This window comes from Pituophis catenifer, unplaced genomic scaffold (genome assembly GCF_029215685.1).
Source record: "Pituophis catenifer annectens isolate HBS135680 unplaced genomic scaffold, rPitCat1.0.hap2 SCAF_4, whole genome shotgun sequence".
In the NCBI taxonomy this organism is placed as follows: Eukaryota; Metazoa; Chordata; class Lepidosauria; order Squamata; family Colubridae; genus Pituophis; species Pituophis catenifer.
The window spans coordinates 35552770-35692138 of NW_027256884.1; the positions used below are offsets into that span (position 1 = coordinate 35552770).

General features: G+C 37.0%; 3 protein-coding genes across 3 annotated transcripts; all 3 read right to left on the reverse strand.

The window, feature by feature from the left end:
- Window positions 1-5296: 5296 nt before the first annotated feature.
- LOC139316612 (interleukin-1 receptor-like 2) lies at window positions 5297-31059 on the reverse strand. Its single transcript, XM_070943430.1, has 10 exons — window positions 30996-31059; window positions 28586-28823; window positions 25278-25470; window positions 23200-23362; window positions 12490-12555; window positions 12152-12275; window positions 10948-11084; window positions 9821-9949; window positions 7527-7676; window positions 5297-5679 (listed from the first exon to the last, which is right to left on the reverse strand). The coding sequence occupies exons 1-10, from the start codon at window positions 31057-31059 to the stop codon at window positions 5297-5299; spliced, it is 1647 nt and encodes a 548-aa protein (XP_070799531.1).
- Window positions 31060-36535: 5476 nt separating this feature from the next.
- Window positions 36536-64285, reverse strand: LOC139316366 (interleukin-1 receptor type 1-like). Its single transcript, XM_070943052.1, has 11 exons — window positions 64250-64285; window positions 56541-56604; window positions 49986-50199; window positions 48699-48879; window positions 45486-45654; window positions 44918-44983; window positions 44706-44814; window positions 43868-44004; window positions 42492-42632; window positions 42021-42185; window positions 36536-38774 (listed from the first exon to the last, which is right to left on the reverse strand). Exons 2-11 carry the CDS (start codon window positions 56599-56601, stop codon window positions 38383-38385), a joined length of 1635 nt encoding a protein of 544 aa, XP_070799153.1. The 5' UTR covers window positions 56602-56604; window positions 64250-64285; the 3' UTR covers window positions 36536-38382.
- A 34160-nt stretch (window positions 64286-98445) lies between these two features.
- On the reverse strand, window positions 98446-125121 carry LOC139316732 (interleukin-1 receptor type 2-like). Its single transcript, XM_070943587.1, has 9 exons — window positions 125108-125121; window positions 113417-113547; window positions 113044-113296; window positions 110946-111120; window positions 109373-109547; window positions 106537-106602; window positions 102047-102182; window positions 100194-100345; window positions 98446-98573 (listed from the first exon to the last, which is right to left on the reverse strand). Exons 1-9 carry the CDS (start codon window positions 125119-125121, stop codon window positions 98446-98448), a joined length of 1230 nt encoding a protein of 409 aa, XP_070799688.1.
- Between the last annotated feature and the right edge of the window lie 14248 nt (window positions 125122-139369).

The window sequence follows — 139369 nt, forward strand, 5'->3', positions numbered from 1 at the left end:
ACCAATACAGTAAAAATATACTCTAGGTGACTTGAAACAGTAAAAACAGAGAAATGAAAAGAAATGTAAATATAACAGTAACAAAATAATGAAATAATAAAATAAGCAATGAAAATATAGTAATATGAGATTAAAAGATGGGTGGGGAGGGAAGCAGGAAATGCAGGGGAGAGGTGGGGTCTGCACTTTGGTACTCCCCTATTGGGTCTCCAGTCCAATTGGCAATGCCAGGTCTTTAGACTCTTGTGGAAGGATGGAGGGTGGGCAGATCTTACCCCAGTGGCATAAGATTGTTCATCGGGTAGCCTGGACCCGTGCCATTAAGGCCTCAAAACCACCTCAAACTGCATTTGTAAGCAGGCCGGCATCCTGTGCAATTTGTGGACCAGAAGTATAATATGGAGCATTCTAGGAGCCCCAAAGATTGCTCACGCTGCAATTTGTACCAGCCGAAGCTTCTGAATGAATTTCAGGGGTTGCCCCATTGTTGTAGTTCAAGTGAGGGATGACTTGGTCTTGAGTGACTGAGTGCAGGGGATCCAGAGCCAGGAAAGGTCATAGCTGGTGCACAAAGGGAAGCTGTGCAAAGGCTCTCCTAGCCACATCTGCCACCTGCTCTTTGAGCTGGAGACATGGGTCCAGGAGAACCCCTAAGTTCTGAACTGGATCTGAAAAGGGTAATGCAACCCCATTCAGAACTAAAGATAACGAAAACCTGGATCTCGAGGCTCCGTGCACTCAGTTTTGCCAGGGTTCAGAAAAAGCCTATTGTTCCCCATCCAGGCCCTTACAGCTTTGAAGCACTGTGAGAGGGTAGTAACAACATCACTCAGATCACCAAGCATGGAGGCATGGAGATGTAGCATCAGCATACTGATATTTCAACCCATGGTCACAGATGATCTCATTTAGAGGCTTCATGTAGACATTTAAATAGGACTGAAGATATTTATATGTTCTTTTCTTGTTCTCCAATGATATAGTTTATGCAGTCCTACTGAGAAAGGTAACCTCCATGCTGAGAAAATTTTAACTTACGACCAACAATTCAAGACAAATTAATCAAGTCTTTGTTTCTTCCAAAAGAGTGAACTAAAAACCAGATTAAATATGAAATAGAAAGGCCTTCTATGGACATATGTAAATTCTGCACCACTTTCCACATACCTGTGAAAAGCACCGTCTACAAGTTATCAGTCAGAATGCCTGAAAAAAAGTTTTGTTATCTTGAGTTAGAAGATACTTTTTTTCATGTAAATAATGATACTTTTAATATTGAAAGCTGGACCAATACATCCATTCCTACCAGGGGTGGGCTTCAAAAATTTTAGCAAGGGATTCTCTGCCCGGTTGCTGGGTGGGCGTGGCCTAGTCGGCCTCCTGCACCGTGGCAGGGAGGGTCTTTTTGCCCTCCCTGGGCTCTGGAAGCTTTCCTCGAGCCTCTGGGAGGCCGAAAATGGTTTCCCCAGGCTCTGGAGGCCAGAAACAGGCCCATTTGTGCCCTTCCCAAACTTCCGGTAGGCCCGTTTTTGCCCTCCCTGAACCTCTGAGCATGCCCTGCACTTACCTCCATCCAAAACAGACTGTGTGGGGCTCCTGGGAGGGCTGGAGTAGGCGGGGCCATCCAGGAGTGGGATTTGGGGGTTTTCCAAACTTCACAGAATCTTAGCTAGAGGTTCTCCCAAACCCCTGCGAACCCCCCAGTAGCCCACCCCTGATCCCTACCTAAAGTAGACCATGGTGTAGACCTTTTAGCCTAGCTATTGGGACCAAAGTTCTCATTAAAAGTCCTAATTCGCTTAAGATATGCAAATCTAAAGAAGACACCTGTATATAGGTTGCTTTTATTCTTATCTATTGGCCTTACTCTCTCATATATTTATAGACTATGCATTAAGTTTGTCAAGAAGACAGTGCTATAGTAAAAGGGTGCCAGTAACACTGTCTTTTAGCACTGGCAAAACATGGCTAATTTTTGGTTTCAAGTAAGACAAAAGTGAATCTTTGCAGTTACACCTTAAAGGTTAACAGCATTTAGCAAGTCACTAAATGCCAAAGGAATAGGAGCCAACTCAGATACCTCATCATCCTTATAGTGCCATTTCCCAGGAAAAATTGCTTAACCATCATGTTACTATTTACCATTTTGTCTCAATCTCCAGCGTATGAGAGCAATATTTCTTTCTTTTTTTTCGATTTAAAAACAAACTTTATTCAATATAAAAAGATAAAAATTATACAAAAAGTTCTTAACTCTAAAAATACATTCAAAACTACTTATAAACAAACTAACAAACAGGATTACCTGTCTATAATATATAAATATGCAAATATATACATTAACCTTTGCTTCTTTTATCTTAATGACGGTGTGTATTTGTTACCTTTGGTTTCCTACTATATTTGACATTACTTTTTTTTCCATTTATTAATCCAATCATACTATCTGTCCCATACTTTGAAATACTGTGAGTCTTCCTTATCATTTAATTTTAAAGTTAATCTATCCATTTCTGCGCATATAAATATCTTTTGGATTATTGCTGATCTGTTGGCAACTGTTCTGATTCCAGGATTGAGCTAGGGTTACGAGAGCAATATTTCAATGTCTCTAGCAAAAACCTTCAATGAAGTTTGTAAAAAATGCACAGCCCTTCTTTAAAAATTGTATTTGGTTAAATAAGTGGCAGGGAGACAAGGATTCATGTTGCATTTGCATTGAACAAAGAACAGAAATCCAATGTTGAGCAATAAAAAATACAGTTCTATAATACTTGTGCAATACACTCTATGGATCAGAGCTGCCTTTCTGACACCCCACCCATAATTATAAATAGTTTGCATCATTAGATGTTTCTTATATACTCAATCAGCAATGTATTACGTACATTGTTGAATATAATAAACAGACTTGTGAAATCTTTTCATGAATATTGTAGAGTCAATTAAGCACTTCTTTGTTATATTTTGTTTGTCATGGTATCAAGTCTTTTTAATTTTTTGCAACTACCTTTAGCTTAAACAATAAAAATTATTATATCTTCATTACTTTATCATACATGTAACTATTTCATTCTTGCTAATAATTTCTTACATTCCAATATATTGGCAAATGTAAAAGATATTACAATCTAATGTTTTAATTTACAACCAATATGTAGATCTGTAATCTGAGCTATCACTAAAATAAAATATTTTTAAAAAATTCACTACTGTTATTTTTATTTGGAAAAAAATATTTTTGAGGACATATTAATACCAAATTAATTAGGTTGCAATATAGCTTATCCCTAATATGAGCACATTTGTCAATCTATAGTAAGCACATACACATATTTGTGACTAGAAGGAGAAACAGTATTTATTTATTTAATTTTACTTAGGCATCCACATGGTTTTAATCAATTCTGGACAGTTCACATCATAAAAATAATATACAAACATTAGAATATATTTACAAGCAAAAAAAAAGAGCATGTTGCAAATATACTGCTAAACATAGACCCTCAGCTGTGTTAAAAATTTAAATGTTTATAGAATAAGTACACTAACTGCTTATAGAGCAGTGTTGATACTGATATGGTCAACTGTTTATGTTATATAAGAAGAACTCATAAAAATGGCCTGTTCCAAACAAAATGGCATTTTGCAGCTGTTGAGGATAAATCCAAAATAACCCAGTCATCTTGCACATCAGACAGTGACCTCAGCTGTGTAAGGCAGCCCAAAGGGGTGCTTTATGCAACACAGGGGTGTAAGAAAAGCAACTCTCTTCAAATGACGAATGCCTCTGTTTCCAGCTTGTATAAGTGTTCTCAGAAGTTGCCCCTGGCTGTTATCTATCTTTATCTCTTCATGAAGCAAAGTGTGCATGCCCATAGGAGAGGAAGCTGGAAAAATCTTCCAAAGCAACAGGATGAACCTTGCAAAAAGACTTGTCTGTAGGTTTGAAGAGAAATAATTTGCATTGTCACACAATGGTGTAGGGCCTCTTTCTAATGCTTTAGACACCTAACAAAAGGGAATATTAATGACAGGGCATTCAAAAGATTTCAGGCCTCCTAGCCTATTATGTTAGTATACCTGCAAAAAGAGTCTGAAAAAATAAGACTGTATCAAGGGCTTATCTAACCCACCACTTAGTTCTCACTAAGGGGAGCAGAGGTTCTAAAATAGGATGCCAGTGGAAATGCAACCTCCCACAAGTGTATTTTCTCTCTTGAAAATGAGAAACCTCCAAAAATTGTATTAAAAAACGGAGCAAGTCAAACTGAAGACGCTGACCAATATAAGGAGGGCAGAATCCGTCATTTAAGAAGCTTAAAGGATACATCAAAAATAAAAACCTAAACATGCTTATAAAAAAAATATAGAAAATGTAAACAATATACTACAAAGTGAAAACAATAAAAAGCATATTTAAAAATGAGCGTCTAAAAGAAGGGGCAGGAGAGCACAAAAGGTTAATATTTGGAAAATTAGATCTACCAAGTAACAAAGCACTTTAATAACATGGTAAACTAGGTGCTCAGGAAATCTAGTTTATAGCACAGGTTATCGTCAGATGAATTTTGTATGCTACTGCACAGAACTTGGAAACATACATTGAGGCAGGATTGGTATCTGAAACTAAAAGGATGGTATAAAATTAGCCAGTAAGTCATGGGTATTTATACCATATTTGTAAGCAAGAATTCTTTATCAAAAAATCCTTCTTCACCTTATATTTTTTAAAAAAATGCAAATGAAAATACTGTACAATTTGGTTTATGGGAGTACCTTAATCTGGTGAATAAAAAAGAAACTACTGTAAGTTCTCAAAAGAACTTAAAGAAAAGGAGGACACAGAATATTATATGATTTGGCATAAATGGTATAAGTGGTTGGAGGAAAGGAAAAATGAGGAAGAAAAATAGGGGGAAATGATAGAAACGTTAAAAAGTAAAGAAAGAATTTGTTTAAGCATATAAATTAAGAAATTGTTAAGAATGACGAGAAATATATTGTAAATAAAATGAAGGGGCCAAGTAGTAGATTGGAATAATACAAAGAGAAATAAGGAGAAATTGTGAATAACAAAGAAAGACCATCAAGAGTTAACTATAAAAAGAGTATTTATATAAATGTTGTATGTCTTGTATATTATGTTATAAAAATAATTTTTAAAAAATTTAAAAAAAGAAACTAAGTTCCAATATGACATATAAATTTAGGAATCCATATCGACCATATTGGACATGTTGCATCAGCTTCAATGCAAACATCCTTCCAGAGGGATTCTGAAATGGTCTCAAGACTATGCTTCTATCATCTGGGAGGCGCTGCAAGGAGCTGGCATCAAAGCTAGTTCTTGGGAACCTTGATGTTCCGGTGGCATTCGGTATCTGACCTTTTTCCAAAAGGAACTATTGGCCGAAGAAGAGTCTTTCTTCATGAAGTCCCCTTTCCATCTGATAGCTCCCTGTTTTTGCTTGATGTATCTAATGGATTCTGGCATGTTGCTGTAATCCTTTATCTTACTCATTTCGATCAGGATAGTTTTGATTCCATCAGGTATCAGAGCATGATACACTGCTATATTCTGCTCAGGAGCTTCTTCTGAGCTGGACGACCCAGATACTAGAATCATAATCAGCCTCCTACTTTGCGTAATGGTTTCATCAACAACGTTGACTAAGGCTATAAATCACCACAGATTAAGATTACATCAGATGTTAATATCCACAAACATACATTGTTTTAGAGGCACATGGATTTTAAATGACACAATAATGGGCCAAAAACAAAACCTAGAATCAAGACCATTTCTATATCCAAGATAATAATACTTTAAGAAAGCTTGAAATATAGCTTTCTTGAAAAAATAAAGCAGGAAATTAATCACTGAATGCTTTCAAAGTGTTATTACATAAAGGCCAAACTAGGTGCTCTAAAAATGAATGCATCTCACACTCCTTGTCATATACTTCAACAGTAGGCACTATAAGATAGGTATTTGTGTGTGTGTATGTCCTTGACTTACAACAGTTCATTTAGTGACCGTTCGAAGTTACAATGGCACTGAAAAAAGTGACCAATGACCGTTTTTCACACATGACCATTGGAGCATTTTCATGGTCACATGATCAAAATTCAGACACTTGGCAACTGACTCATATTTATGACAATTGCAATGTCCTGGGGTCATGTGATCACCTTTTCCGACCTTCTAATAAGCAAAGTCAATGGGGAATCCAGATTCATTTAACAACCATGTTACCAACTTAACACTTGCAGTTATTCACTTAACAACTGTAGTAAGAAAGGTTGTAAATGGAGCAAAATTCACTTAACAACTTTCTCGCTTAGCAACATAAATACACACACACACACACACACACACATATATATACACATACATACAGTTAAGATCCAATTTTATTCAACTAATATTTAAAAGCAGTATGAAATTTACAATTGAGAAATGATTTGTAATATAATCTTTAAGCCATTTTTAAAGTGGAGTCTTATGCAACATAATAAAATTATCCAATCTTTTTACTATAAAACTATGCAATCCTGCATTGTTTGGATACATGCATATTTGACCCATTTATATCCTTGATCTTAGCTGCAGATTTCCTTGGGCGCAATCATAATGAGTGGCTTTTTAAATTCCTCATACTGCCTTCAACAGAGCACTGATTTGAGAAATTAAAATTTAATTTTAATTTAAAATTAAATTAAATTTAAATTAAATTAAATTAAATTAAATTTAAATTTATCATTTAAATGATAAAGCTGCAGATATAAAAGGAGATCAAGACAGGAATATTATTGTTATTGTTATTTTCTTTACTCAGATATGCATGTATAAATTTATTGTAAAGGAAAAATAGTTGTATTAGCACTTCACCCACAATTTAGTTTAGCACCTAGTTTTATAGTAAAAAGAATGGATAGTTTTATTACGTTGCATAATACTCCACTGTAAAAATGGCTTAAAGATTATATTAAAAATCATTTCTCAATTGTAAACTTAACATTTTCATGCTGCTTTCAAATATTAATTGAATAAATTTGGATCTTAACTGTAGAGAACTTTCTAATGTTACTTAAATAAGAAAAAAGAAGTTAAGAATCTCAAGAGCTACTTTTTCTGTTTATTATTATGTGCATATGTTTTATTGCTTTATATATGCTTACTTTATATGTCACTATGATTATTTAATAATTATATAAACAAATAAAATAAAATGTACCAATTTTTTTAATAGCAGAAATGTTCCTTCTTTAATCATTCTCCCCACCATCCCCATTTTTTTAAAAAAAAATCTGCCTTTGTTTTCATATGATATAAAATGCTGCATGAATTGAAGAGGATTTTAAGATTCTGGACTGCATAAATAATCCATTGCACCAGATTGTGTGCATAGGCCACTTGCCAATTTGTATACATGCTCTGAGTGAGACGGGAAATCTCAAAATTCAATATATAAATAAAATAAATAGTAAATAAACAACATCAGACTGAAAGTTACATTTACCTTTTCCTGGCAAATCATCCCTGCCAGGTATAAAAAGACTGTATCCACACTGTTTTTCCAGAACTTCAGGCAGTAATTTCAGTACAAAGTCAACTTGACTGCTGATTTTTGGATATAACACATATGCATCATAGATTTTCCCATCTGAAACTGACAATATAAGACAAAATTGCTTCAGAAAGTATTAACAACCTCCATCCCCAAAACATGAAACAGTTGCAACTAGGATTGATTCCAGAACAAACTATGTCTGTTTTATATCGGATGATGATGAATGTAACGAATGGGGATCTATATCAATGTTTTCAACTATGGCAATTTTAAGGCGTGTGGACTTCAATTTCCAGGACTCTCAAGTGTAAGATGAGAAATCCTGGGAGTTGAAGTCTAATATCTTAAAGTTGTCAAGGTTGAGAGACACTGGTTTATATAATGCTAAGAGAGTGAGTGGTGCGGAGGCCTAGAGGCAAAGACACTTGCATCCCACTCGGTTCAGAGTTCAATCCTAGGCAGCAACAGATGTTTCTCTATCAGGGCTCAATGACAAAATATCTGCTGCAAATTCTGCATAGGCATCAAGAAGGGCACCCGGCTAATAAACGCCATTCCAAAGCAAGGGATTACAGGGTCGTATAAATGAATGAATAAATAAATAAATAAATATTTGTATGCATATTTATACATACAGTATATATCTATAAAATGTTCAGAGCTTGTGTTTTCTTTAAAACATAGAAATGAATTAAAAAGAATAGCAACTCCTATAACATTTTAAATAACTGTTATATACAAAATGTTAAATCGCAATTACCAGTTCTTCAGCTGGTTTTGGTCTTCATATGTATTGAGTTCTTCCTAGCCTAGGATGTCATAATGTATCACCTAATATATGTGTGCATCAGAGGTGGTATTTAGCCGGTTCTGACCAGTTCTCATGAACCAGTAGTGGAAATTTTGAGTAGTTCGGAGAACCGGTAAATACAATCTCTGCCTGGCCCACCCCCAATCTATTCACTGCCTCTCAGCTGATCGGCTATAAGGAAAAAATCAGGGCTCACTTTTCAGCCGGAAGATCGCTTGGCAAAGAAGAAGAAAAAAATAAGACACTCCTCGCTTTAAATTGACAAGCCAAGAAACAGCTGCTGGAAGGAGGTTTTTACTTGCAGAAGCGAAGTGACGTTCAGCAATTCATTTCTGGATCAGCTGAATAACAAACTAGATAAAAGGAGGGATCCTAATATGGTTCTATGTTTTTGAAGTTTTGGGGTTTGTGCAACATGGGCTTTGTGTTTCTAAAAAGGTTTGGGCAATTCCCATTGTGAATGGCTGCTTGTAAATGGAGCCGAACTTCCGGCTTCCACTTTCTATTATCTCTAAGCACTGGTACCTGTTTTCTTATTACGAAGTTTCCTTTACGCAGCTGGCAGGAATGTGGGGTGAGCCTCATGCAGGTTCCTTTGTTATCAGCTTTATTTCTCCTTGCTTTTCTAGGACACTTTTCCTATGAGTAATATTTTATTTGGGGAAATGAAGAGGGGAGGGTTGATTCCTTCCCAGAGCAGGTTAGTGGGGTGGGAAGGGAATGGGGATTTTGAAGCAACCTTCCCCAGGAGTGGGGAGGGAATGGGGATTTTGCAGTATCCTTCCCATGCCATGCCCACCAAGCCACGCCCACAGAACCGGTAGTATAAAATTTTCTATCCCGCCACTGTTGTGCATCCCAGCATTGTGGCCTTTTGTAAATGACAGGTGGAAATACTGTCAATACAGAGGATTTTTTAAGTGCTGTCCAAGATTTTTTGGTATGATACCCAGTAGCCCAATAATCACTGATTATCATCATCATCATAATCATTAAAAAGATTTCCAAAGTTAGAACTTGGTCTGTCATCTATCCTCTCTTCAGAAGCTAAGGCTATTGACCTTGTTTAACCACAATTATAACCAATTTATTTGTCAGCATGTTATTTTCAGTCCAAGGAATTTTCATTTGAGGTACAAATGAACAGCTTCAAATTACCCTATTTTAGTAATTTTACACAAAGGCCTAGTTCTCTGGAAATGGCGTCAAGTCTGGAAAAAGAGGATGAAAAGAAGAAGAGAACAACCAGCAACAAGGTATATGGACTCAGGTATAGCAATTATGAGTCACTATTGGAAGACCTAAATGACCAGGATGGGCTCATGGAGAAAAGCTATCTATATGATCTCTAAGAATCAATACTGACATGATGACATGTAATAAATCAATATGACTACTATTATTCTTCTCTTTTAATACAAACAGATGTTACCTTTTTTATGAAAAAAAGGACGACATGATTTCCGATACCAAAGGACAATTTCAATCTTGAACAAGATGCAGATTAATACAGGTATAATCAGTAGTAGTATCAATATCACAAAAGCTGCATGGTTTTTGGCTAAATCAGAAAAAATAATAATCATATTAAATACAGTATTCTGTGAAATGGTTAGAATAATTATTAGCACTTAGAAATCACTGAGCCAAATTCGTCTTTCCTCAGGAAATATTATTGTCTTGATTTCTAGTTCAAAGATTAGATAAAAATCATATGTGTGGTATGTTAAGAAAAGTAATTGTGATGTTGGCCAACCAAGAAATATATTTGTATCGAAGGGCTAATCCAGATTCAATTTTCACAAATTTAAAGTTATTACATATTTATATGGCTTTAAGTTACATTGGACACAAAATCAACAAAGTTTTGCAGAGTAAATGTCACCCCGTTCTACCCTGCTAATGCTTTTAATGGTACAAGATATTAGGATATAAAAAAAATCCAAAGATCTCATCTATGAAAAGAACAAGGGAACTTTCTTATCATATTCCACCACTCTTTGGGTGGCAGTAACTAGCATTAGTTCAGGACAGCTCGTTTAAGATCTTATTACAGCTATTCCTTGCCTTACAACAGTTCATTTAGGGATTGTTTAAAGTTACAACAGCACTTATGAGCATTTTTTACACGTATGATTGTTGCAACTCTATAACTTAGACAACTTTCCATTTTTATCCCTGCATCTGTTTGGTTGTTTGTTATATTCTATGTGGTAAAATTGCAACAGGCTAAATGAAAAATAGGAAAAATATTTTAAAACTTTCAGAGCAATACAAGTACAACTTGAATTCTGATAGACATAGAATTTCCTATGGCTGAAATTCTGTGCATACCAGAACACATTTCACAGCAAACTATGTGGCTTGCTTTCCAATACATACCCATAATGTCTCCATTTCATTCTATTTCTCACTTCTATATTCAGTATTTCAAAGGCTGAAATGCTGCAGCAATATTTCATTGTTTCTACAACTATATTTTTCCCTTTTTTTTTCCTGTTCTAGATTTGCATTCTTCCCAGTAAGACACATTTAGAAATCAAATATAAAGTGGCATACTTGGGCGCTGTATTTTGATGTATGCTGCAACTTCACCTGCATGGCAAGTAAAGTACTGATCATAATCTTCATTTTTCAACTTTGTAATGTTCAGAGACACCGTAAAAATCTCTGCTCCTTCCTTTGGAATACTTGTTCTATATTAAAATCGAAATATATTAGAAGTTCACATTTAAATTAAACCATAAAGAACTGTCATGTTCACCCAAAGGTTCAGGTTCAAAATCTCAACTTAAGTTAACACTTGATGCCAGAAAGATTAGTTATATCATCCACTCTTTCACGTATGTCAAGAACATGTAGCATTATGCTGTACAGTGCCTATTCAACTTGCTTATGCCTTATGTGGTTAGTTGCAAAGAAACTGTCTCTGAATTTCATTACTGATAAGTAAACAGGGATTATATATGTCTATGGAGAGTCTCAGTCATCCAGGCCACGGTTGTCCCAAAAGTGCTTTTTCAAGAGACAACTCAACTTTCTTGTTTTTTTCTTAGCTTCTCATTGAAGAAGCTTCTTCAGCTATGATTGGATGGTGGGAAATGGAAGGATTTATATTCCTTGCAGACAGCTGGTCATTTGCATTCTTTTAGAGAGTGGTTGAGGCCATTTGGAGATTTGTCTGTATCTTCAGGGTCACCTACCAGTAAGTAGTGCAAATGGGCATGAAGCCTTTTTGGAACTGCTGAAAGAGATCCTATAGTCTGCAATTTTTCTACAAAGTTCATACTCCCACAGCATTCAAGAGTGTTTATCCCAAGGTGCATACTAAATGTCTATGGAGATTCTCATCCAGGTCACGGTTGTCCCAAAGGTACTTTTTGTCAGGTGGCCTCAACGACTCTCTAAAAGAATGCAAATGACCAGCTGTCTGCAAGGAATATAAATCCTTCCATTCCCCACCATCCAGTCACAGCTGAAGAAGCTTCTTGGATGAGAAGTGAAACATCTTCCTAGAAAAACAGTCGTCTCTTGAAAAAGCACCTTTGGGACAGGGATTATATAAATATATCAGAATATTCAATGGTCTATATAATATAAAATATTCTAAAATAATTAATCATTTGTTTGGTTTGTCAAAAGAGCACCAAGTTGTTCATTTGTCTTCGCAACAATTAATTAGTGTATGAGAATTAAATCTATTACAAAAGGAAAACAATTTGTGATTGATTAATTTATGTATTAAAATATATATCATACTTACTGAAATCCTTCTATAATTCTACCTTCAAATAGATTGTCAACTAGAGTATTATTGACTCTCCAGGATATAGAAATCGGTGTGTCTCTGAAACTTGATACATTACACTCTGTAAAGACACTGGATCCTAAAAATTGATAATAGAAAAGTAGTTATTTTTTAAAATAATTACTTTTATAAATACATTTATATCTCTGTAACTTAATGAAAGCATGTCATTTTTTCTTCTCACCCATCCTGTATGTCATTGCATCATTGAGATTAAAATGTATGCAAAATGAAAAAAGTTTATAAGTTTTTTATTGTCTTTTTTTTAATTAAGATAATAGCAAAGAACTTACCAACATCAGCTTCAATAGTATGGTTTACGGGGTACAAAATTTCAGTTCTCTTCCTGGCTAAATCTTCTGACAGAACACAAAAACACATATATAAGCCTTTATGTCATACATATGCAAAGGTCACATAATAAGCATTTATCTAAGCCAAAGTTTTGTTAAGTTAATTTTAGCATATAAAAATACATTACAAAGATTATCTTAGATGTACATAAAGTCACTGATAGCTTGGTATGTATGAATTCAATATCTGTAGCATTTTTATTTCAAGAAAAATCCCAGGGTCTTTCATACAGTTACTTAAATAAATAAAGTTTTTTTTAAAAAAATATATCAGAAAGCAAAAAGAATAGAGAAGGAAGTAAAGGCAAAAGACATTCAGGCCCCAGAACTAAATTTTAAATACTATCCAGATGAATACTAGGACTACAATGGTTTGAATATGATTCATAAGACAACTTGGAATTTGAACAAGTACTGTACCTCACTGTCATTTACTGAAGCAGTCCATCTTTTTCCAGATTTCCAAAATATAGCTGTTTTGAGAAAAAAAAATCAATCCTCCTACAACTTTCCTGCAATTCTTTAGTCTTTCTGCTATTATTGAAGCAAATATCTTATAGTCCACATTCAATAACTATATTGATCTATAGTTTTTTATCTGTTGCAGATCTGTATCTTCTTTGCTTCTGTCCACGAGTTCGGTACTTTCGCCTCTAACAGTAGTTCATTGAATACTTCCAACATTGAATTACTTAAAGTATCTTGTAGTGTTTTGTAAAGTTCTGCTGGTAGCCTATCCGGGCCTGATATTTTGTCATTTTTTTGTCTTTGAATTGCTTCTGTTAGCTCCATGATCATTATTCTTTCTTCTAAAGCAGTGGTTCCCAAAGTGGGCGATACCTCCCCCTGGGGGGCAGTGGGATGCCTTAGGGGGACGGCAAGGGGGTGCTAGAGGTAAAAGAGGGAGGGAGGGGGGGCACAAAGTGGCAAGGAGAGTGGCCTCCACCCTTTGGCCTGTACCTCGCAGCAGTTACCTCCTTGCAAGCAAACAGCAAGAAAAAACAACTCCTTTCAGCTTTAGCATAGGCTAATTAGCCCGTTGATTAGATTGGCCTCCCGATTCTCAGCTGATTTGCTCTCAGCTGTTTTGCGCAGGGTCTGCTTCTTGCTGCAAAGAGCTAAATTGTTGGAGCAGATTTTTTTTTCTCCTTCTGCTAATCAAGCTAAAAACAAAACTGAAAGTAAAGCAGGCTGTTGGCTGTTTGCTGTAATGTTGGAAAATTAGGCAGAGGCAGATTTCTTTTTCTTCTTTTTCTTCACCAAAAAAAGTAGGTGCAAACAATGGGAAATTTAGGGCAAAAGAGGAGAGTTCAAGATTTTAAAACACAAAAGAAAAAAAGGAGAAAGAAAAAGACAAAAATGGGAAGGGAGAAAAAGAAAAAGAAATGAAAGAGAAAGATGTTATACATATTTAGAATTGAAATATGAATACTAGTAAGAAATAAATAGGAAATCATGATTGTAAAAATGAAATGAATAATAATTGGAATATTTGTCTTTGTATTTTTGAAATCTAGACAATGATAAGTTTTTATTTTATTTTTTTAGAAATATGGATAAATATAAACTGTAACAATTGAAATACCTTTTGTTGAGTTGGGCGATTGAGGAGGCAGAAGCAAGGTAGTGACAAAGCTCTTTAATATAGGGTGACACTTCAGCAAACGTTACAGGCAAACAGCCCTCCTTATATACCCGGCCAGCCGGGCAGCTGACCAATCACAAGTGACCCATTGTTGTTTAAATCTCCCGCCAAAACTACATACATAACACCTTTAATGGTATATTTTTATTTATTTAATTTAATATGGTGGTGAAAGTAAAAAGGATTAAGTTGTAGCTTAGATAACAGCTAGAACATTTTTAAATTTAATTAGGGAAATTGTAACTATTGAAATATTTTTAATTATATATTGTGATGAAAGTAGAAATGATTAAATTGTGATTTGGAGGATTATATGGGCAAAACTATTTGGGTTATTGGGAGAGTTTAAGATGTGAAAATGAGTAACATAAGGGGAAAGCTCTATTTAACTAGGGAATTGTAATAATTGAGATACTATTAATTGTATATTGTGTTGAAAGCAGAAATGGTTAAGTTGTGGTTTGGAGGAATATATGGAGGAAATTATTTGGTTTATTATTACTGGTAAATATAAATATAATTAATTGATTTGTAAGAAATTGGATTGCATGGAAATAATTGGAATATTCATGTTCATATTGATTAATATATAAAAAAGATAGTTATATAACTAATTGATTTATATTAAAATGTTGAATTTGTATTAAACAACTGTATTACATAATTACATAATTAACCAATGTAAGGATGGATATAAAAATAGATGACAATGGGAAGGGGTATAATATAGAATAGAAGGGAAAAATTGAATTTGATTAAGATTAGAGATGAGGATGAAGGGTAATATTGGTTTTTTTAAAAAATAGATGAGGAATAAATATGGCAAAAAGAAAATATAGAAATTGTAAATTTAATTGAAATGACTAAACACATATTTTCAATTTTAAAAGGCTAGGATTTTTAAGCTTATTCTTTTCATTTACATATGTAGGGGGGATGCTTTTCAAGGAGCCACAAGGGGGGTTGAGAGCAGAGTCATTCTGACAGCGTCTCTTAAAATTGCTTGGAAGACCCATTTTTTCCCTAACAATAATGGTTTGTATACTTTGGAATAAAACATATACCTGGAAAAAGTACTTGCAAAACTTGGACAGAAGGAAAAGAAAGGCAGGACTCATTATCAGTAGCTAGTAGTTCATTGTTATCAGTGACTTCCACTGATTCTAAACTCATTTTAAGACTGGGATTGGTGACTACTGAAATTTAAGTATTCAACATTGGTCTCAGAAATCTTTGATTTGAACTATCAAATCTGATTTGAACTATCAAATCTTTGATTTGAACTTTGATTTGAACTATGGCAAGAAAAATCGTAAAATGGGGCAAAACTCACTTAACCATAATAATTTCTAGATATTTTAAGTGTAGAGAATTCAAGTGTTGAGAATGACCCATTATTTCTCCTCTCCTCAAGAAGCCATCCCTGGATCCGGCAATACTGGCCAACTACCGTCCTGTCTCCAACCTTTGCTTTATGGCGAAGGTTGTTGAGAGTGTGGTCACGTGACAGTTTCCACAATTCCTGGAGGAAACATCTTATCTCGATCCGTTCCAGTCGGGTTTCAGGTCTGGGCACAGCACGGAAACGGCATTGGTCGCGTTGGTTGATGATTTCTGGAAGGCCCGGGACAGGGGTTGCTCCTCTGTTCTGGTCCTGTTAGATCTCTCAGCGGCTTTTGATACCATCGACCATGGTATCATGCTGCACCGGCTGGAAGAGTTGGGGGTGGGAGGCACCGTGTTGCAGTGGTTCTCCTCCTTTCTCTCCGATCGGTCGCAGTTTGTGTTGGCAGGGGGGCAGAGGTCGACCTCGAGGCCTCTCATCTGTGGAGTGCCGCAGGGATCGGTCCTCTCACCCCTTTTGTTCAACATTTATGTGAAGCCGCTGGGCGAGATCATCCATGGCTTCGGGGTGAGATACCACCAGTACCCTGATGACACCCAGCTGTACATCTCCACCCCAGGCCACCCCAACGATGCCCTTGAAGTGATGTCCCAGTGCCTGGAGGCTGTGCAGATCTGGATGGGGAGGAACAGGCTCAAGCTCAACCCTTCCAAGACTGAGTGGCTGTGGCTCCCGGCATCCCGATATAGCCAGTTGACTCCATCACTGACTATTGGGGGCGAGTCTTTGGCCCCCACAGAAAGGGCTCGCAATCTGGGAGTCCTCCTGGATATGCAGCTGTCCTTGGAGGAACATCTGACGGCTGTAACCAGGGGGACCTTTTGTCAGGTTCGCCTGATTCGCCAGTTGCGGCCCTTTCTTGATCGGGATTCCCTGTGCACAGTCACTCACGCCCTCATCACCTCTCGCCTTGACTACTGCAACGCTCTCTACATGGGGCTCCCCTTGAAGAGCGCCCGGAGGCTCCAACTGGTCCAGAATGCAGCAGCGCGGGTAGTGACGGGAGCAACATGGTGCTCCCATGTAACACCGCTCCTGCGCGAGCTGCACTGGCTCCCGGTGGTCTTCCGGGTGTGCTTCAAGGTGTTGGTCATCACCTTTAAAGCGCTCCATTGCATAGGGCCTAGCTATCTTCGAGACCGCCTGCTGCTACTGACGACCTCCCATCGACCCGTGCGCTCCCACAGAGAGGGCCTCCTCAGGGTGCCATCAGCCAAACAATGTAGGCTGGTGACCCCCAGGGGGAGGGCCTTCTCTGTGGGGGCACCTACCCTCTGGAATCAGTTGCCCCCAGAGATAAGGAGAATCCAAGACCTCAGCGCCTTCCACCGTGCCCTTAAAACCCATTTTTTCCAGCAAGCCGGGCTGGCTTAAGGAGAAATTTTAAATGTTTTAATTGGTTTGTGATTTTTAATTTTTGGGCCAAATTTATATATATATTAATTGTTTTTTTTTAATATTTGTATTTTATGTTAATTCTGGCTGTACACCGCCCTGAGTCCTCAGGGAGAAGGGCGGTATATAAATTGGAAATAAAATAAAAATAAATAAAAATAAATTTCATCTCTTTTTCCGCACTAGGTACCACTATTTGATTTCTTTTCATTTTATTCAAATAACAACAGAAAACCCAATACAGTTCAGTATGAATTGGCTTTCCAGTCCTTCCTTGATGAACTTTTTCACATTGGTTATCTAGTTTAAATGCCAAAGAAAAATCAATGATATATTTTTCAGACCTTTGGAGGATCACACTGTCAATTGTTCACACTGCTCAAGCAAAACTAACAGGTGTGAATTAAGTTTTAGCTTAAAAATGAAGCTTTAATTCCAGAAGTCCATTCTTTAAACTTGGACTTCTGGAATTAAAAGGCTCTGGATTAAATGGTACTCCAGACAAAAGATGGAGAAGAGTATCTTGCTTTTAGACATGATAATAGCTGTCTAGAAAGGTGAGTTATGAGCTATTTTTACATCAGAAATTTAATTTATTACCTGTTAAAAATGCAAAGACAAGGAGTACAAGGAGCAAATAAGACCTTCATGTTGGGGTTGGTTCTGGACCAAATCTTACTTGTGGGACAGAAACCAGCTCTCAGCCCTCCTTGTGACTTCTTGAAAAGCATCCCCCCAAACATGCTCCACTGCCTGAGGAGGCAAGGGAGGGCTGCAGGTTGATCCCAAGGGGGTCTGGGAATGGGTGTAAATTCATCCCACAGCCCTCTCCATCCCCTCTGTGAAATTGCTTTCTCCCACTTGCTGGTGGTCAGCAAATTCAAAAGGAATGCCCAACTGAGAAATACTGCTCTAGATTGGTTGATTCAGGGGATTTCTTTAGTATTAACTAATAGTGTTACTATTTTTGTTACAGGGATAGATTTGTATTGGAGCAGCCTGCAGGCCTCCCAAAGGCTCTATGCACCCTGTTTTTGCGAAAAACGGGTCCGTTTTTCACAAAAACGGGACATGCGGGGCAAGGCTTCAGGAGACCAAAAATGGCTGTATTCCGTGTATTTTACTGTTACTATCTTCCTTAGTGGATCGTGCAAACTGCTATTCCAAACAATGCTATTTATAGGGGGTGGGGGTGGTGGCAGTGGGTTGCCCCGGTTCTCACTGGTTCTATAGAACCGGTAGTAAAATCGGCAGGAGGCCCCGCCCACTGACCCCATCACCAAAATGCTTCTGTGCATGTGTAGAAGAGCGCGTACATGCGCAAGTGAAGTGAGCGTGTGCGCGCAGCCCCGCTGCAAACCGGTAGTAAAGTAAGTAGAACCCACCCCTGGGTGGGGGGCACTGAAGATGAGTTTGTAATACCAAGGGGGCAGTGGACTGAAAAAGTTTGGGAACCACTGTTCTAAAGCTATTTTAACTGTTTCTGGTACTGTGGGTACTTCGCTTTTTCTAAGTATTGTTTTATTTTTTCTTCTGAAATTATCTCTTCCTTATATAACTTCTCATAGTAATCATGAATAATTTTCTTTTTATCATTGTTCTGATAGTAAAATGTCTCTTCCTTATCTGTTAACTGATAAATCAGTTTCTTTTCTTTCTCCTTTTTCAGTCTATATGCCAGCCATCTTCCTGGTTTATTTGCATTTTCAAAACAGTTTTGTTTCAAACTTCTAACTTTTTGTGCTAGCTCTTCTTTATCTATTAAATTCAACTCATATTTTTTTTAAAATCTATTTGATTTTTTATATTCTTTTTTTTGTGACTCTTTGTAATTCCATCTCTAACCTCCTATGCTCCTCTTCTAATTTCTTTCACACTTGGCTCCTTTTTTTGTTTCTCTTTCCCACATATTTTATTGTTAATCCTCTAGAATAGAATAAAATTCTTTATTGGCCAAGTGTGATTGGATACACAAGGAATTTGTCTTGGTGCATATTCTTTCGGAGTACATAAAAGAAAAGATACATTCATCAAGAATCATAATTGAAAGAATCTAATATATGCCTTTGCTGTATCCCATACATTCTGTAATGATGTTTCTTCTTTTCTATTCTCTTTGAAGAAGTCCATTTCTCTTTCCATAAATTGAATATATTCTTTTTCTTTCAATATTGTTTGATTCATTGTCCATCTTGACTTCTTTTTCTGTCCCTTCCATATAACTTTTATTGAGTTGTGATCCGCCCAGATATTTGTCTGAATATTTCTTTCTTGCATATTAGCTATTAGCTCAGTTGACAGCCACACCATGTCTATTCTGGATCAGGATAAATGTCTGTTTGAATAAAATGTACAGTATATTAAGTTTTCTTGGGGTATGCTCCTCGCCAAGCATCTTGAATACCTAATTCTTCCACCATTTTAAAAAAGGTTCTTGGGTCTTTTCCTTGCTTTTTTGTTTATTTTACTAGATTTATAGTTCGAGTCCACATCTACAATTGCATTAAAGTCTCATACAATGCATATGTTTTTGTATTCCAATAATAGTAGAAAGACTAAAGAGATTCTTGAATCAATTTATATATACAGACCAAAATTGTTCTTTTACCAGAGACAAATTAAAAATAATATAAGAGTAATTTTAAATACACTGGAATACTATGAAGCACATCCAGAGAAGCAAATGGTATTGATTTTTCGATGCACAGAAGGCGGTTGATAATGTGAATTGGCAGTTTATGCTGACGCAATTAAAAGTTATGGATTTTGGGGAGAGATTTATTTAGATGATTAAGACAATATACTATAAACAAACTGCAAAAGTAATAATAAATGGTGACATGACGGAAAAGGTTAGAATAATGAAGGCACAAGACAGGGATGTCCTCTGTCCCCATTATTATTTGTGTTGACATTAGAAGTATTAAACAGAAACATTAAACAGGGCAAGGAGATAAGAGGTATGGAAATAAAAAAGGAAGAATATAAATTACAAGTGTTTGCAAACAACTTGGTTTTTATTTTAGAAGATCCGCAAGAAACAAGGCTAAAACTGTTAAAGAGAATAGAAGTGTATGGTGAAATGGCAGGACTGAAAATAAATAAAGAAAAGACTAAGATTTTAGTGAAGAATATTACAGAAAAACAAAAAAAAAGAGCTAATAAAGAGAATAGATATTCACAAAAAAAGTGAAATATTTAGGGATTCAATTAACAATGAGATGTGTAACGATTAAGGAAGATAATTACTATAAATTGATACAACAAATTAAGACAGATATGGAAAATTGGAAAGGCTTGGAATTGTCATTAATAGAAAGAATAGCTACAATTAAGATGAATGTATTACCAAGGTTATTATACTTATTTCAAACAATTCCAATAAGATTGGAGAAAAAATATTTTGAAGACCTAAATAAAATAATAACAAAATATATTTGGCAAGGGGAAAAAGCAAGAATTAATTTTAAAATGCTATAGGATGCAAGAAGTTGAGGAGGTTTTAGATTACCAAAATGGGAATTATATTACTAGGCAGTGGTGTTAACATGGATGAAAGAATGGATTGTACTGAGAAATACAAGATTATTGACACTGGAGGGACACTGGAGGGACATGATTTGCAATTAGGATGGCATGCCTTTTTATGGTATGGGAAGAATAAGATACATGGTTACTTTCACAGATATTATATAAGAAATGCCTTATTGTTAGTATGGGAGAAGGTTAGAGAACAACAATATTTAAAGATACCAGTCTGGTTTTCGACGATGGAAGCACTAATACACCCAAATATTGTTAACATGGGAAATAGATATAAAGATACTTTGACTGAAATGTGGGAGCTCAAAAGCAAGCAAGAATTAGAAAAACAGGGGATCGACATGGCTTGGTATACACGACTGCAAATACAATCTAGGCATGAAAAAGATGCCAAATTATATGGTTTTTATATGTAGTTGACAGAATTAGATAAGATACTAACAGGAACAGAAGAGAGGATGATAAAAAAACTACATTGCTATTTTCTGAGTGTTTAATTAGAAGAAGAACAAGTGAAGGAAACAATTGACTATACGATAGAACTAGCAAAATTATGGGATAGAAATTACAAACTAACAATGTCAACTGCGTATAAAGATAATTTGTATAAGATGTTTTACAGATGGCATTTGCCACCAGCAAGATTGGCGAAGATGTTTAAAGATAAATCAGCTAAATGTTGGAAATGTCATCAGACACCTGGCTCATATTATCATATGTGGTGGACATGTGTAGAAGCTAAGAAATATTGAATAAAAATATGTACGTGGTTGGAAAAGATGATACAACAACATATTGATTTGAAACCTGAAATATTTCTGTTGGGAATACTCCCATAGTAAAGAAAATGTATATTCGATTATTCATGTAATTACTGCAGCTAGAATTGTATTTGCACAAAATTGGAAAAGTGAAGAGATTTCTACAGAGGAGAATATGATAAGGAAAATATTAGAATGTGCAGAAATGAATAGATTAACACTGGCAATTAAAGAGAAAGAACAAACTGGTTATTATGCGATATGGGGAACATTTTATCGATGGTTAGAGGACAAATATAAAAATTAGAAATAAAAGTAGATGAGTAAATATAGAAAATAGTTAATAGAGTTAAGCAAATTAAGAAGAGGATGTAAAGTATTAGATATTTAATGTATTGGTATTAAGTTAAGATTGTATTAAATAATGAATATGATTGTAAATTTTAACTGTTATTGAACAAATATTGGTACCAGATGACACACTATTTAATGGAAGATGGATTATTTGTATTAAAATAAAAATTTTAAAAAAATTATTAAAAAAAACTTCCCTGCAATTCTTGTGAAGAAATTTTTTAAAAGAGGAACTACTTTATTGACTAGCAAAAAGATGTTGTGCTTGTGTGAGCTCCAAACTAATGGCAACACGATGGAGCAGGTGACAAAAGAAACATAGCAATGCAAACTCTGCCTCTTCCCTATTGAACTTGCACAACGAAAGTAGGAAATTGTGAAAAGGGCATTGTGCCACCCTAATGTCACATTGGTGTCACTATGGTTAGGAAGAGATGCCTATAACCTAAAGCAATTTTTGTGAATCATTTTGATATGTGAACAGCTTGGATGCAATTCAGGGAGAGGAATATCATGGTGGATTTTGTCTTTTAACAAGGAGGATTTAACAGCCATCACTACTGTCTTTCCCTCTGCTACAACCTAATGAAGGGGAGACTGATAGAAGAGTCAGTACTGTTATTTCCAATATTTAAATGAATAACAGTGCTGGCCCCTAAACTACCATCTCTAAGGCATTAAAGAAATCAGTTTTTTCCTATTTTTCAGTGCAAGAGCATAGGTTTTACAACAAATGGAGAGACTGTAAAAACCCTGTGTGTGTGTGTGTGTGTGTGTGTGTGTGTGTGTGTGTACACTGTGTGTGTGGATAGATGATGATGAGAGAGAGAGAGAGAGAGAGAGAGAGAGAGAGAGAGACAGACAGACAGACAGACAGAGACAGACAGACAAACAGATAGAGAGAGATAGAGATAGAGATAAAGATAAAGATAGAGATACAGATACAGATATAGATATAGATACTGATACAGATACAGATACAATTACATGGTCACCCATCTCAAATGTCAATGTTGGTGGCATACAAAAATTAAAACCAAACAATAATCCAGGATGCCTAATTGTTGTCAATCCCAAATAGCAACAGCAGCAAACACCTATGATAAAGCTTGATTTACCTAAATACATTATTAGCTCAAAGATTATAAAAGGAACCAACTAGTTTTTATTTAAAGAACCTTCATGAGGGCATAGCAATTGAACTTCTAATACTTTTAATTGGAATAAAAAAGGATTAATCTGTTGTAAACCATATTTAATTTTGAATTCTATCCTGCAATTGCATGCATTATATACACTAACACTGATTAAAAGGACATTTGGAATATTAAATGTTGTTTGAGATTATGTATATAATAGTGGCACAACATGTCTCAATTGCTAGATAGATTAATATATAACATCATCATTTTGAAAACTGCATTAAATCTCTTTTGAAATATGATAAAATAAATATAAGTAAGCAGACAGAAAAAAGAATGGAAAACATTCATTGCCCAGATAATATAGGAGCAAATTACCATTCTGCTGATAACACAATTACTTACCTAATACATTCATTAAAATACTATTTGAAAAATTGTATTTATTTCCCCTAAAAGTATAGGTTCCTTTGCATACATATTTTCCCTCATCATCTTTTTTCACATCTTTGAAAATAAGATGGTTTGTAAACAACTCAAATCGTTCTCCTTGTATTGGCTCACATTCCTAAAAATAACAAAGTAAAACATTTCAATGACAAAAAGGGGAAGAAAATGGTTCTTAAATTGTAACATACTTCAATAGGCCTGCCAATCACACATAAGGTACTTATCAGTATGTAAATTTGATTAATCTGTGTATATGTATTTCCACATACATATACTCAACTACTTTTTGTAAAAAGATATTAGTTCACAGTTTGGGTTACTAGACATCCAGATAAGAACAGTGGCAAGTGGGACCTTTCACTAGCTTTTGATGATTTAAGTGATTGTGTCTCTCTACTTAGGCAGGAAACTTGCTTTCAGTGATACATGTGCTAATAACCTCAAGATCTGGTTTCTAAAATCTGTTATTAGTAAGTCAACCACAGAAGGTAGTCAGAAATGGCAGCTGGTCAAGAATGCAGCAGCAAAGGTAACAAGTGGTACTGGAAGACCTTTATGTTGAAACAACAATATTAATTGCATTCAGTGCAAGGTTTTTTGCTGTATGGGGCCAATCCAAGTAAAAAGGTGTGTGTGTGTGTGTGGGTGTGGGTGTGTGTGTGTGGGTGTTTGTTTGTTACACCCCTGTTACTAATATATGACCTAGGCCCAAATTACCTGGCATCCTGCCCTATTGCTCTATAGCCCTTTTCACACTCTTAGGTCCATAATATTCATTTTACTGGTCCTATTTAACATTCCACTTGAAGCACATTGAATAATAGATACGTAGCAAATGTGGCCCCTTTTGTGATAGGAATCATACATACTACGAAATATTATTATTACCAGTGTTGAAGCTAGTATATTCTTTTTTAAAGCTTAGCAAAGGGCTTAAAATTCTTTACTTGGGACTTTTTAGACTGCTAGAGTATGTAGTGTTTTGTTTTAACATATATCTGAGAATTTTATATGTTACTTATGTAATAAATATTTATTTATTATTTATTACATTTGCATATATTTATAAATCTGTTTTCTGCTCTGTGTGTATGTGTATGTGTGTGAGTGTGTTTGTGTATGTGTATGTGTCTAGGATATTGTGGACAATTGAAAGAATATCTCAGAGAAGGTTGTATTCTTCATGTAGTCACTACTGAATTCGTGAGTCTTTATTCTATAGATGCATCAACGCATTGATTATAAAAAAGAAAAAATGAAAATTACATGCCTCTTTGTTTAAAAGAGGCATGTAATTTTCATTTTTTTCTTTTTCATTATTCTCAATGTTTGTATTTCTGGAGAACTTTTGATTTTAGGTTTCTTCCTAGCAACTCTTTGAGCTAGATTATACAGAATATAAGTGGTCCACAGATCTTGAGAAATCACAGCAGAGGCAATTCAAGGAATTAGTCTCTAAGTTCAGTGGGCAATGAATCATAATTTCACCTGCTTCTTCAAAGTTTCTCCCCTGCCACTGTGCTAATATTACAAAGGGAAAGCAAGATACAGGCTCTCATAACTCTCATAACTGCTAACCAGGGTGGATAAAAATCAATGATTTTTTTAAAAAATCATTTTTTTTAATTTAAATCAGATTTTTTTTGATTTTTATCAAATTTATTTTAATAAAAAACTTTTGGAGTAAAAATCTATCGTAAGATAGTTTTCTATTTAAGATACATAAATAATTTAATTTGTTCAGCATGAAATGGAGCTTAGTTATGTAGCATGAGGCTGTATATTCTGCAATACTGGGGTTATCAGTGAGTCAACAGTGGGTCAAAGGAGTAGCAGAGATGACAGTTGCTCTTTAAAAATTATGATTTAAATCGAGTTGATTTAAATCAAGACTTTTTACTAGTGATTTAAATCATGATTTAAATTGTGATTTAAATCAACTCGATTTAAATCAAATCCACCCTGCTGCTAACCTTCACTTAAAACCCACTAAAAAAAAAAACACAGAAGGAGGAATTTTAAAAGATCTGTACCTTATACCAATGGATGGAAGGATAATCTACTTTCTGTCCAAACATATTCACTTGATGACACACAATCGGGGATGGTCCTCTTGGAAACAAGGTTTGCTTAAGGTAGTATTGTTCGTTAAAACAACGACCAGCGCTGTTATTGAGAACTGCAATTGGGACGCTGTACTTATAACATTTTGTTGAATTCCTATAACTAAACATTAAAATGTTAAAAATATTTTTTTTTCTACAGTCCAATTCTATTTTCTGCAGAACATTTTACCAAAACTTTATATTTTATTTTCTTATACATTATTGCCACCACATCCAAAAGTATTAAACTGGGCAACCAGTAAATCATCCCTTAGTCCAAGTTCGAGGTTAAAATCATTCACCATTTAGATCAATTTCTATAAAAATAGATGCAAAATATACATGTTTTTTTTTTCTTTCCATTGTTATTGTTAGTCCTTTAAAACATAAGCTGTGCCAAGTTGCTCTGGAATTGGGGAGACTTTAAATATAACAAACAATATAAGCAAATAGATAAAAACATTATCTCAAATGCTGTTGGAAAAAAATACTCATTGTTGAGGAAGAATGTAAATTTTAAACAAAATTACTTTAAGTCCATCCACTACCAAATTCACTACCTTAGCCATGGATAGAAGCAGAGGCAAATGGGCTGTGTAAGATGTATATAAGATGAAAATGTAAGGTGTATTTTTTTAATGAACCATCTTCCCTGATTCATACTAGTACTTTTAATAAGGAACATTATTTGAGTTGGCATACTGCCTATGCCAACATAGGCATGGACCATGCTTGAATCTTGCATTATCTTTAAAGTTCATTCTTTAGGTATAGCTTGCTTATTTTTGCCTGAGAATAAAAGTTTATCTATGGTCTGAGGATCTTCTGATTCAGGGGACAGAGGTGTAGTCCTTTTCCTGTTGTCTTTAAGCTTAAATTCCTCATTTACAAGATGAGTCCCCTTTTTTCAACGACCAATAGTCATTTCAACTTCCCTGAAATATTGGAAAGCTATTAGAAGGCTGCAGCAGCAGATTTGGATGTTAAAACAGAATATAACCCTCAGTGCTAATAATGGCTAGTTCTGCTGCGGAACTGGCTATAATCAAGTAAGAGCACAACCCAGTAAATGCCATGGTGCCCACTTAACGGAACAATCTCTCCACCCCCACCTAAAAAAAATTAGATTAGCTGCATCCCTTTTGACATTCTGGAAATCTCTGTAGATTTGGTTATATAATCAATTGATATTTGTTTTATATTCCTCGCTTTTATATGTGTTGTTGTTCAATTATTTAATGCTGCCCAGAGTTGTGAGAGTGGCTATACAAATTTGATGAAAGGAAGGAAGGAAGGAAGGAAGGAAGGAAGGAAGGAAGGAAGGAAGGAAGGAAGAAAGGAAGGAAGAAATCACCCTGTAATGGTGGTGACAGAGTATTCTCTGTATTATCGAGATTCGAATATGTTATCAGCTCCACTGTATTACTTAACAGAAAGAGCTTATATGTGAAGCTCATTTTGTTCCTAGTATGTCTTCTACAGTAGACATACAGGCATATAGGTAGTCCTCAACTTACAACCTTTTGTTTAGTAATCATTCAAACTTATAACAACACTGCAGAAAGTGACTTATGACTGTTTTTCACACTTACAACCATTGGAGCATCCCCATAATCACATGACCAAAATTTGGGCACTTGGCAACTGGCATATATTTATGATAGTTGCACTGTCCAAGGGTCAAGGGACCTCCATTTGTAACCTTCCCAGCTGGCTTCCAACAAGCAAAGTCAATGGATGAAGCCAGATGAAGCCAGATTCGCTTAATGACAGTATGATTCATTTATTTGCAGTGATTTTCCAACTATGGAAAAAAGTCATAAAATAGGGCAAAACTCACTTAACAACTGTCTTGCTTAGCAATGGAATTTTTTGTCTCAATTGTGGTTATAAATTGAGGATTATCTGTTTATTAAATAGTATTACTCAAGAATCTCAGCTATATCTGAAGATTCTTGGGAGTATGAATGTCAAGGCACTGATTCTTCCCATCTCATCAGCTACGGACCACAAGAGGGAAGTAGAATGTAAAAAGAAAGTTAAGGATTTACTCCCTCTTTGTCTTTAACTTTGTTTGCAGTTGCCTAATAAACTGGTATTTCTGGGTCACTTCCTTCCATTTCTCAAGTTCCCATGCACAAAACATATCAACCTCTAACAAGAACTAAGAATGCTGTGGTTTATTTGTTTTTTTCAAGAAGTTCCAATGGAAATTTATTTAGTCAAAAGCAGCATAGATTTAGAATTGTGGTGATGCAATTTTAAAGTAGGTTTGATGGTAGCATGGAACACAGCATTGTTATCCCAAATATCATCTCTCAAAAACTTCTCAGTTTGACATTATAGTACCTCTGTGCTAGTGCACAACACACTTCCATCAAGAAAGAAACATCCGACAAAGATGTATTTCAGATTCTCAATAAACTAACAGTCATAGTGGTACAGTGGTTAGAATGCAGTAATGCAGGCTAATTCTGCCAGCAGTTCAATCCTGACAGCCTTAAGGTTGTCTCAGCCTTCCATCCTTCCAAGGTCAGTAAAATGAGGAACCAGACTGTTGGAGGCAATATGCTGACCCTGAAAACCGCTTAACAATAAAGTAATATGAAGCGCCATATAACTTCTGTCCCCTGTATAAACTGCTGTCAACAATCCTGAGGGCTTTATATCCAACAATAAAATGATATGAAATATCATTGATCTCTAGAAAAAGCTGGGACTGCTGAAATAAAAATCCTACAGAAAAACAGCTTCACCTACAGGAAAGCTATGGATTTTCTGTGGTTTATGTAGTCAATTATTTCCGTAATTTTGGTGCTCTAATAAAAGAACCATCAGCAGATTGATAGAATTAGTTATGATCTACCACACAGTCAAATGTCTGATTCAAACCATACACTGCAGATTTAAGACAGACCAATTAAAATACAGCTGGCACCATTTCCAATCACCGGTTAACTGATAATACCCAAGAAGCCTTCAATCATGAACCAATCCCACAAAATTCAAATTCCACACAATTATAAATGCGGCAAAGTGATACCCACTTCTCAACTCTTGCTCTGAGAAAGCCTTGCCGGATGTAAAGTGGCACTTTACCAGAAAAACCCTGGTATCTACTTTGGTATAGATTGTGATAAACTTAGATAATCCCAACTACAATTTAAATTCCCAATGATGTATCAAAATACAACTACCCCCCTCCACCCACGGAATCAATAAATGCACTTCCTTACCTTATAATACAGTGATACAATCCTGAATCTTGAGCTATTGCAGGGATAAACCAGAGGCTGGTTTTCTCTTGGAATACTCTTGGAAAAAGTTGTGTAACTAAAGGCGTGTCATTTCCATTCATGTACCAGTTCAGGGTAAAGTTTGCACGTTCATAGTGTTGAATTGAGCAGTCAAGCCTTAAAGGATTGTTTTCTTCAAACACCATCTGCCTTCCAATATATTCCTGGACACATTTCTCTACATGAAGGGGAGAAAATCATTGTGTTTTAAACTATACATTCCAACAATAAGTCCATTGTTAAGAAAAAAACACTCTGTCAGGGATGAAGACACTCTCTATCAACATCCACCCAATTTGGATTTGTGGCTATGGTCATTTTGGGGGAACATCCTAAGCACGTTTTGTAAGACTGTTGCAGCCCTTGAGCTAAACAAACTCATACTTAATGTTCCAAGACTTTACTTTGCAGATACTTTTGGGGGAATACTTTTGTAGTACTGTGTTTTGCAAAATATTGACATGCAAGTTTAGCTATGGCTACTCATAAGCAAATCACATTTCATTCAATGGTGCTTATTCTCAGAGAGCTTTCGACAGGACTGCAATCTTCATTTTATTTTGTTTATGTCTGCAGCTTGCAGTTTCCATCATTTATAGCTTGCAACATAAATTAAGAAATGAGGAAAACTTTCTTATCCCCTTATCTACACAGTCACCTTTGCTTGCCCAACATTTAGGATACTGGAGCAGCAGGGATTACTCAGCTTTCAGAGAAGAAAAGATCAGAGCATTTACAAAAGGAAACTTCCTCAATTTAATTTGCCTGGAATCCATGCCAGTGTCATTAAGCTTTTCCATTTACCTCAAAAAACTAAATAAGCACTTCAATATCTCAGATATGGGAAAAAGTGCTACAATGAATGTGCTTATACAAGTAGTTCTCGACTTACAGCAGTTCATTTAGTGACTGTTCAAACGGCATAGAAAAAAGCAACTTAGAACCATTTTTCACATCTACAGTCATTGCAGCATCTCCATGGTCATGCAATCAAAATTCAGATGCTTGGCAATTGGCTCATATTTATGACATTTGCAGTGTCCCACCTTTTGTGGCCTTCTGACGAACAAAATCAATGCGGAAGCCAGATTCACTTAACAGCCACGTTACTAACTTAACAACTGCAATGATTCACTTAACAACTGTGGCAAGAAAGGTCATAAAATAAAGCAAAACTCATTTAAGAAATGTGTCACTTAACAGAAATGTTGAGCTCAATTGCGGTTGTAAGTCAAGCACTACCTGTAATCATAATCATAATCCTGCCACAAAAATTATGGACTGTGCAGAAATGAATAGATTGATTTTAAGGATTAAAGATAGGGAAGAGATAGAGTATTATAGAATATGGAACTGTTTCTATTATTGGTTGGAAAAGATATATAAAAGATGAAAGCTTTATGATTATATTTAAAAATTTGATAGGCAGAATTTTGTTTTAGTAAGGAGATATTAAAATGGTATGTATAAAGATCAAGATAGAAGAAAGTTCCTTTTTTTGGAAGAAGAAGAAAAAGAAGAAGAATGACCGAAGATAACACCAAGATGTCACAGGGCGGGGGCGACAGATGTACTAAATGTTTGTTTGTTTTTATAAAAAATAATAAAAAGTTATATACAAAAAAAAAAGAAAGAAAGAAATGTGTCACTTAACAGAAATTTACTCAATTGCGGTCGTAAATCAAGCACTACCTGTGATCATAATCATAATCCTGCCACAAAACCACATTGAAACCTCTGCACTGAAAGATTTAGTTCACTATTATGACTCCTTTATGGACCATGGTATAAATTAGAACTGCGCAAAAAGAAAAGATAAAATCAGTATTACAAAGCTAACTGCAATAGGGGTCTAAACACAAATCTAAAGTTACCTTTCTTTTCATGAAATAGCACCTCAGAAATCCACTTTGGGATTGATTATATTAGCTAGATCTGTGTTTCTCAAACTTGGCAACTGTAAAATGTGTGGAATTCAATTATCACCCTGGCTGGGGGATTTTAGGAGTTTATGTATTATTAACTGTCATGTTTGAGAAACACTGAGATAAACTCTTTAATAAACCCCTACTTACAAAAATAGCATAGCTCACTTTACACTTACCAGAGTCTGTAATTCAGATCATCATTCCTTAATTTAAATCTAATTAAAACTAGGTAAGCATGCATTCCACAATGTTTTTATGAAACACAAATAGTTTTGTCCATTTGCACAGAAAAATTGTCTACTGAATTTTAAAAGAAAAGTAAAAGCTTACATCTAATAACCAGGGTAATTATCATAAATACAATTGTTCCTTTTTTTAAAAAAACTCTGAGTATTTGAAAAAGCTGTTTACAAGGAACTCACCTGATCTGAGTACACAGATAAAAGAGAGGACTAGAATACAGTAATCAGCTAAAGCAGGTTTCATGCTTTACTGCAAAAAAAGAAAAAAAGCAAGACAATACATTCAAACTGTAAATATTTGATACTTTTCTGCTTTCAGTTCTTACCATTTACAAGAAACCTTGCTGTTTCTTCCTTTTTCCCTCCAGTCCTCCCACACATACACACATCCCCCAAAAATGCCAGTATAGTACTGTACAATAAAACAGAATTAAATAAAACATCTCTGGATAATTTACTTTGTCAGGCAACGTAAAGGGTTTTTTTCCATTTTTTCCATTTATTGAATATATTCAAGATTATAAAAAATAAACAAAGAGAAATAAAAAAAGATAAACAAAAAGTGATGCAAATTAAAGACCACTAATACATGAGAAATAAAATTAAACAGAACTAAAATATAGGAAGAAAAAAAGACAACCCCTTTCAAATTTAAAAATCAGAATAAACATTGCCAATAGTAAATATATTGTCTATCAATGGATGTGCACACGCACATGTTTTAGTGTATTAGTAAAAATTAATTTACAAAAAAGTACTTTCTAACAATATCTTGCTATTAACTAGAAAAAGATAGAAATAATTTAAATATACTACTTTATTGTTGAACTATCAACATGAAATCCATGCCAAAGAAAAACCATCACACTAAAACATTATCTATGAAAAGAAATGGCATGAATGAATATTGGAATCAGCCATTAGTTATCTGTCCCCAAAACAGCCATCTCAAGATCTTCCTAGGAAAAATTGTATCTTACGAAAGTACATGGAATCTTAATTCAGCTACTGTTATAATTTGACTGATGATTAAGGACAGGTACAGTTTATTTTTATTTATTTAAATGTACTAGCTGCCTAACTCCAATATCTTTACTATCTGCTCAAAAGTAAGTCAATTCAAAATATTTACTGTCTCTGGTAATTACCTAAAATGTTGCTTACTTTATGTTCAGGTAATATAACAAACCAGTGTTCTTTTATTAGTGTCTAGTTTCATTTAAAATTGAAATATTGTCTACTTGCTGAAAGTTATTAGTCACAGAGTTCATAAACAATGCCAAATCTCATGTACTCCTAAAATATACACTACTACTGGTAAAATGTGCAATACTCCCAAAATGAATTGGATACATTTCTACAAGATTGTACAAATTGTTATGAATTGTTATGACTATTATGTCTATCTTCAAATATCAATTAAAAACAAAAATTAACATGAAGTCTATTTAAATAAAAACCTATGCATTTTAAAATATACCAATAATTATGAAATTATTTTGGCAAAATAGACAATTTCATTACTGTATAAGAAAATCTATGTTTCAGAGGTAACTCTATTATGTTCAAAGTGATTTATATAGATACAGCACAATAGCAATTTTTTAAATACTGTAGTTTATTATGCTATTGTTTGGTAGCTAACGATAAAATGATGTAATAATATTAAAATATACTAACCTCAGAAAAAAGAAAGCTATTAAATAGGTTTAAAAAAATTCGTAGCAATTTATGGCAAAACCCCGTAGTCTTTTTTTTTTCCCCGGAAATGCTCTGCCTGTGAAGATAACTTAATCTAAAACTTCTATATGGAAATGCAAGATGACAAGTAATACTTTTAAAGTAAGTGAACTGCCTTTCGCTCTTTAATTTTGGGCGGAAAATATGACTGATTTGCATAATCTCTGTAAAAAAAAGAGTTTTTCGGCAACGCAGACGCCTCAGATTTTCTGCTGGCAAATTCTCCCTCCGGAAGGAAGCTCTCAAAACCATCATCCGTCAGGAAAGAAATAGAACATTAGACGAGGGATCGCGGAACAGCTGCTTCTTTGCCTATTAAACCGGTTCCACCAGCTTCTTGGTAAAGAAGGGACTTGAACTCAAGTGCACAGACATATTCAATGTTGCGGAGAAAGAAAGCTTTTCGCTAAAAAAATCTCTCTATTGTCTGTCTGTTTGTCTGCCTGCCTGCCTGTCCGTCTGTCTATCCATCCGATAAGATCCATCGATCTTCTATCGATCCATCGATCTTCTATCGATCTCTTGAAGTCGCCCTCAATATGTTTGCAGCAGACGGGGAGTTTAATTTCTGAGTCCCTTCTGGGAGAAGGGCGGTATACAAATTAAATAAATAAATAAATAAATAAATTAATAATACCGTATCAGTGCCAGAACGTGAGATGAGCCGCGTTATCAATTTAAATAAACAATGGTTTGAAGGATCCCACCCACCACCCTTGATTCCCAGCCCCAAGTATTTCAGACACACGAAGTATAGTCACCTGCCCTGAACAAGAACAATCTTATGGCACCATGAAGATGGAAAAAGAGATAAGGATTCCCTCAAATGGAACTTAGCTAAGTTTCAGGTAACACAAGGGAAGTAGTTTGCCATTGCCTCCTTCTGGGGTGTTTTCTCGACTTCCACTGGGTGATCTTCTGGTGATCTCCCATCCAAACGGTAATCGGGACCGACCTTCCTGACTTCGTGCGGCTCCTCGAGCGGTATAAACGCGAGCGCTTGACTAAGAACTGGCTAAACTTGCGTGACGACTTGGCTGTAACGCGCCAGGAGGTGAGCCATAAGACATGTGTCGGTGACATGTCATGAGTCAAAACTTTTCGGCGCAACAGATAACCCTGTTATCTCTCTCTCTCTCTCTCTCTCTCTCTCTCTCTCTCTCAAAACAGGTCGTTTTGCTCAATATGTGGGATGGGTAGGAGGATTTTCGTGAGGACCTAATGTTGCGGAAGAAGCGTGCCAGAAATGGTGCACCGAGATCTTCGATGGGAAATTGCGCCATTGTGCGCATATAGAAATCGCTGTTCCAACCTCGTGATCCAAGGTCGAAGAACTTCCGCGGCTTCTCCTTCCAGAGGCCCGGGCCGCCTCCGCAAGGAGGGCCCCGCCAGTCGCGGCGTTGGCGGGAACGAGCAAAACGGCTCCGCTCGGAAGCCTCGCCTTTCTCGCGAACTTGGGCAAGACTGTCAGTTGGCGCGCGCTAGAAATTACGCGCGCAAAAAAAAGGGGGGGAAGAGGATAAAACCTCACTTAATCCAAGGCGGAATTTAGAGGAAAGTATCGCCGTCGATAACATCGCAGGAGCGCTTTCGGACTATTTCGCTTAAATACCGCATATAATAATTCCAAGATATTGTAAGCAGTTTCATTCCATGCGAGCTATTCCGCACATCCGTTGATAAAGGAAGTGGAGGATAGCCAGAAGTTCACAATTAAGCTGTACTCTGCAGGGTTCCTGTTGGATCCCCCCTGCTTGACTGACCTGTTCAGGCTTGCGAGCTCTGTCTTTTTCCTTTCCTTTCAATTGGATCCTTTTCTTCCCCCTTTGCGTTGTCAGATCTGGGAGAGCGATCCATTTGTTTGTGCTTCGGCCTTCTGGAAAATGAAGGCCTCGGCAAGGCTGCTGGGGAATTTCTGGAGCCCTATAGGAGCGACTGAATCGATTTTTCCAACATAGCTGCCATTCTGTTGGCTTGGATCAAAGCATGTGTGTCCTGGTGAAGTGGAGGATGCCAATCAGTTCTAGAATAAAAACCTAGGTATTGCCTAAAAATTAATTGATGGCATATTGTGATGCTCTCAAGATTCCAAAATACCTTCCTGAGCTCTATAGACACATTCATTGTTATTGTAGATAGTGTGTCCAGTGCTTGGTGGCTGATGGGAAATATGCTTGGAATTTGTCTGTTTTGCATACAAATTCTTTGTACAAAGTAACCAAAGACCCTTTTAAACATTGGCCTGGCTGTTTTCACCAAGCTAGCTTGATGTTTCGGATGGCTGAATCTTCCAAGTCCAGGGCCGGATTTTCCTATAGGCTAACTAGGCTTCAGCCTAGGGCCTCAAGATCAAGAGGGGCCTACATTCAAATTGTTAGCAAAATTAAAATTACACTTTCACTATAGGTGAAAGGGCCTCATAAGTGGAATAGCCTAGGGCCTCTTTTCATCTAAATCCGGCCCTGTCCAAGTCACAAGCTGTTTTACAAAAATTAATTTTCCAAACGCACTGTGTACATCATCTCTGCTTTCAATTACATTTGCAGGAATCAATTTGATTTGAATAATTAAACTTAACTTTTATTAAACTATTAACAATTAAATTATTCAATTTTATTGGCAGCTACATAAATGCAGGCAGTTTCTGACTGACTTTTTTCCAAAACGTTAGTTGAGCCTGCTTAATTTTTGGAGATCTGCCAGGATTAGGTAGGGGCTGCTAGAATGTCCATGTGAATTTTATAGTTCCTGATTATTCTTGTTGATTTGCTTCAGTTGCTTTTTTTACATTTTTCTGATATTCTCTCAAGGTAAAATCATTATAAACAGTTGCCCAAATATAGCAATATAGCAATAGCACTTAAACTTATAAACCACTTCACAGTTTATAGCCCTCTTTAAACGGTTTACAGAGTTAGAATATTGTCCCCAACAATCTGGATCCTCATTTTACTGACCTTGGAAGGATGGAAGGCTGTGTTAACTTTGAGGCCGTCAGGATCCAACTGCTGGCAGTCAGCAGAGTTAGCCTGCAATACTGCATTCTAACCATCCCTTAGAGAGGGCTGTGAAGCATGTAAATCTAAGTGCTCTAAGTGTTAGACTCAGGGTTTTGGACAAAGTGATTCATGAGGGTTAAGATACAAAAGGCTGAAATGATTACACCAGATCACTTCTGTTCATTTTCTAAGACAACTCCACAGCTTTAACAATATCACAGGAAAAACTGTCCTATCTCCCCCACATTCTTTACAACCAAAGAATTTTCAGAATCAAGTTCACATAAAGCATGCAATAGCTTTTATTTAAGTAAAGTATTGTGATGAGCATTAATCATGACCACAGGTGTCAAAAGTCGATTTCATTGAGGGCCGCATCAGGATTGTGTTTGACGTTGGGACGGGGGGTGTCATGGCCAGGGTGGGCGTGGTGGACTCGACATCACTCGTGTCAGGGGTGCCTGTGGTGGCCTGACCGCTCTTTCAGCGAAAGCGGACTCCCGAACCCCATTTTCGGCTACAACAGTCTCCTGCAACTCTCTGCCATCGAATACGGAGCTCAAGAGGGCAGCACATGGCCCTCCTGAACTCCATTTTCACTGGTAGAGGCACCACAGGCTGGTCCTTCACTGTTTTCAGGGAGGCCCCACGGGACCGATCTAAGATCTGGCCCCTGGGCCTTGAGAATGACATCCCTGATCATTGACAAAGGTTGCAGCTGACCAGTCTGTTATATCCAAAATCTTGTAGATTTTTTCAGATGAGTAGAGAAGATACTATTAATGAACATTTTGTATGTCAGTATTTTTCCACTTAGTTTTTCAAAAGCCTTTGATACAGTGGTTTTAATTTTTTAAAATCTTTCCCATTTGATTTCATTCTTCAGTAGCCTTTCTCAAATCTCAAGTGAGTGTTGCAGCACATTACACAACAAAGACACAAAGATTTCATAGGAATAACTTTATTTTGTGGTTTATAAGATTTATTTATTTTTATATTTCACATTTTAAACTACTTATCTCCCGCAAGGAGAGACTCTGAGCAATGTCAATAACATATCAAAATACAAAACAGTATATAAATATTTAAATGTTAAAATTTAAAATTATAGAAACAATTAAGCAGGCAAAAATATTGTTGTGTAAAATAGTTATAACTACTTTATAAAGTAGTGTTTCTTGTTATAAAGTAGTTGACAAAGGCAAGGGGAAGGCTCCCATGGCACCAATCTACCCCATGACTGTATGTTCCTTTGAGTTCCCTACACAAGGCCTCAGAACCATGTTTTGACCCCTTTTATCATCTTTATGATTAAAAATAATATACGAGCCAGTGTTGTATATTTGTTAAGGCATCAGGTTAGAAATCAGGAGATTGTGAGTTCTAGTCCCATCTTAAGCACAAAGCCAATCAAGCAAATCTTGGGCCAGTCACTTTCAACCTGTGGCAATGGCAAACACATCAAAAACCTTGCAGGAACTTACCCAGGCAGTGTCTGAAAATTGGACATGACAAGTACAGGAATAATTTGTACAACTGTACCCAAAGTATACAAAAAATAGCTATATATTTGGTCAAATTATTAAATCTCGGCTCCCTTACTACAAAATACAATTTCTGAAAATAAGGTGAAATGTTTGTATTGCATATATTTAATGATTTGAAATATAATAATTGTTTCTAAACTAATGACAAATCACTCAATTCAAAATAATTCATTTAGTAACAAAAGTGTTTAATTTAAAAAGTCAAACTAAAATTAAAAAGCACGCTTTACCCTTGCTTCCTGGTATGGCAATTTATTTAAATATGTCATTTCTATTTTTCTCCTTGGGAGATACTATAGTAATACCCATAGTATATGTATTGTACCAGATTCCATATGTAGTGTATTTGGAATATACAGTAACTCTATATAGAGAGTAAGTACAAGAGCCTTGATGGTACAGTGGTTAATGCACCCTGTTATTAACACAGCTGCCTGCAATTTCTGCTGGTTCGAATCTCTCCAAGGCTCAAGGTTGACTCAGCCTTCCATCCTTTCTAAGGTAGGTGAAATGAGGACCCAGTTTGTGGGGGCAATAAGCTGACTTTGTATAAAAAAAATATACAAAAGAATGAAGGCTATTGCTTAACACATTGTAAGCCGCCCTGAGTCTCCGGAGAAGGGCGGCATATAAATCAAATTAAAAAAAAAAAAAAAAGTACATGCCGAAATGTTTTTCGCAACTATCCTGAATCTTCCATTTAATTAAGGCAGTACAAGCAAAGGAGTACTGTATAGAGTACTGTATAGTACTGTTGTTCAAAAGACAGAAATATGCCCATCTCATCAACCTGAGCCATACAGGCTGTTTTTCAATGGAAATTCTAGGAAAGATATCAGTTAAAGGAAGGACTAGAGTTCACCCTTAAAAATCTTGAAATACAAGGATTAAATCCTTGCTGATAGCTATAATAAACATCAGTGCTAGATCAGTATTTACCATTTTGTTCAAACCCTTGGGGTTTAGATTTAAATTCTTTTTCATATAAAGTTTTCTTATAGAATAGCTCCTTATACTCACTTATTTTGCATGTAAAATAATAGTATGCAAAAACAATTTCAACTTCTTCCTTGTCCAGCATTCACATTATTTTGCCACTTGCCCAAATAGCTCATGCACTTCACAGCCTATGGGTGAATCGTCTTTCAGAAAATACTGTTCTGAATTGTGATTCTGTTGATCCCAGACTTGGAACAATCTCTAGCAGGTGCACATATTTGTGCATCTATAAGGATCCACTGGAATAGATTTCAAGTAAACACTGCAGGTGTGGCTTTGACGTCATCCGTCTGATATCTGAGAAGAATGAAAAGTTATTGGCAAAAAATGCAAGTCTGAGGAAAGTGGGCTTGGGCTGGCTGGCATCTGGTATCTCACGTTCTTCCAAAACCTTGTAGTTGACATTTCAGTGGTTTCTCTAAAAGTTCCCCTCCATGTGAGTATGCCATGCTTTTGCTTAAGATATCTGAGGGATTCTGGCATACTATTGAAGTCTTTTATTTTGTCTAGCTGAATCAGTATAACTTTGGTTTCCTCCTGGATAAGAGCACTGTAGACTGCAAGTTCCTGTTCAGACAATAAACTCTGCATGCCACCACAATATAAATCTGGCATTAAAATAATGATCACTCTTCTGCTTAGCTTGATCATTTTATCCACAATAGTAATGACAGCTGTGAATAAAAAAAACAAACTCGAATCAATATGGGCCCGGTAAGGCATACATTTTAATCAGGTACTGATAATAAAAATTGTTTAATTTTAGATACATGGATAGTGTTTCTTGAATCTAAAGAGTGAACTGAATTGAATTGAATCATCTCAATTCCTAATGACTTCATGGAAACCTCTCCCTAGTTTTCTTGGTAACAACAGGGAAAGGCCTTGCAATTGCCTTCTTCTGAAAAACTTCATTTGTCCTATTGTCTAGCCTAGTTACATAGACAAATGAGTAATTCATTATTAGCTAGTTATGTATCACATCTAACTCTCTTCTTTTCTGGCCAAAAGTTTCATAGCAGATAGAACATACAAAGAACCCAAATACAAAGACAAGGCAGATGTCTCCAAGAAAAAAAAGGCTAGTCATTTCTAATGACACTTTTTCAAAACCACCCAGAGACATTAAGACACATTTTGTCCAGGCAAGCATATTGTTTAAACAATTAAACAATAGTGTGGAAAAGAAAGGGACACAGCCAGACCAGTGTCCTCCCTTAATTCTTTTATCCTTCTCTTGCACATCATTTATCACTTTCTTTTTTGCTATATACAGTTCTAAATAATGCAATGTTGGTTTCATAATCAATATTCCCTTTCAACTTTGGGCCTTCTGTACTAGCATTAGGCAAAGTCCTCAACAGATCGAAGATGGGAAGGTTGATCAGCCAGTATGAATCAACCAAGGGTAACTAAAGTTTTAAGAATGGTACAAGAGTTATATGTGCAAATTGTCGTTCTGTCCAAAGAAAATCTACTAGAAAATCACCACTGCAGATAAGTACAAGATTGGCAAACATTGCTTATAAAATGCTAACTTTCCTGCAAATTTCATTGAATTGCAAATTTCCCTGAAATAGAAATAGAAATGTTACAGTCATGAATATGCATTGGTGCTTCTTCCACATTAGGTATGGAGGACAAACTCATAATCCAGCTTCAATGAGGGCAAGCCATCCCTTTCATGAATACAAGATGAATCAAGATGTTCTGGAGGTGACAGTATGGCTATAAAATACACTGAGCAGTGCCAATATTAAGCATTCTGTTCGTTCTAAAGAAGTTTATACATTGCAGTAAGAACTGAAGCAGGTGAAGATATAGTGATAGAAAAAATAAAATCCAAACTAGGACTTTGAGGGAACAGATCAAGGAGACACCTGGATAAACCATACTCTCAAATTTTCATAGAATTCCAGCCAAATGATATTGCAAGGATTTTTGAATGAGTCAACAGATAAAGACATTTAAACATTTTATTATAGGAAACTGATTCTCATATTGCCATTGAAAAATAAGTACAATAAAAGAAAGAGAAGGATGACAGCAGGATACTGAGGCAGCACTAGATTCAAGAGGTATAAAAGAACTGAAAATCCAAAAGGGAAAATATAAATGTGGAGAATAAAGAAGCAATGATCTTGGGGAAGAGAAGCAAATAAAGAATACCAAAGCAATAAGCCATGAAGGAGGAATGTGAAACATCTCAGACAGAAATATCCCAAATTCACACCAATATAGGAGGGGGAGGAGGTAAACCATAAGGAGACTTGTAAGCTTCTGTTTACCATAGCCAATTTGAATAAACGTTTATAGTCTTAATATGGAATTGTTTTCTTGGTCTGGTCTGTATCTTGGGGCTAATAGTAAATAAAAAGAAAGGGACATTCCTAAGGAAGTGAATTTCAGAAGGAAAGTACTAAGGACAAAATACTTAAATGATGTCAGGAATGCTACGCAATATAATACACTAACACTTTATTAATTAGCTGTAAGGCCATATCACATTACAAAAAATGTGACAAACTTTAACAGAATAATTAAATATAAAAGCTGAACTCATGTCCTTATCATCTTTAAAATTTACCTCACTCATATCTGTATTATACATACTTCTCTGAATTACATTATTTTATCCAATAAGGAGGCCAGTTTATAGGTAACGTTTATATTCTAACTGCACATATAAGATGCTGCTCTAAGATACGGGTTCCAATCAGCTTTTTGTCTTATAAATATATGGTTCAGCATAATGATCTTTCTGTATGCCATACAATTACACTCAAATAATATATGCCATCCGCATATCAGTCCCTGATATGCTCCAAATACATGTACGTTCATGGTAGGGGACTCAATTATACCTTCTATATTTTACCATTGTTTCTAGCTGCTTGTACAGGGAACTTCCTAAGGTATTTTGGGAGTTAAATATTTTTTCATTGTAAATTATATCTGTAGTAGCTCATCTCAGCACTGCCCTACTGACAGTAATTGTATCAGTTTGAACTTTTATAGCAGAAATTCTTCCCTGGTATTGAGATCAGGCTGATAGGTCTATAGTTTCCTGGAACTATTTTTTTCCCTCTTTTTTAAAGATGGGAACTACATCAGCTCTTTTCCAATCCTCTGGCAGTTCTCCAGTGCTCCGGGATCTTTAAAAGATATAGTTCAGTGATTCTGAGATCTCATCTGCCAGTTCCTTCAGAACCTTGGGGTGTAATCCATTTGTTCCTGGTGATTTGAACTCGTCTAGGGTAGACAGGTGCTCACTTACCAGTTTCTTCCCTATTTTAACTTGTGTTCCTAATCTGTTTTTTGAGGTGCTGTTTTTGATAGGTTGGACTGTTTTTTCCCTTTGTGTAAAGACAGTTGCAAAAAACGAGTTAAGTAGTTCTTTCTCGCTGTTGCTTGTCATCTTCCTGCCACTTTCTCCCACCAATGGACCAATTGTTTCCTTGACTTTTTTCTTGTTTTTAACATTTTGGAAGAAGCTTTTTAAAATTATTTTTTACTTTTGTCACAAGCCTTTGTTCATTGTGAGCCTTAGCTTTCTTCACTTCATTTTTGCAGGCTCAGGCTATTTGCTGATATTCTGTCTTAGTTATGTGCCCCTTTTTCCACTTTTTATATTTGTCCTTTTTGTTTTTCAATTTGTCACATTTTCAATTTTCCACCAATAATTATGCCCTAATCCTTGAATATATATGAAGTTCTAACTGTGATAACTGGAATCCCTTTATCATTATCGATATATTCCTCAAGGAACTGTGTTTGTTCTCAAAGTAGTGCATGTTTTAAATCTCAATCAGGAATGCTATAAGCTTTATCACCAGATCAACATTTCAAAACGTTTACTTAAGAATTGCCCTTTAAGGAACAATTTAAAAATTCTAAGCGCAGATATTAAAGATACATACCTTGCCCTGGTACATCATCCCTTCCAAGAATAAAGAGCTTGTAGCCACACTGTTTTTCTAGGATTTCAGGTAATAATTTGAAGACAAAAGTTTCTGTCAAATATACATAGCCTGATATATTGTGAGGATATAACACATATGCATCATAGACCTTTTCATCTGAAACTAGAAGGAAAGAGGAAAAGCCAACTCTGTGTTAATCAGAACATTTATAGGAATAATTTATTATAGAAATTTATATTTCATGTGCCTGAATTATTAGCTAAGGCAATAATACATCCAGCTAAAATATAAAAAGACATCAGAATAGATCAACTAATTATTTAATATCATTAATTAACAGATGGCGCTCATCATAACCTCAAGTTAAAGGTTATGGTGGAAAAAATGCCACAATGTAAGCTTATTAACGAAAGCATCAAAACCTTCATTCTTTATCAGAAGGCATCAAATTACTAAAGATGAACTTACTTCCTTTGCTGAGAGGTTGGCAAGAATCCCGGTACCAAAGGATAATGTCAACTTTGAAAAATTTGTAAGTAAGCAGTGATGCTACTATAATAAGTAATGGTGAAATCAATCCTCCAATCACATAAATCTGAATGTTTGGAGCTGTATTAGCAAAAAAAAAAAAAAAGGAAAACAGAAGGGAGAGGGAGGAGAGAAGGTGAAGAGAAGAGAACATTCTTAGTGCGATAAGATGTTTATAAAATGAGCAATTTATACAATTTCTACTTTACTATCATTTTTCTAAGCAAATTCTCATAAAATATTTCATTCTTTTTGAAAAGGGGCTCTGAATGTCTAATGTCTGAAGATTATCCAAGTAACACATTTTATTGCCAAAGAGAAGGTGATTAAGCTGATGATGCTTGGCATTACTTTTCATCATAGCTTTTAAAGGTTATTTATTCTTGTAAATGATGGGCCATTCAGTCTCAAAAAGATTCATAATGATACAAAAATAAAATAACAAAAGCATAATACCACTTCAAAGTCAATAGCAAAATAAACCTTTCAGTTTATTTTTAATAAAAACAGTTTTAGTAGTAGTTTTATCAATTGCTTTCTATAAGAAGGGAATCCTGATATCATCAAACTCCAAAAAGCTTTCCAGGTTGATATTGATCTGACCTTGGGTGGAGCATTGGTTCAAAAAGCCATATGCAGCCAACTTCTTCATTTAATCTGTCCTCTGGGCATTTTCATGGGCATTTTCTTCTTTCAGAAGAGAAGGTTCACTGAGAAAGCCAACTGAATGTCACTGGTGGAAAGCACTAGCAATAACCTCTAGCCACATTATCCAACTCTGACTTACCTAGCTTTCCTAGTCTACCCCAAGTATTTCTGGATAGAACAAGTGTCAACACTTGCTTCTTTTTTTTGAGATAGTGACATTTTTTCCCATTAGACTATGGAACTAAGCAGAGTTTTACAGGATGAAAATACCTCAGCAATATTTTTCCAAACATATTGGAATTTCCAATATTTTTTTTTATTTATATACAATTCAGTACCCATAATGTAATAAAATATAATTCATTATTCTAAGTGGTTATGTGGCTATCGTTTGCAACTCCCCCTTACCATTTGGGGTTAATGACTGTTTCTAGATTAGAATAAGTACAAGTCTACTGCTCCCATCCCAGAGCATGATCTAATATGTGAAACTTCGAAATCTCAGCCTCCTCAAAAAGAAAAAAAAATGTGTTTCATAACAGAGCACATAAAGATTAGCAAAATTCTCATGGATGTTTGTTTTTCTTTATAAACAAGCAAAGCACCTTTTCTCTATATTGGGTATGTAAAAGATATACATAACTATATAGACTTATACCTAAAGTTACCTGGATAGTTTAGCACTACATATGCTACTTGTGTTGCATGTTGAGACCATACTTCACACAGATATTGTCCATAATTTCTGTCTTTCACTTTGGAAATATTTAACTTTACTTCTATTATTTGTTTTCCAGAAAGAATCCTAACAACACCAAAAGAAAATATAAACAGAAAAAGAAAAGAAGAAAATAATTAAGGATAATTATATTGATTTATATAAATTGGGTCATGCTCAGCATCTTAATTTGAACACATTTAAATTAAATTAAATGTATTCAAAATAAAAATTTAGATCTTGTCATTTATATTTAAAGCAAAGCCTCAGCTTTTGTTTCACTTATATACAGCACCTAGTTACCAAGATTTACTGTAGCATAAGAATATCAGGATAATGTAATAGAAGAAAAAAGAAATATTTTAATTAAATATATCTGTTTAATACTATCTACTCTTGTGACAACAGTGCACCTATTACCTAAAACTAAATAACTTCACAAATACTGGAAATTCACAGAACACATGCAGATTTCAACTGAAAGAATATGCCAGATACAGGTTTAAAAATACAAAAACGTCTTGTTATCTGCTGGAATAAATACTCAGATCCTCAAGATAGGTAGCTCTATTTTACTATAAAATGTCTGGAAAGCACTAAGAAGTACATTTTAGGAATTCCTATTAGTATTGTACATTGGTATACTATTACTAAATCAACAAGCTATTGCAGCTAAATAAATTTATTTCACAGGGAGGCTTGCTTCATATTTATGAAAATATCTAACCCCACAGCATTAAGTAAAAGTGTAATAATTCAGAACCCCCTAGAAAAAATATTGTTCTTACTTATACTTCTCATCTGTGTTTAATATCTCATTATTGAACTTCCAGGTTACAATTACCATTTTATCCAGAGGATCTGCTGAGACATTACATACCAGGTCAAATCTGGAACCTGCAAACCACAAATAATTATAGTGGGTGAATAATCATAACATTGTAGAGTTTGCCTAGGACTATTAAAAACAGTTTCTTTTTCAAATGAAGTAATTACTTACCTGGTTTTACTTCAATTGAGTTGTTATTTGGATAAATTATATCTGGAATATTATTCTTTGATATTTCTAAAACAGTAAAAATAATACTGAAAATAAGTAAGTATAAAATCTATTGCAATGCTACTTTAATTTTTACAAATGAATTTTATTACCACAGTTAGAGCTTTCACTTACTAAAAGGTTGTGCCAATACCTCATAGTTATATAATCGGAAAAGTAGGTTTGTGATACAATTCTATTATTAAAGCAATGATATCTTGAAAATGAAAGCATGTACTTTGTTCTGAACATAGTTATATTCTGTTAATGTAAATCTAATCATTTACATGATAACTGGTAGTACTGACAATTTTGTTCTACTAAAATATAGACATTATAATATGGTCAGAAGAACTTCAACCAAATATGTAGTATATGTAGTATATAGTATCTCAGACAGCGGGAATAATGTAACAAGGCTATATTGCAAATTTAGGTTGCAGGTTCCATAGATAAAAAAAAAATTCAATTTTATTTTATAAAATAAATTCTGTGATATACGAATAGCTACAAGATGAAAATTACATACCAAAAGTAATTAGATTGATGGCCCGTGAAATATTATATTCTTTTCCCCCATATATATGTTTAGCTCTGCATATATAAATTCCTTCATCTTCCTTAGTTATATTATTAATGAGAAGATATTCTCCAGAACTGATAAATTTCCAGTCTTCATATAAATGCAAATGGCATTCCTGAAACAAAAATAAGCAAATATTATAAGAATAGTTAATACCAAGCTAAACTCTTTTATCAAACACATACTGTATAACCAAAAAAGAAAAATTAAATCAGTCCATTCCAGATCTGCAAGCTAAAGACAATTTATCAACAGGACTAGTAAACTGCAAGTAACAAAAAGTTCATAAGTGTAAATTAGGAAACAAAAGACACTTTATATTTCTCAGGATAATCACATTTATTGATTGGATTGATCTGATTTAATTTAATTTGAGTTAATGAGTTGCTTCTCATCTAGAAGCAACTCTGGTGAACATTAAATTGCCCTCAGTACTTTAGAGAATATCTTGACTCAATCTTCTTTGTGAGCCGCCACAAAGAAGAGGGAGTCAAGCTATTTTCCAAAACACCTGAGCGCAGGACAAGAAGCAATGGGTGGAAACTAATCAAGGAAAGAAGCAACTTAGAACTAAGGAGAAATTTCCTGTCAGTTAGAACAATTAATCAGTGGAACAACTTGCGTCCAGAAGTTGTGAATGCCCCAACACTGGAAATTTTTAAGAAGATGTTGGATAACCATTTGTCTGAAGTGGTGTAGGGTTTCCTGCCTGGGCAGAGGGTTGGACAAAAGACCTCCGAGGTCCATTCCAACTCTGTTATTCTATTCTAAAATGATAAATAATCATAATCACATGCTACACCTCAAATGTTACCGTAATTAATGGCTATAATGGTAGTGTAGTACAGATGCCAGTGTCAAATGCTGTGTACCAAGACTAATAATAATTTTATAAATATTTAATGTAACAATATCAGTTGGAGAAAAGTAATTGTAGGGAACTATAAAGATTTAGAAGTAAGAAGAAATTTTCTGACAGTGACAACAATTAATCAATAGAGCAGCCTGTTTCCTAGAGCTGTAGCGGTTTCATCACTGCAGGTTTTCAAAAATAGACTGGACAGCCATTTTGACTGGGGTGGTATAAGGTTCCTGCCTTGGACAGGGGACTGGACTAGAAAACCTCTGAGGTACTTTCCAGCCCTATGATTTTATGTTCTATATTCTATTATGATGGAAACAAAGGAATGTAACAGGTAGCATATTTGAGATAAAGTTGGAAACAATTTATATTTACAATTTATACCAGCCTGTTCTCAGAGCTTGATTGTAGCATGGAGAATAGTTAAGCCCAGCTTTTGGTATACACCTATTAATTTGAAAACTGGAGAGACAATAGCTGAGAAAGGTAGGCAGTGAGACGATGTTAACCAAAATAACTCATAGCTTAAAATGAAGTTGAATGGATAAAATATTTGTTCCAAAAGGCAATAAAAATATTCCAAAGGAATAGCAGCAGCTAAAACATTAAAACTAAACCACTGGTGATGTTACCTCATTGTGTAATGAAATGTCTCAAAGAAAACAGCTAAGCTCAGAGAGCACCAAAGAGCCCACAATAAAACAGATTTAAATATATTTATTTATATCCCACCTTTATTTTTACAAATAACTCAAGGTGGTGAATATAATCTCTTCCTATTACTTCCTATTACTTCCCAACTAAATACACCAACTAATTATGGAAAGATTGATAACATATGGAAGAATAAGAAGGATGCAGGGAAAGAAGAGAAAACTAAAGAAAATTAAACATTTGTAATCTTCTTGGTCAAAGAAGAAAAAGAAAAAAAAACCAATGTCTTTATATCAGCACTGCAAAGACTTGAAAGCATATTTGAGCTTCATGTTGGAACTCCTCTCAAAAACTATTAAATGAAGCCAAGCAAGAAACAATCTGGCTCTTAAACAATATTAAAGATTCTCATTTTATAACAGAAACAAAGTTTGGAACTGCAATCAATACAATTTTGCCTGAAAAAAACATCAAAGATGAAGTGTCAGTATGATAAAAGGCCACAGGAGGGCCAACAGATTCTTGACAAGATTCTTGACAGCTTCATCATATAAAAGGTGGAGAAGGTAATCAATACAGTGGACTTAATACTCATGGGGGAAAATATTTTGGATGTGGAAGTTGCAGGGACCTTCTGAGAGAATGTCCATGTCATCTTGGAATTTACCTACTATATTATCATACCATAAGCAGAGCAAAACGAAGACAATCAGATTAGGGTTCTAAGTGCAAAAGAACTTATTCCAACAGGCTGAGGAAAAGCATTGTAAAGATTCTATGGACAGAAATCCTGAATTGTAAAAATTGTAAAAAAAAAAATATCCTGAGTTGAAAAATTCAACTCAAAGATTGAAGGAGTATGTGAACCACAGTCTCCACCTCCCCTGAGCCACAGGACCAGAATCTTTCAGCCAATGGTATCTTTTTATACTTGCTGTACAGGACGGCCGATGGAAGCACATGGCACCATGTGAGTGAAAATGCTTTCTGGTGGTTTGCTGACTCCTATTGGCTAAGATAGCTGACAGGAGTAACAACATATTTAATGGTGTCTCCCTCCCAAGGAAGGGAGCCATTTTCTGCAAGAGAGGAAGAACGTTCTATATGCTGTTTGCTTTCAAGTTCAGTTTGTAAGTCCCATTCCAATGGTCACATAAATTAAATTTATCTGATAAGGAGACTGCAGATGAATTACTTGCTGGAACAGACTGTCTGTTTGCAGTATAATCTTCCATTTTCTGCTGCTTCAATGGCTTGGATGAACTTTATGCTGCAGAATGCTGTCTCTTTCTCCTTTTCCCCATTCTTAAAAATCCTGCCTTGTAGTATTGTTAAAATGTAGGTAAAACAAGTTGGTAGTCTCACTATATGTGTTTTTGTAAAAAGTCAGATATGGATTAAAATGGGTTAAAAGTGAGTTAAAAATATAAAAAGAAAAGGAAAAACGTGTTTACTTTTGAAGAGCTCTTTACAGTCCCATAGTTAACAAAAAAGGTTATTTGGTTATGCATGGAATAAGAGGAAATTCAAGTAAACAGCTGGTCCAAAGGTTGTAGAACATGGCAGGATAGTGATGTGCAAAAATGTAAAAGATAAACTGCTTAATTGCTATTTTGCTTCTGTCTTTATGGAAAAGGACTTACCTTATACCATTGTAAAGCTAAAGGAGCATTTTCATCATTTCTGAAATTTTGAAGATCTGGACAAGTCAGCCTCCCACTGTATTCTAATGGAACTTCCTGTTTAAAAACCATTCCTTTATTAAAACACAATCCAACGCTGTTCTCAAACACTATTATGGTTTTGTTAACTCTTCTGGAATTACTGTAATAAAAATGGTATCAGTACTTCAGTTATTATATAATATATACATCCACAAAGAGAGTGATTGGCATCTAATTATCATTTAATATTTAGGGGAAAAAACAATAACATCAATTAAGAGTTGGATATACTTCTAAAAATATGAACAGATCTTAGACCAAGATTCATTAGAGCATAGGTTAACAACTTTTTATGCCAATTTAATTTCTTATATTTAATTTGTTAGTTTCAGGAATATATGTTTTTCAGGAAAAATATATAAACAAATGAATAATAAATAGAACCAATAAAGTTCTATTGTTCTAAAAATTTAGCTAGAAATAAGACTCTAATCATTCAGAAGTGTTTACTCTCGTTTAAGCATGTAAACTATTGTAGAAGCATGGTCATTTTAATCTTCTACTAAGCATTGTTTGAACTCAAAATGTATACAATTAAAGCTAAAAATTAGTACCAATAAACATGGTTAAAGTATTAATTTTATATTTTCTTCTCAATATTGAATTGTGTTCAATTACATTATTCTTTCCATTTTTCAAATGCTATAAGCAATGTAAAGTACTACTGTAATTATAATGTTGGAGTGCGATCAAGTTATGTCCCTGCTTGTCAGTGGAGTTCATGGGAAATTTTAAGGGAAGTCACGGTTTCTCACTTGGATCACTCTCTGGTTTAGAATTGTTCTTATGGTGTACATCTTTGATCACCCATAGAAAATGTGAGATATACATGTAGTCCTTGACTTACAACCACAATTGAGCCCAATGTTTCCATTTTATGACCTTTCTTGTTAAACAAATCACTGCAGTTGTTAAGTTAGTAACAGTTATTGAATCTAGCTTCCCCATTGACTTTGCTTGTCAGAAGATCACAAAGGTAACACACTACCCAGAGAAACTGCAACCATCATAAATACATGCCAGTTGCCAAGCAATCAAATTTGGAACTTATGATTATGGACATGCTGCAATGGTCAAAAGTGTGAAATATAGTCAGTCACTTTTTTCAGTCCCATTGTAACTTTGAATAGTCACTAAATGAATTATTGTAAATTGGGACTACCTGCAAATGCAAATAATAAATAATGAATCAATAAACTGACTTACTAAATGCACTGATACATTCCAGAATCTTCTAGTTGTGCAGGATAAAACCAAAGCAAGTTTGCTTGCTGATAAACCCGGGAGAAGTTATCTGTAGCTGTAGGCATCTCAATATCATTTCTATACCAAGTCACAACATGGTTAGATTGGCTACCTGATAGACAAGAGACAGTTCCTGGTTCTCCTTTCGGGAAAAAACTAACAATTTCCTCGTCACCTAACAAATAAATAAATATACATTACTATTTGTACAACGATAAATATACATTACTATTTGTATAATAGTCACTATAATAGTATAATTGCCATATAAATAGATTATCTATCTATTTGAAATGTATAAGCAGATCTACAATTATGGCAAATATTTCTTGAATATTCCAGATTTGGGTTATTCATCTTGTTACAAAGGGAATAGTTTGTTTGCCAAAATAAAATTAAACTACACAATTAAACAAGTAACACTTCTTAAAAGAACAATAATTGAATTACTATGCAACATTCTCTTCTACTGTTTCTTGCATAATTTCAAATATTTCTATAATATATGATACTATGAATATTTAGGCTTATTTTCTCATAGTATTAATTTGTCTAATACTAGAATTTAAAGCAAACATCTTGTTAAAATCAGAACATTGAGATTGTCTCCTCGTAAGCTTCAAACATGAAGTAGAAGGGTCCTGCAAAGATTAGTTAGCACTGGATATAATATGATATAATATATAATACATATTAGGATGGGAAATAATTTATAATAATGCCATAAAATATATTGCAGAATAATGGATAAAATCATATTAATAAAATTGAAAAGCTCAAATATGGACAATCATATTTATCATGTACCAAACTAGTCAGTAGGAGAAGTGGTCACAACTTGTGTTCTAGGTTTTTAATACAGCTGTATTCAAAGCATGAAAAACATCCCCTTAATGAATTATTGAAATTGAGGATATAGTGGAAGATTTGCCCAGAATATGACTACAGTACAGCATTCATAGAAGAGCAAGAAAATTTGAGAAATCTGGATAACAATTGTCCTGGAATAGTGATAGGTGCTAGGTGAGAATGAGAAAACAACTATGTAGGACTTGATTTCAGATAAGCACGTTGATTTGAATCTGTATTTTATTAGAAGGAAGACTATATGTCAGTGTTGGAAGCCATATTAGGCCGGAAGCTTCCATGCTGCCACCTTCTCATGTGTGGGAAAGTAGGAAGGGGGATTTAGTAAAGGGGTTGTTTGTAGACATAATACATTCTTTCTGTCGATCAAGGTCAGGGCGATCCGGCATCAGGAGAAGGAGTGGTCAGAGAGCTGAGTGAAGATGGGATGAACATTGATTGGAGCATGTGATCGACTGAGGAGTGAGGGGATGGTTTTGGGGGTTTTGATTTACTAAGGGAAAACCCGGACCTTTCAGATTCAGGTTTTCCCAGATGTGCCAGTTTACCTATTCTAGTAAAGAGAACTTTGGAAAATGCTTGCTTCCATGTCTTTACTCGGAGTGGGGGTTTTCTGGAACGCTGACATTATATATAACTGTTTTCCCTTGTTTCTTATATTAAGGACAATAGTCTAGTCTTCCTGGACTGTATAGTACACATTAAGGAAGACAGAAGCCTTAACACCGAAGTGTACAGAAAACCTCACACACAAATCAATATTTACATTTTGATTCTCACCACCCACTGGAGCACTAAATGGGAGTCATCAGAGCCCAAGACCACTGAGCTGAAGGCCTGTCTACCAGCAAAGATAGGAAAGAAGAAGACCTAAAACACATCAAGAAAGCCTTCAGAACACGTGGCTATCCCAAGTGGGCGTTTATCAAATCTTTAAAAAGACCCTACTGGAGCTCCTCCATAACAGACAACAAAGTGAACAATAAACAAAGTAACGTTGCCATTCCATGCATTGCAGGAATATCGGAAAAGCTCAGGAGGATCTTCAACCAACACAGCATACATGCACACTTCAAACCCAAGAATACACTAAGGCAGAAGATTGCCCGCCCCAAGGATAAAACACCCAGACACCAACTGAGCAACATGGTATATGCAGTACAATGCAGTGAGCCATGTGCAGGTCTGTACATTGGGGAAACAAAACAACCACTTCATAAATGCATGGCACAACATAGGGCCGTGATGGTGCACCTATGGCACGCGTGCCACAGGTGGCACGTGGAGCCATATTAGTGGGCACGCCAGCTCATCTCTGGGGCGCATGCGCGCGCCGGCCAGCTGATTTTCGGGCCTTCTGGGCCCACCAGAAGTAGGGAAACAGGCTGTTTCCTGCCTCTGGAGGGCCTGGGGGGGGGGGAAGCCGGGTTTTTTTTCTTATCTGGCTCCAGATTCTCTCTGTGTATCTGGGAACGGCGAAAACAGCCTTTCCCACTTCCTTGGAGGCCCTATGGAGGCTCAAAGGGCCCATTTCCCCACTCCCGGTGGGACAGGAAGTGACATTTTTTCCTGTCTCCAGCCTCCAGAGACTCCTAAAGAGGCTCCTACAGACTCCTAGAGAGGATCCTAGAGAGGTTCTGGAGGCTGGGGACAGTAAAAAATGTCACTTCCTGTCCCACCGGGAGTTGGGAAATGGGTTTTTTCAGCCTCCGTAGGGCCTCCAAGGGAGTGGGAAAGGCTGTTTTCGCCGTTCCCAGATACACAGAGAGGATCTGGAACCAGGTAAGAAAGAAAAACGGGCCTACCAGGACATCATGTGCCAGGAGCGGGGGGGGGGAGGGGGTTGCACACACATGCGCGTGGGCACGTGCGTGCGCGACCCTGCCCCGCCCCCCCTCTCCTGGCACGCGATGGCAAAAAGGTTAGCCATCACTGACATAGGGGAACAAACCCATCAGAACAAGATTCAGCAGTGCATCTGCCTTTAAAAAACAAAAGCCATTCTTTTGAAGGCAGTAAAGTCCACATTTTGGACAGAGAGAATCATTGGTTTGAAAGAGTGGTCAACGAGGCCATCTAGGTCAAAATTGAACAGCCTTCTCTCAACAGAGGGGGAGGGATATGACATCATCTATCTCCAGTCTACAACACAGTCCTTTCAACAGTTCCAAGAAGGCTCCACAACCATTTGCATTATTCAGGTGTCCCTGATGACACAGATAAACCTCCAGGTGACCTCAACGACTCTCTAAAAAGAATGCAAATGACCAGCTGTCTGCAAGGTATAAATGCTTCTAGTCCCCACCATCCAGTCAGAACTGAAGAAGCCTCTTGGATGAGAAGTGAAACATCTTCAAAGAAAAAAACAGAAATCCAGTTGAAAAAGCAACTTTGGGACAACCATGAACTGGATGACTAAGAATCACCATAGACAGAAACCTTTTTCCTACCTTCATTTTCCATGAAGCAGCAGGAAAAAACAGATTATGTAGGCAGTGAGAAGAAATTAGGAGTGGCCTGTGATGATCTTATTCTCTAGAGTAGGCAACCTATCTTATAGCATTCCAATTGAGATAATAAACATCAGGACAACCTACAAGCTTTGTTTGATGTATTACCTGTCCCTCTGCCCAGTAAATTCAATTTCTGAATAATTAGGAAGGTATCTTAAATGATACTGACATTCCCTTTTGCACACCCATACTGGCTACTTCATTGGCAGTATTTCATGGTTATCACAGTAACCTTGAATCAGTTCAAATTACTCTCTGTCTTCAATCATTGACCAAGTCAAAGTGAAGAGATTATATCAATCTGAATAGGGAGGCACAGTTTATAGTTTAGTTGCCACAAATCACTACTTGGTGACATTTATATTTACTGGGATGCAGGACTGTGGAGGAGAAAAACGTTGATTAACTTTCGTCCAATTTTTTGAAATGTTTCCTGGATGGCATTTGGGGTTTTCCTTTAATCACAGCCAAAAGAGCTCCCTAATTTTCAAGTATGAAGCAACTGGAAGAACATACCATATAATTGACAGAAAAAATAGAATGGGAACTGATTATATATAGTTTACAGAAAAGATGGTGGTAATTAAAGTGGTAAGTTCTCCTTCATTGAAGGAGAGAACATTCTCATGGATCCTACTGTGAGTGGATGACTTCTAAGATCCCCATCAACTCCTTAATTATACAGCCAATGACCATTTCAAAATCTATGTTATCATGGCATAACAACTATGGAAATTTAAGAGCAGGCCATTATTTCAGCCCCATCATCTTCAGACAATCATCAGCATATCTGATTCTGTCAGTCAGAATTCCCTGCCAAAGAAGGAAGAAGATGAAGATAAAACTAGCCCTTTCATCTTATCCATAGGCAAAACATTTTTAATTTCCATATTTTTTGGACTATAAGATGCACCTTTTTCCCCCAAAAAAGAGAGTGAAAATCTGGGTGCGTCTTATAGTCCGAATGTAGCCCCGCCCACCAGCCAGCCCCCACCCTTCCGACATATTCGGCCTCCGCACGTCACATTTTCGGGTGGTTCAAGGCAGCGGGGATCTGGGTCAGGCCACAGCCTGAGGATTGAGCCTATTCAGGATGGTCTGGGGGGGGGAGAATCTGCCCGGCAGCTTCGGCGAACAAGGCAGGCCCCACAGTTCACGGCTACCCCCCACCTCTGGCCACCCAGCAGGCAGCTCAGGGCAGACAATGGCCACTATCACTTCACTCCCCAGCAATGTGAGGAGCAGCCACCACTACCACCTAAGCCCTTTCCACGCCTGGGATCCCCTAAAGTGAAATGTCCTTCCTTTCCAGCAACTGCCGCCCAGGGGCCCGATGCAATTCTCAGAGCCATGTTTCAGGTGGCAGCCGGTTCCCCTGCAATCCAAAAATGGGGCATGCTCTTCAGCCGCAGCATCCAGCACCTCTCCACCATGCAGTCCTTGCAGAGGGCTTTCACTGAAGAAGGGGAAGGACCCTGGGAAGCTGAAGAGCCGGCTTAGCGAGTACTACAAAGCTGTCTGCAACCTCCTTAAAACAGCGGTCAAGGGGTGAGCGGCTCTTGGGGAGGAGAAAAGCCGGCCTCGTCCAAGATGGCGCTCCCTCCACCTGTCAGCCTGGGTCCTCCCCCTTATTTCTTGTAGAAGTAGTCGGCTACGTCCTCCGAGACCTGCTTGATGGTGGTGATCTTATCCGGGGCAGCCTGAGAATGGGGGGTGGGGGCAAGAGGGCCAGAGCATCAGCACCCCCAGCTCCTCCACCTCTCCTCCTCCAACACTGACCACGGTGCATGCAAAGTTATGACTGTGCATCTTCCCCCTCCCCTTCAAACGACTGATCAACCCCCCACTCCCATTCCCTGCTATGCAAAGCACTTTCCTCCCGAATCCAAAAACGTGGCGTGCAGCTGGCGCTGGCAACTGAAAATGCTTTCCTCCCTGGTTCTCAGAAGCACATTGCAGGGGAACCGGCCACTGCCTGAAACGTGGCTCTGCGAATTGCACTGGGCCAATGGGTGGTGGTGGCTGGAAAGGAGGGATGTTTTGCTTTAGGGACTCCCAGGCTTAGGTGGTGGTGGCGGCGGTTCCTCACATTGCTGGGGAGTGAAGTCATCGTGGCTGTTGTCTGCCCTGAGCTGGGCAGCCAGAGGGGGGGCCAGCTGTGAACCATAGGGCCCGCCTTGTTCGCCGAAGCCACCTGGTAGATTCCCCCCCCCAACCATCCCGAATTGGCTCGTTCCTCAGGCTGTGCCCCGACCCTCCTCCTAGAGCATGCGAGGGGTCTCTTCAGGGAAAGCGAGTAGTCCCGGCAGATCGCAGGAGCACCCCGATAAGTTTTCCTGAAAAGAATTTCTCAGTAATCGACGCCCTCTTTCCCAGCCAAGTCTCCGAGGCACCTCTCGCTTGCAGGAGGAGGAGGGCGGCATAAAGCAGCGCCACCTTAAATGCTGTTAAGCAGAAGTAGAATTTTTTTTTCTTGTTTTCCTCCCCAAAAATTAAGTTGCCTCTTATACCCCGGTGCATCTTATATTCTGAAAAATACGGCAGGTATATGCTTGCACACATGATGTTATCTGTCTGATTCAAATGTTTTTGTTTTTAATTTATTGTTATTTGGCCCTTTAAATGGCAATTGTTGGAGAGAAATGGATATAAATTAAATACATGCATGAAAAATGGGCCATTATACCAGCAAGAGCAAAAATAAATACTTATTCAAATGAGAAAAATGTATTCAAAGTATTTAAAGAATAAATGTCTTTTTACAATTAATTATTATAAGATCATCTTCTTAGTCTTTCCTACTTTTGTTTAAATAATGTGTTCAGTTTATATTACAGAATTGTGAGAAGGATAATTTCAGGAAAAACAAACCTGCATCTTATTTTAAATAGAGAAGAAACTCAAAGTGAGACATGGAGCTTTAAACTTCCTCTCATATGCAGTGATTTTCAACTGTACATCTCTGTTCCTATATTGCCAGAATAACCACACTTTATGAGACATGAATGGTGGGTGTGCATGTACAAGTGAAAATGAAACAAACCAACAGGACACTGGTTAACTGTTGGGAAAAACCCAAATGTTATTACGTGACACTCACTGTGATATAAGACAGAAAGAAATATAATATACTTACAACAGCTGAAAGAAAAATGAATGAGATAAATCCAAGAAGTAAGCCACAGTGCAGAAAACATCTCCTAAAGAAATGAAAACACATTTAAATGTGTGTTAACCTAGACATACTGCTTTACCATTTAAAAATGATATGGGCAGAGACATTCTATTACTTTATATGCTATTGTTTTAATGCTTGTATATATACCCAAACACAAATCTCTTTGGAGTCCACAACTTAATATTAAAAAAAATTAAAACTAATCTGAAATGTAAAATAATTAAATTAGTTAAGCACAAATTCCAAGGATGTAAAACCTGTTTCTGCTTTTCCCAGCCCCTCAAATCTGCTGACTGTACTAATGAACTGAAGAAGCTTCTTGGATGAATAGTGAAACATTTTCAAAGAAAAACAAAGTCCAGTTGCCTTTTGAAAAAGCACCTTTGGAGCAACCATGACTGACCTGAATGACTGGGAACCTCCATAGACAACTGTACTAATGAATTTTGGTGGCACAGCTTAACATCATTTTGAGATAGGAAGCACCTAATGTCTATGGTGAAGATCCTAAAATAGGTTTACCATAGTTTTGAAGCAGAAGAAAAAACTAATCCTTCAGAATTCCAAGAAGATTTTAGTCAATGCAATATTGCATTCCATGTTCCATCTGTTTTATATCACTAATTATCCATAGCTTCAATTCTCTGCAACTTCTATTCATAAAATTAGCAAAAATGAGACTTTCCAATTTAATATTTGAAGAAGCATTGCTTCCAATTAACTACTGCATCATATTCATGATATGCAACAAAATAAGAGCATCATAGATTTATTTGCACATTCACAAGAGAAAGTAATACTACAGGTTAGCTGGCCTTAGGGTGTTTAGGGTTTTAAAGATTGTATCTATGCTAAATGAAGGTGTCCCAATAATGGGAAAATTCAAACAAAATAACTACTTTTCATATCACAGCTTAACATACTTTACAGGACTAAGAGGACAAAATGTAGCCAAACTAGATAAATAGCCATTTGCAAAAGTCAAGGTAAACTATACTACTACATCGTTATCAATATTTGCAATCTGAATCTGGGAGATTTTCATGGAGATTTCTCATTAAAAAAAAAAACAATTCATTAAGTTCTTTTTCAATAAATAGTAATGAAACTTTTTATTAAACCAACATCTCTTAGGAAATATATTCTGTCGAACATAGACCTTTAAGGAAATTTCTGACTTTTTTTGATAACAAGTTTTTTCTTCAGAAAAAGGCACAAGAAGATTAGGGAAAGTGAATATGTAACATTGGAATTTTCAATATAAATAAAAATTAAAGCATTGTGTGATTGAATGCTTATCTTGTAATTTAAGAAAGTGTGTTAATGAATTCAGTGTAGTAATAAGCAGAATTGTAAGATGGGAGAAGCTAATGAGAAAAGCCTCTCCAGATGTGTAGAAGATACTAAAATGAGGGTCAATAAAAGCACAACTGAAAACAAAAACAGATGTGTAAAACAAAAACAAAAACTGAAAGGTAAGAGCCCTGGTGGCACAGCAGACTAAAGCACTGTTATTAACATCAGCTGCCTGCAATTACTGCAAGTTCAAATCTCACCAGGCTCAAGGTTGACTCAGCCTTCCATCCTTTCTAAGGTAGGTAAAATGAGGACCCGGATTGTGGGGGCAATAAACTGACTTTGTTTAAATATACAAAAGTATGAAGGCTATTGCTTAACGCATTGTAAGCCGCCCTGAGTCTCCGGAGAAGGGCAGCATATAAATAAAATAAAATAAAATAAAATAAAAAATAAATAAGTAACTGTAAAAGAAGTTAATGAGTAGTAAGAAAAGAACAAAGGAAGAAGACACAGAAATAATCTGGAATTCTAGAGATGGTGCCAGAATGTTGAAAGAACTTATTTAAATATGCTAACACTAAATATTGGAAATATTATACTATTTTACTACCAGATTAATATTATATATTAAACTGGTAGTAAAAGCGGCGGGAGGCTCCGCCCACCCACCTAGATGTCATAATTGACTATTTGCTCATGCACAGAAACTTCTGTGTGCGTGCTCCCATTGCAAACCAATAGTAAAGGTAAGTAAAATCCACCCCGGTACATTAACAAGAAAGACAAAAAGGATGCTGGTTTCCTGCAAGAATGCATTGATGTAAATTCCAGCAGTAAATAATGTGTTGGATTCATTGGTCTACATAGCTCCTTCTTAATCCACATTTTTGGTATTTTTACCCCCCCCCAAAAAAAAATCCATAGAGAATCTATTTGGTGTGTCAAAGAATATACAGAATTGGTATAAAACAGAAAGATTCAGTGACTTATTTTTACCCCCCCCCCCAAAAAAAAATCCATAGAGAATCTAAGAAAGGATACATGGAATAGACATAGGTTAACAGGAATACACTCCTCTGTGAAAGAATGTGGGTGAAATCCAATTCCTTAGCTAAAACAAAAGGATTATAAAAAAAAATATATCCGGGAAGGCATCAGAGCAAAAGTGTTGTAATAATGGAAAAATTTAATTACCCTTGTTATCAGAAAAGGACAGTTGGTCCCTACAAAGATACAGTAAGTAGTTATGGTCTGATTGAAGTTATTACTTAACCAAGAATTATCACACCAGTGCACTTAAATCTAATACCTTTGGAGAAAATTGTTCAGAAGTGAGAAGATTTTAGATTATTATAGTAATGAAACTGAAAATGAAGATCAATCTATAATCATCTATAATTTAAAAACAAAATGTTTTAAAAATTCAGCTACAGAGACTAGGAACCCTGACAAAGTGCAGAAAATAGCCCAATTGTATTTGTTTCAGAAGGTTTATGCCGATTCCCTTTTTTTATGAAGTGCTTCATTTGTCCAAAGTTTTCCTATATGCAATAAAACTAAAAAATAATTACTACCTACCGGTATTTAGATTTTTAAATATTTTTTTCCCATTCATAATCTCTTTTACTATTATAGTATTTGATCTTGCATTTGAGTACAGTATCTACTTCTTTTCCATGTTTGTGTTTTAGATTTTTTTTCATCCCCTCTGTATACCCCTCCTTCTATTTCTCCATATCCCTATAACAGCGGTTCTCAACCTGGGGGTCGCGACCCCTTTGGGGATCGAATGACCATTTCATAGGGGTTGCCAAAACCCTCTCTCGCCCCGCCCCCACGCCTTCACTCACCCTCACTCTCTGCCTCTGTTGGATCGCCGGTTGCCGGTCCCTTACCCCGCCCACTCCCAATCTATTGCTGCCTCCTGAGTCCCAGCTGATGGCTAGAGGGAAACAAACCGTTTAAATTCTTGCCGCAGGGCTTCAAAGGGCCGCCCTACAACTGATCAGTGTTAAAAGAAAACAAATGAGAAGACCGGTGCCTGCAAAAATAGAAAAAAACAGCCCCTTTCAGTTTCAGCATAGGTTAATTACCATAAATTGATTTGATCAGCCTCCGGAATCTCAGCTGATTTGCTCTCAGCTGTTTTGCGGAGGGCTCCGTTGCTAGCTGCAAAGAGAGGAGCAGAAAAACGAAACTGAAAGTAAAACAGGGTCTTTGCTGCAACGTGACAAAATGAGGCAGAGAGAGATTTCTTTTTCTTTTTCCTCACCAAAAAAAAGTAGGTGCAAAACTGCAAACAATGGGAAATTTAGGGCAAAAGAGGAGGTTCAAGATTTTAAAACACAAAAGAAAAAAAGCTCTATTTAACCAGGGAATTGTAATAATTGAGATACTATTAATTGTATATTGTGTTGAAAGCAGAAATGGTTAAGTTGTGGTTTGGAGGAATATATGGGTGAAATTATTTGGTTTATTATTATTGGTAAATATAATTAATTGATTTGTAAGAAATTGGATTGCATGGAAATAATTGGAATATTCATGTTCATATTGATTGATATACAAAAAAGATAGTTATATAACTAATTGATTTATATTAAAATGTTGAATTTGTATTAAACAACTGTATTACATAATTACATAATTAACCAATGTAAGGATGGATATAAAAATAGATGACAATGGGAAGGGGTATACTATAGAATTGAAGGGAAAAATTGAATTTGATTAAGATTAGAGATGAGGATGAAGGGTAATATTGGTTTTTTTTTAAAAAATAGATGAGGAATAAATATGGCAAAAAGGAAATATAGAAATTGTAAATTTAATTGAAATGACTAAACACTGGTTAAATTTGTGAACCGACCAAATACTCTGTTCAAAGAAAATACATTGTATGTTTGTATGTGTGTTTCTAATTATTGCTATTTATTCATATTTGTTCTCTTTTATTCTTTAAAGTTTAACAATTCATTATTTATCTTAATATCTTTGTATTTGTTTGGGGTTGGTTTTCTTCCCTTTCATCTTTTTTATTGTACAGCAATCTTTCTCCTCAAGCCTACCACCTCTCTCTTTTCTTTCCTTCTTACTTTCTCTCCCCCCCTTCTTCTCCTCCCTACTTCCTCTTCCTTTCTCCTTCTCCTCCTCTCTTCCTTCCTCTCTTACCCTCACTCCTACTCTAATTTCCCTTCCCTTCCTTCATCCCTCTCTATTGCTGTATCCTTTTATGCACATGGACTACTCAGAGGGCTGAAAAAGTTATTTTTGACTGGGCCTCACACTTTTGACCAGTCCTCGAACTTACGACTGTCCTCACATTTTACGTTTTTGCCCTATCTTATCATCATGGTGAAAGAGAAGCAGTTGTGAAATGAGTGACATGGTTATTAAGAATGCTGCACGGGCATAAATGTGAGGATGGTCGTAAGTGTGAGGACCAGTCAAAAGTGCAAGGATCTGTCAGAAATGACTTTTTCAGCCCTCTGAGTAGTCCCTATACACATAGCCATGGCCACCCGGTCACATGACCAGCTAGCCACGCCCACCCAGTCACATGACCTCCAAGCCACACCCACATAATAAGCCACGCCCACAGAACCAATAGTAAAACATTTTAGAACCCACCCCTGGTTGGGGGTCACCACAACATGAGGAACTGTATTAATGGGTCGCGGCAGTAAGAATGTTGAGAACCACTGCCCTATAAGGTGAGTTGTGTTAAGAGAGTGACTGTCACCCAGCCAGCTTCCATGCCTAAGGCAGAACTAGAAGTCAGTTTCCTGATTTCTAGCCTGGTGCCTTAATCAATAGATCAACTTTGTTGATTTGTTCTCTTTTTTATACCATTACTAATTCTGTATTTGTAATTTCTCAAGCTGATTAGCTTCTGTAGATTCTCATCTAGAAGATTTAAAAGATACAATAAACTGTTTCATGTTCGCCATATATTACTTATTCATTTCTGTGTACAATTTTTTGTAAAACCTTGTTTTTCAAAAGTTCACAGACTCTGAGAGAACACAAATAATTTCAGAGTTTGGAAACAAATTTGTTTTTTCTATATTCATTTTTCATTTTTCTATATTCAATAAGCGGTCATTGACTCATGACTCATGACATTATGTAATATTAAAAGCCAATAAAGCACCCATACACTCAGTACAAAAGAATAATTAACACACAACTGTTTTCTATTAACAAACAGGAAGATAATTTATATAAATTAGATCAATTTATATTTTCTTTATTCAATGCATGCAAAGCAAACAAACGTTTAATTTAAATTGGGTTCAAAAACCTCTAAGCACCACTTTTTGATATTAAACCACAATTGGCTAAGTTCAGAAAATGTGCTACTATGAACTACCCATGATGGTAGCACAGCAAATTAAGCTAAAACACATACTGAACATCATATGTAGATAATAGTTCATATTATTATTCAAGATTTGCAGAGGCAGAGCTAAATGCAATCATATTTGTTTTGAGTATCTCTACTTTCTGATCACTATTCTGATTTTCAATACCCTTCAGGCAAGAACATCAGGATATTTTCTGTTAATTGTTGGACTTGTTAATTGTAAACTTGTTAACTGTTAATAACTGGTCTCTCTCCATTGTTGTCCAATATTTCCCCTATTGGGATCAGAGCAGCCCCGATTTTCTATTAATATATACTATAGGACATCAGTTTGTCCCAGCTCCTGCCACCCTAGCGGTTCAAAAGCATGCAAGTGTAAATAGATAAATAGGTATCACCTTGGTGGAGAAAAATAACAAGGACATGAAAAGAGCCCCCTCGGGTGTCCTTTGGGCAATGGTGATGTCACCAGCTAATCCTTAGAACCCAGAAATGCCTTGGTAAGTGCTTCCAACACAAGTGTAGTAGTAGTTATTTTTCACCTTGTTGAAAAATGCAGTCATTCATTAATTGGTCAACATGACCAGTTATTAAGAGTTAACAAGTTTACAATTAATTAACAAGACCAACAATTAACAGAAAATATCCTGATGTTCTTGCCTGAACATCATTGTATTGAAAATTGGAATAGTGATCAGAAAGTAGAGATACACTATATCTACTAATATGTTTGATTACAGTCAAGTATTTAATTGTTGACATAGGAATGAACATTAAATGTCAGTCAATAAACTATCATAATCTCAGCCTGAAGACATGGAATTTCTATCCTGGGCAACTGCCTGAAAAATAAAAATATTTATTGGCTTTACTAGGACTACTGTAATAATAGATTGGGTTTCACTACAGAGCATACTGGCAATACTGTATTTCTAAAAACCATCCATTATCAATGCAATCCTTGGCTTTTCTAGGGTACAATATTCCCAGTTAAGAATAGTTTCTTCCATCTTCAGTTAGTTATTTTTTCTCATCCCATTTTTACCAGGCAAATGAGAAATAATTTTTCCTTTACAACATGCCAAACATTTCAACATTTTTATATAACTCCAGATTGCAAATTCGAAATTAAAGAATAAATAAAACCACAAGTCACCTGTCACATTGGAAAAATAAAACCTGTAAATGATTCTCTTTCTACAAATAGGAGGACTCTGTATCATGAAGTAGAATTAGTCAGAACCTCGCATCCCATTTTTTGACCAGAGAGAAACAATTAAAGGAATTTACCCTGGATTTGTCGGGCTGTGACTTTTGGTATGTCACAAGAAGTTACACTTTGACCGTCTGGAAGTCCTCTGTAAAAGCAAAATCAACAAGCCCCATTTACACCCGTGCCAGATCAAAGCTGCACCCAGCGGACTTTAACCGTGAAAATCAATGGGTCGAGAAAATTGCATCAACGGCCAGTGTCCGGTAAGAAATACGCAAGAGTAAAACAGTCATTCTACATCTTTTTTAAAATGCGGTTTAGATGCATCGAATCCTCCTTCAAAGAGCCCGAGGTGGAACTGGAAATGTGCCCTGGTGAGCACATCAGCCCCCCCCCCCCCCCCCCCCCGCTTGCCAAGGCTTCACACAGGAATGCGACGAAGGCGCCTTTGGCGAGGAAGCAAAAAGCAGGAGGTGAAGGCATGTCGCTCCAGCCGGTCGGTCGCTGACAGGCCCGGGCGAGTGAAGGAGAGAAGTGCCCGGCATCCACGGGATGAGTCACTCCCTTTCGGGGAGGAAAAAAAAAAACCAAAAACTGGGGACGAATTATCCGCCGCGAGTCCCTCTCTTCTTTCGAGCTGAAGAAAAATCTCAGAACTGATATTGGTCCGCGCTTCCCCCCCGCCCCCCACAAACCCCTCAACCATATGATCCGCTGTCGAGCAAAACGGAGCCCCGCTCGCCCCCCCCCCCAAACATTCTAACTGCCCCGCCATCTTCCCGGCCTTACCCGGCTTATCCAGCGCGCAAGCAGAACGAACCTCCTCACCTGAGCTACCCCAGGCGTCAACTTTTCTCCGTCTCGCCTCAGGCAGAGAGGCGCGAGGAAAGCTCCGCCCCCGGAATTATCTCAGCCTCTCTCCCGCCAGTTTCAGCCCGCGCGGGGCGTGAGGGGGGGAGGGAGTTGGGTGGGGGGGGAGGAAGGGAGTTCGGGAGGGAGAAGCCGCGTGGTCGGTGGAGGTCCAGAGCTCGGAGGCGGAGAGGACGGAGGTAGCGATGCCCGAGCTTGTGACCCGCCTCCTAGGAGACGATCCAGGCTCAAAATCTCTGCTCCTCCCAGATGTGACTTTGGAGAAACTTGTCAAAGCAAGGACTGGATCGTCGTTTGAAACGAGTTCAGTGTTTTTATTTATTTTTTATTTTATTTTATTTTGTCAAGCATATATACCATATTTTCAGGGTCTGCCGCCTGAACCCCTTCCGGATTCCACACATGGGGTGTGTGCAGAGACAAAAAAAAGTGCACCATGGCCAGGAGGAAAGAGAAGAGTCTGCTGAGAAGGAGGACTGGGGTGCACGGCTCTGCAATGTGCAGAAAAACACTTTTAGCCGTCAGCGCTACAATCTCCTCCCCGAATCCAAAGCACTTCCCAGTTCTCCGCTGCACATTGCAGGGGAACTGGCCGCCACCTGAAGCGCGACTCTTGAGGTTTGCATTTTGGAATCTGGGCAGCAATGGCTGGAAAGGAGGAACGTTTCCCTTTGGGGGCTCCATTCAGCTCGGCTTGGCTCCTGGGAGCAGAGAGGGTTAGACAGCGGCGGCGGCTCCTCACATTGCTGGGGAGTGAAGTCAGCGCACCCAGAGGGGTGACCAGCCGCAAATCGTGGCACCCGCCTTGTTCCCCAAAGCTGCTGGGCAGATTCCCCCCCCCCACTGTCCCGAAGAGGGAGGGTGGTTCCTCAGGCTGTGCCACGACCCAGACCCAGATCCCTGCCGCCTGGACCTGGCCGAAAATGGCTGAAGGGTGGGGGCTGGCGGGTGAGCAGGGCTACATTCCGCGTATAAGACACACCCAGATTTTCACCCCCTTTTGGTGGGTAAAAAGGTGCATCTTATACACCAAAAAATACGGTAAAATTACATATGGGCATGTAAGATTACATATGGGCATGCCCCAGCCATTCTTACGACTGGCTGGGGCATGTTGTGACAATGGCTGATGGTCGAGAATGGCTGATGGTCGGATTCCGAAAGACCTCCTGTATGGAGAATTAGTGCCGGGAAAGCGCCTTAGAGGGAGACCACAGGTGCAATATAAGGATATCTGCAAGAGGGACCTAAACTCCCTGGGAATGGACATTAACAACTGGGAAACTTGATCGTTCAGCTTGGAGGCTAAAGATGCAGCATGACCTTCTCCAATTCGAAGAGACATTTGTTCAGCAGGCTGAGGCAAAGAGGTCATCCCGGAACCAGCGAAATCTGGAGGCTGGGTAGGAGACAGAATGTATCTGCCCTCAGTGTGGAAGGGATTGCCACTTTCGAATTGACCTTTTTAGTCACACTAGATGCTGTTTTAGGACCTCTTTCCAGAGCACGATACCATAGTCTTTTGAGACTGAAGGATGCCAATGATAAGATTACAGAAAAAGTATAAACATGATTGGAAATACATGAAATGTATAAACATGGGTATGAATACGTGAGATGGTTACGAATACATGCTTTTAATCTCCCGTCTTGAGCGGATTTTAGTTGCTCCCATAAAATAAATACACCTAAGACTTCATGGAAGACTTGAACCTGTTTGCAAGGTTCAAAATAAGGACAACCCAATTTCAAAATGCTAAACACACTCAGGCCTATGGTAGCAAATCGTTTCTGCCCCGTAATAAGCATGAAGGTGGGTGTGTGTGGGTGTGTGATAGAGTGTCAAATGTCATGGATATAAAGTTTGAGAATAAATCTAAAGACATAAAACAGGCATGTAACTTCGCAACTGTTCTTTCTGTTAATGCTCAATAAAAAAGCTTTGTGTCATTCAAAGCAGTGAGGTTTCAAACTTCAGCCTGTGGAACCAGTTAGTTAACAATTTCCCAGAATCTTAAATTAGGAGGCAAAGTGATAGAAAATTGGCTGCGTTTCTCTGATTTTTTTTTTCTTTTAATTTCTCATCAAGTCCATCAAGTTCTCACAAAACCCTGGGGACATTCCAGAAGACGATGTCAAGAAGTCTTATCTACTTTTCAAGACAAGTTCTTGCTGAATTACAGGATTGAATTTATGCTGTTTACATCTCTTTAATATAAAACATCTGCTTCATCTACTGTTTTAAAAAAAGATAAATAAAGCTGTGCTTTTCCATTCTTTTATACTTAACTGTGGGTGTTCATAAATGACAGTTTTCCTGATATTTTCTCATACATGGTTAACTATTTAATCTTAGGCAAATACATCTGGAAAACAGTCATGGGGGAAAAGTGGTAGAACAAAAGAGGATTGTTATTTATTTTTGCCCAGTTTCTGAACTGGAAATAGACTATCAGAACAATCCAGATTGGCAACCCACAGCACAGAAGACAGACAGTGTGAGAAAATATCCTGCCATTGTATGGCTTAATAGAGAGAACAGGATTGCTCTAAATAGTGAAAACATCTCAAATTTCATCAGAAATTTATTCATCCAACAATACCCTTTGACATCATATTTAGCCAGGTTTACTATGGTTTGCTTAATTTTAGCTTAGCACCAAAGCCTCTGTGACTTGTAAGTAGTGGTTCATAACTTGTTCATTCAGTGACCAATTGATCGCTCCTCAAGGAACTGAATTGTTTGCTTTTTATAGTCATTCTTTAGCATGAACTTGCTGTTTTGAACATGGTGCAAAGAAGTTATTTTTCCTGTGATCTCAGCCAAACCACCATAGATCCTGGAGAGGTCTCAAGTGACCACTTCACGCATAAAGGAAATAGTCAGTTTACTAGTCCAGCCCATTCTCATAAACATATTATGCATTTTAACATTTACTGAGAAAAATCTCAATATTGTAACAGGATAAAGCTGTCAGGCTATCAAGCTATAATAACTATTGAAAGCTGTGAATTTCGCATATTATGTCATTATTTTTTCTCAAAAGTCTTAATTATAGTTTCACCTGAACTTGGAGAAAGAGGGCAAAAATTGACATTAATACATATAAGACAGACTAATGCAATGGGTTATGTATTTATCTGATAATTATTCTGCTAGTTAGTTATAGTCAACTTACATCTAATACATATTATGTCATTTTTACAGTATATGCGCGAGCTGCATTGGCTCCCGGTGGTCTTCCGGGTGTGCTTTAAGGTGTTGGTTCTCATCTTTAAAGCGCTCCATGGCTTAGGGCCAGGATATTTGCGAGACCACCTGCTGCAACCGATAACCTCCCACCGGCCAATACGCTCTCACAGAGAGGGCCTCCTCAGGATGCCGTCGGTCAGGCAATGTCGGCTGACAGCCCCCAGGGGGAGAGCCTTCTCTGTGGGGGCACCCGCCCTGTGAAACGAGCTGCCTCCTGGAATACGATTGATCCCGGACCTCCATACCTTCCGTAAAGCCCTAAAGACATTTTTATTCCACCAAGCCGGCCTAGCCTAAATGGTTTTTAATTGGGATTTTAAATTTTATGGATTTGGGGGTTTTAAATTGGGAAGCTAATGATTTAATTCTTTTTTAATTACCTTAACTTTTGTATTTGTATGTTTTTTAATTTTGGCTGTTCACCGCCCTGAGTCCCCTCTGGGAGAAGGGCGGTATACAAATTAAATAAATAAATAAATAAATAAATAAATATATAAATATATAAATATATAAATATGCATTGGATTTTTATCAAATATGAAACTGAAGGCATCAAAAATGACTCACAATGTATGGACAATAGTAAAATTATTAATAGGATTTTAAAAATACCAACAATGTGGTGTATTTAATTAAGATTTATTGAACTAAGGTGACACTAATAACCAACTAGATGGCCAGCCATTTGAATGGCAAATGTACTGTTTTAAGATCAGTGCTGGAATTTCCACTTACAGAAAGGATAGACAATATTTTTGATCCAAATAATTAATACAATTACTAAGATCAAATTAGTTAGTTGGGCGAATGAAACAGTCAAATAAATAAATAAATAAAGGTTGACAAATTGGAAATACCTGGAGTAGTCACTTCATTGTGTCTAAGATTTTTTGGAATAAGCTTTGAAGTATCGAGATGATAAATAAACACTCTCAGTTTGAATGAGACAAAATCCAAAGGAGTGTCAGAGTGATTTTATTTGGGAAACAGGGTAAAGCTTGAGTATATCAGCTTTTATCAGGTGCCAGCATAGCATATCCCACCAGCTCATCCAACTTCCAATCTCCTCAGTGCTGTCTTTTCCCTTCAGCTAGCACTGGTATCCTTGGTTTATTCCTGATCTTATCCTCTTATGCTCACTGGTATGTCCTTCTAATAAAAACAAATTTCATTAAGACATGTTTTCTTCCTAGCATTTTCCTGCAAGTACAGGGTCCACTTGTTTGTATTAACCAAATGTTGATCCGTTGATTGTGACAGGAATTTACCGATCATCTTCTCACCCAAGCCTGACATCGTGGGCTGAGAGAATGTGACTGTCCCAAAGTTACCCAGTTGGCTTTCATGTCTAAGGCACAACTAGAACTCACAGTCTCCTGATTTTTAGCCTGGTGTCTTAACCACTAAACCAATTATTAACCCTAATCTTGACTTAAATAAGTAGAGAGCATTATTGGCAATCACAACTAATATTCAATGCTACAATGGTATATTAAGTCCTTCAAACTACAGCTTTGATTTCCAGAAGTGAAACTCAGATTTTATTTCCAGAAGCCGTGAATATTAATGTGAATACTAGACAAGAACAATTTGGCTTTAAAAAAGAGAAATCATATGTCTGTTTTTTTACTTCAGTAAACAAAGGTCAAAAGTATCAGGTTGCATCCTGGAATATGCCTGATTTACACACCGTTTTTTGAAAATGTCACAGAGAAATGGAACAAGAGGTTGTGAATTGATTTTAGCTAGTGTCAATTTACAGCAGTTCTGGAAATCTTTTTTATTATTATTATTATAAATGTGACTGTGTTTTCTTCCTGAAGACTTAAAACTAAGGAAATATACCAACATTTCTATAAGGATATCCAGTTCTTCTGCCAAAGAGGCTCCTGTAAGCAGCATACAAACCTCCATAATTATATAGCTCCTGCTCTGAAGCTTGCAATTTAAAATGCATGAATCATACCGCAAGAAAAAGAATTGCATGGAGAAAAGCCATGAAATTTGGGAGTATGGATTTTCACTTGATTGCTTAAAAGTTTTCACTGCATGTATTATATGTCTGGACTGCCTTCCTTTTTCCTGACTTGGATTGTAGTCCTTTGCAATTCTTTGTTTGTTTGTTTGTTTGTTTCCTGTTATGGGAATAGTCGATCTGGATGAGAAAATAGTTAATGTTGATAATTAACATTTTAACAGGTTTTGCAAATATGGCTTTAGGCTATATATGGTCTGATGAACCTTGATTCTGTTACCAAAGTTATTGCCAAAGTTTCATATTGAAGGATTGATTGATATCTATCGGCTATCATTTATATATGGCATCCAGCTTCAAAAATATTTTGAAGCACAATTTCTTTCAGTAATTTCTGCTATTGGGTCTCTATAAACCCTAAAAGTCCCATTCTTTTCGAACTCAACTGTTAATCCATAGTGAATGCTTTGTCACTTTATTCAATGTTCCAGATGCTGAAGATTATTCTATAATTTATGTTGTCAATTTTTAAGTCCTGAGATTATAATTTCCCCAGTTTCTTTTCAGATGCTTTGTCACTTGGTATTGTATACTATATGTGCTTTTAAATACTATGATGTTTGGCATGTTGCATTCTAGATGTTCCATTAATTTTTTTACATGGTATTCTGGATCCTTTTTTCAACACATGATCATACCAATACTTTTGCACATGAAATCCATACTTTTTAAATTTCCAATGTATTTTTTTCCTATTCAATCTTGTCTTGTTTTATCATCTGCCCGGATGATATTTTTCTACAACTACCTATTATATTGTCAATGGTTTCACCCTCTGAGGGAGATGGGTGGTTCAAAATGTGAAAAACATATAAATAAATAGCTCTTTTTCTTAGTTCTTTAAATTCTCATTTTTATAGCACTAAATGCCCATATTATTCTGTTGATATCAATATGGAATTGGTCCGTCATGGTCTTTTTCAAAACATTTTTGTCTAATGGTCTCTTGTCCAAGTACTAACTAGGCCTGGCCTGCTAAACCTTTAAATCTTTGGTGTTAATGTTTTTCCATGGATTCATTACTCTGGATTATTTCACATTATCTATACCTCTGTCTGAAGGCCTCCACACCAACACTTTTACCAGGGCATAACCTTTGACAAATAGCTAAACCAACCAATCTAGCCATCTGTCAAAACTTACCTTTCCTTGAGTTCCATCATACCTTAAGGAGAGCAACTAAGAAATGTTTACCTTTGTGATATTTGCTGAAAACCAGTAAAGAAAGCTGTGGAAATTCACTGATTTTATCTTTAATTACATCAATACACCGTAAATAAGGATAGTACCATCCTATGGAAAGTAGGGACAGCAAATACTATGTCAAAGGAGTTTTGGGCCAGCTCATGCACAGGTGGATAGCTCTTTAAACTAGACCTTCAGGAAGAAGCCAAGTTATCGTATTGTTCATCGAAAAGCAAAACACTTCCAAAGAACCTTTTGTTAAAACAACTTCCTTCTCAGAGCTTTTATTCAACAAGGCAGCTCTTTCACCTATCATAAAAAAATCACAATATTTCATCTTACAACGTAATCAAGGACTCTTAAGGATGCAGAAAATCTCAGTGGATAGCATGAAGAAAAAACAGCCACTGGAGTCTTTGGAACCATAAGAGTTTAAAGCCTTCCAACTGAATTTTAAATATACATCTTAAGATGGTGGAGAAACTAATGTTTTTAAGCATATTTTATCACATTCTGTTCCCAAACAACTAGACAATCTGAGATGGAACATCTTTGTTTAATTTCTGCGAAGTTCAGTATGATTCAGTCCCTTCCCTGAAAATTCAATTAAAGTTTAATGAAAAATAAAAGTGCTTTGCCTATGGAGCTCTGGTTTTCCATGTCTTGCTGTGAAACCAGGAATTGTTAAACTGGATTGTTTTTAGAATAAATTGGATTAAACTGAAGTATTTCTGAATTTCATATCAACCTCTTGTCCATTTGTTGTCCTAAAAGAGGGGAGGGAGAAAGCAATAGAATATAAAAGGTAATGTGGGCCAGAGATGGCCAACTTTCACCATACAATGTTTCCAGCAGACATTCTTAGATGTCAACACTTGCAGTAAAATATATTTAGTGTATAATAATAAAACTCATGTTTAAATCACATATTTTTTTTTCAAAGAAATGTATTACATTTAAAGCTACTCCATGTTTAGGATTAAGAAATTGTCATTATACATCAGTATCCATGCTTACATTTCAGCCTAGTGAATGTGTATGGGCTAGGCTGTGACAATTTAGGTGTATAAATGTATTGCATTGGAACTGATTTAGTATTTAATGTTGCAAAGAAAAATGAGTTTGCAATCATGTATATACTGAAGGGAAACATAATACAGAAAAATGAAATGGTTGTTCAAATGTCAAAGTAGCCTGTGACGCCCATGTCTTTAACAAAAGTATGATGTAATTAATCCTACAGAAAAGGATTAAATAAAACAATATTTCCTAATATATATTTCATTGTATTCAGGAAGATATCAAATGTGACTAATATTTGAGCATATGCAAACACTCAGTGGTAAATAATTCCTCAATCTTTTCTTTGTGTTGTTTATAGTGGAGCTACCATGAAACTAAGCAAATATTGTATGATCACATATTCTCAAGGGTCCATATTTACGGTAATTCCTTCCTTATTACAAAACAAGTGTCTCATCTGCCAAGTTTGTACAACATTCTAATTCTCTCTGCCTTTAAACATTTAACTCTAAGTTTACTAGTAATTTTTTAAGTATGACAAATTATATCTGCAAGCCAAAAGGAAAGGCAAAAAGGTGTTACTGCGAGATCAGGTTTGGGGAACCACGGCCCTTTTATGACTTGTGGACTTCAACTCTCAGAATTCCTGAGCCATCTGGCTCAGGAATTCTGGGAGATGAAGTCCACAACAGAAGTGGTATTCAGCAGAACCGGTAGTGGAAATTTTGATAGTTCGGAGAACTGGTACCACTGACTGGCTCCACCCCCATCTATTCTCTGCCTCCCAAGTCCCAGCTGATTGGGAGGAAATTGTGATTTTGCAGTATCCTTCCTCTGGAGTGGGGTGGGAATGGAGATTTTACAGTATCCTTACCCTGCCATGCCCACCAAGCCATACCATACCCACCATGCCATGCTCACAGAATTGGTAGTAAAAAAAATTGAATCCTACCACTGGCCCACAAGCCATAAAAGGGCCATCATTCCCCACCCCTGTGCTAGATAATACACATTAGAGAACATTTCAAAACCTAAAAAAAGAAACAAAGAGCCCCACCATTTTCACTAGCACATCCCAAGCATTGAAGTTCTTGTTTCCTATGATATTAATGAAAGCGTTAGAATTAAAATTAATTGGATCTATAATGCAGTTGACTTGCTCTGATTTTAAAAAAAGGTTTTGTTTTGTTTTTGAATTTTTTTTAGAGAAATGCTAAAGTTATCCCAGATCCAAAGCAACCCAAGATAGAAAAAGAGCATTCATGTATGAAAGATTGAGCTGTGAAGCACCAGACACAGTCTTTTCCGCAGTGTGTCATGTCCCTGTCATTTAATTTTTAGCACTTGAGATGATTTTAATGAAAACCTTTACTAACATTATTATTCACTAATGTTTTTAAGCTTTTTGTAGTGATATTGCATTATGCAACTCGTAAAAACAGGATTTTTTTTTTTTCATTATTGCTTGTTTTATTTGGAAAGCATTCTCAGCCATTTGGCTTGCTCAATAGTGTGGTCAAGTTGCCTCTGTTTCCTTAACAATTGCTTAAAATAACCAAATAATCCACTTCCTGTCACATGCAAATATTTATTGAAACCAACCTAAGGATTAAGATGTAGCATTTCTCCAAACAGCAATATCTTAATCGGAAGAATTACAGAATATCAATAATGAAACTGAAAAAGACTTTTTTATTTATTTATTTATTTTAATTTGATTTATATGCCGCCCTTCTCCGGAGACTCAGGGCGGCTTACAATGCGTTAAGCAATAGCCTTCGTACTTTTGTATATTTAAACAAAGTCAGCTTATTGCCCCCACAAACTGGGTCCTCATTTAACCTACCTTAGAAAGGATGGAAGGCTGAGTCAACCTTGAGCCTGGTAAGATTCAAACCTGCAGAAATTGCAGGCAGCTGTGTTAATAACAGGGTGCATTAAACCACTGTACTACCAAGGCTTTTACTTTGTTCCCACAAGTTTTACCAAAATAAATTGATGGAAACGAAAAAAACTTGAAAGGAGTATAATGATAATGGTGATGATGATGGTGATGGTGATGGGAACCCAGCAGTGTGATAATTGGAAAAAATACATTGTCTGGGTTTTCAAAAATAAATGAGTTAATAAATGCTGCCAACCGAAAAGGAAATTAGCTATTATGAAAGCTGATATAGAAATCTCAGACTTCTTAAATATGCCAAGGGAGGGGATCACGTCCAGCCCTCTTCATCCTTATTTATCCCCACAGATAGATGTGTGGAGCAGGATGGTAGTTGAATCTTAGCTCATTAGCAGACCCAAAGCCTTTTTATCCACTTTCCCTAGAGTTGTGATGGTGAACCTATGGCACATGTGCCAGAGGTGGCACGCAGAGCCCTCTCTGTGGGCATGCCATCTGGTCTTCGGGTTTCTGGTGCTCCGGCATGTGTGAAGACCAGCTGTCCGGTGGGCATGCGCATGCCAGAAACCCGAAGACCAGGTGGCTGGCGCGCACATCCGCATTGGCCAGCTGGTCTTCAAGTTTCTGGGACTGTGGCACACATGCACGCCCGTGCACATATGTGTTCCAATGTGGGCACTTGTTGCCAAAAAGACCTGCCATCACTGCCCTACAGACTTCCTGAGCACTTGAGACAGCTATCAGGATGCTACAGAAAACTGAAGGGACTTTAAATCATCTCCACAAAACAGCTTCAGAAAGTAATGGTTTAATGATTGTCAGATTTTCTAATAGTCGGGCTGGACATGATCCTCAGTCTCATCTAGTTATTGACCTGGTACTAAAGAGAAATATGGCATGCATAAATAATTATTTCTCTGTAATAGTATGGTTTATTAATAAGTGAAATCTGGCTTCCTGTTATGGTGAATGAAACAGATTGCTTTGCTTGCATACTGCTGTTGTTCAGTGAATAGGGTAGAGACCTGCTGGCCTTCCTTTCTGAGATTTCACCACCACCCAGCCAAAACTTTCAGTATTTTTTCTTCAATTATGTAAACAGCTATGTAGTACACAGCTACGGACACAGCAACACAGAAGAATGTGGTGGGTACCATCCTTTCCTTTCATCCAGTTGTGTCAGTATCCCTTTTACATTGTTATTATTAGTATAGTATAAATTTTGTATAGTATAAATTTAGTATAGTGTAAATTTTGTAGTAAATTAATTGATTTAAGAAATACTACAGGTATCAACAATGATAGCTAACCAAGTATCTAATGTGAAACACTTCTACCTGTATAGCATTAGACAGGGCTGGTCCAGGTATTCTCGAAGATAAAGACCAGATAGCCTTTCCCCATATTATGCCCTAGAAAAGGTACGCAAACTTCATAATTGTAGGATCTTGGTTCATAACTAACAATTATCTACTGCATCATAACAGCAGAAACCTGGTCTGGTATAATAAAGTTTCATAATAGTGTGTCACAATGAGTTCCTCATCATCGGCTCTGCTGCCTTACTCTCTAAAATAGTTAGGCTGCAAAGAAGAACTTACAATTAAAATGATAAAGAACATCTGTGTAAAACTTTGGATAGCCTGTCATATACAGGGGAAAAACAGCTTGTTGGTAGTAAGTTGGAGAGAAAAAAACTGTAGGCTCTTTTTTTATTATTAGGTCATAAGAAACCCAATTTAAACACAATTTATCACATAGTCTTTTAAAATGTTCTGAAGAAAACTAAGCAGGATGTGCTGCAATTAAGGTTTATAAGATAACTTCTCATTCTACAGTTGTTTTTAATTAGTTAGAGTTATATCAAGTTTTAATTTCTCTGGGGTTTCTATGAATGTACCGGAAAATATCTGCTAGAAAACCATGTCACAAGATTCAGCAATCAAGAATTCAATGCACTATAACAAAACTACAATTTCTTCTGTTTTTTACTTTATAGCCTGCATTCTTCTTAACCAAAAGAAGGTAACAAATAATAAATCCATTTAAATTTCATAACACTTTAGTTAGTACCATGCAGATTACTTTAAAAGATGGAAAGTAATACATCTTGGAGTGGGGGTTACAAAACTAGTCCTCATTTAACAACCACAATTAGGACTGGCAGTTCAGTTGTTCAGCAAAATAGTTGCTAAATGAAACAACTGTCCTTATCTTAATTTAGCTTTCCTTTGCTTTACAGACCTGCAGATTGTAAATGCAAGGATTGGTTATAAAGTTCCTTTTTCCTCACTATTGTAACTACAAACAGTTGTTAAATGAGGCATTTGCTAAAGAAGGACTACCAATAATTCCTTAGCAGCTTCCATACATTCACACAAATCTAAAGAACAGTTCTGTGGTGGTGATGTTTAACCCACAGTTCCCTAAAGGCTGAAAAGCAATTATTTTGTTTTTTCTAAGGCCTGCTTAAGCCTTTTTGCTTTGACCACTCTCGGTTTCCAGCAAATCTGAGGTTAGGTTGTTTTCACACACTCTCCTACTTATTTAATACTTCATTTTCTCTCTGTATTGACCTTCCAAGTAGACCAGTCATGATAAAATGGATGAATTTTACTTTATTGTAAGGCTACCTTAACAAAATCTTGCAAGTCTAAAAGTACAAATCTCCTGCCATGTCTTTTTAGTGCCTGATAAGTTGGGGTGGAAACTTTATAAATTTCTTTTTGGCCCCATTATTCAGTTGCCGGCTCCTCCTCCTTTTATCTGATCGTTCCCTAGGCAGCATTTCTACCCACCCACCCCTTTTTCCAAAGTTGTTCTCACATTCTATTATAAACAGTTTACTTAGAATAGAAATTGGACTTATGGGCCTACAGTTCTTGAATTATCCTCGAGTTTCCTTTTGAAGGGAACTACCGTGAGTTATTATTTGCCACTTAAGGATCAAGAGTTTGATTTAAGGAAAAAGCTGTTTAGGGGTTTTTTGGGTGTGTGTGTGTGTGTGTGTTTGTGTGTGTGTGAAGAAATGAAATATGTTTTTACAAACTTGCATTATTTATTCTTATATATTAGACATTTGCTCAGGTAGCCTTCCTGAAAACCGGTTTAGATATAGATGTCTACAAATAATTTATTTGTTGCATTTTTGACTAATTGTGAAGAGCATAGTGATTATAGAATTGATGCCATTTTCTGCTTGTTATGGTGTCTCCTATCAGTATTCTAAGTGATGTTTAAACAATACAGACATAGGGAATGTAATAAGAAATTCACACCAAAATAATCACATTTTAAAAGATGAATTTATTTTCTAACCAGGAAGATTATTTAAGAAATGTATACAAGGTTTTACCCAAAATGTAGGCAAATCTATCAATTTTTGCAGAATCTTTTCGTTAAAAATTAGTAATGCAAGACATTAAAAACAGACTAAAATAGTAATTTATAATAATGTCTGCAGCTTTTGATTGCTTGGAGAAGTATCCCAGAGCCTTTCATTATTTCCACATAACCACAGGATAATCGCTCTCTCGCAGATTCAAAAAAGCCAGGCCCTCCTACAAAGTGCTGATAAAATTTTTTCAAAATTTGGCACCTGCCTGCTCACTTTGAAAACTCTGGAGCTGAAGGCACATGGGGGTATAGAGTTCTGAAAGAAGGCTTCAGCCCTACCCACTGATCTTGCCGGTGTACATTTGGACAGTTGACTAAACCTGTGCATCTAAATATCTGCCAACATGACTCCCAGCAATGCCCTGATTGGCATTGGATCTCCTGCCAGCCGATGATGTGAAGAAAAGAATAGGCAGCAGCATAGCCAGGTGGTTTAACAACAGATTTTATCGTGCACATCGCAAGGTGATGTCAGCGTTCCAAGTAAGGCAGCCATTGAAAGCAGAACTCTGAGGCAGGTGGATTCCTCAAAGAACAATTTATTGGATACATCATATTGGCACAACTGGTGAAAGCCGACTCTGAAAGTTCCTGCGGCTTTCACCTAATTAAAAAAGTAAGGTTTCCCCACTGCCCCGAGTCACTGGTCATGCTGCCCAATCAAGGTGCTGGCCAGTTGCTTGGTTCTTACTTCACTTCTCTGGCCAGCCACTTGTGACAATGTTCTTAGTTCCCACAGGAAAATGTTTTGTTTTGGCTACAAAATCGCATCTAGCTATTTCCTCCCTCCCCATCCCTTTATTCTGCTTTGTGGCAACCCTGAAGCCTCAAAGATGGCATCAGCCAGGTTTACTTCAGGGTTGACAGGTGTAGGAGAACAGCAGGTAGACCTGGTGTGTGTGTGTGGAACTAAATGCATCAATTTAGAGTTGCCACAAGAAATCCAAGTCCAGCCTCCCCCCCCCCAATTCCATTCATCCTTATCTATCGCCAATTTAATATCAAACTTTAATTGACTTATGTATAGGCTGGAATATATCTTCAACGTGCAGTGCGTGCACTTCCGAACCAGTAGGGAAGGTAAGTAGACTTCACCTCTGGAGCAGACTCAAGAAAGCCTCTGACTTTCAGGATCAACCATCCCCCAGGTCTCTTATCTTCAGGAACTGCTTTATTTCTTCAAGTATCTAAAGAGATTTTCCATCCCTATTGGTCTAGAACAACGAGGCTTTCTTTTTGTCCTCTTTGATAACTGCTGCATATGTGTTGTGCTATGTTACTATGTCTATTGTTTGCAAGTTTAGTATATTTATGCATTAATCTGATAAGCATTCTTTTGAATTGCCTTCTGCATTTCATATGAGTTTCTGTTACTGTGATTTTAAATTCTAAGAAACTTAAGTGAGAATACTTTTTTAGCTTCCTTATACTTAATTCTCTTATTTTTTAGAAGTGTTGTCTTTTCTCTTTAAATATAACAGCTTGAACTTTCTGGGCAAGTTTCCATTGCCATTTAAATTGAACTTGTAAATACATGTGAATCGCCAGCTGGCTCAATAAAACATATATCTCACATTAATTCCTAAATAATTCCTATTGTTTGGAATTATATCCACATAGTGATCTATCAAATACTAAGTCCTTTGAATAACCACTTAAAGGCAGGCGCTTACATTATCTTTCTTTCTCCTGAATTTACATAAATCTAATTGATGATGTAAGGCAAGTTGATTTTTCCCATTATTACAACACTTTCCACTTGAATTTCATTCCAAGATGACTTGTCAAGTTTTGGTAAAAGCCACAGGCTATAGTTCTGGTGTTAATACATTTTTGGCACTGCTATTTCCTCCCACTGTGGGTTCTGTGACATAATATATTAATGCGGTTTCTATCTTATTAGATTCTATGTCCTCCATAGGACTCTGCTTCCTCTTAAAAAACTGTCCCTAGCCTTTCTATAGATTTTATTTTGAAGAGTAACTACAACTTATTCTTTCTGTTCTAGAGAACATATCTATACCAAATATGTGTGTGCGTATGTATGATGATATTGCGTAACTTTAATTTCAATTCCCAGCACAGATTTTTTTATACACTTTTTCTTCCATCAACACAAATGGAATGAAACAACTTGTAATAGTTTTGTAAACTATTCATCACTGAAGCTTACTAGAAACTGGATCATTATGACAATGAATCAGCCACCACTAAGAAGACATATTTGTTGCCTCAAAGTCACTTGGGTTGTAGTTACAATGCTGAATATAAGAGAAAGTTCAAACTAACTATTGGCCTTTTGCCAACAGCATGCAGCTTCTTCCAAAACAAATTAGTCTACAGTGTATCTGGGTGGAAGAACTATATTTCACAATCATGGTGCTTAGCACCACCAGGAGAAATGATCCAACTCCAGTCCCAAGGTCAGTATGAGATGAGCATGCTTCACTGAATATTTATATCACAGCATTCTGTTATCAAAAGATTCTGTAGGATTTTGATCTTTGGGGAAGAATATTTTAGATTATTTTCTAAGGATGCAGTGATAGCATAAGCATCTTGCTTTCCTCCCATAATTACTTGCAAAATGTAGGTGAGCTCTAACTCTGTGTGACTTGTGTGGAACAGAAAAATGAATGCTAGGAAATTTTGAGAGATGAAAAATAGGCTCCCCTATCTTTCTCCAGGCACTGAAGAGCAATAAACGGTTATTGCCACAGTGGAATTGAAAAATTAGACATGAAAACATAGTGAGGCTATATTTCGGACATAGGTCTGCAAAGTGGTGAGAAGAGTCGGAACCATCTTGTTATGCATTTAGCTGAAAGGATAAAAACAGGTAAAGTATGGAGATCTGACATTTTAGATTGCCAGGCTAGAGTGGGTTCCTTTCCTTAAGGAAAATACAGTACTTGATCAATGACAAAACATACACCAAACATCCTTGGTTTTCCCTAAGCTTAGTTATTTGCTTGCAGAGGTTTCATTATCAATTAGATAACATCAATGCTAGTGAGGGCGATGTTTACTCTTTGTTTATACATAGTAACTTGCCCTGCCAGTCTGGTTTTCTTCTTGTTAGTTCCTTGATTAGGGTATTGTTTTCTGCTTGTTTATTTGGTGTTAATCACGAATTATCGGGAGATAGGATGCCGTAGAGCAGTGTTTCTCAATCTTGGAAGCTTGAAAATGGGTGGACTTCAACTCCCAGTTGAAGTCCACCATCTTCAAGCTACCCAGGTTGAGAAACACTGCCGTAGAGGATGTTCTGGTCTTTTTGTTACCTTCTTAATTTTTTATTGTTTGTTTTGAATGGTAGGTAAATGTAGTTTATGTCTATGTCTTTAAAAACAGGCTTCCAGGAATCCTTAGCATTATTGGATTTAGCCTGGTCCGGGGTGAAATGCTACCAGTTCGGTAGTAAAAAAAATGCTTAAAAAGTTAAAAAAAAAAAGTTCTGATGATTGTGCATTTCATTTACTACCGGTTTTTCAAACTACTCAAAATTTCTGCTACCAGTTCTCCAGAACTGGTCAGAACCTGCTGAAACCCACTTCTGGTCCATATGTTGTGAGATTGAGGCATTTTCATTGTGTCTTCTGACTGTGTGTTGGTGTTCAAGCTCAGAGAGCACCAAAAACTCCACTATTCAACACTGAGCCACATATGTTCTCTTCAATTGGAAATTTGCATTATTCCTCAAACTAGAACATATGAAATATTTCACTTAAATATTTCATATTTAATTTTACTGGTCTACTTATTTTGATAAGGGCCTGGATTTTTTCCCCTCATTATTATTTCCTAGAGAATTCACAGGCACTAAGGTACAAATATAGTAATAAACCACTGAAGGACTTCCTGTAAAAAAGTATTTCTCTGCTATACTCAACATTTAAAAAGTTAAGCACAGTGTTGTGACTATCAGATTCTTCAAGAATGAGTAATACCTAGCAACCAAACTAATGTTTGTTTTAACAGGTAAAGTCATCTTTTGTTTTATCAGGTAAAATCTTCTTTTGACTTTGTGTTTGTGTGAGTCTCTCTCTCTCTCTCCCCCCTCCCCCTTCTGCCTCTGTATGTGTGTGTATCCCTCTCTAATGTCTAAATTCAATTACTGGATTATATTTCTTACAAAACTTGTCAGTATTATCTTCTGGTTGCTGACAGCAAAAGCTAAATTACAACTTCAGTTATTATGGGTTGCGTCTGATTTATCTGCTAACAAAAACATGTAACACATGCTTTGTATAAAAGAAGTATGTTCAAAATACCTGGAAGAGCTTTTGAAGAGAGCTTCCTTTCTCCTTGGATGTTGGCCGGGATTGAAGCTGGAATCTGTTTGGGGAGGAGGAAACTTTCCTGCTGTGCTTGACATTTTCCCATAGCCGGTACTGACAGTTCATGGCTTACAAAGGTTTTCTTGATAAATAGAGCAGCAGTTGTAGATTTTGGCTGCACTCCTGGACTCTGCACTCATAAAAGCATGAATCAACAGAAATGCTTATGTATTTACGAGAATCACTTTTTCCTATTTGGTTGGTCTGGTTTGAAAGATTGGTACGTAGGAATTACAAAATGTACTGTAAATAACATGGCTACTCAAAAATATACCTATATATTACCAAAACTCTCCTACCATATTTCCCTGAAAATAAGACTTGGTCTTATTTTCTGTTCGGCTTGAAAATAAGCACTCAGGCTTATTTGCAGGGAGGTTTTAATTTTTTTAAGTGCAGGAGGCGGTGAGGGTGGGATCCGATGGGAGTGGGAGCACAGCTACCGCTGGCCCTGCCCTCTCTGTCTTACTGTCTGCTTGCCCATGGCTGCAACAGGCCAAGTTCTCGGCATGACCTGGCCTCCACCCGCCCTGCCTGCTGGCCCAGCTGCTGCTGGGACAGTCCTTGGCCATAGCAGGCGCCTTGCTGGCTCCCAAGCGGCTGCCTATGCTGCTGCTGGCCTTGTGGGGGCTCTTTGCCCTCCTGGTAGGGCGGGCGGAGGCCAGGGCATGCCGAGAGCTTGGTCCCAATTGAGTCCATGGGCAAGGAGACAGGGGGACGGAGACGGCGGGACCAGTGGTAGGTGCCCAAACACTTTCCCACCATTTCTCCATCTGGGCAAAAAGTGTTTGGTCACCAGTGGGGCACTTGGGAACAGAGCGATTCGCTCCGTTCCAAGCACCCCATAAGCGACCAAACACTTTTCGCCTGGATGGAGAAATGACAGAGACTCAAAGTGATTAGCTCCATTTCCAAGCGTCCCCTTTGCAAGCAGACGAAACTTTGTCTCCCTGTGGGCGAAAAGTGTGCAGCAGAGCCAGGCAGAGGCAATCATTTGTATTACATCTTTTCTTCAGAAGAGAAGTAGCTACAATAGTGGCTTAAAAAGCAAGCCTGCCAATGCATGACTTCAAAAAGAACAGAACTAGCATTGGAGGCCATCACATCCAGGGCTCTTTAGCTTCTTTTGTGACACCCAGCAGTGCTACATAACAGCCTTTCACAGCATGCAACATTCAGATACATAGGAAACAGCATGACAAATAGATACGTATCTCACAATGCCAATAACATATGTCCCAAGACTGGCAGGATATCATCATTATTTCTTTATATATTTATCTGTGGCATTTATAGCCGGGTTGGCTAAGTACAGAATATAAGGAAAAGAATATATTTAATATATATGCATTAATATGTATTCATCAGCCTTCTCTGTATTAAATTTTTTTATTAAGGAGGAGGAGGAGAAAAGGAATATAAATTAAATGACATAATTCTTTTTTAAATTATTTTATTTTCCTAGACTTCTGGCAAATATCTCTGAGCAGGGTACATCCCCACCTGGATAAATTGGGTTAAAAACAATACAATCAAAAGAAAAATAAATAACTTTTCATAGCCTACTTGTAGAACCAGGAACAGTCATCAGCCTAACTCCAAGACAAGACGATCTAAAGCTGACAATGTATACACTGAACCTGCTGAACATCATATTTAACCACCGCATGAGTTTTTAGTATAAAAAATAATAGATGCAAAGCATGGCCTGGGAATATATCTGGAGGTAATGCCAGATGTAATGATAGAGTAGTTCATAGGAAGGGCATTTCATAGGCTAATAAGTAGCTTCTCACATTCTTAATTGACAGCCTGTTTTGCAGCCATGATTAATAAATGTTCAGTGTGTTAACTACAAAACTTTATAAACCTGTCACCGTGTATGGACATGTCATGGCAGCATATTGCATATATTTCTTTTGTCACATTTCTATGCCACCCAACTCCCAAGGGACTCTATCTGGTGATCATTCCAGGAAACACTGTGTTTATTCCTATAGGTTTAATAAAGCTTGTGATGATCATAATTTTGATATTTTTGGAACTATAAGTGGGAGTAAAAAACTCAAAATGAATGTTTGCAAGCTTTGAAAACTATTTTTTGTTCCACAAAAAGTAGATATTATGTTTATGTTGGAATAGGTAGATACCAGGGGTGGGTTCTACTTACCTTTACTACCGGTTTGCAACGGGGCCGCACATGCGTGCAAGTGAAGCAAGCAAGCACGCGCACTCTTCTGCGCAGGTGCAGAAGCATTTTCATGACATCAGGGTCAGTGGGCGGAGCCTCCCACCATTTTTACTACTGGTTCTATAGAACTGGTGCGAACCGGGGGTAACCCACCACTGGTAGATACATGCCAACAAACCAAAGAATTATTTTTATACCTGCCCTGTAAAATTCTAAATCATATGGCAGTAATAATAAGAAGTGGAGAAAATAATAAAATACAAAGACCTGCAAAATAGAAGTAGAACCAAATCTAATCCAAACCTCTAGCTGGAAGTGTGATGAACCATAATAATAATATCTAAAAATGACCTCAAAGATTTATTTACAGTTTATTAAAACTTCCTTTTTATCTGACTTGTCCATGAATAACTTTAAACCATAGTCTCCCAATTGATCTAGGACAGCAGTGTCCAACTCGCATCATCACATGACATATCATGACTTTTTCCCCCTTTGCTAAACTGGGGATGGGCATGGCCAGCGTGTGACACATCCAGCCCACGAGCCATGAGTTTTTTTTATTATTATTATTTTATTTTGATTTATATGCTGCCCTTCTCTGGAGACTCAGGGCGGCTTACAATGTGTTAAGCAATATCCTTCATACTTTTGTATATTTTATACAAAGTCAGCTTATTGCCCCCACAAACCGGGTCCTCATTTTACCTACCTTAGAAAGGATGGAAGGCTGAGTCAACCTTGAGCCTGGTGAGAATTGAACTTGCAGTAATTGCAGGCAGCTGGAAGCTAAATACTACCTTTAACAGTAGCATTAGTATGTTGCGCCACTAGGCTCCTGAGTTTGACACCCCTGATCTAGAAATTTGTAGGTTTAGCTTCATATTCAAGATGGTATGCACTACATGGGATTCTAGATGAATTAATTTTTCAGGAAATATCGTCTGAATTAATTTAGAAAATCTTTCCGAGATGCCATTTGCTTGTTCTGGCACATCATTTATCCTTTTGGGAAAAATACCTCACCTAGAATTTTCACAGTTCTCCATGACATAATGCATGACTAGCTGCTGCCTGTTCTTTATTTCTAACATCTTTCAGTAACTATAGAAATGAAAGGGATTATTTCTTCTTTGTCTGAGTTAAAAATGAATAATGATTCTGTCAGTACAGTGCTTCTAATTACTTGTTCTGTTTAATAGACACTAGTATTTAATTACTTCATGATTTCTTCCTTTCTAAATTTTAAAAGTTTTCTCTTAAAAAATGATGATTAGTATACCTGAATCTAAAATAAACATACTGGAATTTTTACTTTGCATGGATCCAACAGTGATCAAATTTTCTTTGCACACTAATTCTTCTTTCCTCCCTTTCCTTAATACAACTTGGTACTCTAAATCACAATACAGTATGAGCATGTTTGAATGTATGTACCATAAACTAAAACACAATAATAAATAAAAAGAATGAACCAACTTACATTCTGGAATAATTGTTGCTAAATTTTGACTTTTTTTTTTTTAATTTGATTTATATGCCGCCCTTCTCCGGAGACTCAGGGCGGCTTACAGTGCGTTAAGCAATAGCCTTCATACTTTTGTATATTTTATACAAAGTCAGCTTATTGCCCCCACAAACTGGGTCCTCAATTTACCTACCTTAGAAAGGATGGAAGGCTGAGTCAACCTTGAGCCTGGTGAGATTCGAATTTACTTTAATTGCAGACAGCTGGTGTTAAATTACAGTGTCTCGTCTGCAGAGCTATCCAGACTTCTGCTCTCCTAACAGGAAAATATTTCATTGAAATGGCTATGAAACTGTTTTAAAACCAAATCAAGTTAGAAATGTCATATTTAGTTTTGCAATGAATGGAATCTTTATGCAAAGTTGCATCTGCTGTTTTTCCAGGCATGATTAATTACTTTGCACTGTTTAAACCACTGAACAGCTATGAGTGAACTAAGTAAAGGAAGACTCAGCAGATTCCCAAAGGATTTTGAGAGGTGGTTGCTCATTGCAGGACTGGGTGTCCTTGTCTGGTATGATCAAAGATGCACTGTGAGCTTAATCAGAAGTCCAAAGGTTAGAACAATCATTGGGTCAGCTCATTGAATGATTGAGTTTTATGGCCTGAGTGCTTCTTGTTAATACATAGTCATTAAGGAAGGTATGCAAAAAATTCTTTAAGAATTTTTTTAAAGAGGTTGGTTATCAGATCTATGGGAGGCTAAAGGAAGAAAAGAAAGAGAAGACCTTCACTGACCTTGTTTATTTAAACTTGTTACTTCAGCCTAGGCCTCCATCAGTACTACCTACCATAGTTCAGGATGCCCTGGCAGTTCTGTAACCAACCATAAGTCAAAAATACAGAAATAGTTGACTTTGTTTCAAATCTGCTGATTGACTTCTGTGCTTTTTATATGTTCATGATGAATTAGCAATTTCAGTGATTAAAAAAGCCAAAATCTTCCATGTAAACTGAGTTCCTCTTTGAGATAGATGCAAATTAAAAAAAACTCCTTAAAATTCTAATAAAATTAATTTAATATACCCATAATGATTAATATGATTCTGTGTTGGGCTTCCAGACTCCCAGACTCTCTACTGGTATTCTTTTAGAACAAGAGTATCAAACTGGCAGCCCATGGGTCAGATGCGTCATGGACAGGCCACACCCACCCCAGCTCTGCTAAGGCAAAAACATCACGATACGTCACATGACATCAACATAATGCAGCGAGTTTGACACCCGTGTTTTAGAAGCATCAGCTTGTATAAGGGAGGAGAGGCTAGAGGAGTAGCTTTCCAGAGACTCACACCAGTTTTGGAGTGGTTGACTTTACTGGATCTGAAAACTAAATGAAAGCAAAATATATTTTAAAATATTTTTTAATAATATAATAAGCCTAAAACATGAGATTGTCAGTGCTGTTTAATTAGAAATCAGCAATCTACATTTCATGGTTAACCTCAAGACCTCCAGTTCTCGAATGAATCAGCCTGTCCTGGAAGAATTTAGCCATCTCTGAAGGAATTCCATCTCCATCTGTAGTTTCCTCAATGGTGTTACTCTTCCTGCTGACCCACATGCCATGGTATGTATAAGCACCACTTCCTCCCTTTCCATCTTCTGCAAAAAGTGAAAACCTCTCTGGGAGGAGGAATTTCGATGTTAAATTTCTCTTTAGCATCTACCCCTGTCGGTTAGCCTAGTGTAATATATATTGTTATTGTTTGAATATTTTTAAACTTAGTTTGCTGTTCTTTGCTTATCAGACCTGTTTAGGAACGGCATGGAAATGGTGGCGATAAAGAACTACAGTTAACTGTAAAGTCTTTGGTCCTCTCTGAACTTGGTTGTTTCCTTACAGGTGTTTAATTACCCAATTAGGTAACATCTTCAGTGCTAGAAGAGAGTGGGGTTTGCTCTCTTGCCCTGTCAGTGCTGGTGGGAGAGTTGTTTTCTTTTTTCTTTTTGTTTAGGCTGTTGTTTATTGTTTGATTGTTAATACTCTAGTTTGACTTTGTTCTGTTGCTTGTGCCTGCATAATGTTGAATTCCAATATTGCATGATCACTTCTTCCCAAGGTTCCTGTAGCTTCAACACTTTCTATCATTTCATCTCTGTTAATGAGAATTAAATCCAATATGGCTGAACACCTAGTTCCCTTCTCTACATTTTGGGAGACAAAGTTGTCTGCTAGGTTTATCAGGAACCTGTTTGATCTTCCACTTGTTGCAGAGTTTGTCTCCCAGTTGATGTCAGGGTAGTTAAAGTCCCCATTACTATTGGGATGTGCTTCCTAGCAAAAAGGTCATCTATTTCCTCTGTTTGGCTGGGTGGCTTATAGTATATGCCTATGGCTATATTATTTTCCCCCTTTTATATTGACCCAAATGCATTCAAGACAGTTTTCATCATTGTTGTGCTCTATGATGTCCTGCTCTTATAAGCTGCGGTGACGCAGTGGTTAGAGTGCAGTACTGCAGGCTACTTCTGCTGACTGCCAGCTGCCTGCAATTTGGCAGGTCAAATCTCACCAGGCTCAAGGTTGACTCAGCCTTCCATCCTTCTGAGGTGGGTAAAATGAAGACCCAAATTGTTGGGGGCAATATGCTAACTCTATAAACCACTTAGAGAAAGCTGTAAAGCACTGTAAAGTGGTATATAAGACTAAGTGCTATTGCTATTGCTATTTCTGTAGAGATGTAGTTATTTCTTATATATAGTGCAACTCCACCTCCTCTTTTGTTTGGTCTGTTTCTTTTAAATAATTTAAAACCCTCAAGCTGTATGTTCCATTTGTGGGTTTCATCCCACCAAGTTTCCGTAATGGCAATAATATCATATCTGCCCTTATTTACTTGAATTTCTAATTCACCCTATTTATAGTTCATACTCTGTGCATTAGTGTATAGACATTTGAGTCCTTTTTGACTGACCCTGTGTTTACTTTCGACATAACCTGTGTGGTGCCTGAGTTCCCCTATCCCATACCTCTTGTTTGATTAGTGCACTTGGTATGGCACTTAAATTAAAAGCTTGACTTTGCTTGGCAGCAAGGTTGATATTTTTACCTGCACAAACATCTATGTTACATGCACTGATAACCCTATTAATTTTGGACTGCTGGGGACAGAAATCTTCTATATCAATTAACTCTCTGTCCCCGTTGTTTAGTTTAAATGTTGCTCCAAAAAATCTGTGAATTTAATGACTCAGTCCCTTTCTTTGATGAAAGCAAACCATCTCTTTTGTACAATTTTTCATTGGACCAGCTGCAGACTTCGTGACTAATATAACCAAAGCCTTCCCCTTTACACCACTCCTTTAGCCACACATTGAACTCCACTATACGCTGGCCTTTTCCTTTTTTCCTCCTTATATACTTATATACCTTATAGTTTATTTTATATTTTATTTTATGAATAAATACTTTTGGAAAAATATAGGGGAGAACGTGCACGGAGAGATTTCCCATTAAGTTCCTTTTTGCCTTTGCAGACTCATGGATAGACTCATGCAGTGTATCTATCTATTTGTTTTACTTAATAGCTTTGTTTTGTAACTGCACAGATATCAAAGAAGTTTCTCAAAATAATTTAGTTTCATTTATTTGTTAAAGCGTTCCTGTCTTCTAGAAATGATGGGAATAGAACAGGAAACACCAGCTGAGGCTGCCAGAATTAAGCAATCCAACTCATGAAAGATGAACAATGTAAATTCTTTATATAAAGAAATCCTTGCATGGAGTATTCATATGTTCTGCTCTCCCTTTTGCTAACCTTGATATCAAGGGGTGAGGAGTATAATCTGAATTAAATTAAATAATAAATTTTGTTCCATCCACTTTTTTTCTTCTTTCTTGTATTTTGGAATGCAAGCTCCAGCTTGCCTGTTAGCACTTATCAATAACACTTAAACTTATATACTGCTTCACAATGCTTTACAGATCTCTCTAAGCAGTTTACAGAGTCAGCATATCGCCCCCAACAATCTGGATCCTCATTTTATTGTCCTCAAGAGGAATGAAAGGCTAAGTCAACCTTGAGCCAGTCAGAATTAAACTCCTGGTAGTGGGTAGAGTTAGCCTGCAAATACTACATTCCAACCACTCTGCCACCATGCCTCCTCCTGTTAAGGGCTAAGGATGTCCATGACCCAGAAAAGTCTTTGATTGCGTGACTATGTTGTAATAGTAAGAGTGGCAAACTTTACTTTAGCTAAACTGCACTGATTTCCTTCAAAGAAATGAAGATTTTCATTGTTTGTAAAGTGGCCTATAAACAAAGCAAATTTGTTACCTGAATGCATCTCAAATTACACAGTTAAAAAAAAGCCAAATATGTGTTTTGCGAGACAAGTATGTTTTCCCAATGGTTGCTTCATATTAGGGATTAAGAGGGTAACTCTATGCACAAAGCTATACTTGGAAATGCTTGTTAATACATATTATGGGTGTAATAATTAGCCAAGGTGAAAATCAAAATTTGTCATCTGAAATTTTAATTTCAGCCAAATTGAAATCCAAGGTTGGATCCAAGTGAATCCGCCTAACAAATTCTAGCAGAAATTAGACATAAAGGTAAACCAGCAGTCTCTTAAGTGCTGTATTGTGTCAGTCCTGAAGGATCGTCCTAACAAGAAGCACACTCATGAGCACTAGCTCCATCTTTATTGTAAGAGTATATTAACAGAATATTGCAAGTCTAAAAGTATCCCTCCTGTCCCTTACTTTTATTCCTATGAACACTAAGAAAGGTCTGAGTTGTTTCCCCATCCTCTCCACCTTTGGATTAAAATGTACTTTATCAGACACATTATAATTGTCTAGGTCCGTGATGGCGAACCTATGGCATGCGTGCTGGAAGTGACATGCAGAGCCATCTCTCCAGGCATATGAGCTGTCACTCGTTGCTCTTCTGGGTTCTGGCATGCCGGCCAGCTCGTCTTCGTGCGCGCATGCATGCCAGAACCTGGAAAAGCAGGCAGCCAGTGCGCATGTGTGCTCCAGAAACCGGAACATCATCTTCCTGGTATGCACATGTGCACCAGGCGGCTGCTCTTCTGGTTTCCGGTGTGTGCATGGACACCGGCCACCTGGTCTTCACATGTGCATGAGCACCAGAAACCGGAAGACTAGGTGGCCAGTGCACATGCGTGAGCCGGTAAACCAGAAGAGCAACCACCTGGCACGTGCATGTGCACCGGCCACCTAATCTTCCGGTTTCTGACACATGTGTGCATGCATTCGCGTGCTCCCATTTTGGCACTTGGTGCCAAAAAGGTTTGCCAACACTGGTCTAGGTGTTTATGGATATTCTTAATCATCCAGGTCATGATTGTCCTAATAGTGCTTTTCAAAAGGCAGCTGGACTTTCTTGGCTTTTTTTCCCCTTCAAAACATTTTGCTTCTCATCCAATAAGCTTCTTCAGTTCTGACTTCATGATGGGGAAATGTTGAGGACAATCATTGCCTAGGCTTCTGCTCTTCTTCCTGCCTCTCTGGATCATTGCCTCATTCTATTACAGGTAGACAACTTTTCAGAGTTAAGAGAATTCTGGCTAATATAAGGAACCCATCATACTGTTTAACCCTACCCTGACTTTCTGATTGTGTATAAACTGTACCGATATTTCACACATGTAAAGTTCATTGTTTACAAATATCGTTGACACATTATAAATCATCTGATATGATTCAATAACTTTAGAGATTTGAATCTTGTTTTGTTAAAAATGTTCAACTTACCATATTTTTCAGACTATGAGACACAACAGAGTATAAGACGCACCAAGTTTTCGAAGAAGTAAACAAGAAAAAAAACGTTTTTGCCCTCCCTGGCCCCCAGGAGTACTCTGCAGGCCTCCCAAACCCTCTGCAGGCCCCATTTTTGCGAAAACAGGCCCATTTTTGCGAAAAATGGGCCTGTTTTTGGCCTCCCAACCACCCCATGCATCGCATTTTTGCCCTCCCCAGCCCCCAGGAACAGTCTGCAGGCCTCCCAAATCCTCTGCAGGCCCCGTTTTTGCTCAGGGCAGGGTTTCAGGATGCCAAAAATGGCTGTATTTTGTCTATAAGATGTATCAACCTTTCCACCCTCTTTTGGGGGGGAGTGCGTTTTATACTCCAAAAAGTACAGTAGATTTTATTTATTTATTTATTAGTTCGATTTATATGCCGCCCTTCTCAGGAGACTCAGGCGGCTTACAATGCATTAAGCAATAGCCTTCATACTTTTGTATATACCTGCTTAGTAGGGCTTTCGCCACCCCCCACAAAGCGGTAGTCTTTTTTTTTTTTTTTTAATACAAAGTCAGCTTATTGCCCCCACAATCTGGGTCCTCATTTTACCTACCTTGACAGGATGGAAGGCTGAGTCAACCTTGAGCCTGATGAGATTTGAACTTGCAGTAATTGCAGGCAGCTGGCAACTTAAGTGCAACTTTAACAGCACTTAGTCCACTGTGCCACCAGGCTCTTGTCAGATGGCAATCACACAATAGAAGGACAGATATCATAATTCTATATATTTTTTTTATTTTTTTTCTTTCTTGATATGAAAACAGAAGCAAAAGTTTACTCATGACTCAAAGCAGTGTGTGGATTTTGTGATTGTTAAAAGATGGCATGTTAAGATAGCTTATGCAGGGATGTTTCCTAACGTGTTTTACTACATTCAGAAGATCATAAAAGATAAACGTAAAAATCTATAAATAGCCCTTGGCAGTTGATTTCTGAATCATTTTCAGTGGGTGTTTTTCTCTGGTCCTAGCAGAAAAATTTGCAAATATCATGTGAGAAAACGATTTCTAAAGTTCATATTTACTGTCTTTTTCCCCAGATTAGAAGATTACCGATTACACAAGCACAAAGTTTACTCAAGATTCAAACAGAGTGTGGGTTTTGTGATTGTTAAAAGATGGCATGTTAAAATACATTATTCAGGGATGTTTCCTAACATATTTTACTACATCCAGAAGATCACAAAAGATAAACAGAAAAAAACTGTGAATAACACTTGGAAGTTGACTTCTGAATCATTTTCAGATTTACATTTACTCTTTTCTCACAGATTACAGAAGGCCATTTTCACACAGCTATAACTCTATGCAGCCCAACATATTTTTTTTACCCAAAGTTTAAGCATGGATGTAACTGGTTAAAATTAGAAATTAAAACCACATTGGGGGGGGGAGGAGAGAAATCTAGTTACTATGACATACTAAATCTGACTTTTTATGAATAAAACTGTCCATTAGAGTTGATTTTTTTCTCAGATGCATCATACATGAGAATCATAGAATTCAGACAAAAAGAAACTTTGATTACTTACAAAAGAATTCAAACTATCCTCAGCTTCCAACTTTGCAACAGCGTGATGTAAACCTTTTAAACTGAGAGCCAGCTGGATGATCTTGGGCCAGTCACTTTCTCTCATCCCAGCTCACCTCACAGGATGCTGGAAAGTAGGGGAAAATAGAGGGAGAAAAGAATGTTGGATATGTTCACCACCTTTAGTTACTTATAAAAATAATTAAAGTGTGATATAAATAAATAAATAACCTTTGAAAAATAAACAAAATTAATCATCTGAGCTTCTGATAATTTTTCCATATATATCGAAAATATGTGATGTGACTGGCATGAAAAAAAATCAGTTTCAGCTTTTGAAAGAACATAAATAGGGAATATTCAGGGCCGCTTTTACAGTACTTCTTGGAATTAAGATTTATAAAGTATCATACCATACAAATGAGACTATACATGAATATATATACTGTGAACATCCGTATCTATAGGCCAAAGTAAACTATTGTGTTTATATACAAATCAGTGAAATCTTCTAAGGCTCCTAGGCTGCAGTCTCCTATATACAAAACCAATAATACATATAAAATATTATTTTTCAAAGAAAAAAATACAGAATAGAGTTTGTGTTTTATTATCTTTATTTAATATATCTCTTTATGCTCTGTAGACCTATTGTTCAGATACGAATAAAAGCAGTTCCTGTTTAATTCTTAGTTCAGAGAGGACATTGCCAAGAATTACAAAAGAAGTTAAAAGCAACTGTTAATCATGTCAAAACAAAAGAATGCTAAAATGTGGTTTTTTAAAAAAACAAAAACAGATGTGCAGTTCATAGAATTATCCAAGCATATGTTGTCACATTAACCATTAGTGAAGTATTCCTGTTTTGGATAGTGAAGATATTATTGAGTCTGCCTTCTAAAAATTGGCTGTCATTTTTGTCTTTCAAGCTGTTTAATCAAGAATTAATGTTTCAACACAATCAAAAGTGTGTTGCCTCCCCTGTTTTATCTAACCATGCAGGATCTCAGGACTTGGTCCTGACAAAATAAAGCCAAGAAAATGAAATTTGTTGCCTGCAACTGAAAGTAAAGAAAATATTCACTAGCTACTTTAATTCTTCTGGAAGCGATCTATTTCTCTATGACTTACTATGAACACAGCACAGGAAGTGGTTGGATTCTTGAATGACTTCTGAAACAACTATTAGAATGTTAGGAAATGAAGAAAGGGAAATCATTGCAAAATTTAAAGACATTTGAATGATCTCATGCATTGGGGTTCTGAAGAAAAATTGGAATGTTACAGCACAGAAAATGTGGGAGAAGAATAAATATTGGGCTTACACATAGTGACACTGAGATAAAAAGTATGCTTTTTGAAAAATTGCACCTAAAATTGTGTAGCTAATAATTATTCATAAAATCTATCTCAATAAAATGTTTTGTCTGATATTTGAAGAAGAAAAAAAAATACAGCATGACTGCAAGTTATACAAAACATAGGAGTTCAAAAATTCAAGAATATAGGAAATTTATTGCTGATCTCTATGATGTTGTTATAATAATAGTAGCTGGCCATGATATGAATATTGAAATATTGAATTCTCTTATGATGATACGCAAAAATAATTAGAGACAACTTTAGCAGTTGGAGTCATCCCCAAATTTTTGTTATCTATTTACAACAATGTAAAGTCACAACTGCCATTTTTTTAGTTGGTGTGGGCTTTCATATGCATCAAGTCCTTCCCAAGAACCAAGGAAATCATAATGTATCAGTGATGGGATTAAACTGGTTCGCACCTATTCGCTAGAACCGGTTGTTAACCTTCTAAGCAGGTCGGAGAACCGGTTGTTGGAAGAAATCTCCTTTTGTTTTTTTTTTCCACTTTAAACGGCTAATCTTGTAAGGAAAGCAGGAAGGAAACATTCTGGTGTGTTTGGATTTTTTCCTGCCTCATGGTTTCTTTTTCTACCTGGGGAGGGGAACTTCAGATGAGAAGCGCCCCTCGGTGTGAATGATGTTAAGTTGGCCATGCCCACCCAGTCACATGCCTACCCAGCCACACCTACCCAGCTGGTCATTAGGGCAGAGAATTGGTTGTTAAATTATTTGAATCCCACCACTGTGTATCGGTATGATATATATGTGTATCCAAGCAGTGTGGCCTTTTACAAGTGACAGATGGAAATTTTGTCAATGCATAGTTTTTCTGTGATGTCCAAGACTTGTTTGGATGGCACCCAGTAAGGGACCACCATGGCCATTTTTGCCACAAAGAGGTCATACTTTGTCACAATCTCTTGTGTACCAATTAAAGATCTATCAGCTAATTATGTGAATGCTCCAATAGACACATTAGGACTTATTTTCTAGTTAGGTCTTATTTTTGAGGAAATACGGTACTAAATGCACCCATCTGGCTGACAATCTTAACTGGAATTTATTTGGGGGGGTAGGGCTTATATTACGAGCATCCTGAAAAATCATGCTAGGACTTATTTTCCAGTTGGGTCTTATTTTTGAGGGAACAGGGTATGAGTTTCATCTGGGATGGCTATTTATTTATATCCAACAAGTAAAGATTTATGAGAAGGTGATAAACATATTTTAGTATGAACATTGCAGAAAAATAGCTCCAAATTAAGGGACTGAGTTTTTAATGTACTTTGTATAAGATTCCTCTGCAAATTGTTGTAATCAATAAGATAATGAAGTTGTATTTGGAATAACTAGGTTCTGTGTAAAGAAAATCCAAACATGACTAATGCATGTCTCATAAAATAGTCATATCCAAATTTAATAATTAAAAGAAGCAAATTTCTTGGTTTGAAAAGAACTGAATTCTTTAATATGGGAAACTTTGAAAGTATGACTGTTGATAAAACAGTAATCACATTGCTTACTGCTATATATGGTTGCTAGGCCAAATCATTTCTGGAAAATAATATTTTGCTTCCTTTCCAGACTTCTCCCCAAAAGCAAATCATTCAACACATTTGTTTTCCATTCTCTGGCTATCAACATCCACTGTAAAACAAAAATGACAAACACAATAGCATTTATCTCTATGATTAATTATAATTAGTAATCCCTTAGTCTATAAACGCACAGTCATGGTATAAATACTTTACAAATGAAGCAATTAGATAAACATAGTTTGATCATTATGACATCAATAAATGATGCTTGAAAACACAAATGACTGTTTTAAAAACACTTTTTCTTTTTTAAAACAAAAACATAATTAGTTGCTTGCTTCCAATGGATTTGCAGACCATCACAATTACCGACAAAGAACATCTACTCATATAGACACCAGGAGATTTTTACAGTATATTAAACAAATATTCCAATGCCAAAAGAAAATAAAAACCTTAAAACATCCCACTTGCAAGGGCTGCTAGAACAGCCAGGTTTCAGTGGGTCAAACTGGGTCAAAGAGATTCAGAATTCTAGAAAAATACTATTCTTCAACAATTTGGAAGGCTCAACTTCTGTGATTTTTATTATTTGAGGCAAGGATATGGAGAGAATCTGCTGTATCAGATCTTAGTGGATAGACTGATAAAATTGGATCTCTAGATGGGTCCTTTAAAAGAGGCTTTAAAAGAGACAACCAGCACCTTAATTGTACCTGAAAACCAACTGGCAACCACTGCAGCTCTTGAAATAGTAATGTTATATGGGTGAATAAGATATCTCTATGACTATTCACAGGGATGCAGTGGCTCAATGGCTAAGTCACTGAGCTTGTCGATAAGAAAGGTCTGCATTCGGTGGTTTGAATCCCTAGCGTCACATAATGGAGTGAGCTCCCGTTACTTGTCCCAGCTTCTGCCAACCTAGCAGTTCGAAAGCATGTAAAAATGCAAGTAGAAAAATAGGGACCACCTTTGGTGGGAAGGTAACAGCGTTCCGTGCGCCTTTGGCATTTAGTCATGCCGGCCACATGACCACGGAGACGTCTTCAGACAGCGCTGGCTCTTCGGCTTTGAAACGGAGATGAGCACTGCCCCCTAGAGTCAGGAACGACTAGCACATATGTGCGAGGGGGAACCTTTACCTTTATGGCTATTCAAATTGTTAAATTCTGGATCAGCTATCTTTTCTGACTGCTCTTCAAAGGCATCCCCAGGGAAGACACATTGCCATATCCAAGAAAGAGATGAACAAGACACAGTGATTGTCCTATCTTGCTGCTATCTTGGTTTCTGTCAGTTCATCAGGACTTGCTCAACAAGTATCTAGCTTGGATCCTGGCAATGTTTTCTTCCAGATGCCTATACAATTTTCACAGACCATCTTCTGCCCTATATTTCTCTAATATGGTCTGGGTCCCTTTAAGAAGGGTCTGGTGCAGGGATGCTATTCAGCAGGTTCTGACAGGTTCTGGAGAACTGGTAGTGGAAATTTTGAGTAGTTCGGAGAACCGGCAAACACCACCTCTGTCTGGCCCCAGAGTGGGGTGGGAATGGAGATTTTGCAATATCCTTGTCACAAGTAAATGCCTTATTCTCCATTATGTAAATAATATATGAACAGTGTGTCAGGGGTTAACTTATTCTTCACTTCTTAATGTATTCATACTTTACCACTCCCATAATTAGCTCCACCCATTGTATATATAAGGAGCTGCATACGTTCATTCTGTGCTTCTATCTGTGAATATTCAGTGAATATAGAATGCCTTATGTAAATAAAGAGAGAATTATTTGAACTCTTAATTCTTAAACAATTTATTGAGTCTGATCCTGAAAATATCGCAACAATCCTTCCCCCAGGAGTGGGGAAGAAATGGGGATTTTGCAGTATCCTTCCCCTGGAGTGTGGTGGAAATGGAGTTTTTGCAGTATCCTTCCAATGCCACGCCCACCAAGCCACACCCACAGAACCAGTAGTTTAAAAAAATGGAATTCCACCATGGTCTAGTGACTGCAGATGTAAGTCAAAAAATATTGATGCTAATATTACTATGGTGTAGGCTCGTATGATTACAGCAGGGATGATAATTTGGTTTAATTAAAGGATGCTTGATTATATGACACTTTCAGCAGACAGGTGAGTTCTCTGTGCATATAATATGGATCAGCCAGTTTGGCAATATCAGAGGCAGCAAAAATTTTTGTAATAGTGTAAATAAATCAAGTTTCTGATGCTGATGATATACTGTAGAATACTAAAATTGGATATTAGCCTTCATAATTACTCTTAATCAGTTGACAGTAAACAGTAAAAACAGTAAAATTGGAGAAGGAATATAATTTATTATATGACATCAAATGTATACAATTATAATTATAATACAATTAACAACACTTGCTACATTCCCTGTTCAGTTTTAATACCTTACTGGCTTCCAAAATTCCAAAAAATCAGACATTATATTTAACATATAACTTGCATAACTTGCAATAACAAATATAAAATAAGGTTCTGGTATTAAAGAAGTGAAAAATTGGAATTATAACTTAATGGTAGGTTCACAATGTATTTTTTTTCCTTTGGAAGATTAATTTCCTTAGGTTTTTTTAAAGAACTATGGCTTTTTTATAGTAATTGAAAGTCTCTCTCTCTGTCTCTTCTCTGCCATCTCTCTTTGTTTTAAATTTAATCATATTTTTTTAAAAAAATTCAATGCACTTTATAAAGTAAACACACATACCCCCATTAATATAAAATCTAAATAAGATAGTAGATGATTCATGTTTACTACTATTAAAGTTCCTTTTCTGTATCAGATTTCACTGGTAAAATTAAAAATAACAAATTAGAAATAACATTTAAAAAATACAATTATTATATTTTTGCTATTATAGAAACTTGCATTAGATTTCTTTTAACAAGCATCAAAACAGCAACTTCATTTCTATTTACAATCGAAAGGATTCTAGATATCTTAGGACAGATGAGAAAATCATTTAGGATGCTAAAATAAAAAATATATAAGAAATAAAAGTATATTCATTAGGAGTTGGCTACAACATAACCCTTCGTAGATCTTTGCTTCCAGTATTTACTCAAGTACACTCCTCCTATGATGAGAATAGCCAGAGCCACAGGAGTAACTGCCAAGTACCAAGACAACTCGCGGTCTTTAAAAAAAAAGAAAGAAAGAAAGAAATCAACATTAGACAACATACTATGCATTGGTTAAATCATTGTTTTTGTAAGCTTCCTGATTCCCACAAACACAAGTTTTATCAATAGCAGATGGAATAGAAAACAACAACATGCCATATTTATGGCAATAAAAAGAAATTTGGTTAAATTTTGTAAGAATATACAATCAGTGCACAGCTTTAAAGTAGGGCAAGTCAAATGCTTCCAAAAGTATGAAACTATAACAGCCTACAAACTGCAAGCTTTTTACCCCCTTCAATGCTGTCCTTTGCTCTGAAGGTGTGTAATATTTTTAGGTATCATGTTGCACTGATATAATGTAATTAATCTAATCTATGACTTTTCAGGTGATACTGGGATACATTTATGCTACAGTTCAACAACACCTGAAGATACATATATTCCCCATTCTTGCACTTCTGCCAACTCATATGTAATTGTGAAGTCTCCAAGCCAATTTTACACGGAATTAAGAGATAATTCCATTTGCTGCTACAAACTCTCCACTGAAGTAGAATTCCTTCAATGTTTTAGCAAACTATTGAGCAAACTATTGCCCAACAGAACACTAAAGTTCTCACAAAACATTGGACTGAACAATAATTTCAGAAAAACTCAGCAAGCCAGGTTGGGAAAAATATTGGTGGGAAGTTTATTTCAATTCAATAAAACTGTTGACTAAGAGTAATCTGATTCTTACATCAGTTTCCTATTCACAAAGCTTGGAAAGGTTAATTTGTCTCCTTCTCTTTCTCGCTCTCTCTCTCTCTCTCTCTCTCTCTCTCTCTCTCTCTCTCTCTCTCAATATGTGTGTGTGTGTGTGTGTGTGTGTGTATTTCATTTTCCAAGCTGTAACTAATATATTCAATCATGAGATACGATAGTTATTCTTTGCTTGAAGATAGCAAATGAGAGAACCCATAAATAGCATATTACATCTTGCCCTGGTCCCAAACACTTGACTTGGGTCAATGTAGATGCTGTTTGTACAGCTTACGTCTTCACATCAGTGAAGGAAAATGCCCCCCCCCCCTGTCCAACTTGGTGAAGTAGAACAGAAATTGGAACCATGTCTGATTTCATATGAAAATCAATGTGTTTAGTGTGAAGAAGGTCACCTAAGAAGCCGTCCAAATGAGATTCAATGGCCCTAGTAGAGATGTGGCATTTACTGAGGAACTTATCATGTGATCTGTATGATGCATACAGTAGTTTGAGAATTTTTGCTTATTAGCTACATGTTATGGATTCCAGAGAGAATTTAAAAAACTCATTACATAGCAGTAATAAGCAAAATGTGGGATAACCTTTGGCAAAACTGGATAATTTTGTATGTACATAATTTCCTCTCCACTTCCTTTGGAAACATGCCAAGAGAAATTGTAATTATTTGAAAGGAAAACAACTTATTAGAAATCATGTAATATAAACATGACCTGACCCAGAAGTTATTCCAGACCTTTGGGCACTTTATTCCTTAACTTTCTTTCCATATTTACAAAATGAGAAAATGAATGGCCATTATCAGAGTCACCAGAATAAAAATAATGAGGAAAAGATGGTAATAAGCATAATTGGGTTGTTATACAGACCTTTCTTTTTTTCCTTGACTGTCACTGTTTGTACACGATTCCCACCACCGTTTTGTGCCACACATCTGAAATCAGTATGAAAATCGGCTTCTGTGATGGAGTCAAAGATCAATTGCACCTCAACAGATCTGTTGTTATTTTCTACAAATTGCCTAGGAGGGAATATAATCATTTATATTGTTAGGCAGAGAGGTAGAAGTGCTCAGAAGGAAAGGGCAACTGAATGAAGAATGATATAGCCTTGATTTTTTTCATTTAGGAAAAAAAATAACTCTAAATGCAAAAAATAAATAAAATCCTGCTATTTGAGTTTTTTCCCTCTCACCTGACCTCTGCTGTTAATATAAGAAAACTTAAACTGAAAAAGAATTGATGTAACCACGCATCCAGTTACATATCTCTTTTGCTCTAAAAATTATATAGCTCGTCTATCACACTAAACTAGATTAAAGGGAAGACACAGATGTAGAAAAGTGATTTTACTGTCATCCATCAGTCTACTTTGACTTTAATTGGCGCTAATTTATTCACATATGCAATGTATCTTTGAAAAGTTCTCAAGTTATCACCATTGTGAAGCCATTATTCCAAGTGAAGTTGAAGCAAACGATATTTGACAAAACATTAAGCAAGTCCACAACCTGGCAACTTTATGGAGGTGTTCAAATACATTTTCCACTAATGGTGTTTTCAGGAGGGGGTTAACATAGACAACAAAAGAAATCATGTGTGGCATCATGCAAGAGCCAAGAATTAAATAATTTGCATTGTTTGCAATTATATAAGGACAATTTGCAATTATATCATGAGACACATGATATAATTGTAGTTTGCCCCAAATGTCTATCCTCAAAATCTATAGCCATCATAGAACAGTGGAAATTAAAGTGCAATATATCCAAAAGTTGTATTTGAAGAGAAAATTGTGCAAGCTTATAGATTACAAATCACAGAAACATAAGCCAGTTGTTGACTTTTAGATGTCCTATAAAGATATTACTTGGTATAACCTAACATTTCAACAGCATTTGAATCAGAGAGAGAGGGAGGGAGGGAGGGAGGGAGGGAGGGAGAGAGAGAGAGAGAGAAAGAGAAAGAGAGGGAGAGAGAATATAGACAATCGAATAGCCTTAACCCTAACCTTTAACCTTTATAGCAAGGGTATCAATGCACCTTAAACTATGATTCATACAACTAAAAATAATATTTATAATTTATTGGATTCCATTACTTTTGAACAGAATAGATTGTCTAAGACAGCATTTTTGGGAGATATAATAAGGACAATGCTTCTTAAAAAGATGTGTTTTTGCAATATCCTATACTTGCTAACTTTTGAAGGAAGAAAGAAATATAATTGTGTGACAAAAACTAACATTTTCAAATGATAATATTCTTGTGCACTATATACCTCATACTTCTAAGTCCCAAAGGTGCTTTTTCAAGGGGCAACTGGACTTTCTTGTTTTTCTTTGAAGATGTTTCGCTTCTTATCCAAGAAGCTTCTTCAGCTCTGACCTCTTGGAAAAAGCACCTTTGGGACAACTATGACCTGGATGATTGAGAATCATTCCGACTCATACTTGGAATTGGACAACCAAACAACATTTGATTTTCCATGCCCTCACTATGGCAAAAAGTTTGATTTTGCAACATTGGGAAGATAAAATGTATGGTTCCATTTACTTAATGGATTGAAGACCTGATTAGACATATGAATGGATTTTTTGTTGCTGTAATTTCTCACTTTTTTTTTTAAGCACCTGTATTTTTTCTTTTCTTTTTGAGAATGAATATATAGATTTTGTTTTTTTCTGTTATTATTTAAAAGCAATAAAAATAAAAACATTTACCCAGTTTCTCCTTCTTTAACTCTTCTGTCTGGGTAAATGTTTTGTATATAACTGTTGTTAGCCAGCCACCAGACATCAACATCAGAATGATTATTTGCTCCAATAAAAACTCTACATGGGATAATGAGTTGAGAACCTGTTTTGAAATGAAAGGAAAATAAGGAAAATAAATACATATACACTAGAGAATATATGTCCACAGGAACAAATCACCCCAATTTGAATTTTAAGGTATTTTCATAAGAACATTCTTCTTTTAGCAACCAGGATTAAGTAGCTATGAGGTAATTCGACTTTAATGAGATGGTTTAATGTCAGCATAATCACTGGTTTTTGTTTAATTTTTATTAGTCCTGGTATTAGTTCAAGAATGTACCAGTTTGCAATTCTCATGAAGTTACTCTGAAATACTGTAACCCTATTGGATTTCAAATAGTTATGAGATGCAGGTAGGAATCCACTTTAGCAACTGCAAGTATGGAATTGGACAAGTACCCCAGAAAACAGTTTCATCTAATCAGGAAACCAATGTAAGCCATTGATTTTCATTTCACCAAAGTAACAGGCATGATCAAAGACCCAGCCTAAAGCCTGCGGGGGGAATAGGGATAATATTGAAAATTCTGTTCATGACCACCTGATATAAGTGCAATATATCCGCCCCCCCAAGAAATCTCTACCAAAATATGAATATCATCATTGCCAAATGTTGTTGACCATTTGGCATTTAGGAATGGATAATTTGGCCACATTAGTGCCTAGAGAACTCTCCCATACTACCACCTCTTACAATACTAGATAACACGGTATCAACAGTAGAGACCTTCAAATTTCTAGATTCTAGCATATCTCAAGACCTAAAATGGACACCTTACAGCAAAAACGTCATCAAAAAAGCACAACAAAGAATGTTCTTTCTGCGCCAACTCAAGAAGATCAAACTGCCTAAGGAGCTGCTGATACAGTTCTACAGAGGAATTATTGAGTTTGTCATCTGCACCTCTATAACTGTCTGGTTTGGTTCTTCAACCCAACAAGACAGACACAGACTTCAGAGGATAATTAGAACTGCAGAAAAAACAATTACTACCAACCTGTCTTCCATTGAGGACCTGTATACTGCACAAGTCAAAAAGAGGGCTGTGAAAATATTTACAGACCCCTTGCATCCTGGACATAAATTGTTTCAACTCCTACCCTCAAAACGACCCTATAGAGCACTGCACAGCAGAACAGCTAAACACAAGAACTGTTTTTCCCCGAACACAATCACTCTGCTAAACAAATAATTCTCTCAACACTCAAACTATTCACTAAGTCTGCATTACTATTAATCTTCTCATTGTTCCTATCACCCATCTCCTTCCACTTATGACTGTATGACTGTAACTTTGTTGCTTGTATCCTTATGATTTATATTGATTGTTTCCTAGTATGATTTGATTGTTTATTTGTACCCTATGACTATTATTAAGTGTTGTATGTTTCTTCACGAATGTAACTGTTCTTTTTATGTACACTGAGAGCATATGCACCAAAGACAAATTCCTTGTGTGTCCAATCACACTTGGCCAATAAAGAGTTCTAAAATCTAAAATCTTCACCTTTTTTCAATAACTTTACTGCAGGCAAAATTGCTCTCTCTTCCACCTCTGGAATGTGGGAAAGTGAGCTTAAAACTGCTTCCCTTTTAGCAGTTCTAATCAAGATGACTAATAATATATATCTATATACCATGTTTCCCCCAAAATGAGATCCTGTCTTATATTTTTTTGAACCCTAAAATAAGCACTTGGCCTTATTGCCATGTGCTCAAAAGCCCAATTGGGCTTATTAATAGGGGATATCTTATTTTGGGGGAAACAAGGTATATTATATAATAATACATAATATATATACAGTAGATATAATAATATCTATTTGACATTTGAGGCTTTTTTCTTTTCCCTTTTTGTACACCATTTTTTTCTTATTGTTAGTGTGAGATATTTGTTTTTCTGTTCTTCTGTTTTCTATTTTATTCTTGTTGATAAAAGATGACTAATATTGACCATCATACCATAATGCTTGATAATGAATAGTTACAGGAAGAGCAATTTAAAGCACTTGAACTTCTTGTTCATCTGTAATCTATGATTAGTCATGACTCCATATTATGTGTTGTATGCATCAGTATTTTTGGCAAACTCATTTTATGCCCAATTTAGAGTTTAATTTGTTTTTACAACCAGCTTATGTTTCTGTAAACAAACAATACTTTATTGTCCCATTACTGCTTGTAAAATATTTACAGAACTTACTAGTTCCCTACAAGTTCTTCAGACCAACGCTGAAGTCAAGAGAATAAAAGTATGCTGGTAATATCATTGAGATTTGAACAATTTATTTAGCGTAATAGTGCTTACCCAGTATATGTAGAATTTAAAAAAAAAACAATTTCAATGTTATTTAACTAATCATTCCTTGAACTAACAATATCACATCCCTCAACCACATCCCTCTTGAGTCATAGTTCTATTTCAAGAATCCAAAATCATGTCAGTCAATGCAGTTATTTTGTGCCTTTGTCTTATTCCTGCAGAGCAATCTGCTAGGACAGTGATGGTAAGTGCCAAAAAGATTGTCCGGAAATGCAAGCTCTTCGGGACCGCACTCTAGAAAAGTTCAACTTCTGGGTTCTAGTGTGCATGCTCTCCCAATGATCAGCTGGCCAGGGCATATGCTCAGGCCAGTTTTCAGCACTGCCATGTACACACAGAGATCACACTCTGGAAAAGCCGAATTTCTGGGTTCTGGCACGCATGCACACCTGATAATCAGCTGGCCAGCGCGCATGCACACACTGGTTTTCAGCACTGCCGCACCCAAAGGACAACTGATTGGCATGTGCACATGCACACCAGAAACCCAGAAGACAAACAGGCAAGGTGCGCGTGCCAGGCGACATGGCTTCATGTGCCACTTTGGGCATGCGTGCCATAGGTTCACCATCATGGTGCTAGAATTCATGGTACACTCAATTCATTCACAAATGAAGTTCTTTATTAGGGTTATTACCTATCCAGCTTGGTCTGATTCTTGAAAGCCAGTTGTTAAATTTCTGCTCATCCTTCAAGGAAGAGACAGAGATCCAGTAGGCCAAGTTGAGCAGAAATCTCATGTTTTTCAGCAGGAAGTCCAGACTATTTTTGCTTTCATGCACTCGTTGCTGAACCTCACATTAGCCACCTTCTATACAAGCATGGCACTTGTTATGCTAGGCTGTGTTGCAATTTGCTATCAGGGCTACTCCAGCCCTGAAGATCCGAAACAAAGATCCAGTGGGATAGCCAACAGGAAGAAGAGGAGAAGAAACCCGATCTTGTCACATGCATTATGTGGCATTTCTACTTTCCTTCTAATGCTGTGGTCACAGAATCAGATTTGCCCTTTCCTATTTGGTCATTGCACATATTCATGGTTTCGAGCAGAACTATGCACATAATATTGCACTATGCAGAATTTCACTGTTTGCTCCTTTGACTACTGCTTATATATCTTTGCCATGTAAACAGCACAAGGAAAAAGAAGTGTTGGAAACTCTTCTTTCAGCTTGCCCAAGTTGGGCCATTACTGCAAAAAATCCAGGAAAGAATATCTGGAGACTGGCATCAAATACCTGACTTGGATGCTTCCAAATAATTGTGGCTTCCATCATGGAACCTAATCAGCTAGACAGCAACTTCTCCCCAAATTTTGGGAAAATATCTATAAGGTCATGGCTGTCATTGGTAATTAGAATAGAAGACCATACACAATCCTCAGGCTATGTGCAAGACCAGGATGTTAATTTCTTCCCACAAGAAAGTTTGCATTGGTAAATGACATCTTCATTGTTTCTAAGAAACATCTGGAAGTGTCTATGAAGTCATCAACAGTTTAACTCATTTACATTTTAGACATTGATTTAAGGCTACAATGTACCGGCATATTTTCATTCAACATTTTGGGTTTTTTTTTTTTTAATTTGGTTCTGATACCATGCTAACCAGTGAAAAAACTTCTTCAAATCAAGCAAACCCACAGCTCAGCCATTCACTGTTAGTATCCCATCCAACTTCTAATAAAGCCTAAATCTGTTTAACATCTAACCCAGTGGTGGGACTCAGCCAGTTCGCACCATTTCGGGAGAACCGGTTGTTAACTTTCTGAGCAGTTTGGCAAACTAGTTGTGGGAGGAAATCATTAGGGCAGAAAACGGGTTGAATCCCACCACTGATCCAACCCCAGACAAGGTTGGCTTAGCTGACACATTTAGCATTATTAACATTAGCTGTAATTGGAGCTGGAATGTATCCTAGGGTTGACAACTATTGTAAGATGTTTATGAAGAATGGACTAGCATTATTGAGCTTCTAATCTGGTTCTGCCAGAATCAGAAAAGCAGTCAACATTAGGTTGACCATTGCCCTCACTGTGCACAAGTACCTTAAATAAATTATTGGCCTTACCGAGAGCTGCTGATGTAATCCCTTCATCTGGATTGACAATCACGGGGACATTTTTTCTCTTTTGTTCTAGTGAAAAAAGCAGAAGAAACCATTAGATGTTTGAAACAATATATTATCATTACAACATGCATGCATTCAAATAACTGCTATAAGAGCACAGTGATCTTTTCCAAAGAACTGGATAAAACTGAAAATCAACAATCAAAAATTTCAAAGTCAATATTTGACCCAGGTTCTGGTTCACATGTTGAACTGTAATTTAGGCTGTGAGTAAGCCATTGTAATGCTGTCTGCGGGAGCAGTTTTCTGTTGGCAGAGAGTTGAAGCATAAGGATTATTTTATACTACCCAGAGTCACTTCCTATCAGATGGACGACTATATAAATTTGATTCATTAATAAAATAAAGATAGCCTACTCAGCCTAGGAGTTTTCCAGAAATATAAACCTCACTTCCTACAATAGCTGATCATTTGTGTCTTTTAGACTTGGTGGATCGTAAGGCCAAAAATCTGGACATTTCACAGTGACAACCCAGAGATCCATAGGTGATGGGATCTGTGGAAAACAGGGTGTCATGTAGGCATGCTAGAGTTCACAAAAGTGGATAGTGCTTGAGCCTATCTTTATATTATACCTTGTGGTTTAAGAGTTGGGGGTTATCCAACTGAACATGCTTATTAATATTTCCAAAATATGCACTCTTTTCTACAATTAAACGGTGATCATTTCCAAGGAGTTGGGGTTAGCAACAGAATACCCACAGCAGTTCATTTTATTTCTATAATCATCATGGTCTTACAATTCAGGGCATTTAAACAGGAAACTGCATTAACTCAATCTGTTTTTAAAACCATGGTTAGTAAGTAAAGTTGCTTGCTTGCTTGCTCTGTTTAACATATTGGGAATGTAGACAAATTCTTAGAGCAGCAAGTGGTGTGAAGAAGAAGTAAAATACTGAATACAATTGCATCTTTGTGAGCTCCAGAACAGAATTAACTAATCTGGTCCTCTAGAGAGCGGGAGAAATGGGGACTGTAACTCCAGTAGGCTCATGGTTTGTTTCAGCTGTAGCAGCAGTAAAGGACATATCTTATAGCTTGAAAGAAAATGCAAAACTAAATAATTCTTGTTCTCTTCAAGTTAAAAAATAATAAAAAAAAAATACAAAGAGCAAAGGGATGGTTTTCAGCACCAGACTGGGCAGTTGAAAGGATATAATTGGCACAGGAATTAGCACTGATGCATGCTGGGGTATAGCATATATTGTAAAGTCCATTTCCAGTGCTACCTTTTACCTCACCTTAGGCCTTTTTAAGTGGCATTGTAGATTTCTTGTCTTTACTACCTAAAACATAGAGGTTTTCTGCTAGTTTTTCTGAATTTTATAGAAGATAAAGGCAAGAGCCTGAGGTACAGTGGACTAAAGCACTGTTATGAACAGATTAACATCTGCTGCTTGCAATTACTGCAAGTTCAAATCTCACCAGGCTCAAGGTTGACTCAGCCTTCCATCCTTTCAAAGGTAGGTGAAATGAGGACCCAGATTGTGGGGGCAATAAGCTGACTTTGTATATACAAAAGTATGAAGGCTATTGCTTAACGCATTGTAAGCCGCCCTGAGTCTCCGGAGAAGGGCGACATATAAATTAAAGCAGAAAAAAAAAAGAAAAAAAAAAAGATCCCTGCTAGTTGGAAACATTTTAACATTGGCAAAGAGGAAAAATGTAGACATTACTGCCATCTTTTGGCTACTTATAGGCAACACATTCCCATATTGTTTATGGTTCAATCCATCAAAAGAAAGCTAGTTTAAAAACTTTTAAAAAGAGAATGGGACTGGAACCATTTTTTTTTCTAAAGAAAATCTCATGCCTTAGTTTATTTTTTGCTTCATTAAGTACATCTATTTGCCTGAAATTATTTAAAACAGCTGTCTTTGGATATAATTGTTACATTTCCTTGTTTAAGACATCAGGGTTAGCTTCCATTGAGAGTTAAAGATTTATGTTGTCAGTCCATGAAGTTATTTCAGAAAGTTATCTGAAGCAAGTAGCTGGAATGTTGAACTGGATAATCTCCTAATTTTGGCCTTTGACAGCTCTAATGCTGAGAAGCTTGAAGATAAGGAAGTTTCTGTTTACATCTTATTTTTTTCACAATTCTCTACCAGATCACTTTTGAGCAAACTATTTATATTTAGAGATAAGCAGATTTTGTGCATCTGCAATTACACAGAAAAAAGGTTGGATGAATCAACTGATGTTCAATTGTCATAGTAGTAGTAGTAGTAGTACTACTACTACTAGTAGTAGTAGTAGTAGAATACATACTACACATCTCTATTTCTTTTACTGTATCATACTTCTGGTCTTACATCAAGAAACAAATCCAAAAACTGAGAGTAATTGGTAAGGCTGGTTGCAAACTTTTACATATCATGACCTAGCCATCCAATGGAATTAGCAGAAATAAAAACCACTTGTATATGTAAGCCAAAATAGTATTGCCTTATTTGAAAACTGACCATTGTGCCACCTAGATAAGTGCCGTCTACCCTGGCCACAGTTTTTAAGAGTCACAGAAAGGATTTTTTCACCATTTTACTTGGAATTAACAACTGACACTGTAAGCTTTTTCTTGCAAAATTGGTACTGAGCTACAGTACCATCTTCTATACTTTGAAACCCTACCCCAAGTTATAAAATTTATCCTAATGGAAACTCATTATATAAAAATCAAATTAACTTTTAAAAAACAACTGTTAGTATCATATTTAATAGTTATAACTATTCCATTTACTCAACACATTTTGGTTGTTTTTGTGTTTCTTTTACCAAGTATTTGTAGCTGAATAGTTCTGGTAATAGTAAATTGTTCCTTTTCAAACTCAAAGGTCATTTCACAAGTATAATAGCCTGAATCATTCATTGAAATAGGATTGATCAAGAGATAATTAGTGCCATTCAGAGCTGCAAACTTCTTATTATCCATGTTCAGATGTATAGAGTCCTAGAGATGAAAAGAAAAGAGCTGTTTAACGGTTAATTGCAGTATCAGATTTGCTTCAGTGCAAAGGTAATGCCAATTTTCTTCTTGCATATTTTTTTTCACTGACTTTGGACTATTTAAAATGTCCAGATTGGTTTAATGATCATATTGTTGACATGATTGACACCAATCTTTGGAGATCTCCTGCATTTTTTTTTCAAGAATGCCTGATAACTTGTTCAAAATAATCAAATATCTTTTTCCAAACTAGAAACCTAAATCTATAGGTTTGATTGGTTGATATTTATTTCTTAAACTATAAAGTGATTTTTGTCAAAAATTATGAAAGTAGCTAAGATTAAGTCATCCAGACAAAAACGTACAAAAAGCAATACAATGAAAAAAAATTACCATCTAAAATCAACATGAGGAGGCAATAGAAAACATGACAGAACTAAAAAAATATGGGCAAAGAGCAAAGATTTGAATTGGCTCAAAATAATAGCAAGGTCAGGGCCATTTCTATTTTCTTTGGAGAGTGGCCTACTTTTTTACCAATAGGGGGAACCTTTGGGATTTTGAGAGCATGCGATGGGTGTCAGGAGATGTTTTCTCTCACATGGATGGTTCTTTGCTTTGTAGCATGCCAATAACTTTTTAAAAGGTCAAATTGGAATAGGAAGCCTAGAAGAAAATGTTATGAAAAATAGGCCACTTGATGCAGAGACACATTTTCTTCAGATATATTTAATAAATAGGTTTTAGCATATCCAGCTCACCTGAGTTAGCACCTCTAATTATCTATTACAGGTTCAAAGAAGGGTTGTGTGTCATTTTTCAAATAGTGATTTATAGCATCTTCTACAATCACCCAAATACCATTGATTTAAAGTAACAATAATGAGAACAGGTTTGAGATCACTGCCACAATGGCTGGATGAAGCTATGAAGATGCTCAAAGACTCTAGTGGAGAAAAGGCTATTGTTTAACAGTCAGCACTTTGAGGGGTGGGAAAATAATGTCTTAAAATGCAAGAGGAAAAAAGTCTACAATGTGAGATCATTGCAGGTTTCGAAAACAATATTGCTGAATTACAATGATACGGTGATCTGAGTGTTCCAGAAGTCAAATGAAGCTATAACACAGTCCTCATTTAGACTATAACTCAGAGTTTATCACAAGCTGATCACTATTGAATATTTCCTCCTGTTCAGTTTGTAATGTATAACATAGAGCTAATGATAGTTGTATAGTTCCCTGAGTTTAAGACAGAACATAATGATCAGAGGTAATGGAACCAGCAATCCATTAAGCTCTGAAGGACCATAGATTCTTTACCTTATTTAGTGAATTTTGAATATTGGAAATTCAAGTTCAAATCCCCATGTAGAAATTTAGAAATGATTTGAAAATAATACCTTGTACCACTTGAGTTCATAATTGGTATTGTTTTGTATAAAATTTTCTAGATTAGGACAAACTATCTTTCCGGAACTAAGCAGGAATGCCTTCTGAGGATAGGAAATATTATTGGTTTCGTTTCTCTTGACAACTTTTAAATGCATTGACACTTTAGCGCAGTAAGAGGAATTCCTGCAGGGAAAAGATAAATTCATAATGAGGAATTGCAGCATTACAACACAAAGGTGAAACTTTTCATTCTTTATTACTCATATTTAATTGTTTTAGACAATATGTAATAGGAATTCCAGAAACTGGACAGTACTGACACACTGAATTGTGTCCACTGATTTTGTTGAAAACACTCCTGCCACACAAATCCTGGTGCTCTTCTTTTACCCCCCACTCCTTAGAGTTGGGAGATTTTCTGGAACAGAATGAGAGGTCGAGGAAAACCCAGGCTAATTCTTTTACAACTGATTGCCTAGCTCATAAGTAAGCCTTCTCCTTACCATTTTCTCCAAAAGAAAACAATAGTAAAGTCCTAATCTTAATAAAGCTAAGTGTAGCTATAGTAAAGCGCTCGTCTTAATGGTCGCATAAATATGCCCAAGTACAACTTCATAGAATCAAGAGCTGTACCTGCATTTGCATCCATGTTGAGGGACATAAATAGAGACAGATCTCAAGTAGCTCTTTCAGGGTGCTTGCTTTTTAAAATGATTATGAGCTCTCATAAAAATGCAAAAAGTAACTTCCGAAATCTCTCCAATGCAAAAAGAAACCTTCTCAAAAAAAATTTTTTTAATTTGATTTATATGCCGCCCTTCTCTGGAGACTCAGGGTGGCTTACAATGCATTAAGCAATAGCCTTCATACTTTTGTATATTTATACAAAATCCTCCATTCTATGTGTAGTGATGGGCCACAATTATTTATTTTTGTTTATTTATATTCTATCTTTATTATTTTTACAAGTAATTCAAGGCAGTGAACATATCCTATTTTTCCACAACAACAACCCTGGAAAGTGAATTGGGTTGAAAGAGAGTGACTGGCTGAAAGTCAGCTAGTTACCCATGAATCACATTTTTGGACTAATATAGTAAATCCGTGGCCAATGAAAACTTTTTGCTTTCCTGGGAGGAAACTGACTGGAAAGTATAAAAGTACTAGATGTGTGTGTGTAAGTTATCACTCTTCAATGTGGTCCATACATTAATCAAGAATTATATTAAAGTAGTAGTCAGCATTGACTAAATTACTGAAATGATGCTTTATTTAGCAGCCCACTGAATCATGTTTTAGAAATTCTAAACTCTCAAACTCCTCACATGGTAAAAATTATATCTAATCTGATTTTTTGTCAATTGTCAATATACAGTAGTTTCGTAACTCAGATATCATTTTGTTATCATGGATAAATTTTAAGGTGGACACCATTAATCCCACCATTAATTCTTTCTTTTATGTACACTGAGAGCATATGCACCAAGACAAATTCCTTGTTTGTCCAATCACACTTGGCCAATAAAAAATTATATTATTCTATTCTATTCTATTCTATTCTATTCTATTCTATTCTATTCTATTCTATTCTGTTCTGTTCTGTTCTGTTCTGTTCTGTTCTGTTCTGTTCTGTTCTGTTCTATTCTATTCTGTTCTATTCTGTTCTATTGTGTTCTGTTCTATTCTATTCTATTCTATTCTATTCTATTCTATTCTATTCTATTCTATTGTCAATCACCAAACATATCACAAAATTCAGGGAAGCTGCACAGTCTGAGGTAAACTATGTTTACATTAGTCCAAGAATTAAAAAAACCCCGATCAGTTATTTAAATATGCAAATTAAATGTATTTTGTCCTACTCCTTGATCCTAAATCAAGTTAAGCTTTGTGTTAGTAAAAGTGGACTATTTTCCAACAGTGTATCCAACATACATAAGATATATTGTACAAGAAACAACATTTTTTCCAAAGAGTATACTGTGAGTGCTGTGTTAGTACTCTAGTGCCTTTTCCACTAACCTCTTACCTACTTCTGGCTAAATGCACTCTCTTTCCAAAGTTAAGCTATGTAAAACTGAACGACCCCATGAGTTGTATGCCCACCTTCGAGTGCAGATGTATTCCCCACTGTCCTGAAGAATGGTTGGTAAAAGCCAGACAGCATCATCTTGTGACGTTATTCTTGGCCCCTTGAATCCTGCAGGGATAATAGTTGATGAACCTTTTTTCTTCCAAGTCAGGTTAAAGGACAGATCAAAAGGCTTTGTATTTTTGTATTGTAGACATTTTAGGACCGTGGGTTCTCCTTCCAGGACAAAAGTAGGCCAGGAGTACATGGTGTGATCTTGGCAGTCATCTGCGTAAACACAGAATTACTTTGTATTAAAAAAGAGAAAGAAGAACCAGAAGAACCAGAAGAACCAACAATAGGAGTCTCTTCTTTCCATGGATTGTCTATCATGATGAGAACTTTCACCTGCACTTTCCACACGATGGATTCGGAAGGCAGAAATGTTGAGCATATTAGCACTGAAAATGCACAGGAGTCTGGGCATCACTTTCCATAAGAAACAGGAAAGAGAAAAATCAGGGATGACATATGGAGACCTGCAAATGAAAACAAAATTCCAGTAAGCCCTCAGCCCTCAGTATTACCAGCAACAGACTTTCTTGACAAATATGTCCAAGTCAGGTCCAAATTATGAACTTGGAAACACTTGAGCAACATGTAGTAGTGCAAGTTGCCTTATGGGTGAGATGGACAACTTACTCTGTGCTTTAGAATGATACAGGTAGCATGTGAATGCTAGGCTCAGGAAGCTCTTAGATTCTGCTAATAAATGCCATAGAAAGCCATTCTGCTGTAGTGGTTAAAGGCATCAAACTAGAAAATGGGAGACTGTGAGTTCTAGCTGTGCTTCAGGCACAAAGCCAATCTTGGGCCAGTCACTCTCTCTCAGGCTTGGAAAGAGATAAGGGCAAACCACTTCTGAAATCTTGCCAAGAAAACTGTAGAATCTAGTCCAGATAGTCACCAGGGGTCAACACTGACTTGAAGTGTATACTCATATAGAAAAGGAATGCTAAACATGCATGTCATTTCTAATGCTTTGCCATGAAAGGAATCTCACTTCTGTTCTAAGGTAGCTAAGCAAGCTGGTGCCTTCCTGATGTTTTAAACAACTTCCACAGCAGGGGTGAAATGCTCCCGGTTTGGACCAGCTCGGGCGAGTAGGTAGCGATGATGGCTGGTGGTTCAGAGAACCGGTAGCAATGGCAGCTGGAGGCTCCGCCCACCTGCCCACCCTCCCCATTCCCCAGACTCTGGGAATGCACCATTCCCCGGACTCCTACTGCTCACCTTTCTCCTGCAGCTGGCTGTCAGGAAAGGCAAGCGCCCGAAAGGTACCGGAGTTGCTCACTCTCCTTCTTGAATGAGCCGCTTTGGTCCATGCGCCGGCTGCGCAAGCGCACACTGTTTATTTAATTCAGTGGCAGGTTGGGTGTGCGCTTGCGCAGCAGGTGCGTGGACCAGAGCGGCTCATTCAAGAAGGAGAGTGAGCAACTCCGGTACCTTTCAGGTGCTTGCCTTCCCTGACAGCCATCTGTGGGAGAAAGGTGAGCTGTAGGAGTCCGGGGAATGGGGCAGGTGGGCGGAACTGTGGGAGAAAGAAATTTAAAAAGTTTTCTTACCGGGTTCTGTGGGCGTGGCTTGGTGGAATGGGGTCTTGTGGGCATGAGTGGGCGTGGCTGTGAGTGAAATCGAGTTGGCCATGCCCACTCAGTCACAGGACATCCCCCCACCAAGCCACGCCCACAGAACCGGTAGGGAAAAATTTTAGATTTCACCCCTGTTCCACAGTCTCTTTTTATGACTATACTAGATGATTCTAATGCAAGCTGAAATCCAAAACTTCTAAGGGATGCCAGCTGCCAGGCTCTGTGGTAGCTGCATACAAAAACGCTCAATACAACAATCATAGCTGAAAGTCTACAGGGCTGTGGTCATCCCTTCTCTCGTAATATGGATGTGAGTCCTGAACTCTGTACTGATGGTACATCAAATAACTGGAGAAATTTCAATGCATGCCCTCAGTTGCCTCTTTGGCATTCATTAGAAAGACTGTGTCTCTAACTTTGAGATTTTGGATCATGCAAAGTCCACCAGCATTAAATCCTTGATTACCAGAAGCCAGATGCGGTGGGTGGGACACATCATCAGAATGGACTACCACTGTATGCTTTGCCAATTGTTCTATAGTGTACTGGAAACTGGGAAGAAACCTCAAGATCATCCACACAAGAACTATTAGGTTGCTGTGAAGGCGATCTATGCCACTTTGACATCCAGTTAAGAGAACTAAAGCTGCAGTTGCAGAGGGAAGCCACTGGCAAGTCCTGTGCTATGAAGCCTTGACTGGCTTTGAAAACAAGTGCCACCAAAAACTGATTAAAAAAACAACAACCTGAACAGCATCACTGTTGCAATATTTTCAGGATCAGACTCAATAATATTAGTGAGAGTTAAAGTTTTAAATATACTTCCTTTTATTTACAATAGGCATTCTATATTCACTGAATATTCACAGATAGAAGCAAGGAAAAGGGTGTAGGTGGCTCCTTATATATACAATGGGTGGAGCTATGAGTGGGAGTGGTGAATTATGAATACATTAAGAAGTGAAGAATAAGTTAACCCCTGATACCCCATTCATATACTATTTACACATTAGAGAATAAGGCATTTACATCTGACAAATCCCCCTCTAAATGCCGATTCGTTATACAACACCAATTACATTCAGATTCAGGACAATACAAGACATACAATTTAGATGTTAAATATTTGTGTTGCTTAGAAGGTAAAGGCTTTGTCAATATGTCAGCTAATTGTTCTGAAGTATCACAATGCACTGCTTTAATAAATCCATCCTGAGATAATTGTTTTACATGTTTAAATTTTATATCTATATGCCTGGACCTTTGTCCAATGGCATCAGATCTAGATATTTCAATGGCTGCTTTATTGTCTTCATGCATAACAAAAGGCAAAGCAGGTTTTTTCCAAACATCTGAAATTAAATCATTAAACCATACAAGGTTATTTGCAGCTTTGGATAAACAAACATATTCCGCTTCTGTCGTTGAAGTGGCTACTAGTTCTTGTTTACCAGTATACCAGTAAACTGGACAGTCATTTAAAAGAAAAATATAACCAGATGTACTTTTTCTGCATGATGTGTCTCCAGCCCAGTCCGCATCTGCATAACATGTAAGCTTTGGTTCTTTATTATTACTAGGTTCTAATACTAAGCAAAAATCCAGTGTACATTTCAGATATCTTAAAATTCTTTTAACAGCTTCCCAGTGATACATTGTTGGTTTGCTGACGTGTCTGGATAATAAATTGAGTGGTAAGGCGATATCTGGTCTAGTCCAATTAGATATATAAAGAAGTGAACCTATGATTGATCTATAAAACGTGTTATCCTTGAATTCAGGTGAAGATTCATCAGTATTTCTAAGAAAATCAGTTTGCATAGGAGTATCACAGGGTTTGGCATTGTTTAAATTGCATTTATTTAAAAGTTCTATAATCTTATCTCTCTGAGTAAGTTTGAATCCCCTTCTAGTCTTATTAATTTGAACACCGAGATATTTGTTCACTTTACCTAGAGATTTCAACGAGAAATGTTCATTTAACTTATTTACAAAAATTTCTCTTCTCTCTTTGTGTTTTCCTATATATAAAATGTCATCTACATAAATCAACACAAATTCAGTGTAATCATCACCCTTTTTGACAAAGAAACAGTTATCAGCAGTGGTAGCGTTGAAATCCATGGTCTTAAGTACTTTTACTAAACAATCATACCATCTTTTACCAGATTGTTTTAATCCGTATAAACTCTTGTTCAACAGCCAAATTTCATTTTTGTTGGTGTATTGACTGTGAGGTGCTCTTACGTATATTTCCTTATCTAGTTTTGCGTGTAGATACGCAGTTTGTATGTCATATTGAAATACATCAAGGTTGAGTGCTGATGCTACCACTAGAGCTGTTTTGACACTCTCTGTTCTTACAGTGGGGGAATACGTGTCAGTATAGTCCTCCGGATATTTCTGTGCGTAACCTTGTGCAACTAATCTAGCTTTATATAGAGTATTGCCTCCTTCTAAGTTCTTAATTTTATATATCCACCTGGTACCAATAATCGTTTTATCTTTAGGTGCAATTGCAGGTGTAAATACATTTAATCCTTGTAAACTTTCCATCTCTTTTTTCATAGCTAATTCCCATTTTTCTTTTTCTTCACGAGGGAGTTTTAACACTTCCTCATAAGTATTAGGCGTTATTGGCTCACCATCCATATGCATTATGTAATCTCTGTATTTATTTGGCATTTGATTTCTGTTGTTTCTAATGGCTCTTTCAGGTTTGCTATTGTTATCATGCAAATATCTTGCTTCTTTTTTTGTTAGTGTGTCTGTCTTTATTTTGTGTTGGCTATTTGTCCAAGTTTTGGTTTTGCTTTTATATTTGTTGATATTCTGTTTTTCTATGGTCCCTTCCTCATAAGATTTTGTATCTTTACATTTATTTGGAAATATTTCATTAAGATGTAATTTAGACCAGTTGGCCTGTTCATGGAACACAGCTGTTCTGGAAACTATAAATTTGTTATTATTATCAATGAATCTGTACCCTTTGGTGCCAGTTTCATATCCCATAAATCTGAGTCTTCTGGATACGTTTTCTCCCTTTCTTCTCAACTGTTTAGGTATGTGTACGTCTGCAGTGACTCCAAATATGTGCATGTGTGCTAATTTTGGTTTCCTATTATACATTACTTCATATGGTGTCTTATTTACAATACTGGACCAGGTTCTATTTTGTGTGTAATTTGAATAATGTAAGGCTTCTGACCAAAATTGTTTGCTTAAGCCAGCATCCTCCAATGTGCATCTAATCATGGTTTGTAATGTGGAATTCTTTCTCTCTGCAATCCCGTTCTGAAACGCAGAAAATGGACTAGACGTGTAATGTAGCATTCCTCTATCCTTTAACCATTGGGAGAATTCTTTAGACATGAATTCACATCCCCTATCTGTCATAATTTGTTTTATTTTGATATTGTGTTGTGTTTCTATGCGTTTGTAAAATTCCTTAAATTTTTGAAAGGTTTCATCTTTGTGTTTTAATGTATAAACAAACCCATAACGGCTATAATCGTCTACTATTGTCAGGAAGTAACGTTTTCTATAGGTGATTGATGGAGTTAATGGGCCAACTAAGTCCATGTGTACTAAGTCAAAAATTTTGTTAGTTGATCTAGTAGATTTTCTTGGCCTGGGACTAGTTTTTAGTTTTGTAGATTTACATACTGAGCATTCCAAATAGTTTTCACAATTTTTTATTTTGACACCTTCTGCGTGTTCAGTCATTTTTTGTACTACAGGAAAACTGGCATGTCCTAACTTCCTATGTAAGATGTGAGCACACTCATCATGAATTGGTTTACCTATTTTTGGTTTTTTTTCATTGTGTGCATCTGCGTGATCATGAGATATTTTACATTCATCATTGTCACTGTTGCTAATATTTTCATCATCTGCTTCAATACAATCTTCCATATTTGAATCAATGTTATGCAACCATTTTTCTTTTGTTATCAGATAAGGTAGGCCTCCTTTAATCATCACAGTGCCTATATTTATTTTATTCTTCTCCAAAGTCGCTTTTCCCTTTGAGAAAACTATATTAATGTCAGAATCTCTACTTAGTTTTATGGCACTTAGTATGTTATGAGGTATTTCAGGTATTAACAATACCCCCTCTATTTTTCCTAGACCAGGCAAGGTTACATTTCCTCTGCCTAATACTTGAACCTTTTCTTGATTAGCTACCTTTATTACAAATTTATCTTCTGTAAATGAAGACAATATATTTTTGTTATTAGTGGTGTGATTAGTTGCTCCAGAATCAATAAGCCAATTATTGTTCTCATTTTGCTGTATTTTAGTGTTGTCTTGTTTATTTAATCCATTTAGTGAACCAGATTTTCTATCCTTTGAATTATCTCTGCCCCCTCTATTCTCTTTGTAATTTGGTGGGCTTCTATATCTATGTCTATCTATGGAAGACTGTCTATAATTGTATTTGTTCCTATATTCTGACCTATTCGCTCACCTTGGAGGCCTGTTGAAACCAAGATGGCTGCCATTCAAAATTTCGCGCGGGATCACTGTTTTTCTTCTTCGTAATGACTTTTTCTGCAGTCATATCACTCACTATTTTTGGGTCTTTAGACTTCTCATTAGTGATGTTTTTCTCTCTCGCTGCTCCGCTGTTCTTCAGCATTTCTTGGAGGTTCGTGATGAGGCTTTCATCATTCTTCTGGCTTTTTAATAGTTTTAATATCTCTGACCTGAGTTCGTTATTCTCTATTTCGATTTCTTCCTGGTCATCATTTTCGTCTATTATTTCTTCGTCTTCAGTGGTGTATTTTTCGGATTCTCTCGAAATTGCATTTGTGGATTCGTTGATTATTTCTTGTTCTGTTTCCATTTCTTTGCTGTAGGCCCTGGTGTTGGGCCTATCTTTCTTAGACATTTTTAAGTTTTTATTGAGTCAATTAACCATCCTCTGCTACCAGCTTGTTGCAATATTTTCAGGATCAGACTCAATAATATTAGTGAGAGTTAAAGTTTTAAATATACTTCCTTTTATTTACAATAGGCATTCTATATTCACTGAATATTCACAGATAGAAGCAAGGAAAAGGGTGTAGGTGGCTCCTTATATATACAATGGGTGGAGCTATGAGTGGGAGTGGTGAATTATGAATACATTAAGAAGTGAAGAATAAGTTAACCCCTGATACCCCATTCATATACTATTTACACATTAGAGAATAAGGCATTTACATCTGACAATCACAAAATAACATTCACAGTTATTACAACAATGGATTTCCAGTACTATACTCTGTGCTTCCATCCAGGGATTGCAGACCTACCTCCATGTTGAAGTGCAAAACAGTGTGCCTTCTTCAAACCCGAAGAACGACCTATATCTATACCTCTATTTGAGTTTTGACTAAATCAGAAATATATCTAATTAAAACAAGAAGGCAAATCATGGTACACAAAACTTCAGAGCTTTGAGGGCGTACCTGATATTGCTTCTGTTTACATCTAACATAAAGAGTCCAGCTATCTTTCCTCGTCAACTGATTCATCTTTTGGTGGAGCAAGATAGCTGGGGCTCTCACATAGCAGCTATTTTGTTAGTCCTCCTAGCATAGCAAAGGAGGCTGAGAAGCTGCTGACCTCCCCTCTTCTCCCCAATTCCTACCATTTTTACCTTTTTTGATGGAAAAAAAAGGCATAGTGTTGCAAGGATCTTGGCCAACTCAAACAGGTTGGAGGTCTTGCATCCTCCACTACTTTCTTTTGAATATATGGGGGGCGGGGAGGTAGGGGCAAAAGTGAACACTAAAATAACCTAGAATGTTTAGAAGGACTCCAAACTTTTGACAGCAAAGGTCTAGTGGAACTAGTTTATTTCCTCGAACAGCACAAGTTAATGAACCGTTTAGGTCTGTTGCTCAAGAATTATTGCTACAAGGCTATTGTTTATGAATAACACAGGAAAAAGTGCTTGAACTATATTCATGGTGGCTTAACCTTGAGGCATCTGAATACAGTGTACTTTACTCATTACTCAATAATTTGTTTCCTGCCTGTTCAAATTTGCAATTGTGATGTGAAACTTGAACCTTGCCTCATGCATGCTACAGTTGGATATAATTCAGAACTGGGGGGGGGGGGGGCATGAAAATACATAAGTGGTCCCCCTCTGCAGTGCAGGTCTCTGAATAAAATTGACAGGCTTTACTTATATGCCTATTTGAAATCCCACAAAGTCATACTATGAAGAATTGTACTGTATTTTGTTTCATACAGAGCGCTAATCCCTTAATGTGAATTGTTTGGCTTTGGCAGTGCCTTAAATTGCCTGACAGTACTGCAATTTATAAATTATGTTTTCTGCCTTAGTGTGATAAGTGGACCCAGTGCCCAGCTATTTATTCAACCAACAGTTAACCAAATCATGGGGCAGGAATAAAATTGTGATTTGAACAGCTTTGATTTCTGCAACAGCAGATATTCTTTCGCCATTTGTAATTTCAGATAAAACAATCCAGATGAACTAATCCCTAGTGACATTGGGAAGCAGATTATTGGCCAGAAAAAAAATTCTCCTACTGATACTGATGTATAATGAGAGGAAAAGTGGGGAATGTTTTGGCATAGAATCAACAGGAAACAAGTAGTAATTGTTCAAACTATGGGTTTAAAAACTCATGCTGCTCATAACATACTTAATTATTATTATTATTATTAATTCAATTTATATGTCACCTTTCTCCGGAGACTCAGGGTGGCTTACAGTGCATTTTTTTTAAAAAACCATTATAAAAACATTTAAACATTAAAACATTAAAACCCATTCACACCATTCATGGCCAGATCTCACAAGATCGCAACAGCGAGATCAACGGCCCCAGGCCTGCTGTAAAAGTCAGGTCTTCACTGCTTTTCGGAAGGCCAATAGGATGGGCGTGGTCCGGACCTCAGGAGGTAACTGGTTCCAGAGAGCTGGGGCAGCCACAGAGAAGGCCCTCCCCCGCGGGCCCGCCAGCCAGCATTGTTTAGCTGACAGGACCCAGAGGAGACCAACTCTGTGGGATCTTACCAGTCGCTGGGAGCTATGTGGTAGAAGGCGGTCTCAAAGATAACCTGGCCCTGAGCCATGTAGGGCTTTAAAGGTAATAACCAACACCTTGAATTGTGCCCAGAGACTAATAGGGAGCCAGTGAAGCTCACGGAGAATTGGTATAATGTGGGTATATCTAGGTGCAGCCACAATAGCTCTCGCGGCTGCATTCTAAACCAACTGTAGTCTCTGAACACTTTTCAAGGGTAGCCCCATGTAGAGCACATTGCAATAATCTAACTGTGAGGTGACAAGGGCATGAGTGACTGTGAGGAGAGCCTCCCAATCCAAGTAGGGTCGCAATTGGTGCACCAGGCGAACTTGTGCAAAGGTCCCCCTAGCCACAGCAGTCAGATGTTGCTCTAATCTTAGCTGTGAGTCTAGGAGGACACCCAAATTGCGAGCCCGTTCTGAGGGGGACAATTTGTCCCCCCCCAGAACCAAGGATGGACAATCAACATAGTCTTTAGGAGGCAATTCCCACAACCACTCGGTCTTGTCTGGGTTAAGTCTGAGCCTGTTGACTCCCATCCAGCCCCTCACAGCCTCCAGGCACTGGCACATCACATCCACTGCATCACTAAATTGATGCGGGTTAGCGTTATACAGCTGGGTATCATCAGCGTACTGCTAATATCTCACCCCGTATCGTTGGATGATCTCACCCAGCAGTTTCATGTAGATTTTAAATAGGAGGGGAGAGAGGACCGAGCCCTGAGGCACCCCGCAAACGAGGGGCCTAGGGGTTGACCTCTGTCCTCCTACCAACACCGACTGTGACCGACCAGAGAGATAGGAGGAGAACCACCGTAACACCTTGCCTCCCATTCCCAACTCCCTTAGTCGTCCCAGAAGGATACCATGGTTAAAATTAATTATTAATTAATAATTAATTTAATATTAATTAATTAACAGAAGCTCCCTAGGCTAAGAATCAGATATGAGAGCATCTGCCCAACTGGACTAGTGAAACCTTTTATAGAGCAGACCTTGGCATTTTGCTATTCCCACGTCACATCCGACCCTTTGGCTGCCCCTGTATGGCCCATGTGAGGTCAATCAGAAATTAAAAATAAAATGTAAATATATGCCATGCATGCAATACAACTACATTGCTTTTATTTTGAAAGCAACCACTATTTTTATTTCAATTTGCATATGCCTACGCAACTTCACAGCCCTATTGGTTCAGCCCTCCACAACTGTCCCATGTGGCTCCCCAGGAAAATTAATTGTCCACCCCCAGTATATAGAGTAGTATGAAGCTAGACTATTTTGTTTTTTGCCTCAGGCTGAATTCCATCCCAGATTGGCCTGCAGATCAGGACTAATATTGAACCATTAATTGGTGACGATGATTCCACCCTGAACAAGCTGCCACCACTGAAAATCTGCACAGCATCACAATGACCAGTCACTCAGTGTCCCTACTGGAGTTATAGGGATTGGCTTTTGCCTGACTATGCAAAGCACTCAGTTGAATAGAGTTTAGTAGTCTAACTATTGTCTTAAGACTTGAACTTCTAAATTGCCATCTCCAAGTTTTAACACATCTTTGATTTGATGGTTCCCCTTCTCTGATTCTAATACTTTCAGTTTCATATAATTGAAAAAAAAAAAAAGCAGTTACCATAATGCAAAAGAAAACATCTGCCTTAAGTAATGGCAACTCTTCTCCGATGATGTTAAACTATTTAACACTACCAACAATGCTGCTACCCTTCAGAAAGACCTTGACTTTGTGTCGGAATGGTCAAAAAATTGGTAACTCCAAATCTCAACCAACAAATGCTCTGTCTTACACATTGGCAAAAAGAATCAGAACACTAAATACAAGCTGAGTGGATATGACCTTCTAGATGACCCTCACTCTGTCAAGGACCTTGGAGTACTTATATCAAATGATCTAAGTGCCAAAGCCCACTGTAACAACATCACCAAAAAGGCATTAAGGGTTGTAAATCTAATCTTGCGTAGCTTCTTCTCTGGTAATATTTCACTACTAACCAGAGCATGCAAAACATTTGCTAGACCAATTCTCGAATACAGGTCAGCTGTCTGGAACCCGCACTGCATATTGGACATTAATACAATTGAGCATGTCCAGAAATATTTCACAAGAAGAGTCCTCAACTCCTTTGCTTGTAACAAAATACCCTATGCCACCAGACTTGAAATTCTGGGTTTAGAAAATTTAGAACTATACCGCCTTCGGTATGACCTAAGCATAGCTCATAAAATTATCTGCTACAATGTCCTACCTGTCAATGACTACTTCAGCTTCAACCACAACAATACACAAGCAGACAATAGATATAAACAAAGTGAACCACTCCAAACTCGATTGCAGAAAGGATGACTTCAGTAACAGAGTTATTAATGCCTGGAATGCACTACCAGACTCTCTGGTCTCATCCCCAAACCTCCAAAATCTTAACCTAAAACTGTCTACTGTTGACCTCACCCCATTCCTAAGAGGTCTGTAAGGGGCGTGCATAAGAGCACAAGCATGCCTACCAGCCCTGTCCTAATGTTCCCTTTAATTGTATTCATTTTATGTATTCAATTCATGCTTATACTTATATATATTATCTAATATGTACTCAACAAAATAAAATAAAATATAAATAAATAAATAAATAAATAAATAAATAAATAAATAACTCATTGCTTTGTAACGAGTTTTGGGGGGTGAACAAAGGTCAGCAACACTGATAAAGAATATCCTAGGTGGCTTGAGATGATGGTGAGGAATCCCTAATCTACAACCATCAAGTCACTACAACCAGACTTCCTCTAATCTAGAATCTTCCAGATGTGATGAATTTTCCATTCCCAAATCTTCCAATCAGCACAGTGTTTAACCATGCTGTCTGATAATTCTGGATAATACTAAGTGAGGGCCAGTCATTTATGAGGCTAGAGATTTGGAACCAATTTCATTTCTATTTCTCTCGTTACTTATATCTTGTATCTCTTGTGTATGTCAGCTCATAACAACCATGTAGATGAAACTATATTTTGAAAGAGGAACTAGCCTCCACTTTGTTATAAGGGACAAAAACAAACATTGTTATATTCCATATAATTTTCCTTTTGTTGTATACGAACAAAAGAAACAAAAATAAAAAGAGTCTATTGCTTCTTGAATTAAATCCAATTTTATAGGCAGGGTATTTTTAATTTTTGAATATGTGTATTCCCATAAATGTTTCCAGAAAGTTCTCCACATATGATTTATTACAACGTTTAAGAATAATCAAGCTGCCTTCCACTTAATAGTCAAACTCCCTATCTTTCTACTACTCTGGCTACCTAACAATGCAATCAACTGGTTTCTCTTCCACCTCAACTTTAAAAAACAACAACCCCATTTTCTCTTACCTGTAGCTCTTCATTGTCTGGCCTTAGAAATATCCAGATAACTACAACACAGAGAAGAATAGATGGTCTTAAATACCCCAGAGAAAACGCAAGGGAAATTTCCCCACATTTCCCAATCAACATTTGTTAGAAAAGTCACTTGAAGAATACCTTTTCCACATGGTGTAGCAATGTTGTGGTGGGGAGTGTGTGTGAGTTTGAATCAATACTTGCCAAGAGTAAGCATATTGCCTAAAAGAGGGGAAATGACTGCTACATATAGATATATACAAAGTTCCCTTTTTTGTGTGTGTGATGCTGTTTCTTTTCACCAGTGAAAATCTGTTGGTTGTTGGCATTTAGATTTTCAATGAAGTTGAAGATCTGTCATTCATAGGAGACCTTCATTGAAGTAGGTCATTTATTGAATTAACTGAAAAATGTGTTAATTTCCCTCAGATTATCATTATATTCTCAAGCTTTATTGGCTGAATCCAAAAAATTTTCACTGTGTATTTCTATGTATAGAGTTATCTACTTTCCACAACCCAAATACAGTTGGGATAGAATAAAAAGTGAAAGAAAACTCTTGCTGAAATCACAGATCTCCAGAATAGATTGCCGCATAAATTAGAATTGAAAAACAAAATGTTTCAGCAAAAACTTCCTATAGAGAAAAAAGTCATTAAACCCCAAGTGACTCAGGAAGTTTAGATGGTAAGTGACAGAAACAACTATATTTACATAAAAGATATTTTTAAAGACATTGCTTCCTTCTCATCCATTTCTTCAATTGTGTGGGAATTGTGTGGTTGATTAAACTTCTCATTTGCTTTGTCATAGACTATGACAGTCTCTGGTCTGCTCTTATTGTGAGCAATTGCTGACACTAGCTGCTTTCTCAGGGTTCGTGGGTGGCAGAAGATTTTCATTAGGCTTCAGCCTTCTCAGCAACAGGGCCAGTTCTCTGGAAAAACCACCTCTGAAGATTGAGCAGTTCCCCTTCCTGAGATGCCCCTTCCAGCATCTCAGAAAGATGCTGTTCTGAAAGGTTCTGCTTTACTTGATTTTGAGATAATTGCCATTATTACTGAGATCTGATTCTATGCTGACTTGCATGCTTTCCATTGATATAGTGTTTTCTATACCATATTAACACCCCATAATCATCTAGATTGCAGAAAGATCCAAATATAAATAAACCATCAACCAACAAGACTGCTTAAAGCATTGTAAGCCGCCCTGAGTCTCCGGAGAAGGGCGGCATATAAATCAAATTAAAAAAAAAAAAAAGACAAATGAGCAAAGCCATTGCAAAGCAATGCCAGTAGCATTTCTTAGAATTAGTTCCTCTTAACAAATCTGAACACCAAGGATGCTGTTTCCCACAAATTAAAATAATATACCATAGGTATTACAAGTCAAAATACATGTACATGTACAAATAACATTTTACGATACCTTTACACATGATGTATCTAGTAGCCATTCAGTTTTTGATGTATGCATCATTGTTTTTCTAGTTTTCCCATTAGTGGATTTTCACTTATGCCACTGAGGGCATAATCTACTTCAATCTGAGGTTCTCATCACTTCCTTTTAATATGTTATCTTGGTGTTTCTGCTTCACTTCATAAAAAGGGTGGTGACCACAATTCAATCATAATAGGAATTAAAGGAATTTTATGTGAGATTATAAAAATACTGAATAAGTGAATCATTCATCTAAATTCATTCCCATCAACAGAATAATGTAAACCAACCAGATTAGCTGAGGCAAATACTTTGACTTTTAAAAGCTGGAAATAAGAAAGTAAAGAAATGTGGATATATAACATTTTCACAAACCCTTGTATTAGCTAATATATCTCAGATATTAGACTGTAGACATGATTATATGCATGTGTGCCTTCAAGTCATTGAAGGCAACTGCCTGGATGAGTTTCTGGAGTTTTCTTGGCAAAAATTCAGAAATGGATTGCCCTTGCTTGCTTCTTAAGGCTAAGAGAGAAGGACTGGCAAATAAGCCTAAGTAGGACTAGAACTCTAAGTTTCCAGTTTAGTGCCTTAACCACAACACCAAACTGGGATTCTTAATTAGCTTTCTAAAAATTCCGTGCCATCATGCCAGACTATTGCAACACACGGCTCTACATGGGGCTGCCCTTGAAAGGCATCCAGAAGCTCCAGTTGGTTCAAAATTCAATGTCCCACATGGTTTTGTGCAGAGCTAGGTGTGCATATGGATTACTTCTCTTGTGGAACTTGTCAATTTGTTTCCAAGTGCAATTCAAGCTGCTGGTTGTCATCTTTAAAGCCCTTCATGGTTTGGGACTGGGTTATCCGAGGGACTCTTGCCAGTCACATCCACCCAACCACCTAGAGTGGAGAGGCAAGGAATGTTGCAAGTCTTGTCCATTAAGGAGATGCATCTGGCATGATCCAGAAGAAGGATCTTCTCATGGTGGTTCTCTTCCTTTGGAACATCATCCCCACAGAGATTAAACTGGCCCCCACTTTGACACTCTTTCGTAAAGCCCTGAAGACTTGGTTTTGCTAGCAGGTTCATTTGACTGTGTATTGTTGTGGGGCTGGGTATTGGGTTTTTTAAATTATTATTTCCTAAATAGTGTTTTTATTGCTTGCAAACTGCCTAGAGTCACTGTGAGAAATATACCATGGACTAGCAATTGATATAACAACAGTGAAAAGATATTTACATGGCAGGATCTGTCTATACTTACAAGGGTCAGAATCATGCAGGAAATTATTTTTTCCTGTGACACTCTTGGAAGGCAAGAGTTGGACTTAAAGAAGACTCAGAATATGAAGAGTATTGATGCTTCTGAATGTTGATGCTGAAAAAAACTCTGAAGCGTGCAATAGTTAGCCAAGAAAGGATACAAATGGACAATAAAACAAATCAATTTTTCTAAGAATTACCAATAAATTACCAGACTCATCATATTTTGGACACATTATGCAAAGAAGGATAAAAAAAGACAAGACAATAATCAATAGCAAGATGATTGATTGCAGCAGTGGTTAAGTACTCCATTGGAAAATTGGAAAAGTCAGGCTGGCATAAATCATCCTAGAGGTAGTCTCTCTATATGAACTCCAAGAATCAACAGTTATTTATTTATTTAGCGTACAGCATACAATGTCAGGGAAATCTACAAATGCTAGACATAATGCAGTCCTGACCGCCTAAATTACTAGTTCATTCTGTTCAGTGCTTGTGTGCTTATCCTTGGTGCCCCACAGGGGTGAACTAGCCTGCAGCAACTGACTAACTGGCTCTTCTGGTTCCTCCACCGTTTTTGCCTTTCCTTGCCTGCCTTGTGTTGCATTGTATCACATCTGGCCAGGTACAGTGCTGGCTTTTACTTCAGCACACACGAACACAGCTAGTTTTTTCCCACCAAAGTGGTACCTATTTATCTACTTGCAGTATTGCATGTTTTCAAACTGCTGGTGGGTAGGAGCCAGGGAGCAGGCAGCAGGAGCTCACCCTGTCTTGCGGAACCAGGCTCAAACCATTGGAGTGCAGATCATTTCTGGCCAGCAGTTACAGCCTTATTAAGCCACTGCACCACTGTGCCAAGTCAACAGTGACTTAATGGTACAAAATTAATTTGTCACCAGGTGTACAGGAAAGAAAGATTTTTGCTGTTCCTCATGTTGATTGACTATTTCAATCCTAAAGCCAGTAGCCCTTTCATTTGCCTATAGTAGGGGTTCCCAGCCCTGGCCATTTCCAAATATATGGACTTCAACTCCCAGGATTCCACAGCTGCCATTGCCTTTGTTAAGAATTCTGGGAACTGAAGTCCACTTATTTTCAATTGGCCACAGTTGGAAAGCACTGACCTATAGGATGAAAATGTATTATGTACCTAGCCATGTATTCTGATTACTCAAATGTAAGTTCTCATATCATATGTCTATAGTATATTGTACCTAATTTTAATTATTTTGTTTAAAATGGGATTTTTGTCATTAATCTTTTTCTTCATGGCTACTCTCCTGAATCCTTTGGAAAGCTACATTGTAAATATGGCTTTTGAGTAAGGGATGGAAATTTGCCAGTGATAATCAATTTATGGGAAGCCCTTGATATCTTCTTACTAGAGTGGTAAAGAATTACAGTTCTCATATGATATTTGGGGCTTTTTTTATTTAAAGTATGTTGTGTGCAGCTGCATTTACTGGAAAACATTCTCTCTGGATTTCAGAGATGTGCTCTTTGACCTTTTTTTTTTTTTCCTTTTTCCTAGGAGGATTGTTTTGGCAAATCACAGAAGCACTTTATTACCAGATGGAATTGCTTAGATCTTTAAATTCTAAATCCAAATGAGCAAGAAGCTATGTAGACAGTTCTCAGTAGGCAGTTCTTCTTACGACTTTTCCAAAATAACAATTAGTTTATGTAAACATGTACAGGTTTCACTAATTAAAGATTTTATGGATTCAGAAACTATATTTTTGTCCTGAATTGATTCACTCTTTTATTCTTCCTATGGAAATATTTACTTCTGAACAAATTATCATTGTCCTCAGGTCAATTGGTGAACTCCAGTTCAGCTTGCTTGGCCACACTTGTGCTGAGGTGCCACAAAGGACTTGAACGCGCTGGAATGCTGGTCAAAGGCAGGTTTATTTCAGCTACAAGCTGGCTACAAGACAACCGGAGTTCTGCAAGTTTAAAGTTGGCGCTGAGAGCTTCCACCTCTCAATGCCCATTTTCAAGGCAGGTCCACGCCCCCAATCACTCAGGATCTCGCTCTGCCAACTATCAAACGAGCCAGTCATTATCCCCTTCTGTGTCATCTTCCTGCATTGTCTCTCTCCAATCACCGCCAACAACTTCAGCTGCTTGTCACCTAGTGCCACCATCACCATCTGTATCCCGGTTCCTACTAACACCCGTATACCCTTGCCACGCTATGTATCTGGAGTGTTTGCCTCCCACCCTGATTCCCATCATATTAGGTTTGTTTTGCCACCTGCCCAAATCCCTATTAGTTGTAGTTCATGATGTGTTGAGCGGCAGAGATGGTGGATGTGGCTCAACAATTCTCTTCTTTGGAGAAAAGTTATTGTGAATTGATATACAAGTGCTGTATTGCTTTAATCACAGCAAATGGATTTATTGTTGCCTGAAAAAAAAAAAATAAGAACTTTTCAATTCCCAAGAATTTATGGATTAAAGACCACAAGACCCTAAATTGTACCATGAAATTCAATGTTCAATGTTTTTAAAGAAAATGAATTGTGGTCCCCCAAAGCCACAAGTAAGCCTCTTAATTCACTTATGTTTCTTTTAAAATAACCAAAACTGTAAAGAACTTTGGTCTAGAATTTCAAAGCCCCTTCCTCTAATTAGATCACTGCAGTGACTGCTATGGTCCTGCTGTCCTGAGGTAAAATTAAGATATACATTAAGTAAAAGACTCTATCTCAAAAAAGATATATGTTTTTCCCCAATTTGTAATCCTTCTCTATTCAGGTAAATTGTACTAAACTATCCTGCTATTAATGTGTAATTCAATATTGATGTTTTATGGATGTTTTTAACCTTATGGGTTTTCTGCTTTGGGAAACTCCTGGATGCTAAAAAAGTAAAGAATTATTCCTTCCTAATGAGTCCTATGCTATTGTACGTCTTTTAGAAAGGGTTATTATTTTAAACTTCTAAAGAAGTTTTAGATAACTAGGACTTTCCCCCACCAGACTCAGGTGATCAGGAAAATGATTAGGTCGACCTATTTCTCTTGAAATGTTCTTGAATCTATTTAATATATTTTAGATGACATTAACAATGATATCTATAAAGCAAACTTGGATAACATGTAAACCTGCAAATATTATTCAACTGCAACTCAATTGTCCATCATTAGTGGCCAAGCGGGCTACAACTTGTGGGATTCAGAATTCAGTAATATTTAGGTGATGTTGTTCATCCCTATTTTCAAACACCTCTGAATCTCATAGATCCTACTTGTCAGGCAAATTCCTGAAAACAACCAAAGTGTGATTTCTCCACATACCAGATGCTACAAGGTATTAGGTTGGTATGGATTATATGTGGGTTTTGATCATCTAGTATCCTGAAAATGAAATAACTTTATGCCAATATTTATCATATTGTCTTGCCATTTTATTGTATAGCTTTGCTTTATATATTTCTATATGTTAAGGTATCTTGAAATGATGAAAATATACAAGACTCTTTCAAAGCAGGTAATGGAGGCAGAAAGTTTGATCTGATAGGTGTAAGTGTATGTAACATGTGGAAATTCCAGAATGAAGACTTCTAAGATGACAGATCAAGAGATGGTTCATCATCGCATGCTGGATGAAATGACACTCATGTTGACAAATGGCTGAATGAACAAGAGCTAGAAATGGCAAAGCCTCATCAGCAATTATGCAAGTGAACGGGAACTCTTAATTCTTTGGCCCATCACGTAGAATGTCATACAGTACATGGTGGCCTTCTCTTTGTAGTTCTTCTAGAACTCAAATTAAACCTGATCACCTCTGTTTTAAATAGTTGTGGGAGAGTAACTGAAGGATTTAAATATTTTAATTCAGAAAGTGAAGAATAAAATGGATTTGTTTCTTTGGAATTATTTTCTCCAGAATTATTAGAACAAATAGCAGCACTGCAGATATCAAGAACCTCTTTACAATCCTATTTTTCTTGGAAATAGTTATGTATTCTTTGCCAATTATGCCTCATCAGGCTCCACATAGCTGGCAAAATCAGAAAAGCAAGAATAGCATGGAATTCAGGAAATGTCTTTAGTGCTGGTCTGAAATGAAAAACATTAAAAACTGTAAAAGAAAATAATCAGCTTTAATTGTAGCAAGTTAGTCTCACATTTCTTATCTGGACTGTGTAGCTTCTTCTCAGATATAGTCACCCACACATATACAATTCTGTGGCTAAAAGGGTGAAAACAGTGTAACAATTAATACCGCATTCCAACATGCGTATTGGAGGTGGGAAGGGTAGGGAAGTATTATCCACTTTTCCATATAGGTGGGGCTCCTAACATCCCAGCCTAGAGCAGAAAAAGCAAGGATTTCAGGTCATTTGAAAATAGGCAGGGCCAGGACCAGGGGTGAAATCCAGCAGGCTCAGACAGGTTCTGGAGAACCGGTAGTGAAAATTTTTAGTTCGGAGAACGGGCAAATGCCACCTCTGGCTGGCCCCAGAGTGGGGTGGGAATGGATATTGGGAATACAATATCCTTTCCCAAGGAGTGGGGAGGGAATGGTAATTTTGCAGTATTTTTCCCCTGGAGTGGGGTGGGAATGGAGATTTTGCAGTATCCTTGCCCTGCTATGCCCACCAAGCCACGGCAACCAAGCCACACCAGGCCCACCAAGCCATGCCCACAGAACCAGTAGTAAAAAAATTTGGATTTCACCATTGGTCAGGACCATGCAGATCTTATGGGGAATATTGATGCGGCAACAGAAAAGCTACACTCCTTGGGTCTATTAAGATGACATTACTCAACAGAAGGGACCTGAAGCATATTAATTGTTGGGTGTTACTGAATGGTCAGGGACAATGGCACATATTCATTCTGTGGGCACTCTCTTGGCCATAAGTCATATAACGCTTTATAAATGCCAACTAGCACCTAGAACTCCACCCAGAAGTCCACTGGTAATTGGTACAGCTCAGTGGTGAAATCTAAATTTTGTTACTACCGGTTCTGTGGGCGTGCCTTGGTAGGGGAGAGTAATGTGACTGGGTGGGCGTGGCCAATTTTTTTTTAACTTTTAAAACCATTTTTTCTATAACCTCTTCGGTGAAGAGATTGTAAAAAAAATGCTTTCAAAAAGCTCTGACTATCCCAGCTGAGTTGCCTGATCGGTAGAGGCTTTTTTTCTTTTAAATGCCTCTGATGATCAGGCACTCAGCTTGGATCGTCAGAGGCTTTTAAAAGAAAAAAAGTCAGAGGCTTTTAAAAGGAAAAAAGCATCTGCCGATCAGGCAACTCAGCTGGGATCATCAGAGGCTTTTAAAAGCATTTTAAAAAATGCTTTTAAAAGCTTTTGATGATCCATCTGAGCCGCGCGATCATCAGAGCCTTTTTTTTTAAGCATTTTTTCAGCCGAAGAGGTTGTAGAAAAAATGCTTTTAAAAGTAAAAAAAAAGCCTCTGATGATTGTGCGACTCAGCTGGGCATGGGGCAGGGATTTTTGCTACCGGTTCTCCAAACCACCCGCCTCCATCGCTACCGGATCGAGCGATCTGGTCCGAACCGGGAGCATTTCACCCTGGTACAGCTAATGTAGTAGTGGTGCCTCAAAGCAGACCCATAACTACTACTTCAGTACAGTAATTTATAGTTGTAGCTTCCTAATCTTTAAGGGAAGCCTTATGTAAAACATCCTGTAATAATCCATGAAGCACAAGTAATTGTAAGTAAGGTCACTTGATATAGGAAAAGAAGCAATTGGTACACCAGGCATATCTGTGCTATGTCTTTCCTGGCTGTAGTTGTCATTTAAGTCATAAGTTTATTTTGTCAAGCATATATAAGATAACAGGTAAATAATTTGAATACATGAAGAGTAAGTAAAAAGGAATATTAGGACAGGGATGGTAGGCATGCTGGTGCACTTATGCACGCCCCTTCAGACCTCTTAGGAATAGAGTGAGGTCAACAGTAGACAGTTTAAGGTTAAAATTTTGGGGGTTTGAGGAAGAAACTACAGAGTCAGGTAGTGCATCCCAGGCATTAACAACTCCAGCAAGAATTTGCTACTCCAGCAAGAATGGGGACTCTGCAGAAACCCCTATTAGGAATTTTGCTTAGTGGAATGAAACAGTATCCAGAACATTGTAAGTCAGATAAACCAAATACCTTGTCACCTATTTTCTTCATACAATCTATCAGTGGTGCCCCACCTCCATTCGTTACTATATCTAACTTGTCAATCTCACAGCCTTTGGAAATAGTTACACTGAATTACTCTAGAACACTCAGTACAAAATAGGGAAAATTTGAGCTAGCGAGAACTCAGTAACAGACCCCTTATTTGGACTGCTTATGATATCATGATCCTGATTTTCAGCTGATTTCAAGGCATTGTTCATTTTAGAATGCAAAATCAAGCCAACTGAAGGAGAGGAAATTGCCTACAATGAAATGAAGTAGTCAGGCTGCATGGCATTGGTCACTGATGCAAAAAAAAAAAAATGGTTAGAAAATGTTACTTTTGACATGCAACAATAGATCATTGGAAGTTGAATTTAGGTTGGGTTGGGGGTCTGATTGAAGACAATGTGTATTCCTTCTTTAAAAATGCTTATGCCAAGGAAAGCAAGATAGGTAGATAAACTGAAGTTATCCCATATTATATGGACACATCATCCTATTTATGTTACTTTTACATTAGTTTCATTAGTGCCCTCTTCCATTAAATGTATAAAAACAATGTTATTTAAAATGACTCACTTTATTATATGAAAGTCCTTGGATAGCAAGATGTACAGGAAAATGCACAGTTGCATACTGGGATTTTATGTTTGGTACATAAATCAGGTACAGAAACAGTACTTCTGTTGCAAACACCATAGCAATTAATAGTGCAGACTTCTAAAATCTAGAGCATGCTTGATCAGTTTTGGCACATGGAGAAAAGAATCACATAGCCATTCTTTGGCAATATAGGTTGCCCTTGGTTAACAATGACAATTGGGATTAGAACTGCCACTGCTAAACAATGCAGTTGTAAAGTGTGATGTTACACGACCATGTTGCTTAGTGCAAGCAATTCTGGCACTCCAAATAGCTATCGTTAAGTGAATCACTGTGAGTTGTTAAATGAGGATATCACGTGGTCACTATTTGTGATCATTGCCAGCTTTTGGCAAGCAAATCAGTAGGGAAGCCAGCAGAAAGTCACAAATGGTGGCCACATGACACATGATTGTGTGTAACCACATCACACACAATTGTAAGGATGCTGCAATAGCCAGAACTCCGAGGACCACTCATAACCACAACTCTTTCAGCAGTTTAAAGTTTGGAATAGTCACTGAATGAGTGGTAATTAAGCAAGGACCACCTGTACAAAATAAGAGCTGTTTAAGGTATCATTTGCTTCATAGGATAACATTCCTGGAGATACTGACTTTGAACTTAAGTTCTAAATATTAAATGGGTTTTTTTTCCTTTTCATTTTTGAGCTGCAGATAGATACTCACTTTGGCAAGGCCTTTACTAGGATACAGATAAAGATAAAAAGGAGAAGTTTATGGACAGTTACATTTCACACAACTGAAGAAATGTTGCCCATCAAGGTCCTTTCTCAAGAGTTTTCTTTAAATAAGGAGGAAGCATCCCAACAGTGAGACACATTATGTCCTGACCCTAGTATCTATGCTGAACTAGCAGTATTTCTCATTGTTCCCAGCAATATTTCTCACTGTTCCCATGCTGGATCTGTAGACTCTGCCTCCTCAATGCAGTCCTTATGAATACAATCTCTGAGGGTAAAAAAATCAGGGAGGGATAGGACTGATCAACTAAATACATCAACAGCTGAACTAATAGGACTATTTGGAAGTCTTTTGTATTGAAAATTAAGCCTTATCTTTTTTACCTTTGTTGCAGGTTCACTAGCTTTGTGAAACAGGCAGCTGCATAAATTTGAAAAACAAATCAATATATCTGAATGAACTCTGCTCTGGGCAAGCAGACTCACTGGCCAATTGTGCATCCATGGAAATTGTACATGTAAGATCCAGCTTGTTAAAACCCTTGCTATGTGGAAATCAGCTTTTGACTTTAAATCCTTCAGCCAGTTTCTCCAATGAGCTTGTTTTGGGTCTCAAACTTGATGGATTTATCACGGGACTCCCCAGTAATTAGCTACTGTTTCATCTGTGAATGAAGAACATGGAATAATGGCCTTAAATTTACATTCAGGTTGAATGCAAGGGGAAAGAATAAGTTGATGAAGGACTAGCATTACTTGTTTGTATTCAAACAACTCCAAATAAAGCATCGATCAGCAACATTTGCTCTGAAAAAGAAGCCATGTGGATTTTTGAATACATTGTTATTTTGCCTTACCTAATAATTTCTGTTGAGATTTTACATATTAATTCCTGTACACAGCTAAAGACCAAAAGCTAGTAAATCATGCAAAGATTGAAAGAAAACATTGAAAATGTAAACCAGAATTACAAGATTCTGAATAAAATCAATAACAAAATACATGGTTGTTGAATTCTAGCAAAGTCCCAATGAAAATGTATTTACAATTGCCCTCTCTGCTTTTGCAAGTTTGTTGTATTTTGAATATTTTTCCACAAGTAACAAGTAATTCTTCTAATCTGAATCCTCCACTGACTTTCAGTACATGTGCTTTTGTCCTTGTACATTCAGGGAAATTCCAAATTGCTTTAACTTTGATAAACAGAAGTCAATCAACATCCAGTTCAGTTCCCTTTAGGTAACAGAGTCTGCATATTCTTTTCCAATTCAGATCCATTCTGACCACAGAAGGACACTTCAACCATCTTGGAGTTTCTTTGAAATGGAGATCTGTCAATGGCTGACTCACTCTCAACCAGTTTAATTAAATCAGAGAGATTGGAGACAGTAAACTGATACGACATATATACAGTATTTATTCACCAGTCATATCAGCATTAATTTGTTTTACGATTTACTAATGACATTAACATTTTATGGCAGTTTTTAAAACAAATCAAATGAGTAAGCTATCTAAAATAATATACAAATAACCCTGCAATTTAATAGACTTTGGAATAAGCTTTTTTCTTTATTTGGACAAATGAGATCAATTACATAATTATGCAAAGAATGTAAATCAATGCAATTTCTGATTTAATGGACATTGTCCAAATGGTCCATTAAATTAAGGTTTTACTTACTCTCTGGAAAATAGTTTTTAATTTACTTCTTCCCTTACTTCTGTACTTAAAGGAGATTTCAAAGAATTGAGATTACATTTTTATAATTTCTAGCTCAATTTCAATTGTTCTGAATTCTGTAAAACTGAACTAGTAACAGAACAACTTCTGTTTCAGCAAACAATATTTACAAAGAAAACAACCTATAAGCAGAAAAGCACTGTTTTGATAGTAATTTTCCTTTTGATCTGCACTCATAACTCATATAAATTACACTAAATAACACCTACATTTTTAATAAAAGTAGTTTCTGATAGAGAACTTCCAATGCCTTACATCATTTTTTTTCCAGACCTGACAGCAGCATCTGATACACAAACGATCTGATATTGTTTTCCCAGTTAAAGCTTCTTTGACTCCTTTTTATTTTCAAATTAGTACTTAAAGATGTTACTGCATGGCTGATTACTGGCCCAGGAATTTCCCCATATTTTATTTTTATTTATTTTTTATTTTTACTCATTTATTTGTCAGGAACATATTAGGTAATATAAATAAGTATAAGCATGGATTGGATACATAAAAGATACAAATAGAGGAAACATTAGGACAGGGACGGAAGGCACGCTGGTGTGCTTCTGCACACTCTTACAGACCTCTTAGGAATGGGGTGAGGTCAACAGTAGACAGTTTTAGGTTAAAGTTTTGGGAGTTTTGGGATGAGACCACAGAGTCTGGTAGTGCATTCCAGGCATTAACAACTCAGTTACTGAAGTCATACATTCTGCAATTGAGTTTGGAACAGTTCACTTTAAGTTTGTATCTATTGTGTGCTCGTGTATTGTTGTGGTTGAAGCTGAAGTAGTCATTGACAGTAGGACATTGTAACAGATAATTTTATGAGCTACACTTAGGTCATACCGAAGGCGGCGTAGTTCTAAATTTTCTAAGTTTTCTAAGCCCAGAATTTCAAGTCTGGTGGCATAAGGTATTTTGTTGCGAGCAGAGGAGTGGAGGACTCTTCTTGTGAAATATTTATTCTAACCGCTGCATTCTAATCACTGCGCCACCACGGCTCTTTAAAAGCTTAAGCACCTTTTTTTGACAAATGGACGAGGGGATAGATGGGGAACTCATCAAATTTGCAGATGATACTAAGCTAGCAGGAAGAGCCAACACTCCATAAGATAGGCTCAAGATTCAGAAGGATCTTGACAAGCTTGAACATTGGGTGCTATCTAACAAAATGAAATTCAACAGTGAAAAAAGTAAGGTTCTAAATTTAGGGAAGAAAACAAAATGCACAGGTACCGTATATATGGTACCTTGCTTAATAGTAGTAACTGTGAGAGGGATCTTGGAGTCCTAGTGGTCAGCAGTTTAGATATGAGCCAGCAGTGTGCAGCAGCTGCCAAAAAAGCCAACACAGTTCTGGGCTGCATAAGCAGAGGAATAGAAACAAGATCACGTGAAGTGTTAATACCACTTTATAATGCCTTGGTAAGGCCACACTTGGAATATTGCATTCAGTTTTGGTCGCCACGATGTAAAAAAGATGTTGAGACTCTAGAAAGAGTGCAGAGAAGAGCAACAAAGATGATTAGGGGACTGGAAGCTGAAACATAAGAAGAATGGTTGCAGGAACTGGGTATGTCTAATTTGTTGAAGAGAAGGACTGGGGAGACATGATAGTAGTGTTCCAATATCTCAGGGGTTGACACAAAGAAGAGGGAGTCAAACTATTCTTCAAAGCACCTGAGGGTAGAACAAGAAGCAATGGGTGGAAACTACTCAAGGAGAGAAGCAATTTAGAACTAAGGAGAAATTTCCTGACAGTTAGAACAATTAATAAGTGGAAAAACTTGCCTGCAGAAATTGTGAATGCTCCAACACTGGAAATTTTTAAGAAGATGTTCGATAACCATTTGTCTGAAGTGGTGTAGGGTTTCCTGCCTGGGCAGGGGGTTGGACTAGAAGATCTCCAAGGTCCCTTCCAACTGTGTTATTCTATTTCTATTTCTATATTTCTGGACACATTCAATTGTATTAATGTCTGATATGCAGGGCAGGTTCCAGAGCTGTATTCAAGAATTGGTCTAGCAAATGTTTTGTATGCTCTGGTTAGTAGTGTGATATTACTGGAGAAGAAGCTACACAAGATTAGGTTTACAACTCTTAATGCTTTTTTGCCAATGTTGTTAGTGGGCTTTGGCACTAAGATCATTAGATATGAGTATTCCAAGGTCCTTGACAGAGTGAGGGTCATCTACAAGGTTGTGTCTGCTCAGCTTGTATTTTGTATTCTGGTTCTTTTTGCCAATGTGTAAGACAGAGCATTTGTTGGTTGAGATTTGGAGTTGCCAATT

What these genes read in the sequence shown, in the direction of transcription:
- LOC139316612 (XM_070943430.1), bottom strand. Translation starts at nt 31,059, where the DNA reads ATGAAACCTGCTTTAGCTGATTACTGTATTCTAGTCCTCTCTTTTATC. An exon ending in TACTATTGAAGCTGATGTTG is followed by an intron (nt 12,276 to 12,489) that starts GTAAGTTCTTTG and finishes ATCAATTTTTAG; the next exon opens with GATCCAGTGTCTTTACAGAG. An exon ending in GGATGATTTGCCAGGAAAAG is followed by an intron (nt 5,680 to 7,526) that starts GTAAATGTAACT and finishes GGTGATTTATAG; the next exon opens with CCTTAGTCAACGTTGTTGAT.
- LOC139316366 (XM_070943052.1), bottom strand. Translation starts at nt 56,601, where the DNA reads ATGTTTTCTGCACTGTGGCTTACTTCTTGGATTTATCTCATTCATTTT. An exon ending in CTCAATTGAAGTAAAACCAG is followed by an intron (nt 44,815 to 44,917) that starts GTAAGTAATTAC and finishes TGTGGTTTGCAG; the next exon opens with GTTCCAGATTTGACCTGGTA. An exon ending in CCAACCTCTCAGCAAAGGAA is followed by an intron (nt 42,186 to 42,491) that starts GTAAGTTCATCT and finishes CTTTCCTTCTAG; the next exon opens with TTTCAGATGAAAAGGTCTAT.
- LOC139316732 (XM_070943587.1), bottom strand. An exon ending in ATGAACTCAAGTGGTACAAG is followed by an intron (nt 109,548 to 110,945) that starts GTATTATTTTCA and finishes TTTCATCTCTAG; the next exon opens with GACTCTATACATCTGAACAT. An exon ending in GTTAAAGAAGGAGAAACTGG is followed by an intron (nt 100,346 to 102,046) that starts GTAAATGTTTTT and finishes ATTCCCTCCTAG; the next exon opens with GCAATTTGTAGAAAATAACA.